The sequence below is a fragment of the Hippocampus bargibanti genome, linkage group LG04 (assembly GCF_051943395.1).
Source record: "Hippocampus bargibanti isolate YZ-2025 linkage group LG04, ASM5194339v1, whole genome shotgun sequence".
Taxonomy (NCBI): domain Eukaryota; kingdom Metazoa; phylum Chordata; class Actinopteri; order Syngnathiformes; family Syngnathidae; genus Hippocampus; species Hippocampus bargibanti.
Window position 1 is genome coordinate 19,372,386 of NC_142737.1, and position 144,179 is coordinate 19,516,564.

General features: G+C 41.9%; 4 protein-coding genes across 8 annotated transcripts in view; 2 read left to right on the forward strand and 2 right to left on the reverse strand.

Moving 5' to 3' along the window:
• The first annotated feature begins 2,484 nt into the window (after positions 1-2,484).
• Positions 2,485-38,157, forward strand: LOC148899384 (transmembrane protein 132D). The gene is made up of 9 exons (XM_088994600.1): positions 2,485-3,053; positions 11,678-12,557; positions 18,516-18,653; positions 25,957-26,143; positions 27,955-28,098; positions 31,710-31,915; positions 32,101-32,365; positions 36,057-36,248; positions 36,337-38,157. The coding sequence occupies exons 1-9, from the start codon at positions 2,981-2,983 to the stop codon at positions 37,636-37,638; spliced, it is 3,387 nt and encodes a 1,128-aa protein (XP_088850726.1). The 5' UTR covers positions 2,485-2,980; the 3' UTR covers positions 37,639-38,157.
• A 2,173-nt stretch (positions 38,158-40,330) lies between these two features.
• glt1d1 (glycosyltransferase 1 domain containing 1) lies at positions 40,331-66,662 on the reverse strand. 4 transcript variants are annotated; one of them, XM_088994599.1, is made up of 12 exons: positions 66,534-66,662; positions 64,404-64,555; positions 64,179-64,284; positions 63,361-63,412; positions 62,433-62,469; positions 61,217-61,273; positions 55,292-55,390; positions 53,470-53,519; positions 51,122-51,165; positions 50,612-50,732; positions 43,131-43,229; positions 40,331-42,309 (listed from the first exon to the last, which is right to left on the reverse strand). In XM_088994599.1, the coding sequence occupies exons 3-12, from the start codon at positions 64,202-64,204 to the stop codon at positions 42,163-42,165; spliced, it is 732 nt and encodes a 243-aa protein (XP_088850725.1). In that variant the 5' UTR covers positions 64,205-64,284; positions 64,404-64,555; positions 66,534-66,662; the 3' UTR covers positions 40,331-42,162. The 4 variants fall into 4 exon arrangements, with proteins under 4 accessions (XP_088850725.1, XP_088850722.1, XP_088850723.1 ...); XM_088994596.1 differs by lacking the exon at positions 66,534-66,662 and adding an exon at positions 65,622-65,960; XM_088994597.1 differs by lacking the exons at positions 55,292-55,390; positions 66,534-66,662 and adding an exon at positions 65,622-65,960.
• slc15a4 (solute carrier family 15 member 4) lies at positions 66,131-108,960 on the forward strand. Of its 2 annotated transcripts, XM_088994594.1 has the most exons (9): positions 66,131-66,326; positions 66,552-67,181; positions 70,682-70,974; positions 72,628-72,772; positions 72,945-73,025; positions 77,926-78,106; positions 82,738-82,896; positions 95,862-96,020; positions 107,715-108,960. In XM_088994594.1, exons 2-9 carry the CDS (start codon positions 66,597-66,599, stop codon positions 107,864-107,866), a joined length of 1,755 nt encoding a protein of 584 aa, XP_088850720.1. In that variant the 5' UTR covers positions 66,131-66,326; positions 66,552-66,596; the 3' UTR covers positions 107,867-108,960. The 2 variants fall into 2 exon arrangements, with proteins under 2 accessions (XP_088850720.1, XP_088850721.1); XM_088994595.1 differs by lacking the exon at positions 82,738-82,896.
• An 8,717-nt stretch (positions 108,961-117,677) lies between these two features.
• The window catches only part of LOC148899387 (transmembrane protein 132C), a 146,660-nt gene continuing 120,158 nt past the window's right edge, over positions 117,678-144,179 (reverse strand). The window contains exons 8-12 of the mRNA XM_088993871.1: positions 133,266-133,474; positions 130,426-130,488; positions 124,774-125,047; positions 122,162-122,353; positions 117,678-119,378 (exon numbers count right to left, since the gene is read on the reverse strand). Of these exons, the coding sequence (XP_088849997.1) occupies positions 118,218-119,378; positions 122,162-122,353; positions 124,774-125,047; positions 130,426-130,488; positions 133,266-133,474 (1,899 nt within the window). The 3' untranslated portion in view covers positions 117,678-118,217. The remainder of the gene's footprint in view (positions 119,379-122,161; positions 122,354-124,773; positions 125,048-130,425; positions 130,489-133,265; positions 133,475-144,179) is intronic.

Consider the following 144,179-nt stretch of genomic DNA (forward strand, 5'->3'; position numbering starts at 1 on the left):
CCCATCCCTTCTGCCATACTGTGTTGCAGGTAATAATTGTTTCATTTCGTTTTTATTGAACAATATTTAGTTTCTTGTGTCGTGTCTCATTTGCCCGTGAGTGTCCGTGGCTGGTTGAACTGTGCGCCAGCCATTACAAGCGTTCAGGGACATCTTGTAAATAACAGTGAACTTGTGTTGTATTCTCTTTTTCTGTAAATAACCACTATACGATCACACGTTGTTAATTCTGTTTTGTTATCTACAATGTTTTGCATTTGAGAACAATCTCGAGGAGATTCAGGTTAATCACAAGACGAAACCCATGCGACTTCACCCATCCCTTCTGCCATACTGTGTTGCAGAAATAAAAGAAATAAAAAGACACATCCACGCGTCTCGTCTTCATTAATACAGCAGCATCGTGGAGATGAAGACAGTCACTGTTGTGACACCCGTCACATATGTATAATAAATGTGCTATTGTATTGTAATGAAAGAAATACACTGCTCTATATAATAAAGTCAGTTTACATTTGTAGTCGTTGATGGCTCTTAATTGACACCTGTTGCTTTCTGACTTGTGAGATCTTACGAAACTGAGGCATCCATTATCATTCATCATGTTGATGATTTTCATAGCCTTTTCTGGATGGAACTGTTCAATAAAAGCCTGCACAACAACTCCTGAATAGCCTGCTTCTGCTTGTTCTCTTGAAGGCAAATCAAATCCTCTGTGTTGAGGACCTCATTATGGTCAGAAACAAGCTCCTCGTCATCTGCATCCACTTTGAGTCCCGTAGGTGCTGGAAGAGAATTTATTACAACAAAAGGCGCGAGTCCGATGATTCCACGGACGCGGAATAAAACGCGACAAAAGAAGTCGGGCGGGGCGATCCGTCCAGCACATTCGCGATCCCGGAAAGCACCAAACTTACGCGATCGCGGCTAACAATCACCCCAGGTCTTCATAAAAGCAAACTCTTGAACTTGCCAGCACAAGACACAGCGAGGCGCGAGGCCTCGTAATCATGTCACTGGTGTGGTGACAGCGACTTGTTGAAATGAAATTGAAGTGTCTTCTTCGGCTGGCGGAGGTCGCGAGTGGTGGCCCCGCCCCAGCTGTCAACTCGCACATGACAATTTCGGTGTCATTAGTCACGTGAAAGCATCGACTAAATAACACCTTTGTGAAAAGCTTTTAGGCGATGTATGGTAGCAATGGTGGACGGTAACGGGCTCTTCATTTGTAGAATGGTTGTGGAAAGTTACTCTCAGGGATGTGACACACAGCGTGAGAGATGTGTCAGGCTGAGATTCACATGACAGCCGCGGTGTGCACATGTGACGCCACAAACGCAAACCTCGTTCGTGTTTCTCAATGATCTCCTTCTTCTCCTCGATGGTGATTATTAGGGGACCATCTTGAATTCATTTCCTAATAGTAAAATTATCTGCAAAAAGCTCCCCAGAGGCGATCGACGTGTCAATTTAGAGAGAGGGGGTGTGGAAAGGTGCGCCGGCTGGAGCGCTGTTCGGTCGTGTGCTTCCGCCGAAGATCCGAAGATCACTCCGCCAGATCCGAAGATCATTCCGCCAGCCATGGTGGGTGTGTATCGCGAAAAGTAGTGCGTATTCCAAGGTTTAATTTTCATAAATTTGACGTTCGTAAACCGAAAAGTTTGTAAGGTAAGGTATTCGTAAGCCGAGGTCTCACTGTCCCTTAAGATCAGTCTGTGTAAGCTCTCAGTCGTACAGGAGTGATCCACAGATGAAATGGTTTCTTCAGCCATCATCGGTACTTCTTTGAAGGTGTCCGACGTTTCGCTTCTCATCCAAGAGGCTTCGTCAGCGAACTACCAGCAACATTTTAGTTCACTGACAAAGCCACTTGGATGAGAAGCGAAACGTCCGACACCTTCAAATAAGTACGGCTGAAGAAACCTTTTCATCAATACTTTAAGACCGTATGATCATTTCAAAAGAAAATATGAAGCCAATCAAAACAAAATCTCTCATAACAATCACGTGGCGGCCGGTTTCCCTCAAGTTTCGTGACACTTGTTGCATTCTACAACTGCCAAATATAACCATTACTGTTCTCAGATAATTCGCATTCAGTTATTTCATTTGTTTTCATTTTCTTCTCCGAATGCTGCAATCTCTACAGGAGGAGTAGTGTTTTTTTTAAGTAAAATGACGTTTTACTTATTTCTGTTAGCGTAGTGCTACTTTCGTACACAGCTGTTTTCTCGCGTTTCCGGGATCAACAAACTGATAATGAATCAAATAATTTCATTTCAAAGTAAGCAAAGCATCAAAGAATACGTAATAAACATCCGTGCAATACTGTAGTAACACGCTGAATATCTTTTCGAAAGCATTTCTAATATTTCTGTTTCATTTGAGTCAATAAGGAAGCTGGAGTGGAGCGGTTGAAGGGAAGCCTCATTAACGTGTGATCTCCCTTGAGAAAACAAGAACAACGTCACGATTGGCTTGCAAGTCAAGCCAAGTAGGGTTAATCCGACCAGCTGCGCAGTGACTGTGGTTTCCCAGACTGATGAACAGTGACAGACGATGATGACATTCGTGCCCCGGGCTGAGCTCAAGCACTCGCTGTGATCTGCTAGAAACTCCGCAGAGTCCCGATCAACCTGGACCACCCGAGGAGAAGGAAACTTCGTTTCGATGTTTTAATATCATCTCGGAACATTCTTGCTTTCTTTCGTTTTCAATCGGAAAATTTCATCAGTCTTGGTGTGATATTTCAAGGAACGCCATTTGAGAGGCGTAACTTTAAAGCACAGCGGAACCGCGGATGAGCGGATCTCGACGTGCCTTCATCACCTGCGCAACGCGGATCACAACAGGTGTTATGGTAGTCAGTGCAGCGCATGTGGACATGGATAAAAACGCATGCAACATAGTTGACTGAAGCAGGAGCGAACTGGCAAGGCTGGAAAGTTCTGTCGAAGAAAGAGTAGCGACGGTTGCAAAAATGAACTGTAACTGCTCTGGTTGGAGTATCCTCTACCTTATATTCGCCACATTTTCAAATGTCGTCGCCCAAGGTAAGGCTGCATTGTACAAACATGATCAAATACCACTTCGGGGCAGAAAGAGTAAAAACCATAACAAGGACTCCAAAACTATAGTGAGCAACCGGGTTTCAAAAAACGCACCAAAAGGACAACTAACAGTAATCGCGTGAATAAACTATTTTGTACACATTTTCTAGTGATGGGGAGGAAGCGATCTGCCATCCAAGCCGAAACTCCGCTTTCTCTACCAGTCTAAATAATAGATAAATGTCCTCATTTGTGACACAAACTTGCATCTCCTCTCTGCAGTGATACAACATTTCAGCGACCTTACACATGTTTCACTGTGTCAAAAGCTATAATGGCATATGAAACATTTAGCAAGGAATACGTAAAAGGGCGCAAGATTTAATGTAATGCAACTTAAACGATGCCTAATCTATAATGCACCATTTCTCAGTGGGAAGTATAACGTGCACTCGCACGCACATAGGCTCAGCCACTTTCACAAGAGGGAAAATGAACATAATATCAAAAGTCAAAAGGTAATGCAATCATATAATTTCACATTACGATTTGAGTTAATTTGTGTGGAGATAATGCCCAAAAATAATGAAATGGAACCATTGCATATTTTTCTCCTTTAAATCAGCTTTAACGATTTTATTGGGCACGCCATTCTCGACCAATCACCGTGGAAGCTTAAACCCCACTCGGCCTGCCACCCCCTTGCTGTTTATCTTCTCCAGCTTCTCACTTCGCAGCCTCCAGGGGTGCATGCTGTGTGGGCACCATATATATCATCTTATATATGATTTTATAAGGCATCTGCTAAAGCAAGTACTGTAATACGATATACGTGGAGTACATGAGGCCGTCAAAAGATGTTTGATGATGCAAGAAGATTTGGGCTAGTATCCTGCCGCAGTACTATAATTGTCTCACCTGAAAAGTCTTTCTGAAATCTTTTTCTTTTGAATGCATCTTGACATTCAACTCATGATTCCTAATTTATGGCAACAACAAATCAGATAAAATTGTGTATTTTCAATTCATGTCATCTTTATAAATAGACATCAATAGCCCTTATGAATGACTTTAAACACAGAACAGCTCACGTTACATGAACCTAAGATTTTTAAATACATTTTTGAGACTTTGAGACATAATTAAAAAAAAAACATTAATTGTTGTGTATTGAGTTGTCTGTTCCATAGAACTGCACACCCTCATACCTCGAGGTGTTTCCAATATTTTCTTCCAATTATGTTATCATGTGAGGTAGTCTCAATAATAATAATAATAATAATAATAATAATAATAATAATAATAATAATAATAATACATTTCATTTATAAGCGCCTTTCAAAACTGTCAAGGTCACCTTACAGTCACAGGATCAGTTTTTCTGTGGGTGAGGAGCAGCAGCAGCCACACGCGCCAGCATTCACTCAACCCGGAAGTCACTCAAATAGAATAGTAAGACAAATAGTTAGAAAGGAATGAATGAAAGGAAACATCTCTCACTATTTCTGCAAACAATGCCATGATTATTAGTCAACTGACAATGTCACTGAAAAAGCAGTCATACTTTGTGTGATGTGATACAGTTGCATTTATCGTGCATGAAAGTCTATGGATTTCAAAGTTTGCACTTGTGTATGTAATGTGCATGCAGACAGAGAAGAGAAAAAATGAGAAGAGAACGGATTGGACGATGAGAGAGAGAGAGAGAGAGAGAGAGAGAGAGAGAGAGAGAGAGAGAGAGAGAGAGAGAGAGAGGGAGAGAGAGAAGAGGGGGGGTAGGGGGAGAGAGAGCGGGTGAGAGAGAGAGAGTGAAAGAGGGAGATAGAGACTGAGAGAGAGTGAGATGTTATATTGTATAATAAGATGAATGATGATTCGGCTGGGTATCCACTGCACATGGCCAACTGTTTTGACAAGCTTGTATTCAGTTTGGATGATCTGAAATAAAATGCTATGTGCTGGAAACATTCGATTAATAACATAATAGTTGTGTTCTATAGAAACTTTATTAAGAGAAATGTAGTATTTTTGCTTAGCAATTGAAAATTGAATGACTGATTGACTGATTACCAACATGAAACATATTTGTCTCCATCTACCGTATTGGCTTTGAAAGCAAATATTTCTTATTTTGTCATTGATGATGCAATTGGGAGTCAAATTGTGAGTGCCAGCTGTTTGCTACATATGCTAGAAGTCATTACTGCTCATTAGAATTCCCAATGCTGATTCAAGGTTGTAGATTTAGAGGCTAGGAGAATTATGGCAATGAGAAAATGGCTTCGTGAAAAGCGAAAGAAAAAAAAGGATTGTAAAGAAGGAAACGGAAATTAATATTATATACTGTATTTTTCCCTTCAAGAAAAAAAGTATTGGTATAATCAAATAAAAGGCTAGTTTCTACTGTTACTACAATACAATAAATATCGATTTATATAGTGCTTTATATGGGATGCTATTTACAAATGCACTTGTGAGACACATCATTGAATACATCTTGTGAGACAAATCATTGAATACATTTTCATTCTTTCCTGGGCTGCATGTTTATACTTCTCATTTGTGTGATCCAGTCACAACATGAAGCTCAGTTTCTGCCCTGTCTGCTGCAGTTCAAATTTACACAATTCTGCATTTGGTTTCATGCATATAACATGTTCATTTGGGATCAGGAAAAGATGAACCCAGGTCGAAGTATCAGCGAGTATTCTTCACACCTGGCGTCGTTGGGGTTATGTTGTGCAAAACGTCAAAGGTGGATATCAGACATTCATTGAAACACTGATGTTCTCTGACTGGTCCATGGAAAAGATGAACCTTCCCATCTTATGAATATGACAAATAGGAGGAATTAGAGCAGCTGGCGCGAAGTATTTGCTCTCAGGTTTGTCAGCTAAAAGCAGGGCTTGCACGGAGATAAGTGAGGAGGTTTGCTCTTATGGCAAAATTTCCACCCTGTATTTTCCAGACTACAAGTCGCAACAGCTATTAAATTCAAAATAAAGAAGCAAGCATCGTTTAAAAAGAAAAATGAATGAAAGTCAAATAAAAATAAAACAAGAGACCAACAGGCTGAATAAATGTATGATATGTTTACGTGATGTATAAACAACAAACTGAGAATCTGCCTGGTACTGTCTGTTCACATAACATTCAGAGTTATTCAGATAAGTATAGAAAAAAAAGGTTCGCATTAAAGCATGCTAACAATTTTACCAAACAATTAGTGTCACCCCAAATTGCCAAATCCAGTGGAATCGTCATCCTCTGTGTCATTTATAAAGATCTCCGTAAGCTCAGGTGGTAGAGGATGCGGCATGTACGCTTTTATGTTGCTTATATCAGAGTCATCGTCATTTGTGTTTATCAGTTGCCATTAATGTGGAAAGTGTCAACACTGGCCTAGAGCAGCCTCTTGCACTCTCATGTGAAATGATATAATGTCTTAATCATTACACATATAAGTCACTTCACAGAAAAAGTCGAAGCCCCGGCCAATCTCGGAGGGGAAAAAAAGGGAATAAATGTGATTTATAGTTCCGGAAATACACCAATTGGTAAAGAGGCATCAGGATTTTGAATCTTACACAGACTAGGGTAAACACATCTTTAGAGGGAGTTTGGAAATGGTCTGATGATTAATATTGTGATTACTGTGCACTGAAAAAAATAGGTGAAGTCCAAAAGGACATGTCCAGGCTGTAAAGGGAAAAGGTTGCATGCTAAGTACCTTGTTGCACTGCATTCTGGATCCAGTTTATATTCCTCTGGCCAGAGATGCTGCCAACTCTGGTATTAAACTGCACATCTGTCAGTGTGGGGCCAGTTGGGCTAAGTCAGGACAACCTTGTTTTCAGCTTCCTCCTCCGTTTCCTTGCGCTGTGTCCGCTGCACACAGCAAGGTGAAAATCACAGGGAAAATAAGCCATTGTGCTCAACTAAAGGCTTCTGGGCTGTCATGGGGTGACACATACAGCACTGACGTGCCCGTTGAACTGTCAGACGCCATCGCTGGCTTTTTGGGTGAGTCGAGATGAAAACCAGAGAAGACCACGTCGGATGAACTCCAGAAATGTCAACTTCCTTGGAGGGGCATGATGACTGAGTTTGACACAGGCTCTGAGCTTTCATTCACGCTGTTTTACCAGAGGTCGACATCCTACATATGCATCTTGCACAACATTTAGAGTCAACACATTTAAATACAGAGCAGATATGATTTGTTTGGGTGTGAGTTGCCTCTAATACTGTTTTTCCAATGCAATACAATGCTTAGTTAAGCTTCATCCACTTTATGATAATCTGCAGAGTAAACACCAGTGTTTTTGTCCTTAATTGAGTAAGTCAGGAAAGTATCCTAAATGATAAACCAAAAACAGTCTGGTTCTATCAGAAGAGACGTAGACTGAGAACGGGCAATGCACAGTACACTTAAGCGCTAAAAGCAGATCGCATATCAGATCCTTTATTTGTTATTATTTATACTTGATGGATTTGTTTTTACTCAAAATCCCGTGTTGTCACTACTTACCCACGTATTGGAAAATATGCATCAAGTTTAGATTTCGGAGTACAGTATAAAAAAGCATGCCCTATTCTATTAGGTGCAAAAGATCCAATTCTTCCACAACTGTAAGTGTGAACGTTGTTCATAATTGCAGTGAGTGCTTATGCCACTGTAGACCAAAATTCAATGACACATGCAAAATCTTCAGTATGGTTGAGAAAATAGAATCTACCTTATCAAAATTATGTGATCAAAATGACTCAATCTTTTAAATAATTTAAAAAAACAGATTTTGTGTAATTTGAACACGTACTGCACACAGTAGGTAGCAGAACAGCATGTGGAACATACACACATCTTGTTCATACAATAAAAATGGTATAAAATAGGGCTGGCGGCACTATATACCAAAATAATATTGCCATTAATGCGAGAGCAACATATGTAATGCAAACACATGCAATATGACTCATATGGAATTGTATGGTTTGATCTGACTTGAACCAATCAGATTCAAACGAAAACGAACATTGCTGTCCAACGACACCACATTACTCTTAAAATCTATCAAATACTGTACATAAGTTACTGTATCTTAGTTATAATTAATTCTCTGAGATATTGTCATTCCTTTCGGTGCATGTTAAATATTGCAATATTATCAATATTGCAACATTCAACACCCAGAATGCACATCACATCCTAGTCCAAAATCAGCCTTCAAAAATGAAGGAAACGTCTTAAAACCTCACTGGCACCCCTGTGTCTTCCGAGCTGAGCTTTCTTGCATTCACAGATAAGCCCACTCAGGTGAGAGTTGAAGCTTTTTTTTTTTTTTTTACATATTTTTTTGGACAACCAAAATAGCACAGATACGATCGATTCAATACAATTTCATGTTAACTGTGTGAATCTGATGAGAACACCAACAACACTTGACAGTGATAATGACCCAGTGACCCCGATGCTCTCTTGTGTCCAGTGTGGCAATTCACAATATGTCTCGTCGTGCTATCTACTCTATTTTATCAGCTCAGTTGCCAAAGTATCGATGAGAAGGTTTCTTCAGCCGTCATCTGTACAAATTTGAAGGTTTCGGACATTTCGCCTCCTATCCAAGAGACTTCGTCAGCGAACTAAAGTCTGACTGGTCGTATCGGCCCTATTTATATATCCCTAATGTCCAGGCATGGCGGCGCTGGACACAGCTATGATAGGTCCCTACTCTCAGGTTGGGGGGAGCAGAGGACCCCTCCCTGTGGCCCCACTGATTGTTCCTACATTCCTGACTAACGACTGGCCTATTACCCCCACTCCCACCGGTATCACCTCATCAGCATTACGAATGTTGCCTAACCTGTTTTGCCTAAGCAGGCTATTGTATGAACGATCCAAATTGAACCTCACCCCACCAAACCGGTTTAATGAAGGATTTTGTTGTTTTATAAGAATCGCTTCTTTTACCCCCCTTTCAAACCATCAATGTTCTTTCGCTAAGATTTTAACCTCATTGTCGTCAAATGAGTGGTTGCTAGCTTTTAGGTGCAAATGTACTGCCGATTGAGGCTCACTTGTATTATCCCTGCGATGTTGATTAAGTCTTTTTTTGAGAATTTGTTGAGTCTCCCCAATGTACTGCTCTTTACCATTTTCATTCTTACAATGTATGGAATAAACTACATTACTTTGTTTTTCATTTGGTGGCCTATCTTTTGGACGCACTAATTTTTGCCTTAACGTGTTAATCGGTTTGAAATAAGTTGGAATTTTATGTTGCCAAAGGACTGTTTGTAGTTTTTCAGAACGCCCTGTAATGTAAGGTACTGCGACTCCTCTCCTTTTTGTATCTTCAGAATTTTTGGTTTCATTCCCTATTCTTTCGTTCTGACATTTGTGAAATGACCACTGGGGGTACCCAGTTTGTGAGTAAATTTAATGTTGATGTCTACCGAGTTGAGGTGATATGTGAAGGATTGAATTTTTTGTTTTTTAATTATGACAAAAGTATCGTCCACATATCTAAACCAGTGTCTAGGTTTTGTCCCCGGGAAGGATGTGAGGGCCTGTTTCTCCAGCTCTTCCATGTACAGATTAGCCACTATGGGTGAAACTGGTGAGCCCATAGCACAACCATGAATTTGTTTGTAAAATTTCTCCCTAAATTTAAAATACGTAGTATTAAGGCAGATTTCCAATAATTGGCAGATGTGGTCCGGTTTAAGTTTTGTTCTTTCATGCAGAGAAATGTTACCAACCAACGGAGCTAAGATAGTTTTTAAATATTTGGCTACATTGTATGTAGAGGAGTCAATGCTACAAATAATGGGTCTGAGGGGGAACCCTTCTTTATGTATTTTTGGCAGGCCATAGTCAGAAAGAAAGAATAGGAAATGAAACCAATAATTCTCAAGATACAAAAAGGAGAGGAGTAGCAGTACCTTACATTGCAGGAGTTTCTGAAAAATTACAAAGAGTCCTTTGGCAACATAAAATTCCAACTTATTTCAAACCGATTAACACGTTAAGGCAAAAATTAGTGCATTCAAAAGATAGGCCACCAAATGAAAAACAAAGTAATGTGGTTTATTCCATACATTGTAAGAATGAAAATTGTAAAGAGCAGTACATTGGGGAGACTCAACAAATTCTCAAAAAAAGACTTTATCAACATCGCAGGGATAATACAAGTGGGCCTCAATCGGCAGTACATTTGCACCTAAAAGCTAGCAACCACTCATTTGACGACAATGAGGTTAATATATTAGCGAAAGAACATAGATGGTTTGAAAGGGGGGTAAAAGAAGCGATTCTTATAAAACAACAAAATCCTTCTTTAAACCGGTCTGGTGGGGTGAGGTTCAATTTGGATCGTTCATACAATAGCCTGCTTAGGCAAAACAGGTTAGGCAACATTCGTAATGCTGATGAGGTGATACCGGTGGGAGTGGGGGTAATAGGCCAGTCGTTAGTCAGGAATGTAGGAACAATCAGTGGGGCCACAGGGAGGGGTCCTCTGCTCCCCCCAACCTGAGAGTAGGGACCTATCATAGCTGTGTCCGGCGCCGCCATGCCTGGACATTAGGGATATATAAATAGGGCCGATACGACCAGTCAGACTTTAGTTCGCTGACGAAGCCTCTTGGATAGAGGGCGAAACGTCCGAAACCTTCAAATTTGTACAGATGACGGCTGAAGAAACCTTCTCATCGATGGACCACTCCTGTACGACTGAGAGCTTACACAGACGTATTGCCAAAGTATCATTCCTCTTCACACGTGAGCTTGGCCTTCACACAATATGGCTTGTTTTTGATCTGCTGGCTATTCACAGCCCGCTAACTGAATCTGAAAAGCTCTTTTAATCCTGCTTTATGATGGCGAACTTCATCTATGAGCAGCTGTATCGGCTTCCACCTTCAACTAGCCCCCTGCCTCACTGTCCCCTCCCAAACCCCGATCGCACGATTGGTTATGTACACACGTACATGTTCTGCTTGCTCTTTGTGTGTGTGTGAATTTGTGCGCGCGCACGCGTATGCCTGTGTGTGTGTGTGTGTGTGTGTGTGTGTGTGTGTGTGTGTGTGTGTGTGTGTGTGTGTGTGTGTGTGTGTGTGTGTGTGTGTGTGCGCGTGTGTGTGGGAGTGTGAGGAAACTCGGGCAATGGAGAAGAAACAATTATGGAAAATGAAGGCAAACAAACTCACATGATGGAAACAATGTCGGCATTAAGTAAACATCTTTTGGTGTATTTGAAAAATGGCATTCAAACAGAATTAGTTTGAGTAGCCTTTTGTGATATCAGTAATGTTAAGTGCTTCCTCTGTTTTCTTGGTCAGGGATCCTGTGCAATTCTGGTGCGTGAACCCAACAAAACATTATTATTGTCTTTTTTATTTGTTTGAGCATTAATTTTATATTTCAAGACATGAAAAGGCAATTTTGACAATATTGCATTTCTTATCCCCTATTTTAACATTAGCATCATTATAGGTTATATATGGATTTGCAATACACTGTACTTAACTCCTGACAGTACCCTTTGTGAACTAGAAGAGATGTTCTTTTTTTTAATGGTAAGACGTGATGGATAATAGATGTCTTTTTTTCCTTTACCTTGTAGACTCCAACAATAAGGACCTGACTGATACAAAGAGTACAGTGCCTTTCCCCATCTTCTTGCCAGTCAACTATGAGGTTCAGGATGCTGATTTCCTCTTCTTGAAAGAAGCAGGGCAAGACTTAATGAGAAATTTCAGCATGCAAAGTAACACGCAGCCCTTTGTTATTTTGAGAGGAGTCCGCCAGCCGTCTCTCAACGCAAGCTATGGCCCGATGTCCACAGAGCAGCTCGTGCCTCTGGATCTGGTTCACTCTGTGAAGCTCTTCAATGCCCCTGACGCCTTTACCTTCAACTGGAAAATTCAGGCCTTTGTGCTAACACCTCGGGTCTTCTCTACCAAGCCCAAAGTACGGGTGCTCTTCTACGTGGCAGGAAGGGACTGGAACAGGGGGGAAGGAGCTGAGGATGAGCTACCATGTGTAACAGTCTATGGTTTCTGGCAAACTCAGGAGGTGAGGTGTTCTTGTGCCATGGGAGGTGAGAGGGGAACTTGCGTGACAGAGCTACTACCTTTGCCTAGCTGGTTTGGTCAGGGGTCAGAAAGCACCACCAGGGAGAAACAGGCCGCATCAGCTGGGAATGTTGTAGAGCTCTACTACCGGGCACGGCCCAAAGTCAGTGGGAAGTGTAACACGCAAGAAGGGACTCTTTGGGGAAGCTCGCAACAGCAACCAGGGGAATATGTCCCCGTCACGCCCATGCAGAGGATTGGCAGTGTGCGTCTCCTGCAGGTGCCCAAAGGAATGGCCACACTATCTCGACTCAAACTTGGTGATTCCATCGTCATACGGACATCCTCCAAACCACTGAAGAAGAGCGACATCGCAACCTTCTACATCCTCGTGGCCAGTTCTGCTCAACTGACTAACTTCACTCTGAGGTAAAACCGTGATTCTCGGTATCCTTCCAAGATCAGTCAGTGCTTATCTGGATGACGTCATTCAGAGCCCAGTTGATTCGACAAACGTCAAAAGCTCATTTACTATTCATATAAAAAGCGAGCCAGTTATGTCCACTCATCTATGAGCCTAAGAGGGCTTTCAAACTTTGGCATATTACAGGAAATGAAATTAGGCATTTCTTGGAAAGACCTAGATTCTTTCCTGGAGAAGTGGTGAATAATTCGACGTAAAAAAAAACCTAAATTAAATATATCAGGAATTAATGTTTTAATTTACTGCGCTTGATGATATGAAGGGCTGAAATGTTTAGTGTTTAATGTTGTGACCTTAAACTTCTGCTGGAAGAATAATTAAATAAAGAATAATTTCTCTTTGGGAAATGCACCACCAAATGAGGAGTTGTGAGATCAGAATCAGAATCATCTTTATTGCCAAGTATGTAGAACACACAAGGAATTTGTTTCCGGTCGAACACGCTGCACTAGTATCATCATCAAAAAATTGCAAAGAGGCACTATACAGTTCAATTTGGGCTACTGTTCAAAGAGTTAATGGCTTGGGGGAAGAAGCTGTTTAAATGTCTGCTGGATTTGGCGCACATGGATCGGTAGCGCCTGCCTGAGGGGAGTATCTGGAAAAGGTGGTGGGCAGGGTGCGGAGGGTCCAGTATGGCTTTCCGCACCGTAGTTTGGATTCTTGCACTGTGCAAGTCCTCGAGAGTGGGTAGGGCGGTACCAATGATTTTTTCCGCCGTCCGAACTGTCCGTTGATCACATTGTTTTTGCTGTTAGGTAATCTGTATTGGAGGTGTAGTAACGTTGATCTAGATCTGTTGACCTAATCTACTGTTTGCCAATTTGATGTGAATATAAATTGACTGCTGGCTATTTGTGTCTAAATATGTGCAGTGTAGACGCAATTTACAAATTGTCATCATGTCCAACCATCACAAAATATGGTGCTGGTAGATGATACTTCCATGAGTTAGTCAAATTTTTAAAGTTGACATGACAATGATATTCCTTAAAGATGTATCAGTTTTATCTTAAATGCCCAAGAGCGCAACATTATCATTGACAATATAATGCCTTTTGTCATCAGTTATCAAAGGAAATCACACTGTAAGTCACCCACACTAACTCGCTAAGGCATTTCTATTGTCCTTCTAAACAGCTTCTGCATGTTTAAGCAAATAACGATCAGTCAGGTGGTGTCAAATGAATTTTTATGTTTTAGGAACTGATTTGGGCAAACCGGTAGTTGGGTGATTACCATATCGACATCACATTGCAGAGGTTTCAGCTACAGCCTTCTTGTATGGAGTTTGCATGTTTTCGTGGGGTACTCCTAATTTCCTCCCACATTCCAAAAACATGCATGGTACATGGAACACTAAATTGTCCAAAGGTGTAAGTGTAAGTGCGGTAGTTGTTCGTTTCTGTGTGCCCTGTGATTGGCTGGCAGCCAATTCACGGTGTCCCCCGCCTACTGCCCAATGACACCTGAGATAAGATCCAACACCACCCGGATAAAGTGGATCAATTAATTGATGGATGTATAGTAACTGATTTGTTTCCTTTTACTGTTTTGTTTTGCATAAACATTAAGATCATGTGAGGCTGCCTAAAAAGTATTGTCTTTGCTTGTGAGTTACTTAAGAAAACTGGCATGAGGAATGAAGAGCTAATATCAATTTCTATATTTTTGGTGAGACCATAGACAGTCCCAAAGGCTCTTCATGTTGGTTTCTGGACAAGGGTCAGAATCTTTGCTGTTAAAGGTAAATCTGCGTAACGCCATGTCTGTATGATCACATGACTCAGGAGAGATGAGTAGGTGACAGGACAAGAGAGCACTCATGGATTATTTACACATCTTCACCTGCACTTGCTAAATATCGGTTCAGTCTCTCACTAGATTCAATTGAGAATTCCAACATGTATTGATTCATTCGTTTTAGCTCACAAAAAAAACCCCAAACAATCACATCACATCAGTTCCTTATCATTAAGCACTTTTGGTCTTCTTCTTTGTGTGAGCATATATTTTGTCCTGTTTGTTCTGTCCTGCTTTATTTAAAGCGCAGCATTATTGTCGTATGATCAAGTGGCACGACATTGTGTGAGTGATCTCTTCCAGCAGGAAGCCTAATCGTTTATCTATGTGACAAATGTGGCTTTTACAACCATTTATAGTACTGTAGAGCTGCCATCTGGCAGTGACGTTGGCATAAACTGGGACTCAACCCCTTAAACTGCTCCATGAGTGCGATAAGCACGGTGCTGATAGCTGGCCATCAGACTGACTAAACACTGGACATTTGCCTGCATAAATAATTGCATTTGTTCTTTACTGTCTACACGAGCAGCACTGCAGTGATGCATTCACAAAAGCAGAGACGAAAAGAACAAATAATTTATGGAGATGTGAGAATAATTACAAACCGCCACTGTAGGATCTTGGAAACAACCTCTGTGATAAAATGCTTTTAGAGCGTTTGCACAATGATAGAGGTCTATCGTTGTACTAAGTTCATCCTGTCTACTTGATATCTAATTTTAAGCAGATTCTTTACTTACAGACAGTGTAGGTGTTCAAATAGCTGACATGTTTCGGCGACTACTTCCGCCTTCGTCATAGAGGTCTATACTGTATTCAGTCGTATTTAATTTGACACCACAACAAATTACTGGACAACCGACGTCACTTTTTTGTTTCCTAACTGACATCAGAAAAACGTTTTATAGCATCTAAAATACCCCAAACACGCAGTATGATATTTTTATTCAAATGCAAAAGACCAATTAAAATGACTTAAAGGGTTCAAAATCTGCTAAAAATTGAGCTGCGAATTGGGCATTTTCTGAAAGTCCGCCCCCCTCCCCCCAGTTCGTGACGTCACGCCAAGACATCTTGCATTGCTGGAGAATCAAAACAATGGCTTCAGATTCGGAGAATATGCTTTCTTGTTACACATCCAGTTATGAATATGATTCAAATAGTTCTGAAGAGGAAAGCATACATGTTTGCAATCGATTAAATAATTTATTCCGTGCCATTTTAAGGCAACATTGGGGGGAAATGTCTCACCCAAAAAGAGGCAGAAAATGACGACCTCTTGTAGACATGACAGTGTATCTTTTTCCACAGGCTGATAAATTCCTTATATGGAGCTTGGACGCCCTCTTCTGGCGCGACACGAGGTTTTCAGACCAAACAAGCATTGATGTGATGGAAGGACTGCTACAATGTGTCCTTTTTTCGGTCAGGGGCGTTCCTTCAGTGACGTCACGTACGGACTCGTCACCAACTCAAAAACAAGACTTCCGTAATATTCAGCATCAGTCTTAAAACGTAAAATATAGCTATATGCAGTGGAGTCTTTGTAAAATACACACAGTGGAAGTCATTTGAAGCCATTTTACAAATTATGGACACAACTTGTCCGGAGACGTCGGTTGCCCTTTAAATAACATAATATTGCTAATAAAATATGTATTGGATAAACATAGATGTATGCTAAGAACCACCAACAGGACGTGGAAAGCGTGCAACATTCTGTGTATTTCAATGTGTATGTGGGAATGCACATGCACTCGCCTATTTCCAAATTCTATGTTTGAGAAAGTCGAAGGTGAAACAAGGTGCCACTCATGCCTTGCCTGGTCAGAAGTGAGATGGATGGCAGGTGCAGCACCTGAGAGCTGTTTTCCTCACACACTGTCAGCTTCAGTCTCCATAGCCATCCATCTTGCCTGCCCAAGTGCCTCCCTTTGCTCGCCGCCTCCTCAGGGCCCACTAACCAACGCCATGGACACTGCTTCCTATTCCTCACTGCTTAAAAGTAAAAAAACCCTTCTCAAATCATTGGGGGTTTTATTCTTCCCTGAGAAAGACTAAGGGGGAACACGGGCAGATAAGTCTTGTTGTTGCTGTCCTTTTTTATTAGTTAAATCCAGCTCCTCTCGGCTTAATACACAGCTATGCCTGGCCACCGTGGTTGTCCTATCACTACATTGAGGCTAACATCATGTGAAAAGGGCATGGAAACATTTTTTTCAAAAGCTACCACACAAAATATGATCCGAGATGGGAAAAGTAAGTCATCTTACATGAGAGAGCTCTGTTTTCAGTACTATATCCCCTAAAATATCCACTTAAATATTATTGTCCAGTATAAACAGACTTAAATATTTGAATCAAACCGTAATTAAATACAATTTTAATTTGGCTTTGACTACTATTGATGACAAGGATGTGATGCAAATTTCCCCATTGTGGGACGAATAAAGGTATTCTGATTATTATTGAGGACGTAAACAACAACCACACTATTCAAACATCTCGATCAAACCATACTCTTGTGAGAAACATTTACTGCCACTACTGTGACTGTGCAGACCACAAGTTGTCTGGCAGAGTTTATTTGAATAATAATAATAATACATTTAATTTCTAAGCGCCTTTCAAAACTCACTTTACAGTCATGGGATGAGAACTTTTTTTTGTGTGGGCCGGTGAGCAGCAGCAGCCATTCGCGCCAGCGTTCACTCAACCCGGAAGTAGCACAGCAGCAAAGTTATGAAAGGAAGAGGAAAGGAAAGAAAGACGTAGAAAAACAAAACACAGGAGCTGCTGGAAAGGCAGCCACTCTCACGGCGCCACCTTGAAGTCAAAAAAACAAAAATAAAAAATAACAAATAATATGACAATACAAAGACACAGAGTTATTCATTCTTCAGCACTTGTAGTTTTATTTGGAGGAATATATTTAATCACACTGCATTCAGAAGGCATGTCTAAGAGGTTTGAACTTTCCTCAGGAATATCCATCTATCCATCTATCCATGTATCCATCCATCCACCCATCTACCCTCCTACTCATCCACCCATCTATCCATCCATCTATAGTATTTATAAACCCTACTTTTCACAATTGAATCACCTTTTTATCAAATCAAATATGAAATATATTCAGGTTCTTGTTTCTAGCCAGCCAACCTCTGCACCTCTCCTGAAGTGCATGGAAGCGTGTAGCGTCATTTCACTGCATGATAATACAGCAGATGCCTGCATGCCAAGATTATTTGTCATTTCAGACCTCCCCTAGAATGCTTACTGCATTGCAGATGATGTCACACACACACACACACACACACACACACACACACACACACACACACACACACACACACACACACACACACACACACACACACACACACACACACACATTCACAGACACACAATCACGCAAATGTGCACAGAAACTTAGCACGAGTACATCTTCAGGTTACATTGTGTTGTCAAGGAGCAATCTCTCCTTTTTCTGAGGTTGTTACAGCCATACTTGAACCGTAATTGCTGGGGCTCTTAACGTAGCTTACACTCCCTTAGAGAGTCACCGAGCGATCAGCACTTAGTAATTATCTGAAAGATTCAGGCATAAACCATGCAGCCTGGCATGGTGATGAAAGCCAAGAAAAATATACACGCTACGGACTGGCAGTTGGAGTGAATGTTACTGTGTCTTTTGGTTGTTAATGTATCGTTGTGTTGTTGGCTTTGTCAACAAAAGCATAGTATCGTTGTGTTGTTGTCATGGATTCTTTTGGGCATGCACCCTTTGGCATTACAGTATCTTGATTGTAACATTGGAAGAATATCTCTTGCTATAACTTGCATTGTGAGGATATATTTTTTTGCAGAAAGTAAAGGGTATAAGGTACATACTCTTCGAAAGGATCATTGCTTTATCCGCTCCAAATGTCACATAACTGTAAATGTTGCTTATGGCATTGATAAAATAGTTAATTTAATGTGAAAACAAAGTCCAAGTGGTCAGTTTTTTCCCTGTATTTCGCCAACTGGCGACAGGTGATATTTTTATTCCCCACATCCTTAAATTTTCCATTTTTTATTTTTTATTTTTACAGAGCAACAGTAAAGAACGGTGTGACCTTTCGTACAGCAACACCAAGTAACTCTTTATTGTGGGAAATCACACTGGATACAGCTGCAGGTGAAGCCATCTCTGTTATTTGTGAGAGAAAGGATCCCATACCCGGAAAAAGGTAAGTCTGTCTATTTTTTATCTTCCGCTTGAATATCTATGAGCTGCTTCACGAGTTAAAATTTCAGTTGCCTAAATAAACAACACTTCGCGAGTCCAAAGGGAATGGGGGAATCGCTGTGTCGGACATAAAAGCAGTTCTTATGTAGCTCTTGCGGCGCATCACTGTTTGTTTGTTGGCAACTGTGAAGGAAGAGACAAACCACCCCTCTTACCTGACAAGAGAACATTCATACTGTGTCCCAGGAGGGGATCCCTTGTAGTCTAGATGCACACGCTGGCTATAGGTGATGCAGTGTAAATATAGCTACTTCTTTCAAAACGCTGCCAAATTAATCCTCAAATCATACTGGAGGCACATCATAAAAATATACATAAATAAAAATTAACTCATTCAGTGCCATTCCCACATTTATTTGGGAATTCAAAATATGACGTGGACCACCATTCCCTAATTTGTTCGGTTTTTTTTTTTGTGGGGGTGGTGCCAATAAAGCACTGGTCAGACCTCTGGCAATGTTTTTCCCTCCCGCGAGGGGGCAGCATTTGCCTTTTGTACAGCCACCCCCATATGCACCTTATTTTACTCCAGACCCATAGAATTTAGGAATTAACTCGTTCTTTCTGATGAAAGAAGTCTGTCTAAGGTTTGTTACGCTGGATTAAAAATGTAGTCCTAAAACTCAATAATCTGTGGATCCTGGAATTTTAGTAAAAATAACAAAAACCCTAGCACTGGAGTGGATTCATTTTTGCACATCGTCTGGCAGTGTATGAGTGAAGGATTGGGCTATAGTTCTTGCACAGGCATCCAAACTACAGTATTTGAAAAGGATTTCTGTCGGGCAGCGGCCAGATGACATTTTGTGTCTTTTTTCCAAAGATGTTCTCTGAACGCCTCTTAAATTTTGGACCAAAATTGCTGTGCCATTTCAATTCCAACAGCATGAGGAAATGCTCCTCACAGTTTAAGAAAAAAAGTCAGTTGGCGTTGACCCTTCCCCTGACCTACCACCGATACAAATTATTTACTGTAATGTAGATGTTCGGATGTTGTCGTAAAGAAGCAGGAACATATACAGGTTACATCCGGGTTACGACCGGGTTCCGTTCTGTTGCGCTAGTCTTTCTGACAGCAGTCTCAGCGTTTTAACAGTAACCAAAATGGTAACTTTTCTTCGCGATTGAAAGTACTCACGAGAAAAATGATGCACAGCAGTGTCAATCATTGGTCTGGGAACTTGACAAACATTTTATTCTGCGCATGCGCTTAAAAAGGCTTCACAATTTCCGGGTATCACATGATCAGCTCGTTTCGCAGGTGATATCAATCATGAAATTTCCTCAATCGTGTCTTTGCATCACACACACATACACACACGCACGCTCAACACTCCCATTCAAAGACATGTTCACAATTTCATGCAGCAAACAAAAAGAAAAACACAAAGAATATCGAAACAAGAAATACATTGTTGTAAAAATAAAAACATTCGACATATTTACAACACTTTGCAAGCTTCAAAATATTTACATTTCTCCAAACAAATATCTCTTGAATCATTCAAGTTTCACTTTTGTCACCGCCTTAGTAAAAACATCTGCAACCATGTTTTCTGTCAGACAATATTTTATAGATATTTTCCCCTCAGTGTGCACAGACCGTACAAAGTGATATTTAATATCTACGTGTTTACTTCTTTGCCTACACACTGGGTTTTTGGACAAAGCTATTGCCCCCTGATTGTCCTCATATATTTTTACTGGTACATGGCGGTTACTGCTGTCTATCCCTTTTAATAATTGGACAAAGTACACGCTTTCTTGAGTTGTGTCCGCCAGTGCCAATGTACTCTGCTTCACAAGTTGATAGCGCCACAGTTGGCTGTTTTCTACTTTTCCATGATATAGCTGGACCTTCCTTAGTTAGGCTAAAACAATATCCGGTTGTGCTCGTCCTGTCATTTATATCGGCAGCCCAGTCAGCGTCACTATATCCTTCTAGTCTTAACTTCCCTTCAAGTTTTCGGAAATTAACCTCTTGAGCTGTAGTACCTTTTAAATATTTTAGTAAATGTTTAACTGCAGTCCAATGCTGCTGTTTTGGTTCAGCTAGGTGTTGTGAGAGTTTGCTAACAACCCATCTTAAATCAGGTCTGGCACATGTCATTATGTATATTAGGCTGCCCACTATCTCTCTGTACCCTGATGAGTTGACAATTTCACCAAGTCCAATTTCTGTTCACAAGGGGTGCTTCTTACTTTGCACTCAGCCATTCCAAATGTTCTCAACATTCTCTCAATGTCATGATCTGGTTGGCGACCAACGGGGGGCGCTGTCGGCCCCGCCTGCACCTGCACAGGTGCTGGTCATCCCGATCAGATTGGCGACCAACGGGTAGCGACGTCAGCCCTGCCTGCAGCCTCGCAGGTGCTGGTCGTTTTAATCACTGCCACTTAAAAGGACACCCGGCACGACCATCCGGTGTCGGTTCATTGTTTGCTGCGTGCTTTGTCTGCAATCGCATGCATTGTATGCTGTGCATGTGTTTGTTTAACCTTGGCGGACTTTTACACTTGGTTTTCTTTTGATACTTTGTATTTTTTCTGTTCAGATGATTTTGATGTTTTACATTTTGTTCCTGCTGACCTTTATTTTAATACAATTTGTCAAACAACCTCCTGCCCCCTCCTGCCTGCTTTTTGGGATCCGCACCCGCCATCACCACCTTGCAAAACCGTGACACTCAATGTGTTTCTTTTGATCTCTCCTTTACGTTGTTTAAAATCGATACCTAGGAAGTGTCGAAGTGGACCCATATCTTTCATTTTAAACCTTCTTTTTCACATTTCTTTTACTTCACAGAGTAGGGTATCGTTACTCGCTGTGATGATTAAGTCATCCACCCACTAACAAAATGACCTTTTCATTTTCGGATTCTCTCCAGTAAACACAGTGATCAGCATCATTTTGTATAAAACCATTCTTTATGAGGTGATTGTCTGTGTAAGCTCTCAGTCGTACAGGAGTGGTCCATCGATGAGGTTTCTTCAGCCGTCATCTGTACAAATTTGAAGGTTTCGGATGTTTCGCCTCCTATCCAAGAGGCTTCGTCAGCGAACTAAAGTCTGACTGGTCGTATCGGCCCTAAGGCCCCCTTAGGGCCGATACGACCAGTCAGAGACATTTTACTGAAAGGACACCTCCGGACAAGTTGTGTCTATAATTTGGAAAATCACTTCAAATGACTTCTACTGATCGCATTTTACAAAGATTCCACCGCATATAGCTATATTTTACATTTTAAGACTCGCGCTGAATATTCAGGAAGTCATGTTTTCGAGTTGATGACGATGCCTGACGTGGCGTCACATCTGGAACGCCAAAAACCAACGCAAAAAATGTGTTGGTTGTCCTTTAAGGAAAAGACAAATTGTACAGGAAGCCAAAAGAATTAATTGGATTTTGTGGTTATTTTTCACATTCAAATCATTATAAAAGGGCGCAATTATGTCAGGAAATCTTTTTCCTGCATATTTGTGAAACATTTTTTTCAGGCCATACCACAATAGATACATCATGCTTTTACGGATATTATCTGCTTATTTGACCACATTGGTTTGTTCTCCCCACTGAGCATGGATAAAAACATTTGTACCACAACTTCGTTAAGTTTGAACATGTATTTCATGATGACTAATCCTGACATGAAACCCAACAAATCCCTTGCAGTGTCCATCCACAGTCACTCATGCCACAGATGGAATTCCCTTGAGTTTCTGTTTTTAAACACGTTTGCTGTATGCTTGCATTTAAAGCTGATTTAACCTGCATCTCAGTAGTTTGAGGTTATTGTTACAGACAACTACTCACAGACCATAAACAACTTTGCCCAGAAAGCTCAAAGAACATGAATGTAGTATCCTCAATCCCATTTCATCCACATCTGTGTTAATGCATACTTAAAGGGATGGAATCATGCTTATGTCAAGTCAATAGCTTTTCCCGTTTTGATACTTCATTAGAATTACATTATCTTTTAATACCCAGTCTGAATGCAATATGTTGAGATTACTCAATTATTGTAAGACCCTGTTTTTACTTTACGAGAAGCACATGAAATCTATCACATAGTGGGAAGGGGATGCAAAGCTTTGCAGTTGTTATCGAGTTTGGAACTAATGGAGGATTAACACATGATCTGGTGTTTCTCATATTGTTACTCTAAAGGAGGCTGGTGGCCAGTCCCTCAAGAGTTAGTTTGGTTAAAACAACAATGCCCTGGGTCTAATGTGTTTACTAAATAGGAATTTGTATGAACAATTATAGGGTTGGAGCTAGTTGGGATTAATAAATTGCTGGATAAAAGCTTTTTCAAGTGTCCACCTAGCCCAGGGGTGGGCAAACTTTTTGACTCGCGGGCCGCATTGGGTTCTAAAATTTGACAGAGGGGCCGGGCCAGGAGCATTTGGAGGGAGTGTTTGGGCCGGAAATACTCGGAACAAGTTATGTCCATAATTTATAAAATCACTTCAAATGATTTCGACTGAGCGTATTTTCCAAAGATTCCACAGCATATAGCTATAGTTTACGTTTTAAGACTTGCGCTGAATATTCATGAAGTCTTGTTTTCGAGTTGATGACGATCCCCATGTGACGTCACGTTTGGACCGCCCCTGACCGAGAAAGCGACATACAATGCATTTTGGGTACTTTGTTTGGTCTGAAAACTTCGTGTTGATCCGTGTTGATGGTGAAATTAGAAAGAAAACACATAAATAACGCGATGGTGAATCGTTGTGTGTTGCACCAAGACAACTATTTGATATTCGCTGACACAAATTCCCAGCGGACAAATCAACCCATTTCCAACGGAGCTTGGGCGCAATCTTCTGCATTTTCTGGGTGCTACATTGCTGTCATTGACGGCTCGAATTGATATGGGAGTACTCCTTGAATCAATTGCAAACATTTATGCTTTCCTCTTCAGGACTATTTGAATCATATTCATAACTGGATGAGTAACAAGAAAACATCTTCTCCGAATCTGAAGCCATTGTTTTGATTCTCGATCAAAGGCAAGACGTCTTGGCGTGACGTCACGAACAGGGGGGTGGGACCTTCTGAAACTGACCATTTCCGGATTCATTTTGAAGTCATTTTTTATTGGTGTTTTTCATTTAACTAAAAATATCAGCCTGCCTGATTTGGGTATTTTAGATGCTATAAAACGTTTTTCTGATGTCAGTGGGAAACGAAAACAAAAAATGGTGCCGGTTGTCCTTTAAATGTCGTATGTACAAACCTCATAGCACAGTAAGAACACGACAACCCAATTTATTAACTGTCTTTCAAATGTGAAAAATATCCCTGATCAGTTAATAAATTTGTCTCAAGGAATATGGCGTTTACATACTTTTTCGCAGATACTTGGAGGAGGAAATGGAAATAGATTAAAATAACATATGCACTGTGATTTATCAAGATTGCGTCTGTTTTTAATAAGTTTCCATCGAAGGGGCAAAGTTAAAGAAATCAACATTTATTGAAAAATGGAATCACTTTCAACATTCAAAACATATTATTACACAACGAAATATTCAAGCTCAATAATACCTACTTGTGTTAAATTCCGCCAAATCATAGATGGTTTGTCCTGACCGCGCGCTCAACAAACTCCTCACTGACGCCCTCGCCTTCACGCGCAAACAATGCACGTGTACCGTCGCCGAGCACACAAACATCGACGACCTGCAGTTGAAATTTGCATGCTCGGCACGGCAGCCAATCAGAAGCCTGCTTCTTTCTTCCGGACTTTCGCAAGCGTTATAAAGTCGTGCAATTGCATGTCATTTTTCCAAAATAGATGCACAGAACCTCAGCCAGGAAAGAAAGATTCAAAAGAAGCTAACAACATATGTGACGCTACAAAACATAAATTTACATTAAACCGTGACTGTAACGTGTACGTGAGACTTATGAAAGGGGCTTAGTGGCTCGTAGGAAGCAATGCAAACGTTGCATTGTGCGCTACAATGACAATCGACTACTGCAGCAAAATCTACAGCCATGCACATGACCGTCAATTAAGCAAGGTAGCATTTGTAGTAGGTGCATTCTTGATTAAAAAAAAAAACCTTTTTTTAATGTGATTAGTTGTCTCAGTGTGCTTCAAGTTGTGAAAAATGGTGCAGGCAACTTTTCAGTTATCTGCCCTGTTGTTCGCTAACTTTTTGTCATGAGTTTTAGACACTGTTTGAACTATAATTTGGGCAAATTCGGCGGGCCGGATTAAAAAGCCAAACGGGCCGTATGTGGCCCGCGGGCCGTAGTTTGCCCATGTCTGACCTAGCCCCATAATAATTATTTCAAGTCGGAATTGAAGTGATCATTCCTCCACAAAAAACAACCGTATAATGCATTTGCATGGCTTTTGGTATATGAACATAAGGTAAATGTTTTCAAAGTCTTTACATTTGGACAAACGTAATTGATGGGTAAAAGTAAATCTTCTGTTGGTTCTGTTCTTCGCTGGTGTTGTCATGATGTTTAATCAGTAGGAAGCAAGGTGATGTACAAAAAGATTATTTATTTCTTGGGCAGCAGAGAAAGATACATTCTCTTCACAACAGGAGGAGAGAGGGCCAAAGGGGAGAACAGCCGTCTCCAGCAGCTTATATAGACCACAGGAATTACATCATTTCAAAGGAACCTATCAGATACGAGATAAAGGGTGAAACATGATATTAGACTGAAATAAGATAGTTTAAGGTTATAAACTACATACATATATAGACTAAACTAACATATAAAAATAAGTACAAATGAAATAACGTTGGATGTTTTAGGACGTGTATATAAAATAGTTCTTTCAGTAATGAACATGAAATTAAACTGCTTAAGCGCGATTATGCATCAAGAAACCCCATCTAGGCTGTCTCTCACTGCATTTGACGTTTCTTCTGTGTTCGCCTCTGACACTGTTGTAGGAGTTTGCAAACTTGGATAATCCACCCGGGCTATTTTAGTGCTGCCTCGCACATATGAAAGTCCAAAGATAAAATTAAAACTTTACCAAAAGTTTTAACAAAAACAAAACAACTTTTATTCTGTCGTTGGTAAACCGGGTATCATCAAACGGTTATTAACTTATTAAAATTAATCAAGATTCTTTGGTTCAATAGTAAATGTATCGGCAATGTGCATTCTAATGTTACTCTTTACTTTGCACGGGACCTTGTGCTCCTGGGAGGTAGATTCAAACTGTTTGCCTATCTAACAAGATCCGTGCTTCCCCTCTCAGACTTGAAAGCAATCTGTTGGAGGTGCTTCAAATGGATTTTGAGGTTGATGAACTGAACAGCCCCGTCAACAGTCAAGTGATCATATGGAAGCTGGAACTCCCGTCCAAAAATACAACCAAGACTGAAGGAGCAATGAGGATCTACACCACCCAGAGAGACTTTGTTGGCATGGCCTCTCTTATAATGGTGAGTCCTTATCAGCTTGTCACATAATGAACCAGCCTTGATATTACTGGCGACAGCGTTTGTTATAATGCCAAAGCTTGGATTGCATCCTTTGCGCATCAGCACATAAAAATACAAAATGCACTTTGCTCTGATTCAATCCTGTCTGGCTGACTGTTTTAGACTGTTCAGCAAATGGGTTCTATTTTAAGCAAGAATGACCTTGTGTTGTTGACTGACAGCAAGCTGATGTCTTTCTTCTGCCTTCAGACATGTAGTAATGTGGTCATCTGCTGCTTGCAGGAGCTGCCTCGTGTGCTTCTATTTTTGTGCTCGGCCTGGATCAAGCTATCTTTCCAACCACTGAATACATTATTACTTTTTGAATGATCAACAGTGCATTTTCACAACTGAGTAACAGTGGCAGTGAACCTGCTCTAGTTGTCATTTGAATCAGTGACCGTCGTGGGTCGGATTCACATTGCTCTCTGCTTCATTTCTACTGCACACGTGCCGAGGGGCCTGAAGTTATGAGGATATGTTATCCCTATTTGTGAATTTGTCCATGTCCATTAAGGATTACAAGTTGACCTCAGGCGGCGAACCAAACATGAGATTTGTTCTCCAGTACTGTAATGCAGTCGACGATGCCAAATGCCACAGTTATGGACTTTACATCACTTTTGAACTATATAGCCATGCCAGTCAAAGAAGAAGAAAAGACGAGTTACTTCTGCCTCATTTAGACCAGTTTTACAGTTCTGAGACAAGCATCCATCTGTTTTATTTGGTCCTCTGGGTGAATTTCACTGATCATTCGTAGAATCCGACCCAGCTACGCTCCACTACTCTCAAACTGTCATGCACATGTGCACCGCACGCCCACAAACACACGACAATTATTTCAACTTCATTTAGACAATGTGATTTTGCAGACACACATCCATCTGCTTTAATTTGATTATTCATGACTGCACACCAGCATGTACGCCGTGCATTAATTCAGCAAGATAATAAGATTACAACAAAATGTATGTGCCCTTTTATCTACAAATGGCTATAATTGAATGTGTTGAAAAATACTATTTGAAGTGTTAAAGACAGACATTACTTGAACCGTGTAAATGTATGGATTATGACATCATAGCCTAAACACCTCCCATTATGATGTGACTAAAAATATAAATACAGAATTTCTAAATCTATGATTTTTCAGGAAATCCTTCAAAAAACAGCACGTTGGTGAGCCACTAACATTGCATTGACATCACTTACACAAACCTCCCATTGATACCAGTACCTGTATTTATTATTTTATTTGGGGGGGCTGCCATAATAATGTATCCGTAGTTACAGTATTTAATTTTCAATTTTGAGTTAGGAGGTTGTATTTCCTGAAATCGAAAGCTACTTCAATCAAAAACATTCAAATGTGAAATTGTCCCCTTTTATACCCATAGCAGCCAATGATGCAGAGGTAATCCGTGCTGATCAGTTTGTTCATTGATGTGTTGCTTTGGAACCCTGCAAGGCTGCAATGTCAGTAAAGAGGTAACAGAGACGTGTTTTAACCAGAATTATGGTTTGAGAGGTCTGTAGGTCCATGAAAATATGAAAATAACCACATTTCTTCCATTGTACAAAACCAGGCGAAACAAAGTCATCCATAACAATGCACTATGATGGGCTTAAAAGGAGATTGGAAATACTTCACATCCTAATAGCGACTGTGGGAGGCTATTCTGATGCGATGGAAATAAATTACAATTTTTTTCATCTTAACTGAAACCAGCCATGTGTGGTTTTTATCTTTTATTTTATTTTTTAAACAGGACATTGAGATCCTGAACACCGCAATCCTGACTGGAAAAAAGCTGGTGGTACCTGTGAGAACCGTCGCTGTGGAGGAGGATGGCCAAATAACTGATGTCTCTGAATATACAGAATGCAGTTCTACTGATGAGGATGTTCTCAAGGTATGGCTCACTCAAATGTACAAAACACAACCTGATTTATGATGATGATTATTATTATTATTATTAATGTTTTTATTGGTACCATAGTTCAGTGCATTTTCTTTCTTGGCACAAAACCCGAGGGAGTGGTGTGCCATGTGTGTGACAGCAAGAACAACAGTAGACAAACACGTTCTACCAAAGTCACCTCTTCTCTCCATCTCTTTTCCACTCAGTAAAACAAACTGTTAGTCGGGCTTGAACAGAATCACCCATCAATCTCTTCCTCAATGAACAGGCGCTGAGCTAAATCGCTCAGCACAAATTACCTTGCAGCCTACCACACTGCGCTCATCCTGTGACTTCCCGTTTATCCTGCGAAACTTGGGCGTGGCTGACTGCCAAAAGCTGTCTTTTTTTTGACTGATGAAATTTAAAGTCAAGGCCCATGAATGCAGGTTCACAGAATGTAAAAAAATACATTGATTTACATTAAACTTTTATAAAATACATTTTTAATTATCATTGAAAGCATGCAATTCATTGTCTGTACTTCCACATGAAAAGAAGACACAAATAAAAACACGTTTGAATTTATGACACTAAAACCCATAGGGTGCCATGATAGCTGACAGAATGACAATGTGACTAAGAGTGGGTGGCTGTCACATTAAAAGTATTGTATTGTATTTAAAATTATGTTGTGATGCATTACTTAATCATCGCTCGAAGTTCAGTTTAAGCGTGAACCTCCGGATGATGTCCCCATTAAAAAGAAATGAACAAAGTGTTTCAGAATGTGGATGACTGGATGACTGCGTTCACAATGAATTAACATATGAGGACTCCTAGCAGCTTGAAAAAGAAAAAAAAATAATAAACTCATTTCTATCGATTGATCCATGCGTGCATTCATAATTCTCCATCACTGCCAGACTGTAAATGCATTATTTGGATTGAATTCATGCATGATATTATTTGTCGGGAAGGTAGGCCAAGGCGAGGTGACACGCAGTGATGTGGTTGGTCATTCAAAAGCTTTAGCTGTGGACACGGTGCAGGATGACTCTGAAATATACTGATGATCCTCTCTAAAATAGCATGCGCACGTGGCAGCCCACCGTGTGAGCCAAGTGCTGGATTCGTGCAAATAAGAGCAAGATTTATATTCCTCCTTAGGCTATCAGTCAAAGTCACATTATTTTTTTCCACTCCTGTGTGCATTTCCAGAGGCTGGTGACTGAATTTAAATGTGGCGTTATAATTATCCTGTTTGCCGTGGGGCGGGGACTGTTGAGAGGACTAACGAAAAGCTGATTCATGTCTCAGATTGCCCATGTGATCTTTCTGTAGTAGTTAAAACTCTCCAAGGTGACTTTTGAAATTTTTGTGTAATAAATGCACACAGACATTACTTGAACCGTGTAAATGTATGGATTATGACATCATAGCCTAAACACCTCCCATTATGATGTGACTAAAAATATAAATACAGAATTTCTAAATCTATGATTTTTCAGGAAATCCTTCAAAAAACAGCACGTTGGTGAGCCACTAACATTGCATTGACATCACTTACACAAACCTCCCATTGATACCAGTACCTGTATTTATTATTTTATTTGGGGGGGCTGCCATAATAATGTATCCGTAGTTACAGTATTTAATTTTCAATTTTGAGTTAGGAGGTTGTATTTCCTGAAATCGAAAGCTACTTCAATCAAAAACATTCAAATGTGAAATTGTCCCCTTTTATACCCATAGCAGCCAATGATGCAGAGGTAATCCGTGCTGATCAGTTTGTTCATTGATGTGTTGCTTTGGAACCCTGCAAGGCTGCAATGTCAGTAAAGAGGTAACAGAGACGTGTTTTAACCAGAATTATGGTTTGAGAGGTCTGTAGGTCCATGAAAATATGAAAATAACCACATTTCTTCCATTGTACAAAACCAGGCGAAACAAAGTCATCCATAACAATGCACTATGATGGGCTTAAAAGGAGATTGGAAATACTTCACATCCTAATAGCGACTGTGGGAGGCTATTCTGATGCGATGGAAATAAATTACAATTTTTTTCATCTTAACTGAAACCAGCCATGTGTGGTTTTTATCTTTTATTTTATTTTTTAAACAGGACATTGAGATCCTGAACACCGCAATCCTGACTGGAAAAAAGCTGGTGGTACCTGTGAGAACCGTCGCTGTGGAGGAGGATGGCCAAATAACTGATGTCTCTGAATATACAGAATGCAGTTCTACTGATGAGGATGTTCTCAAGGTATGGCTCACTCAAATGTACAAAACACAACCTGATTTATGATGATGATTATTATTATTATTATTAATGTTTTTATTGGTACCATAGTTCAGTGCATTTTCTTTCTTGGCACAAAACCCGAGGGAGTGGTGTGCCATGTGTGTGACAGCAAGAACAACAGTAGACAAACACGTTCTACCAAAGTCACCTCTTCTCTCCATCTCTTTTCCACTCAGTAAAACAAACTGTTAGTCGGGCTTGAACAGAATCACCCATCAATCTCTTCCTCAATGAACAGGCGCTGAGCTAAATCGCTCAGCACAAATTACCTTGCAGCCTACCACACTGCGCTCATCCTGTGACTTCCCGTTTATCCTGCGAAACTTGGGCGTGGCTGACTGCCAAAAGCTGTCTTTTTTTTGACTGATGAAATTTAAAGTCAAGGCCCATGAATGCAGGTTCACAGAATGTAAAAAAATACATTGATTTACATTAAACTTTTATAAAATACATTTTTAATTATCATTGAAAGCATGCAATTCATTGTCTGTACTTCCACATGAAAAGAAGACACAAATAAAAACACGTTTGAATTTATGACACTAAAACCCATAGGGTGCCATGATAGCTGACAGAATGACAATGTGACTAAGAGTGGGTGGCTGTCACTGAAATATACTGATGATCCTCTCTAAAATAGCATGCGCACGTGGCAGCCCACCGTGTGAGCCAAGTGCTGGATTCGTGCAAATAAGAGCAAGATTTATATTCCTCCTTAGGCTATCAGTCAAAGTCACATTATTTTTTTTCCACTCCTGTGTGCATTTCCAGAGGCTGGTGACTGAATTTAAATGTGGCGTTATAATTATCCTGTTTGCCGTGGGGCGGGGACTGTTGAGAGGACTAACGAAAAGCTGATTCATGTCTCAGATTGCCCATGTGATCTTTCTGTAGTAGTTAAAACTCTCCAAGGTGACTTTTGAAATTTTTGTGTAATAAATGCACTTGGCTGTGAAGCTCTGATGTTGAGCGCTGTGGCATATGATATTTTGATTAACATAAAAACCGCAACGCCACATCTTCCAAAGGTTTTGGATCAGTAATCATCACAGTAGTTTATTGCTGACATCACTAGCCTAACACGTGCAATGTGGAACTAACACGAGGACATTCGGTGTGGGGAGAATTGACCACACTTATAAAACGAATGAATCCTGTTTGTCACTACTTAGTTGACTAACATAAGCCCCATTGACAACCGCATTGTCGGAGGATGCAGTTTGTTTGAAAATAATCTACCTGGACAAACGTGTTGATGTAATTAATCAAAGACATTAAAATGACAAAGTATCCCCATTTCTTTTACTCTCCAGGTCTCGGACAGGTGTGACTATGTTTTTGTAAATGGCAAGGAGACAAAAGGCAAAATCAAGATGGTAGTAAACTTCACATATAGCTACCTCAGTGCTCAACTGGAGCTAAATGTGTGGATGCCCCGACTCCCCCTCCAACTGGAGGTCTCGGACACAGAGCTGAGCCAAATCAAAAACTGGAGAGTCCCCATCCTAACGACCAAGAGGTGGGTCACTAATTTCTGTCAATAAAAGACAAGCTTGTTTACCCTCCAGTCATTCCTTTTCCCCAATTCAAACAACTGGTGTTATCTGATTTTCCTTCTACTCTGAGCCAAGACAAAAGAGGCAGGGTTCACTGATGAGAACCTTAGAGTCAATTATCAAATTGGTGTTGTTTTCTTTGTTTCAGATCTGGCTGGAAAAGCCAAGTCGATGAAAAGAAGGGAAAGGGCTGCACACTGCAGTTTCAGCACGCCCTAGTGCGTGTGCTAACCCACTTTGTGGCCGAGCAGGCGGACCCTCGGGACTCTCAGGCCTATTTCCTGGGATCTGACTGGCAGGTGGATGTAACAAGACTTGTGAGATACTTTATGAAAGTAGAAGATCCTCGTGTGGCAAAGCTCCAGGCCGGGAGGGTGCTATACGGCCATGATATTGGAACCACTGCCATCCAGGTAAATACAACAAACCAATATGTCACCTCCTAAGGAGAGCAAAATAAAAACTATGTTTTATATATATATATATATATATATATGTTTATGCCTTGCATGCTGGGTCCGAGAGGACAGTAATTTCATCTGTGCTGTATGTCATGCATATTAGCATATTTGACAATAAAGCTGACTTTGACTTTTGACTTTGACATATACGTATATACGTATATATACATATACGTATATACGTATATACGTATATATACATATATATATATATATACAGTAAAGTCTCGTTATATCGATATTCAAGGGAGTCCGAAAAAATATCGATATAACCGGGACTATCGATATATCCGACCCTGTTTGCATGTAATTTTCTCCGTGCGTGCATAGAAATAGTATCGATATAACGAGACTTATACTGTCGTATATATATATATATATATATATATATGTATATATATATATTTGTGTGTGTATTATATATATATATATATATATATATATATATATATGTTATATATATATGTTATGTGTATATATAATATATATATATATATATGTATATATACATATAATATATATATGTATGTATATATATGTATGTGTGTATATATATACAGTAAAGTCTCGTTATATCGATATTCAAGGGAGTCCGAAAAAATATCGATATAACCGGGACTATCGATATATCCGATCCTGCGCCGAACTGCATTAAACAAAAGCCGCCAAAAGAGGGCAGCCAAGCGCCATATAAGAAACGGAGCTGGCCATTAGCTCCCTTTTTTTTGGGTGAGAGATGTTCCCCCAATGTTGCCTCAAAATGGCACATATAATTCTTTAATGATTGTAAACATGTATGCTTTAATCTTCAGAACTACAGTGTATTTGAAACATATTCATAACTGGATGTGTAACAAGAAAGCATATTATCCGAATCTGAAACCATTGTTTGGATTCACAAGCAATGCAAGACGTCTTGGCGTGAAGTCATTTTTATTTGCATTTGAATAAAAAGTGACATCGGCTGTCCTTTAATACACAGTATGGAATGTTAATTTTCAAAATCATCGCGCTTCAGCAGACAAAATAAGAAACATTGTTGCAAAAAACGATTGCATTCATATACAGTACAGTGGGCATGTACATACTGCAACGCTTACATCTTACTGTATTATGTATAGAATTTAAAAAAGTCATCAATCTTCTTCTGCTTCCCATTTTTACCTTTTAACACAAACACTTCAATCTCGTCTGCTACACACGAGCTAGCGTCTTAAAATGAAAATGGCTCTGCTACACGGGTGCTGGGCATGTAACCAAGTCACCTGACCAAGTCGACCAATGGCGCGACTGATGGCGTGTCACGTGACAAAGTCACACGGCCAAGTCGACCAATAGCGCGACCGATGGCGGCTCATGTGACCAAGTCGACCAATGGCGCGACCGATGGCGGCTCACGTAACAAGACACGTGACCAAGTTGACCAATGGCGCGACGGATATATCGATATAAACAACAAAAATGGCCGGCGGGGGATGAAAAGGAGCACCGTAATAACCGGATTATCGTAATAACCGGGTATCGTACTAAACGGTACTAATTATACATAAAAAGACTAGAAATGTGCAAGGGAAATGAAAATAGTATCGTAATAAGCGGTACTATCGATATAACCGATATCGATATAACGAGACTTTACTATATATATATATATATATATATATATATATATATATATATGGTGGCCGACAAAAAAAAAAAAATATATAATCAAATGTTTATTCCGATTTTGAAATCTTCGTTCGGTTTGGAAATTTCGGTTCGTTTGGCAATTTGCATACTCAGCAGCCAATCAGAAGCCTGCATCGAATAACTTCGTGCTTCAGGGTGCATTTGCATAACATTTTCCAAAGTAAACGCACAGAGAACACAACAAAAATGGGTAAGTGGTTAGGAATCAAGCCAAAACCTCAGCCCCAGAAGAAAGATTCAAAAGAAGCGAACAAAATTTATGACGTGACAAAACGTAAACGCACATGAGAAGCATCGTGGAAAGAAGAGTTCACGTGGCTTGTAGCAGACGACGCAACAAAAACATTGCATTGTGCAACATGCCGAACAATGTATGGACAAACGACAACTGGAACAAAATCATCAGCAAGAGATATTTACGATAAATTAAGCAAGGGAGCATCTATGGTAGGTACATCAATTACTTAATTTTAAAGTGTTGCTCTGTTATATATTCTGATTATCAATCTTTCATACTTTGCAACAATGTTTTTTTGGGGAAAAGTCATCCTATTGTGTTTCAAGTTGTGAAAAATGGGGCTGGGCAGGCAACATTTCAGAGTCGTCTGCCCTGGTGTCCGGTAACATTTTGTCATGAGTTTAAGACACTGGCATTACCCTCTCAGCATTTTAAGGGAAAACATTGGTTGAAGAAATATGAGTGATTGTGATCAACATTTTCAAATAAAGAATTCTGGCATTGTTTCATTTAGTGACTGCAGAAAGACAACCAAGCCTAATAGATCTTTCATAACGGCCCAAACAAAAGTAAGGTCACGATTCAAGCAGCGTTCCCAGCCTGCATAGCTGTCAAAGTGGCTTATGCAAATGATATTAAAAGGGGACGCTGAGAGCAGAGAAGACCATGGAAAGTCAATTACAAAATTGGGATTAAGCATGCCCAAATAGTTGCTCATACCTAGAAGAGATTTCAAAATAACTGAACAAACATAAGATAAATTAGTTGATCCAAATTGACGTAATCCTCATTCGACAAATTGTGAAGCCATGTGATATATATTGGAACGCCATGTGATATATATTGGAATCAAAAAGAGAAATCATATCAATGCATCCACATCCTTGCTTTATTTACACATACATATAGCAGTGTCTGAAACTCATGACAAAAAGTTAGCGGACACCCGGGCAGACATCTCTGAATAGTTGCCTGCCCCATCTTTCATAATTTGAAACACAATAAGATGTCTAATCGCAAAAAAAAAAAAAACATTGTTGCGAAGTATAAAGATTTTTTTTTTAATTAAGAAAGTACCGACTACAAATGCTCCCTTGCTGACGATTTTGCTCCAGTTGTCGTTTGTCGTCATGGTGCGCAATGCAATGTTTGTGTTACGGATGTCTGCTGAAAGCCACATAGACTCCTCTTTCTAAGCGGCTTTCAAAACTCTCAAGTACACTTTACAGTCATGGTATAATTTGCAAATACTTGGCACAGCAGCCAATCAGAAGCCTGTTTCGTGCTTCGGAGTATTCAGTGACTGTAAAGTGTACTTGAAAGTTTTGAAAGGCGCTTAGAAAGAGGAGTCCATGTGGCATGTAGCGGTTTGCTTGTAGCTTTTGCTTTGTTGAATAAAACAAACGTTTGATTAGAAAAAAATCTTTTTTTTTTCTTGAAGTTGTCGGCCACACGGGCCGAGACGTTTTGAAAGTTGTACGACGTAAAAGTTGTATGCCCCGGGCCTCCGGGCAGACGTTATTTCAAACAATGCATATTGACACGTATTTTTATCATTTTCAAATTCCGTTACTTATCAAGTGTAAATATGTTTTGAGATAACAATTTAAAATTCCTTGACTGAGTAGATAAACTTACCCCACAACAATGTTTCGAATGCAATGAAACAAATTCTTAATCACATTAACTGGATCTGGCATTGTTCTGCAACAGGTGATTTCTCCCCTCTCCAATGCAGTCTTGGCCAAAACAATGGTGAAAGTCACAGATGAAAAAGTGACCATTACTGAACTAGGGGTCCAAATGGTTGCAGGTCTCTCAATGACTCTACAGCTCAGCACCGGAAGCAACAGGGCCATTGTAGCAACCACAACTACACAAGAAGTTTTGAGGTTGCCCAAACAGGTTATATTGTCCTTCAACTTAACTCCACCACGATTGAATGGTCGTTCCAAAGCACAGTAACAATTTCTTTTCATTTCCCTTGCATTAGGAAGCCATGGCCAGTGCATGGGTCCAGTTCAATGATGGCAGCCAGACACCTCTTGACATTTACGATCCCGCCTCTTACAGTATGACGGTGTCATCCCTGGATCAGGGCGTGGTGTCAGTGCGTAGTGCCCCTCCAGCCATTGTGGCAGAGGGAGAGGGGGAAGGAGTTCTGGTCCAAGTGGAAATGTCTATCAGCGAGGCCTGCTGGAAGTCCAAACGGAAAAGCACTGTAGCTGTGGGGAATGGCAATCTTAAGGTCAAGTTTCAGGTGAAAAGTCGACGACCGGACAGAAATGACCAAAGATCTGACAGTGGCATGGTCAGCAAAACCATAGAAAAAAAGAATGACCGTGTGGACTTTAGAAATGATGGGGAAGAGATTGACAGGAAGCTAAAGAGACCACCATACGTTCCTTCGCCACACATCACAACATTGACAAGAGATGAGAGCCCCTTGGCAAAGACCACAATCAAATCTACAGAAGGAACGCTCATGACCAGCGGCAGCCTCGGGGGCGTAGGGAAACCAAGCGCGTCGGAAAGCAGCCCCACCAGCACGGTCAATATCGACAGCCGCAAAGCGTCTGGCTCTGACAATATCATCGTGGACAGTGTTCGTTTCACAAGTACTGTAAAGGCTCCCGGCAATCTGGTCAACTCCAATAATCCCCCCACTAAAATTCTTGTGCCTGGACAAGAGTCAGTGGAGGTTGAGATCAGAGGAGAGGAAGATATGTTGACAAACAGACCCCTGACAGACTTAGAAATTGGGATGTACGCTCTCTTGGGCGTCTTTTGCCTGGCCATCATGGTATTTCTTGTAAATTGCATATCATATGTTGTCAAATTCAGACATAAGAAGTCCCCGTCACATGGCCAGGAGCACACAGGTCATAGGCATGACTGGGTGTGGCTTGGCACGGACGCTGAACTTGTGATGAGCGTCCCGGGAAGTCCCGTACAACAAGACTCACAGACTACGACCACTGTGATAGACATTGTGCCTGATAAAACCGCCTCACTGTCCAGAAGGCCCAGTTGCTTGGCATCAGTCACAGACTCTCCAATTAGTTGCATGGGCACCTACAGGAGCAAAGCATTGCCCCCAGAATCCCTCCACTCACCAACCAGCAAGAGGAAGCGAGTCCACTTCACCACTTTTTCCACATTCGAGTACCAGCATTCGCCGCAGCTCTCACAAGGGCAGAATGGACACGGCATCCACTGGGTTGGGAAGGAAGACAATTGTGACGAGGGACCCCAAGTGCCCATTTCAGAGCCCAGGGACAGTGGACGAGAGTGAATCCGATCAGATCTCACATTTCAGATAATGTGGCTTTGATCACCTCAATGCCTTTGTCGACGCGCCGTCACAAACACGGATGGGATCAAAATAAACATTGACCCTTTTCATTACCTGTCAAGGCCTTTTTAGGTGTACTCTACACATGCTGTATCATATTGTTCAAAATAAAGAAATGAGTCCATGTCCTACTTGACACAAAAATAAGTCACCAAATGTGATGCTGCATGCAGATGTCCAATTATTCAAATGTTTGCATTTCCTGTTGACAAACCCCTATTACATACATTGAAGAGCTTACAGAATGCAATAGTGAAATACATAGCCCACACGACTTAAATCATTGATCGTCACAAGTAGTGCTTATGTATAAGCAGTAGTCAAGGCATTTTATTTTACCTTTTATATTGGGGGGGAGGGGTTATTTGGTGTTTGGTGATGGTGTTTGAAGATCAACTTGAAATGTATTTGGATATTTTGTTTTATCGAATTATTACGGAAGTTCTTTTAATAATCAGCCTTTTGCAGAATATTAAAACGGTTGAAGTTTTCATGTTGACGCTGAAATTAAGCCGTATGAAGTCTTCATGTGGAAATGTTTGTGTATTTCATCTGAGATACCACTACTTGGGTAAAAAAATACAACCAGGTCAGGTCGTGTCAAAAAGCATAGATTAATAAAATAAAAATACATTTTTTAACTGGCAGAGCAAAATTTGTTCGGAACAACAAAACATCTGCTTATACTAAACGTCATATTGTGACTGGAATGTCAATCTCTTTGTAGCTGCGACCAAAACAATATGCTCTGTCAAAGCAAGTTTCCCATGTAGTTATTAAAAGTGAGCCCTTGTCACCATTTAACAAAATAAAATAAATTAGCGCTACCTTCAATTGCAATAAAGAGACAGAGAATGCAGTAGACCAATATTTTATGTATTACATTTGAATAAATAGTACAATTCCAAAAGTACAAAGCATGTTACTTTTGCAATTTTGCTGTTGTATTCCCTCCGTTATCCCTTTTGATCCACGCACCCAAAAATATATATTATTTTGCTTCATGTTTACAGTACGTTATGATAACATACAGCAGTGTTTATTGTATATCCACCCATGAAATATATAATTCTTGCAAATACAGTCACATATACTGCTTAAAAATATTTACAAAATGGGGTGTCATGCAAACGAGACAAAAACAATTCCCAGACGCATACCATAACTCAGACACAAATATTTGAGCTTGTGTAGACAAGGTAAACATTGGAGTTGAGAGACATGCCCTCAACGCAGCGTGTCCATCAACCTCAGGTAGGTTTCTTTCTCCTGCTTGAGGCTGTGATGAGTCACCACATAGACTTTTCCATTCCTTATCAGTCTCGCTCTCAGCTCATTATCTGACAACAGCCTTTGAGACTGACGTACAAATTCCTGGCAGGGATAAAGGTAAAATGAATCTCATTTATCGCCAATGGCCACTTGAGGCTTGCCATTGAAGTTGTCTGAAGAGGTTTTTAAAGCACAAAGCCATATTATCAGACATGAAAAGAATGAAGATAAAAGTTATTGCATTGATAAATAAATGCTTCAAAGGGATGGAGCTATTTGTAGCGCCAGGGCCAAATCAAGACTGGTGGACTTTTTCAATATATCCTATTAAGGTTTCAAATGAAGAATAGAAAAAAAAATGGCAAACTGGAAGACCATTAGCCACCATCTGTCACACAGACCTCGGAGTGGGGAGGTAGTATAAAAATTGGACCAATTATCGCATGATCAATGCTTAGTAAAGGCACCATAACTTGACATATGGTGTATCCACACTGCATTCTATATCCCAGACTGAGGAAACACTGAAGCTTAGCCCATCTCTGCTCACGTGAGGCTATGCCCAACCCACAGCCACCGCCTGTGGGGAGGAAGTAATCCCCTGCTGCTAACAAAGATCTCCGGCCCTGTTATATTCCAATTTCAAATTCCTGTGACTTGTGGTAGCCTACTTTTGAAATCAAATTTACCTCTGATTTATCTGTATGAACAATATAAATTAAAAGTGCAGACTGAGTTAAAAAGATTGAAGCTAGTGAAGCGGACGTTAATGTGCATCTTTGGAAAGAAGGGGACATGCTAAATTCAAGTTTATGCTGCCTAATAGTGGTCAGTCTTTGTCGGATAGCCACAGCATATTTTTGGACAATTTTAAAGCATATCATAGCAAGCTTATCTGAGCATACGGTGCTTCAGATGCATACCTGAGGGGAAGAATATAGCAGACCCGTGACTTCATGTTGTACCACAGCTTTATTTCCTGGAATGTCCCTGGCCACCACAGGTAGTCCCAGATCCATTGCCTGTCGCAGGATGAAGCAATTACTTACACAGCGCAAGGCGTTTTAAGCTTCTTCGCTGGCACATTATGGTATGTTGTAATTATAGTGCCTTATTTGTGCCATTGAGCAGGGAATTGAGCAAAGCAAAACTTGCAACAGCTGCATAGATACTACATTCATCCAAAACAAAACATATTTTGTTGACTGTTATATAGGAGTCAACAGTGACGTGCAGTCAGGGGAGGCAGGTGAGGCTGTGCCTCACCTGTCTCATGGAACTAATGACAAAAGAAAATTAAACAGTTATATTTAGTGATTCGTACTTTAACGTTCTTTTCCATTTAACAGACCCCTGACAGACTTAGAAATTGGGATGTACGCTCTCTTGGGCGTCTTTTGCCTGGCCATCATGGTATTTCTTGTAAATTGCATATCATATGTTGTCAAATTCAGACATAAGAAGTCCCCGTCACATGGCCAGGAGCACACAGGTCATAGGCATGACTGGGTGTGGCTTGGCACGGACGCTGAACTTGTGATGAGCGTCCCGGGAAGTCCCGTACAACAAGACTCACAGACTACGACCACTGTGATAGACATTGTGCCTGATAAAACCGCCTCACTGTCCAGAAGGCCCAGTTGCTTGGCATCAGTCACAGACTCTCCAATTAGTTGCATGGGCACCTACAGGAGCAAAGCATTGCCCCCAGAATCCCTCCACTCACCAACCAGCAAGAGGAAGCGAGTCCACTTCACCACTTTTTCCACATTCGAGTACCAGCATTCGCCGCAGCTCTCACAAGGGCAGAATGGACACGGCATCCACTGGGTTGGGAAGGAAGACAATTGTGACGAGGGACCCCAAGTGCCCATTTCAGAGCCCAGGGACAGTGGACGAGAGTGAATCCGATCAGATCTCACATTTCAGATAATGTGGCTTTGATCACCTCAATGCCTTTGTCGACGCGCCGTCACAAACACGGATGGGATCAAAATAAACATTGACCCTTTTCATTACCTGTCAAGGCCTTTTTAGGTGTACTCTACACATGCTGTATCATATTGTTCAAAATAAAGAAATGAGTCCATGTCCTACTTGACACAAAAATAAGTCACCAAATGTGATGCTGCATGCAGATGTCCAATTATTCAAATGTTTGCATTTCCTGTTGACAAACCCCTATTACATACATTGAAGAGCTTACAGAATGCAATAGTGAAATACATAGCCCACACGACTTAAATCATTGATCGTCACAAGTAGTGCTTATGTATAAGCAGTAGTCAAGGCATTTTATTTTACCTTTTATATTGGGGGGGAGGGGTTATTTGGTGTTTGGTGATGGTGTTTGAAGATCAACTTGAAATGTATTTGGATATTTTGTTTTATCGAATTATTACGGAAGTTCTTTTAATAATCAGCCTTTTGCAGAATATTAAAACGGTTGAAGTTTTCATGTTGACGCTGAAATTAAGCCGTATGAAGTCTTCATGTGGAAATGTTTGTGTATTTCATCTGAGATACCACTACTTGGGTAAAAAAATACAACCAGGTCGGGTCGTGTCAAAAAGCATAGATTAATAAAATAAAAATACATTTTTTAACTGGCAGAGCAAAATTTGTTCGGAACAACAAAACATCTGCTTATACTAAACGTCATATTTTGACTGGAATGTCAATCTCTTTGTAGCTGCGACCAAAACAATATGCTCTGTCAAAGCAAGTTTCCCATGTAGTTATTAAAAGTGAGCCCTTGTCACCATTTAACAAAATAAAATAAATTAGCGCTACCTTCAATTGCAATAAAGAGACAGAGAATGCAGTAGACCAATATTTTATGTATTACATTTGAATAAATAGTACAATTCCAAAAGGACAAAGCATGTTACTTTTGCAATTTTGCTGTTGTATTCCCTCCGTTATCCCTTTTGATCCACGCACCCAAAAATATATATTATTTTGCTTCATGTTTACAGTACGTTATGATAACATACAGCAGTGTTTATTGTATATCCACCCATGAAATATATAATTCTTGCAAATACAGTCACATATACTGCTTAAAAATATTTACAAAATGGGGTGTCATGCAAACGAGACAAAAACAATTCCCAGACGCATACCATAACTCAGACACAAATATTTGAGCTTGTGTAGACAAGGTAAACATTGGAGTTGAGAGACATGCCCTCAACGCAGCGTGTCCATCAACCTCAGGTAGGTTTCTTTCTCCTGCTTGAGGCTGTGATGAGTCACCACATAGACTTTTCCATTCCTTATCAGTCTCGCTCTCAGCTCATTATCTGACAACAGCCTTTGAGACTGACGTACAAATTCCTGGCAGGGATAAAGGTAAAATGAATCTCATTTATCGCCAATGGCCACTTGAGGCTTGCCATTGAAGTTGTCTGAAGAGGTTTTTAAAGCACAAAGCCATATTATCAGACATGAAAAGAATGAAGATAAAAGTTATTGCATTGATAAATAAATGCTTCAAAGGGATGGAGCTATTTGTAGCGCCAGGGCCAAATCAAGACTGGTGGACTTTTTCAATATATCCTATTAAGGTTTCAAATGAAGAATAGAAAAAAAAATGGCAAACTGGAAGACCATTAGCCACCATCTGTCACACAGACCTCGGAGTGGGGCGGTAGTATAAAAATTGGACCAATTATCGCATGATCAATGCTTAGTAAAGGCACCATAACTTGACATATGGTGTATCCACACTGCATTCTATATCCCAGACTGAGGAAACACTGAAGCTTAGCCCATCTCTGCTCACGTGAGGCTATGCCCAACCCACAGCCACCGCCTGTGGGGAGGAAGTAATCCCCTGCTGCTAACAAAGATCTCCGGCCCTGTTATATTCCAATTTCAAATTCCTGTGACTTGTGGTAGCCTACTTTTGAAATCAAATTTACCTCTGATTTATCTGTATGAACAATATAAATTAAAAGTGCAGACTGAGTTAAAAAGATTGAAGCTAGTGAAGCGGACGTTAATGTGCATCTTTGGAAAGAAGGGGACATGCTAAATTCAAGTTTATGCTGCCTAATAGTGGTCAGTCTTTGTCGGATAGCCACAGCATATTTTTGGACAATTTTAAAGCATATCATAGCAAGCTTATCTGAGCATACGGTGCTTCAGATGCATACCTGAGGGGAAGAATATAGCAGACCCGTGACTTCATGTTGTACCACAGCTTTATTTCCTGGAATGTCCCTGGCCACCACAGGTAGTCCCAGATCCATTGCCTGTCGCAGGATGAAGCAATTACTTACACAGCGCAAGGCGTTTTAAGCTTCTTCGCTGGCACATTATGGTATGTTGTAATTATAGTGCCTTATTTGTGCCATTGAGCAGGGAATTGAGCAAAGCAAAACTTGCAACAGCTGCATAGATACTACATTCATCCAAAACAAAACATATTTTGTTGACTGTTATATAGGAGTCAACAGTGACGTGCAGTCAGGGGAGGCAGGTGAGGCTGTGCCTCACCTGTCTCATGGAACTAATGACAAAAGAAAATTAAACAGTTATATTTAGTGATTCGTACTTTAACGTTCTTTTCCATTTAACTTCGCCATTTTTGGATTTTTTTTCAAAATCACTGAATTTTCACATTTAACGTTCAAATACAAAGTTGAGACGAGCGGTGAGGCAGCAGCCGGCTGAGCCGCACCATGGATTGCGCAATCACTATGGTAACTGTGCTGGCTTGCTCTGCAGTGAGACCACATTGCTGTCCCCCCTGCATATCGCTATTAAAGTGTTCAAAAGCTTTTAGTATATGAACTAAATTTCTACAGTTTAGCTGGTGTATATAATGTACAGTCATTGTACATTATAAACACTGTACTACAGTGTTTATTTTATTTTTATCAAAACTGTGTGCAAAGGTGAAGCACAACAGTTCTCCTGCCTCATGACAGGGGGTGCTGGTGATTAGAGATTCTTCTTGCGACTCCTCGGCTGCAGAATAATATAATTAGTGACAGCCACAGTAAACAGTTAGCAAGTTAAGTGCAACCATCCAGTCATTTTTTTCGTGTTGCTTGGCCTTATTTTCAGAATGGTGGATTACATATCTAAATTGGAAGAATTTTCTAAACTGGACTTTCAATCGAAGCAGGAGATAATAATTAAAGGAAGACGAACACCGTACTGTATAGCTCACAAACGGTGAGGGATGAATGAAAATCTCCTGGACAGCTTCTCAGCTTTTTGGCCAAGGATCTCATTGAAACTATTCCTGAAGCGACAAAGTTGCTCCAGCTCGTGCTCACTGTTCCAGCTACTACAGCATCAGTGGAGTGGGCATTCTCAGCACAAAAGGCTGAAAACATAGTCAGAACAGGACTGATCAAGGATGACTTTCTTCACTGGCAGTGATCCCCATTGAGACAGAGAGACTTTTAAAACGGAAGAAAGATAAGGAAGGCTTCAAACAAAGAAGTTATTGATGGCTTTCTTCAGAAGAAGCGGCGCATGGACTTCGTTTATAAGTAAAGGTAACATGATAATCACAGTAGTTGGTGATGTCATTAGAAATGACATTAAAAAGGAGATCAGTGCAGCCCCATTTGTTGCTGTAGGAGTAGATGAGATTGTCATTCTCAGCACAAAAGACTGAAAACATACAGTCGGAGCAGGACTGATCAAGGACGACTTTCTTCACTGGCAGTGATCTCCATTGAGACAAAGAGACTTGGACTTCATTTATAAGTAAAGGTAACACGATAATAACGTTTTTTTTTCTTTTTTTCTATGCAAGTTTGTATACAGTATATAAAGAATGCTGACATGACATTTTAAATAAAACATGTTAACTGTTGCCAATCAAATGGTGAATAAGCTACTCTGTGGAGTTCATGTTTGTAAATCTGTGAGAGACTCTGATGATGTCAGTGCCTCACCAGCCATGAACCTCACCGCATGTCACTGGGAGTTAAAATTTGCAAATTTGATGCTATTTGCCAAAATGTAATGTATGACTCACACATTTCATTTCTGGTATATATATATATATATATATATATATATATATATATATATATATATATATATATATATATATATATATATATATATATATATATATCCCTACTGTCCAGACATGGCGGTGCCGGACTCTGCTATGATAGGTCCCTGCTCTCAGGTTGGGGGGAGCAGAGGACTACTCCCTGCAGCTCCACTGATTGTTCCTATTGTCCTGACTAACGACTGGCCTAATTGCCCCATTTCCACCGCTATCACTTCATCAGTATTACTAATCCCATGTTGCCTGAGCAGGCTATTGTATGAACGATCCAAATTGAACCTCATCCCACCATATCGGTTTAATGAAGGATTTAGTTGTTTTATGAAAATCGCTTATTTTCCTCCCCTTTCAAACCATCTATGTTCTTTCGCTAATATTTTAACCTCATTGTCGTCAAATGAGTGGTTGCTAGCTTTTAGGTGCATATGTACTGCCGATTGAGGCCCACTAGTAATATTATCCCTGCAATGTTGAAAAAGTCTTTTTTTGAGAATTCGTTGAGTCTCCCCAATGTACTGCTCTTTACAATTTTCAGTCTTACAACGTATTGAATAAACTACATTACTTTGTTTTTTTTTGGCAGCCTATCTTTTGGATGCACTAATTTTTGCCTTAAAGTGTTTATCGGTTTGAAATGCGTAGGAATTTTGTTGCCAAAGGACTGTTTGTAGTTTTTCAGAACGCCCTGTAATGTAAGGTACTGTGACTCCTCTCCTTTTTGTATCTTCAGAATTTTTGGTTTCATTCCCTATTCTTTCGTTCTGACATTTGTGAAATGACCACTGGGGGTACCCAGTTTGTGAGTAAATTTAATGTTGATGTCTACCGAGTTGAGGTGATCTGTGAAGGATTGATTTTTTTGTTTTTTAATTATGACAAAAGTATCGTCCACATATCTAAACCAGTGTCTAGGTTTTGTCCCCGGGAAGGATGTGAGGGCCTGTTTCTCCAGCTCTTCCATGTACAGATTAGCCACTATGGGTGAAACTGGTGAGCCCATAGCACAACCATGAATTTGTTTGTAAAATTTCTCCCTAAATTTAAAATACGTAGTATTAAGGCAGATTTCCAATAATTGGCAGATGTGGTCCGGTTTAAGTTTTGTTCTTTCATGCAGAGAAATGTCCACCAGCAGTCTCGTCCTCACCACTGAGACTGCTGCTGGGGTTGGGACAGATGTAAAGAGAGAAGTCACATCGTAGGATGCCAATGTTTCCCCAGGTTCCAATATGGGGTCTTTGATCCTCTCCACAAACCCTGTGGTAAACTTGCACCTTCTTTATGCGTGTTTCCGCAATTGGCTGTGACACACAATGATTCACCATCACATTATTTATGTAGTTTTCCTTCTAATTTCGCCATCAATAGGGTGTTTTCAGATGAAAAAAAGTACCCAAAATGCATTGTGTGTCGCTTTCTCAGTCACGGGCATTCCCTCCGTGACGTCACTTAGGGTATCGTCATCAACTCGAAAAGAAGACTTCCTGAATATTCCGCGCGAGTCTTATAACAGGCGGCCCGGTAGTCGAGTGGTTAGCACACCGGCTTCACAATGCAGATATCACCGGTTCGCGTCCCGGTCCGGCCTCCCTGTGTGGAGTTTGCATGTTCTCCCCGGACCTGCGTGGGTTTTCTCCGGGTCCTCCGGTTTCCTCCCACACTCCAAAAACATGCATGGCAGGCAGATTGACCATTCCAAATTGTCCCGAGGTGTGAGCGTGAGAGTGACTGTTGTTTGTCCTTGTGTGCCTTGCGATTGGCTGGCAACCAATTCAGGGTGTCCCCCGTCTCCTGCCCGAAGACAGCTGGGATTGGCTCCAGCGGAGGAATAAGCGATACGGAAAATGGATGGATGGATGGAGTTTTAAAACGTAAAATATAGCTATATGTGGTGGAATTTTTGTAAAATGCGCTCAGTAGAAGTCATTTGAAGTTATGTTACAAATTATGGACGCAACTTCTCCGAAGGTGTCCTTTAAACATCTGACTAAATGTTTGGGGCAGCGGTCACCCACCTTTTTGAAATAAAGAGCTATTTCCTCAGTCCTCACTGTTACAAAGGACATTCAGTTTGATACACCCTTCAAAAATAAATGCTCTCAAATTACATGTCTAAAAAGTGTTTTGTGTGTGCACGTGCCTGTGTGTAACAGAGACATACAAATATAAAACCTAAATGTTGTTGGGCAAAAGTAATTTAAAATGTACGTCATCCAATGACCAGGAAAAAAGCAAATCATCATTATAAGCCCGAAACTCATGACTTTGTAGGCCATGATAAGTGACTGTTACAAAAATTAAATCTTCATGAAATAGCACTGTCAAAGCTGCAGCGCCATCAAAAACCTCATATACCCTGAAATAAAATGCTTCTCTGCTCTCGTCACACACGGATGATTGTGTGTGACTGTGTGAGGCACCATTTTGCAGTGCCCTAAAGGCAGTTCACTAAGCTTTTCGTCCTCCTGCCGAAAAAGTACGTACATAAGGAAAGTTTAAATGGTTGGCCCAAATTCTAATCCGTACAGTGCGCAGTTGGCAATAAATGCGCCAGTGTCACACAAAGGTGAGACATTGTCCAGGTTAGTTCGAAGCAATCATGTGATTGTCCCTAAACTAAAAGTGGAACAATTCCATCTATCCAGCATAATCTTTTTAATGTCTGGTTGAGCTTTCGTTTCTCTACCCAAAATGGTTCCATGCATACACGGTGGTGCTGCTATATTTGAATCAAAGGAAATTTAAATAGCATATATACCTGTGTATGAGTACACAAGGTAGTGGGATTTTTGGGACAATGACACCCAATACCCTTCAGAATTCACAATCTGTGTCAGCTCCTGCCTTTAGCAGGTTGTTGAGACAAACACAAAAAGGTAGTAATCCAACCTTAAGACTACAATGAAATGTCCTCAGTGTGTTTAGAAAGGATAATGTGGATTTGTCAGTGTTGCTAGCTTTTAGGTGCATATGTACTGCCGATTGAGGCCCACTAGTAATATTATCCCTGCAATGTTGAAAAAGTCTTTTTTTGAGAATTCGTTGAGTCTCCCCAATGTACTGCTCTTTACAATTTTCAGTCTTACAACGTATTGAATAAACTACATTACTTGGTTTTTTTTGGCAGCCTATCTTTTGGATGCACTAATTTTTGCCTTAAAGTGTTTATCGGTTTGAAATGCGTAGGAATTTTGTTGCCAAAGGACTGTTTGTAGTTTTTCAGAACGCCCTGTAATGTAAGGTACTGCGACTCCTCTCCTTTTTGTATCTTCAGAATTTTTGGTTTCATTCCCTATTCTTTCGTTCTGACATTTGTGAAATGACCACTGGGGGTACCCAGTTTGTGAGTAAATTTAATGTTGATGTCTACCGAGTTGAGGTGATCTGTGAAGGATTGATTTTTTTGTTTTTTAATTATGACAAAAGTATCGTCCACATATCTAAACCAGTGTCTAGGTTTTGTCCCCGGGAAGGATGTGAGGGCCTGTTTCTCCAGCTCTTCCATGTACAGATTAGCCACTATGGGTGAAACTGGTGAGCCCATAGCACAACCATGAATTTGTTTATAAATTTTTTCCCGAAATTGAAAATACGTAGTATTAAGGCAGATTTCTAATAATTGGCAGATGTGGTCCGGTTTAAGTTTTGTTCTTTCATGCAGAGAAATGTCCACCAGCAGTCTCGTCCTCACCACTGAGACTGCTGCTGGGGTTGGGACAGATGTAAAGAGAGAAGTCACATCGTAGGATGCCAATGTTTCCCCAGGTTCCAATATGGGGTCTTTGATCCTCTCCACAAACCCTGTGGTAAACTTGCACCTTCTTTATGCGTGTTTCCGCAATTGGCTGTGACACACAATGATTCACCATCACATTATTTATGTAGTTTTCCTTCTAATTTCGCCATCAATAGGGTGTTTTCAGATGAAAAAAAGTACCCAAAATGCATTGTGTGTCGCTTTCTCAGTCACGGGCATTCCCTCCGTGACGTCACTTAGGGTATCGTCATCAACTCGAAAAGAAGACTTCCTGAATATTCCGCGCGAGTCTTATAACAGGCGGCCCGGTAGTCGAGTGGTTAGCACACCGGCTTCACAATGCAGATGTCACCGGTTCGCGTCCCGGTCCGGCCTCCCTGTGTGGAGTTTGCATGTTCTCCCCGGACCTGCGTGGGTTTTCTCCGGGTCCTCCGGTTTCCTCCCACACTCCAAAAACATGCATGGCAGGCAGATTGACCATTCCAAATTGTCCCGAGGTGTGAGCGTGAGAGTGACTGTTGTTTGTCCTTGTGTGCCTTGCGATTGGCTGGCAACCAATTCAGGGTGTCCCCCGTCTCCTGCCCGAAGACAGCTGGGATTGGCTCCAGCGGAGGAATAAGCGATACGGAAAATGGATGGATGGAGTTTTAAAACGTAAAATATAGCTATATGTGGTGGAATTTTTGTAAAATGCGCTCAGTAGAAGTCATTTGAAGTTATGTTACAAATTATGGACGCAACTTCTCCGAAGGTGTCCTTTAAACATCTGACTAAATGTTTGGGGCAGCGGTCACCCACCTTTTTGAAATAAAGAGCTATTTCCTCAGTACTCACTGTTACAAAGGACATTCAGTTTGATACACCCTTCAAAAATAAATGCTCTCAAATTACATGTCTAAAAAGTGTTTTGTGTGTGCACGTGCCTGTGTGTAACAGAGACATACAAATATAAAACCTAAATGTTGTTGGGCAAAAGTAATTTAAAATGTACGTCATCCAATGACCAGGAAAAAAGCAAATCATCATTATAAGCCCGAAACTCATGACTTTGTAGCCCATGATAAGTGACTGTTACAAAAATTAAATCTTCATGAAATAGCACTGTCAAAGCTGCAGCGCCATCAAAAACCTCATATACCCTGAAATAAAATGCTTCTCTGCTCTCGTCACACACGGATGATTGTGTGTGACTGTGTGAGGCACCATTTTGCAGTGCCCTAAAGGCAGTTCACTAAGCTTTTCGTCCTCCTGCCGAAAAAGTACGTACATAAGGAAAGTTTAAATGGTTGGCCCAAATTCTAATCCGTACAGTGCGCAGTTGGCAATAAATGCGCCAGTGTCACACAAAGATGAGACATTGTCCAGGTTAGTTCGAAGCAATCATGTGATTGTCCCTAAACTAAAAGTGGAACAATTCCATCTATCCAGCATAATCTTTTTAATGTCTGGTTGAGCTTTCGTTTCTCTACCCAAAATGGTTCCATGCATACACGGTGGTGCTGCTATATTTGAATCAAAGGAAATTTAAATAGCATATATACCTGTGTATGAGTACACAAGGTAGTGGGATTTTTGGGACAATGACACCCAATACCCTTCAGAATTCACAATCTGTGTCAGCTCCTGCCTTTAGCAGGTTGTTGAGACAAACACAAAAAGGTAGTAATCCAACCTTAAGACTACAATGAAATGTCCTCAGTGTGTTTAGAAAGGATAATGTGGATTTGTCAGTTTTGCTTCATCATCCTCTGATGCATGATGACATGTTTGATGATGATGTTTTAATTGTAATGATGTGACTTGTGGCATGATTACCCTTGAGGCCATTAGTTGTTTACCTCCAAGATGGCTGCTGACATGCCTTCTGAGACGGAACTGTTGACGACAGCAAAGGACCTTTTCATGGCGGCGTGGAGCTCCGGCCGGCTCCTCTCCCGGGCTAAGAAGACCCCCGCTGTTCTGTATAAGCAGTGACAAAGCTCAGGACTGGCGTGACTCAGGGCTCATAAAGGCGTAAATGATGGTGAGCAGCAGCAACAAGCTTAGGGCCAGAAGCACGACTGCACTACTTGTGAGGTGAACATGTACTTCAGGTGAAGTCCGAACCAAAGAGCACCAACTTTGTGGTGGTGAAACTCCACTGCTCCAAAAAAAAGATCACAGAGGATGTAAAAAGAGATTTGCATTCACTTCAGTTTCCTTTTAGATAAAGTAGCTTCATCTGGCGTTTTGCTGCATATGAGGCCAGACATTTTGCGAGGAACAAAGAAACTTCATGAGCCGTTACCGAAGTCCTAAGGTCTTTTATCGAGTGTGCAACTGCCTATGAAAATTAGATGGCCACTTACCTCTTCACAACAGCTTCAACTTCATCAGTTAGCACAGGATCGATCTGGGAAAGAGAAAAGCTTCACAATCATTAAGAGTGCAAGGGAGGGGGGTTGAGGGGGGCAACATCAACAACGACACAAAGACATCTACAGAGAGCAAATCATTTTTGGAAAATCCCGTCTTTTTCAGAGATTGGGGTCAGGGTAGGGTGGATGACCAATGTGATTAATTGCAATGTGGGATTTGTGTGCATTAGCTTAACGTCAGGAAACAAAAGTCACATATCAATTTAGGTCAAAGATGTTGCCAAGCAAGCTTTTTCATTATCACACAAGCCAGGTTTAATTAAATCGAAACAGAAGTGTAACATTGAAGAGGTAGAGTCAAGGGCAGTTGCAGGGTAAATTGCGGCATACTAATAAAAGAATGATCAACTATTTTATGTGACTGCAAAAATTCATTGCTCATCATTGTTTTCACACAGCAGTGTAGGAGGAGCATGTAGTTTTTGTGGCAGTGACAGAGGAGTGAGATGTGTCAACAGTGACAACTGATCTGAATTATTCTTCTGTAGATTTAAGTGGAGCACTACAACATCGTGAGCAAAATAAGCATCACTTGAGCAGTGAGATCTTTTTTTCAGATGCCACTTAAATTTTATCACGCAGGTTGAAAATGCCTACTTGGACGACTGCAAGGGCCCAAAACAATTGAGGCCCAAAGTGGCAAAGATACAAAAAAAGTGTTGTTTTTTAAATAAAATATATACCTGATCATTTCTCATAGGAAAAACCAAACCTTGTGCTGTGATTCAGGCATGTTGAGATGAATCATACATCTGTGCCTCAGCTGAATCATTTCATCAAGGAGAACAGAGTCAAATGTTGAACACAGAGAGGTGACTGTTGCGGCAGGAGACAGAGGATAAGCCCTTGGCCATGTCTAATGATGTTGTTTTCAAGAAGCAAATCACAACTTTTACTGGACACCACGACTCAAAATGAACAAGTCGCAGTGAAATAATAATGTCTGTACGAGGCAGTATAAAATAAAATCGGGGGGGTTATAGCTGCTGTTTTCTGTGGATGCAACCTTGTGACTTCTCAAATCAGGAAACGTAACATTACTGGGCTATCTGTTTTGGAAAACTGTCGAGTCATTTAATGTTCGACTTGAAGAAAAACAAAATACTGTATCTTCCGGTGTATAGGGCATGCGTATCATACCTCTGAAGATGGAAGTTACTGATTCGCTGTGGCACCCCTTGAAGGGAAAAGCCGAAAGGAAAAGAAGAAAAAGATAAGGCACACCAGAGTATAAGGCACACCCCCAACGAATGTTGTATTTTCAAACCTTTTCCATATATAAGGTGCACCGGAGTGTAAGGCACACCTTCAATGAATGACAAAAAAATTACAAATAGAATAGAGAAATACTACTGTATATAAAAGTTTTCCAAATGACAGGCACACCACATTAGAGTAGAGGCTGGGGTTACATACTACTTCATCTACAGGGAGAAATGGAGTCGGTGGCTGCTGACAGCAGTTGCAAGACCAGTTGTGGCTCAATATTACTTCACATATCAGGTGCAGCTGTGAATAAGGCGCAGGGTCGTCTTTTGAAGAAAATCAAGGCTTTTGGGTACGCCTTATACACCAGAAAATATGGTACATCGCGGGACAACGATTTGTGAGACAAGGCGATAGGTGGGTGATTTGACATGCCAGTGCATGATCAGATTTATGCTCATCCATTCGTACATTCAAAAAGCAAAAATACAGAGCTCTATTGTATACATGGCTGGTTAGGTAAGTGCTCATCTGAAATATTCAATAAGCAGATGGCAGTTTGACACAACAGGGAATGCCTGATGACTCTCAGACCGTTTGAAGAAAACGTATGCTCAGTGCAGATTTGATTCTCCGTCCGTTACGAAAGTCGCTTCTGCTCATGAGGGTTGTGGGCGTGCTGGAGCCTATCCCAGTTGACTTCAAGGGGTAGGCGGTGTACACCCTGAACTGGGTGGCAGCCAATTGTAGAGGGCATGTGGACGAACATTCATTGACACTAACAATCAAACCTCGGGACAATTTAGAGTGTTCAATAAACCTCTGTTGCGTGTTTTTGGAATGTGGGAAGAAACTGCGGTACCCAAAGAAAAAACTTTGTTTGTGTGTGTGTGGGGAGGGGGTGTAAATGAATGGAGCCAAGATGCTCAAAGGTTAACCACCGTGCCACTGAGCTGAATACATTTGCAAACTAAATATTTAAAGTAATGTCTCTACGACTGGTAGCAACAATGCACAGAGTCATAATAAATAGCGAAAGAGGAAAACCAGACAGTTTAAGCTGATGCACTTACCTTTGGACCAATTATAACAAGCACGTTCTGAGGATTCTCACTATGCCACTCTGTAAGACAAAACACAGGAAAAGAGGCAATTACGAGAGAGTGGGAACGGCACCCTGATCTGCATGTCATACAGTGACGTGCAGTCAGGGGAGGCAGGTGAGGCCGTGCCTCACCTGTCATCATGGAAATATCAAATGAAAAAAAAAAAAGTTATATTTATTTAGTGATTTGTACTTTAAAGTTCTTTTTCATTTAACTTCACCGTTTTGGGATTTTTTTTCAAAATCGCTGAATTTTCACATTTTCCGTTCAAATACTAAGTAGAGACGAGCGGTGAGGCAACAGCAATGACTGCTAACTGCTGGCTTGCTCTGCAGTGCGACCACATTGCTGTCCCTCTGCATATCGCTATTAAAATGTTCAAACACTTTTAGTATATGAACTAAATTTCTACAGTTAACTGGTGTATATAATAGTCACTTTAAATTATAAACACTGTACTACAGTACGTCTGTGTAAGCTCTCAGTCGTACAGGAGTGGTCCATCGATGAGAAGGTTTCTTCAGCCGTCATCTGTACAAAAGTGAAGGTTTCGGACGTTTCGCCTCCTATCCAAGAGGGCTTCGTCAGCGAACTAAAGTCTGACTGGTCACAATAACATTTTTTATTCTTTTTTTCTATGCTACAGTTTATATAAAGAATGTTGACATAACATTTTAGGGATATATAAATGGGGCCGATACGACCAGTCAGACTTTAGTTCGCTGACGAAGTCTCTTGGATAGGAGGCAAAGCATCCGAAACCTTCACTTTTGTACAGATGACGGCTGAAGAAACCTTCTCATCACTGTACTAGTGTTTATTTTATTTGATTTTGATCAAAACTGTGTGCATAGGTGAGACACACAGATCTCCTGCCTCATGACGGGGCACTGGTGATTAGAGATTCTTCTTGCGACTCCTCGGCTGCAGAATAATAGAATTAGTGACAGGAAGCTACAGTAAACAGTTAGCAAGTTAAGTGCAACCATCCAGTCATTTTTTCGTGTTGCTTGGACTTATTTTCAGAATGGAGGATTACATATCTAAATTGAAAGAAATATAGACACTTTTAAAACTGAAGAAAGATAAGGAAGGCTTCTACAAAGAAGTTATCGATGCCTTTCTTCAGAAGGAGCGGCGCATGGACTTCATTTATAAGAAAAGGTAACAAATAACATTTTTTATTCTTTTTTTCTATGCTACAGTTTATATAAAGAATGTTGACATAACATTTTAGACAAAACACGTTAACTGTTGCCAATCAAATGGTGAATAAGGTACTCTGTAGAGTTCATGTTTGCTGACTGTGATGACGTCAGTGCCCCACCAGCCATGAACCTCACCGCACGTCACTGATGTCATAGAAATATGAGGACAACTGAAATAAAATATGACGCCTCCAGTGTCAATGGTGTTAATTCAAACAAAAGAGTAAAAGTGGTTGATTTTGAAAAAGTGGTGATTCTCTCTGTACAGCTTCAAGAAAATACCATGAGCGAAATGTGTATTAAACAATTTCGATTAGCTGTCAGAAGAGACTGTCTGCTTGTTGACATACATTTTCAATTTGATTAAGCGTTATCATCGATTGAGGATCATCTTTAATGCATAAGGGAGTTTTAGCTTCAAGTTAGAAGAGAAACGGTCACGAAAAACTTTTTTTTTTTTTCTGAAACCAAGATCACAAACAAACAAACAGCAATGAAATTCATTCCTTTTAGTTCAACGGATGTTGTGCCAGGAGACGTCCGTCAAAATCATGGCAAGCAAGTCTCAATGTTTGATGTACCGGAGAAACGCTCCACTAAATAGAGAGGGTCCTTGACTCTTCTGAGGCCACAGATCAACAGGAAAACGTGGAGCTGTTGCACATGCACACCGCTTACATCTGGAAAAAGGCCAGACACAGAACGACAGTGCTAAAATAACAAAACACAGCATAATGAACATCCAAAGTACTGGTCGGTAATGAAAGTGATGCATCACCCAAGGTCACCAGGAAAATAAGACAGCAGTGACTAATGTATTTGCGCAATTTCCTGATCAGAGCCATAATGCTTCGCAGGGAAACTGGGAGACACCGAAAGGCCGTGGCCGAATTATTCTAAGTCATAACTACACAGCCACCGTGGCAGGGTCAAGAGTAGCCTTGACTTGCTGGTGGAAAAAAAGTAATGATGTTGAATTGTTTCAGGAGACTATTGAGTCAGCGCTTTGCCCAATGTTGGATGCAATCCAGAGATTACAGCTTCACATGAGAACAATGCCAATGACTACTGTTCAGACCACACAGGCTGATGAGTATAACACATACTTGCGCGGATACAGGTAGGCACCTGAATCACACTACCTTGCGTGTAATTACCAAATATAGTTTTGTGTTGTGTGTGTTTTCATACTTTTGTGTTGGAGGAAGCTGTCATGCAGTATGATTTTATAAATTCTGCACACCAAAGGAACCCTTTGAGCTGATCGATTACCACCGAGCTTTATCAGAAACAAATCCAGGATGGATATACTGTTGGTAGGTGGCATGACATGGAACCGTCTGACGTGGTTTGGTTTGTTGCAACAAACATTTGAAAATGCAAGCTAATTACGTGTATATATACTGACAATGGAAAGTGATATTTCCTGGGATGCTGCGGAGAGACCGCTCTGTAAACCACAGGTGTCGAAGTCAAGGCCCGGGGGCCAAATCTGGCCCGCCACATTATTTTATTTGGCCCGCGAAAGCAAATCAAACTTGTGAAATTCCATGATACTTGTTAAAAGTCCGAACCAAAATTTCAAATTGTCCTGATTACTTCAAATTTGAAAACTAGTTATTCATTAATTAGTTGTGCACTCTATATGTAATACAGTAAAGTATCGTTATATCGATATCGTTTATATTGATAATACTGCTTATTACGACACTATTTTCATTTCCCGTGCACATTTCTAGTCTTTTTATGTATAATTAGTTCCATTTAGTACGATTCGTGGTTTTTACGATAATCCGGTTACTACGGTGCTCTTTTTCATCTCCCGCCGGCCATTTTGCTATGTTTATATAGTCAACCATCGGCCTCGCCATTGGTTGACTTGGTTACGTGAGTTTGTTACGTGACCAGCTCCCGTGTAGCAGAGGCATTTCCATTTTCAGACGCTAGCTCGTGTGTAGCAGACGAGATTGAAGTGTTTGTGTTAAAAGGTAAAAACGAGAAGCAGAAGATTGATGACTTTTTTTAAATTGCATACATAATACAGTAAGATGTAAGCATTGCAGTTTCCCTGTTGTGTTATGTACATGCCCACTGTACTGTATATGAATGCAATCATTTTTTGCAACAATGTTTCTTGTTTTGTCTGCTGAAGCGTGATTTTGAAAATTACCATACATTCCATACTGTGTATTAAAGGACAACCGATGTCACTTTTTATTCAAATGCAAAACACCAATAAAAATGACTTCACGCCAAGACGTCTTGCATTGCTTGTGAATCCAAACAATGGCTTCAGATTCGGATAATATGCTTTCTTGTTACACATCCAGTTATGAATGTGATTCAAATACACTGTAGAGGAAAACACTCAAGAGGAAAGCATACATGTTTGCAATCGATTAAAGAATTATATGCCATTTTGAGGCAACATTCGGGGAACATCTCTCACCCCCCCAAAAAAAGGCACAAAATGGCGAGCTCATGGCCAGCTCCATTTCTTATATGGCGCTTGAATGCCCTCTTTTGGCGGCTTTTGTTAATGCAGTTCAGCGCAGGACGGATATATCGACAGTATGGTTATATCAACATTTTTTCTAACTCCTGAGAATATCGATATAAGGAGACTTTACTGTATGTGGAAGTGATTACACATTTGAATGGCTTACCCAAATTCATAATGGCCCCGAGAGGAAACCGTCACTACAATGTGGCCCGTGTCAAAAAATGAGTTTGCCACCCTCGCTGTAAACAAAACACACTACAATAGCACAAACACACACATGCACATGTTAAGAGTACCATGATAGAAGAAATCCCCTGCTGTCAGTTAAGTCCAGATCAGGAAGCCAATGCACTTCTTTAAAGCTCTTAAAGAGGATCTAAACATGACAGCATGGAGTCTGGGCATTGACCCTGATCCCTGAGCCTATTGTCAGTGTAGTGCCTCATTCTCTTGTAAATCATTGCAGTGATTTGTGTGACGCAAAATGACATGAACTCGGTTTAATGACCAAATTCTAACATTAGAAAAAGAAAATGTATTGAACATTTTTTCAAGTTAGAAAATTGAGTGCATATTTTCATTTGCAATGGCAACCTGGCTGCAGGCACACTTGGCAAAAAAAAGCAACACAAATGAATACAGAGAGTAGATCAAACTGGACAATGTGGCATAGTTAAACCCATTGCAAGACTTGGTGTGATAGATAAAAGATTCAAAACAGGATAAAAACAGCTGCAGCAATGATTTATGGTTAGACATTTTTTTAACTGATCGTATTGGGTTGAATTAGGTGTGTTATTTGTTCAAGCGTGTTCTAGTAGTTATAGTAGGCAGACAAATGAAAAGAAGATCAATAGTAGTGCCGACTTTGGGAACAAAGGGGTTAATTAAACTACTGGAACGGCCCATTGCGGGTGGGCACATTCAAATTGAGCAGAGAGCAAAGATGTGGTGGCGTTTTGCCAATTCACTGGTCCATCGATAAACATGGACCAGTGAATCCGTCTGCGTGACTGCAGAGAGGGCCAATCAACCAGGGAGAACAGCTCACAGTGGTCAGTGCGAAATGCTGTACTGGTGACAAAGCGAACGGCAGCTTGGTGTAGCGTACGGTGCCTCGTGTGTGGAAGACATCGTGTGAAGAGTATATCTCTGTCATCTAGGAGTGTGATCGGTTGAGGGTTTGGAAAAGAGACCTGTCACATTTTACAAAATTGTTGCCCTGATTCATTTTTACAAGGTAGTACTGTAAAACCAGCCCAATATGCCAGGCATCCCGCTGGAGTTGTCATCGAGTAAAATAGTCTATAATCTGCAGACAAATTTAAAGGACCACCGACGCCTCCGGACAAGTTGTGTCCATAATTTGTAAAATCACTTCAAATGACATCTACTTAGCGCATTTTACAAAGACTCCACGGCATATAGCTATATTTTACGTTTTAAGACTCGCGCCGAATATTCAGGTCTTGTTTTCGAGTTGACGATGCTTGACGTGACGTCACGTCTGGAACGCCCCTGACCGAGAAAGCGACACACAATGCATTTTGGGTACTTTGTTTGGTCTAAAAATGTCGTGTTGATCCGTGTTGATGGAGAAATTAGAAGGAAAACACATAACGCGATGGTGAACCGTTGTGTGTTGCACCAAGACTACTATTTGATACTAGTTGACACAAATTCCCAGCAGACAAATCAACCCATTTCCAACGGAGCGTGGGCGCCATCTTGTGCATTTTCTGGGACGCTACATTGGAGTCCTGACGGCTCAAATTGATACGGGTGGACTTCTTTAATCGATTGCAAACATTTATGCTTTCCTCTTCAGAACTATTTGAATCATATTCATAACTGGATGAGTAACAAGAAAGCATGTTCTCCGAATCTGAAGCCATTGTTTTGATTCTAGAGCAAGGCAAGATGTCCAGGCGTGACGTCACGAACAAGGGGGCGGGACCTTCTGAAACTCTGCATCTCCGAGGTCATTTTGCAGTAGTTTTGGGGCACTTTAACTCATTTTTATTTGTGTTTTGCATTTGGCCTGCGTGTTTTGGGTGTTTTAGATGCTATAAAACGTTTTTCTGATGTCAGTTAGGAAACAAAAAAATGGTGTCGGTTGTCCTTTAAGTGTGTGTCTTGGTTCACTAATTTCAGCTACCACGAGAGCTATCATTGTGTAGCCCACCAAATTAATAAAAGTCAACATTCTATGGTGAAAAATGCAGAAAACAAAAACAAATGTCTATGTGGAGTTTGCATGTTTTTGCGGGCCCACGTGGGTTTTCTCCAGGTCTTCCGGCTTCCTCCCACATTCCTAAAACATGCGTGGCAAGGTGATTGAACACTCTAAACTGTCCCGATGTGTGAGTTTGAATGGTTTTGTCTCAGTGTGCCCTGTAATTAGCTGGCAACCAAATCAGGGTGTTCTACTGCCCGAAGACGGCTGGGATAGGCTCCAGCATCCCCTGCGACCCTAATGAGGATAAAGCGGTCTGGAAGATTGATAGAAAAACAAACAACTGCTGGTATTCCATGTACAGTGGGACCTTGGCTTACGAACTTAATTGGTTTCTCAGACAGACTGTGTTAGGCGAAAAGTGTGTATCCCAAAAATTAATTTCCCATAGGGAACCATAAAATGAGAATCCGTTCCTACGTCCCCATAAAACATAATTTTCTACTTTCTAATTTTCTATGTCTTTAAATTGCACAAAATATACCTTATTTTATGTATAATAAATGTGCTATAGTATTATGATTAAAGAAATAAACTGTACTATACAATAAAGTTATTTTATTTACCTTTGTGATGGTCGTTAATGGCTTGATGGAATGGAGTGTCCAGTTTCCTCAGCATTAAACACTTGATGAGGAACATAGGCTTCTTTCACCATCTTGAGGAATGATCCCTTGTAGGTGCTTTCTTTGTGATGATTGTATCTAGTTATTCATCAATCGTGATCTGTTTAGCTGGGTTGATAGCTCTTTGCATCAAGTGTACAGATGACTTGTGCGGGTTATTTGTGGAGCCTGATTGATTTTAACTGTTTTCTATCCATTTTCTCACTATTCTCACACTTTTGTTTTTTTGTTTCAAGCTCTGTCATCTCCCTTTCAGGTGTGTGTTTTCTCACTCTCTCTCTGTCTGCCTGTCTCTTTAATGTTTAACCCCCCCACTGCTGGGTTCTTGACCAATCACATGGCTTTAACCGAAGACGCCCTTTTGTTTTTTTGGAGAACGGCCTCACTCTCTCTCTGTCAGTAACCCCATCCCCCACTGTTGCGTTCTTGACCAATCACGTGGCTTTAACTGAAGACTGGGGGCGGGGAATGGAGGACAAAAACAGTGGCCGATATTTTCTTGTTAGGAGAACGGGCTCGTTCACGAACACTCATTGTGGCAGCTCCGTGTGTATCCCGTTCGTAAACCGAAAAGTTTGTAAGCCAAGGGGTTTGTAAACCCAGATTTCACTGTAAATGCATCAATCAAATGTTAACTCTCCTCATCCTGGTTGATGTAGCATTGACCAATATGTTTCTTTTTTTTGCAATGGTTGTTACTGTTTAGCTGCTCAATCTTCTAGGATTTCCTCTCTACTATAGAGAACCTCTAATCTACCTGCTCATTTGCTGTTCACGTGCTCTGCTTTTTAATGCAGTTCTAAATGTCTGTGAAATGTGCATCATACTGTACCAATGAAAATGTTTCATCTGTACTTCTTTCAAAGTACAGATGACGGCTGAAGAAACCTTTTCATCGATGGACCACTCCTGTACGGCTGAGAGTCTACACAGACCGTACTATACTACACATCAAAGCAATTATTCTGCTATTTTGATACCACAGTTTATATTAGTTGAACAATTAGCAGACCTTCTTTCTCATCTCTTGTTTTAATTGAGCTCATACCCCTGTTCTATGGCCTCATATAAAATGAGTTGAAGGGAACAGTTGACAAAAATATATTTCCAACAAACACTAAATAAAAAATCAGACTGTTACCTGATCTCCGTAAGAATTCAGACCAGCTGAAGTCTTCTGTCGCTTGCGTCTCAATACCTTTAAAATTAAAGCATATCGGACCAAAATCAAATTCGCAAAGCAGTACAAATTTAGGTCAGGTATGTCTTATTTCATGTGTCACAATATCAAAGGAAGAAAAGTCTATTACGCACACTTTACCGTTGTTAAAATTAACACATGCAGAATGTTGTTTGCCATTGTCTTCCCAAAATAAGCACAGGCACTAATGGAAACCCATTACTTGGAAGGCAGGAAACCTTTTAGCATAAATGGGTTATCCATGCTTTTGGCACAAACACTGCGCTATATGATCACTGACGCTGGCTTTTGAGCTACAACAGTTGTTCACAAAGAGGTGAATCTCACCTTTGCTTGTGAATGACAATGAGCCATTCAGGGAACCTTTGTTTTATGTTTTTTGAAATATTCAATTATAGCACCCACCTGTTCCCAGTTAGCTGTATGTGATGGATGTTCCAAAGAGGTGTTTTATGAGCATTCCTCAAACGTATCAATCTTTTTTGGAAGGTGTTGCAGCCATAAAATTCCATAAAAATGTAATGATTATTTCCCCCAGAGAAGAATATTTTTTTAATGTGAACATGAAATATATTGACCTTGTCGTGTCTTCACTTCTGGGTTGAACATACTTGCCAATCTTTGTATTCAGCTTTTAATCTTTGTATTCAGATTTTAATTGTGTTCAACACAACCTCCCAACGTGTCAAAACGTGTTTTTCTGAGGAGTGGGTCCAATCTCTTTGTTAAATCTATTTGTGTCTGTAAATGTGTGAATGAGAGGCATTACATTTTTGTACTTTGCAGGTTGATACATTACGAAGTGCAGCCAATTTCACATGCATTACTTTATGAGACAATGCCAGATCAAGTATAGCAAATGGTGGACATGCTAAAAAAATCCACAAAAGCAACTCAAAAGTGGAGTCTATATATATAGTTCCAAACCGGAATCACTTTTTCAATGGTGGCATTTCACGATAACAGCATGTATGCAAAATATCGAATCTATCTCTTAGTCTCATCACTTTGTAAATGCACAACTGAGCCAACCTTGCTATCTTTGTCAATGATTGCAATGCGATCTTTCCCGCGTCCGACAGATGATGTTTAACAGCGCCTGTGTCTCTTATTCTTAATTTAATTGACTGAAAATTAATATTCTTGTAGAGTTTACCTTGTGGCTGGACAAAGATTTTGCTGCTTTGGGAGTGCTTAAGGTGTTGGGGCACAGGGAGCAGAAAAAAGATCGGGAAAAGTAAGATACCTGCATTAATGTGCATTTTGATCAAAACATGTTGATTACATAACATGTTACTGAAGTACAGTAACTGCTTCATAAATGACGGCCAAGGCAATTATTGTGAACTGTAAAGATTGTCAGACTAAATGCACCCTCTAAAAAGATAAACATGGGAAGGTTAATTTAAATTACTACATTTCAAATTTAGAGTACAGTAATTGGGAAATAAAATTACGGAATGTTATCGCACTGGATCAACAACTGTTTTTTCCCTTGTGAAGTAAAAAGGGCAAATGTGTGTCCTGTCCCCCAACTGCAAGCATTAAATGACAGATAAAGCACGCCACAAGCCTCAATCTGAAATTCATTGCGAGAACGTAATCAGGAAATAAATCAATGTAGTATTGTTTTTTGCCAGTTTGACATGAGTTATGCATCCTCTATCTGTGTCATAGAAGTATTTATGTTGTCTTTTATTGAAGTATTCGCTCCTGCTGTTTGTTGATGCACCCAAATCGCAAATAAACATCAATAAATTACACTTTTCTCCCACAATATAGTGGCTTCTAATGTACTAAATGGGTAGTCTAGAGTTCGACATTTTACTCGGAATAAAGTACCACTTAAGGCATTAATTTTGTTGTTATATATTTGTGTTAGTTGTAACTGTGTACGCATGAAAGATAATGTATACAGACACAAACATTGTCGGGAATAATTTACCACATGAATATTCACCTTTTAAAAGGGAGACATTTGCAACTTGTTGGCAAAACAAAGGCCGAAGACCGAACAATGAAGCAATTACTGCACTTGAAATAGCGCAGACGCTATAATGGAATTTAAAAAAGTAAAACTCTACCAAATATAGCTGAGCATCTTTTTTCAATTTGTCTGTAAATGCAACTGCAAACCTGTTGAAAAACACATTTTCTCGTCACCATCAACTTTGCAGGAAGCATTTCAGGAAAATACTTGGTCATGAATTTGTATCAAAGGCTTGCATTAAGCAGCTACAATACCAATGGGAGACAAAACAATAAGATAACAAAAAATTTAAAATACTTGACTCACAAAGTTTTACAACATGGAACAAACAAACAGAAAAAGCCATGTGGTTCCTATTTTGAATCACAGGTCAAGGAGGTGGAAAAAAAAATGGAAAAAGAATAGAGAATAAAGAGCCCAGTAGCCGAACAGCTGACTGCATTTGATAACCAAGGTTGGGATGTCAAATGAATAAAGTCATCACACAGATATTTTCTACATTTGTATCCTAAACTTTCACAAACCACATTGTCTTATACGACAGATCCCCTCTTTCTCTTTCCTTTTTAGATAAATTATAGAGATTTTTAAATATGAAAGAAAATCACAGATCTTAAAACAACCCTTGCGCATTAATGCAGGTGTCCATAGTGGGCATCTTATCATGATATCAAGTTACATGGTGCATGAAAGGGTTAAACTTATGAAGAGGGGAAAAAATACATTTCTAATGGCCCCCATATCCATTAATTAACAGGGCAATTGGATTCTGGCCCTACAAAGCACAGTTTGCAGTGCCTTTCACCTAGTTTCCCCACTTCCTTTTGGTCCACCGAGAGTATTGTAAGATGTGTCAAACCAATGTGATGAGATTCATAGATTCACTATAGGACTGATATTCAGTAATATCACCGTGCTTTATGTAGAACTTTTTCCATAACCACACGTCTCGTCTCAACTTTCACATCTTCATTGATGTCTGTTCCACCAAAGATAATGCCAAAGGGTACTTGGATGTCTGTTTTGAAGGTTACACATAAATAGATTTGTTCAGACAGATATGGGAAACCAAACGGCTTTCCTGATCTTTTTGATGGTTGTCGACACAATGGATCGAAAAAGAAACATGCATTTTACCTAGCAGAAGTCTGCCTGCCTTGAACAGATGAATGGCCAATGCACCCTCAAATTGAGGATTTTGTGATAGCAGGTTTTCCACATTTGAAGAAGACTCAAAATCCCCTGCATGTCTGAGCTCACATGTGTGTCCAGCCGATTCAATGTGGGACCTACAAAATGAGGGGAATTCAATATATAAAATTCTTTGGGGGAAAAATGTTTCAATCATTAAAACAATGCTGAGAATGAAGAAAGACGGGGAGACCATGACTAAGCGGGCTCCTAACGCACGAAAGGGTCAAATATTTTCCCGAGTCTTGTGCTCAGACCCAGTGAGTCATTGATTGGTCTTACATAGAACCAGTCACACAAACTGAAGTGGGCTACAAGATCTAAAAAAGAAATACATGATGTAAAAACACAAACATTCAAAGAAAAAAATATCATACTTAAGAGTTATGGGAAAAATCTGCCGCGGACTGTGGTGAAAGTACAAAATGATCATATTCATTCGTGTTGATGTCTAGTTTATTCTTAAATGTGCGATATGTGCAACAAACAGCACTAGTAATTAAATTTCTTCATTAAATGCATGCTGCATAAAATGCAGCCCATGACAGTATATCTGGCATTAAAAATGGGAATGTCAAAAAAACTACACCCAAACATGGTGTTGGCCTATAGGTTCTCCTGACATTCACCAAAGTTTTCTGGTCCTGTGATAGGACATACTTAAAATGGGGAAACACTGCTTTAAGAAGAAAATTCCACGAATGATGCAAGAGACTCATCACCAGTAATACCAAATATTTGAACAGTATTGCACAACTGGTTTGAATCTTAGGATCATTTTGCTGTCCACTTCACAGTCATTAAACTGATTTGGGGGATTACTACATAAAACCCCAAGGCTAAAAATATAATTAGGTTTTCCGATATAAGATGAAAACCGAAATGATCGCGGTGTATGTTTCCATTTTCCAGCAAATGTAGGTATGTCACTACAGTAAAACGAAGGCTATATTTCAACTACACTTTTTTCGCTGAAGAGGTCACAATCAGACGCCTATGACGGAGAAGCAGTGTGGGGAAAAAAACAAAACTCGAACTGGACAGCCATGGATGCTGCCCCGGTTAACGATTAACTCCTGACTTCTGTCCCATTGCTTCCTCATGTCTCACCTGAATTATCAATGCATGACGGGAAATATGTAACTAATTTAAGAGATAAATTACCTTATTCGCTCAGCTGTAGTGCGGTTCCCTGATTTGGGTTCGAGACAAGCGAGAAAAAGTAATTTCATTTTTTTTTTTAAATAATGGCCCAATCTTTACGGATATGCGTCAGTAAATGCAAGGCCATAAAGAGCGTGCTACTATTGCAGAGTCGGAAGAGTGCTCGAACACATTTCCTGCAGGCTTGCTCATTACTGGGGAATTAACTTGGAGTGTTGACATGTGCGCCTCCATTATGGTTCCCGGGAAACGCATAGCTTTGGAAACAACTTACTGCTCACTAAAATTTGTTTTCCCCCTTGAAATCTGCACACTACAATGAGTCGATGAACACACATTTGAACCACCGCGTGCTCTTTGCGTCTTGTAAGATTACCGCCACCATAAAGACTGTGACTTGACAAAACGTGTCAATGTGTAGACTTCCAAGTTCCACTTCCCCCTTTCGATTTTGTGGTGTAGGCGCGTTTTAGCAGATGTATGTAAGAGGTGGATGTATCAGCTCGCACACGGGACAGCGTAACAAATGCATTATAAATCGTTTCTAGAAACAAGCGCAAATCCGGCAGCTTGTTGACCCGAGTGTCACGGGGCAGTGCTGTGACACTTGAGACGGATTCAAGTTCTCAATTGACAAAGTCAAGTTGAAGGGGTAACAACCTTACGATTAATGGAGATGATTGACGCGTATCAGGAATATTGACGGTAATGTATACCTCAAATCCGACCGAACTGTCAGTGTGTTACATAGCTTACTTTTATTAATAAGTTGACGATTATTATGTGCCGACATTAATGTGTTATGACCATGACGTGTTTCTCTCCACTCGACTGTAAGTTTTGACGTTTTAGTGTTGACGCTTTTAACATATTCCAGTAGATTTGAGCACTGTTAAAATCTCGTGTACTTACTTGGACTCTTCATTGCAGGATTGAACTTTTTTTAACCGAAGGACGCAATCAATTCACTCGACGATGGCTTTCAACAAGCATACCAACGAGAGTACCCCTCTCTTGGACTCGGATAATGAGACGAATGGGAGAACATCACCCCCATCGGTTTTCCACGGAAGAAGACTTGCATGTGCTGCTATCCTGCTGGCTGAGTCATTGGAAAGGATTGCATTCTATGGCATTACATCCAACCTTGTTCTCTTTTTAAATAGCAGTCCTTTCTATTGGGAAGGCACGCAAGCCAGCCAGGCTCCACTGATGTTCATGGGGGTAACGTACCTGATATCCCCATTTGGAGGGTGGTTGGCAGATGCATACATTGGAAAGTTTTGCACTATTGCCTGGAGTTTGATTTTGTATTTTATCGGTATTTTATTTTTCCCTTTCATTTCAAACGAAGACACCAGAGTAAATGTATGTGGTGAAGAAGCAGCATTTCCAGTGCAACCCGCTGAGTGTCTCAGCACAAACAGTACTCCTCCAAGCAATGTGACATGCCCCATCCGGTCACCCTATTGTGGCCCTATAGTTTACAGTGGACTTTTTTTCATTGCATTGGGTGTGGGTACTGTCAAGTCAAACATCACTCCGTTTGGGGCAGATCAGGTATGTATGATTAGCACTGAATTGTGATTTTAACTGTTAAATTAAGACTATTAATGCCATTCCCATCACTCTTAGCGTCCCGAAAATTGGTCAGTCTTTTGATGTGGGCCAGCATAATTGGGAATGCAGTCAGACCTCGCATCGACAGACATGTGATTTACTTTATCTTTGCCATGAGGGTTCACTTAGACAAGCACCTCCTTCATTGTCACAGCAAATTATTAGTCTTTTTAACACACGTGCACACACATGCACACGCACAGATGCGTTCTCAAACACTTTATTTCAAACTATTATTACTTCTTTTCCTTTCGGCTTTTCCCTTCAGGGGTCGCCACAGAGGAATCAGTGTCCTCCATCTAACCCGTTTTTTGCATCCTCTTCTCTCACACCAGCTACCTTCATGGCCTCTTTGACAACATCCATAAATGTCATCTTAAGTCTTCCTTTCGGTCTCCTGCCTGGCAGTTCAAGGCTCAGCATCCTTCTTCTGATATAGTCACTCTCTCTCCTCTGGACATGTATTATTACTATTGTACAAGTGTAGATTAAAATACAATAAAACTGAACTACTAAGAAATGGACCAATCAGGAATGATAAACATGTCTAATTATAGAAATCCAATCATTTTTTTGAGTTATGGTCCTGCCTGTGGTATCAACATCATTGCAACTTGCAATTGTGACTGATAAAAAGATAACATGATTACTGTTTTCTTTGCCGATTGCCGCCGAGTTATGAGTGTTGAAACTGCACATTTTCATGCTTTGCACTTGATTACATCTCTTGTCCTCGTGGGAAGTCAAGGCTCCCCTTCTTTCATTTATTGTTTGAATCTGTTTATTTGAACTTAGAAACGTTAAAAGGAGGACTGTGATTGGCCAGACGTTCCAGACATTTCTGTCATGTCTCATGTAGTAAATGCGTACAACTTGCAGGTCTGTGTCTGAGCCGAGGCCCAGTACCGGTCTTCGAACCGATAGTTGGCCGACCTTAACATATAGACAAAAATAAGTGAATTATGGTCGGGAAAAAAGTACTGCTCAGATGTGTTCAAATGTTAAGAAAAATAACATAAACAGTAATTGTTTTTCGAAAAAAAATCACACAAGCCTGAGCAAACGTTTTCAATGGCGGGCTGATGTCTTTACCCAGGGAGCAGCCAGGCAATGCTCATTACATGGTTCTGACATTTGTGACAATGCTTTTGATCATGAAGCAACATAACGTTCACATAGAAGCTTCATGTTGCAGGGAAAAGAGAAAAACAAATAACTAGAGCTTCGGTTTCACAACAATCAAAACATAACACTACACAAAGGAGATCAGTCAGACATTTGTATTTAAATGATAAATATAATTGTTTTTTTAAGCATTTACTGGTTTTGTTTTATATGTAACCGAGTGAAATAGCAAATATAGATCTATTTCAATACCTTCTGGCTAATGAGCATAAATAGGTGATTCTTATTTTTCATGATAACCACCATCTTGAATTGGCAGAAAAATTAATTGAAACTTGTCTTTGCCATATTTTTACAATGATGTCATCAAAGAAATATAATTTAATGATACAAATGTTGTGGTGTGTTTTCCCAACGTCCCGAATGCAACCTGGTGCTTTCATAGCGAGCGCGTAGTGTGTGTGACTCTGAAACAGAATTACATACATTGCATTTTTAAATCCAACACATGCATTTTTTTAAACGGTCATGCTATTGCCAATTCAATGTCCCGTTGCATTGCTACCGAAAAATTAATATTAACTTATTTAATGATGCTGCTTCTAATAATGAATACTGTATTCACAAAGGCTCTCAAAACAAATGCACAAAGATGATCTACCACTACTCAAATTCTAAATTCTTCCTAATTTGTGAAAAATGAGTTTTCATAGCGCTCAATATCGCTACTTCTCATTTTACTGGATTCACTGCACAACCCTGCACCCAAGAGGCACACTTGCCAAAACAATCTTTTTTTTAAAATTGGGATTATGTTAGTATAATCTTATTTTACTTTCTTATTTTTAGTTATTTTATCATTTTCAAGGGATAAAACAATATAAGGGCTTTTTGTTGTGGAACAAGCATGAAATTCTTGCAATAACTTGAAATACAATAAACGAGGTCCTGGGATAACCCAGTAAGTCGCTAGACTTGTGAAAATAAACTTACTTAAGATAGTGGAAGTAAATACAGTGAGGAGATAAGGGAGGTGCTTGTTCGTGACCTGAATGGTGCAATGAATCAACGCTGTGGATGTCATTGCATGATAATGCAAGAGCGCTGAATTTCACATGATGGATAATATAGGATCATTTGTATACTTCGGGGGGAAAAAATAATGAGGCGCAGAATAACATGGGCATGAGGCTTTGATGATAGTTTTATAAAAACGTTTATTTGTTGAATAAGTTTTGAAGTCAATGGATAATTGATTTAATTCATTGTGATTACAACCTCAATCACAATAACAACCTCTGGGAAGGTAACAAACGCACTTCCCACCACCTCCAAATTCAACGTTTTCATTGTAGTGACATGAAGTGAATTTTGAAAATCCACATAAAATCAGCAATGGAACTTTATAAGTTAATTGTCACCGTGAATCATGGTCTCCTGTTACCTCCTATTCATCACATGGAGACATTATCTCATTATTTCCTCCATATGTACGTCATTCCTGTCACAAGAATATTATTACTAGCCTGCAAATTTAACCGCATGTTCGGTATTCTTTTGCTGATGATGTCATCATCAAGAGCTTTCAGAATTGAACGATCCATAGACAATAACCGGTATTATCATATTAATCGACAACTGTTTTTAGAATTAAGGAATCGCAAAGAGCCTGTTTCACGTAAATTTTATTTCACCTTCTCAACTATAATTATTCTGTGATTTCCATTGTCCTTCATGAAAGCTGACTGATGATATTTCTTGATGAATCCAAATTTGACACCAGCAAATATATGCTTTGGAAAACATAAACCAAGCCAAATTCACAAAGGTTGTTGACCATAATGTCAAATACTATTGTGTGATGTTGCTTAATTGTTTTTAATTTTTTAAATCACCAAACAATACTAAATGACCATAGTTTGTTAATTACCGGTAACAGTTATAATCTTTAAAATAAATGATAAATGATTAATTAATGGAATAATTGCTATACCACTCAATTAAAATAAACATTTGATCGTGCCAGCCCAAAAAATCATCACCATCAAAACACCCAACGTAATTAAGCCATTAAACTTTCTGGATACTTTCTGAGTAGAATAAGGACTCTAAGTTTCTTTTTATTCAGTAATAGGTAATGTTCTGTCGATGTTTATTTCTCTTTCTTTGCTCTGTGAAAAAAAATATAACAGTTGACTTGCATCAACTTGGACAGTTTGATTTATTAGAGGACACGCACGAGCTGTTCTTTATGATTTATTAAGCCCAGTGTATCGTATGTGGAAGAATGATGCTTTGTTATTGTGGTCCAATAGGTCAAAGATAGAGGACCGGAAGCCACACGGCGATTCTTCAATTGGTTCTACTGGTGCATTAACCTCGGTGCCATCCTGTCGCTGGGAGGTGTCGCCTATATCCAGCAAAATTTCAGCTTTGAGCTTGGCTACATCATTCCTACTGCGTGTCTTGGGATTTCTTTCCTTGTTTTCCTCCTGGGCCGCACGGTTTTTATCACCAAGCCTGCTGATGGCAGCGCTTTCACTGATATGTTCAAGATACTGAGCTTTGCCTGTTGCTCCTCAAAACCCAAAGATGCTGATTTGCTTCGGTAATACGTCCATCACACTTATTTACTTTGTATTATTTAAGTTTCACATAATTGAATTGAAAACTGAAATGAGAGTGCTGTTTCAAATGACTACAGTGCGGACAATTATTATCACAAAGCTTCCGTCTCTACAACTGTCACATGAAAGTGTTTCTATAGAATATTGCTCATATGATCCTGATAAATGTATTTCTTCTGTGATTGAGGTACATCTTCCTTCGCTTGATTGCAGTGTGTTAGTGTACGTCTAAAAAGTAATGAACTAGTTAAAACTGAAATGAACAAAAACTTGACGCTTGCATCTGAAATACCAAATCCCAGTGCCTATAACAAAAGCCCGGTTAAGCCATTTGTCCTGAGGTGGTGATTATAGGCTCTATTGCCTCAAGTTTCCTTTCCATCTCTAAAAGCACTCTTATTTGAGGGTAAATCAGGTACTCTCAAAGGCAGAACAATCTTCTCCCTTCATGAATTGAAATACATTAATTTTTAATGACAAAACCTAAATTCCAAGTTGAAGTTGGGACAATGTGAAAAGTATCGATTAACAATGTGGTTGTGATTTTCAAATTCTTTCCAACCTATCTTTAATGAAACACATTAAAAGGCAGGATATTTTTCACACTGAATAGCTCTTATTTTTATTTTCTTTTTTGGGATGAGAGTGAGATGCACTCTTTTTATGTCTGCAGGTAATTTTAGAAAAATGATGGTGCAGGCCCATGTTTATCATTGTCTTATATCACCGGAGAGTTTGGAAAGTGAGGACCTTTAGTTCTCGCGGAAATTCTTGACCATTCTTACTTGATGTGCAACTTGAGTTGCTCAACAGTCCGCAGTCTCAATTGTCGTATTTTGGACTAAGTGGTTCAGATAATGTACATATGGATAATGCATCACACATTTTCAATGGTCTCGGTTGCAGCTCGGCCACTCTCGCACCTGCCCTGTTGCACAGAAAAACCACGCCGTTGGAACATTCATAGAATGTTGACTGGCATTGTGTTGCTGAAATAAGCAGGAATTTAATAATTTCAGTCGACGATGATAGGGTGTTGGGCCCTTGAAAGCGCAACATTAACTCAATGATGCCGCCCTGAAGGATTGCAGGTCACGTGTATTCAGGAGTGGTTTTTGGCCATGCTGCTACAGTTTCTCTTGACTGTTTTGATCATTGTATGAACCGTAAATGATGAAATCTCAAAACTGGTTGGAGCTGTTTTTGAGAAATGTTCTTAAACTATTGGACTATTTACTCATGCAGTTGTTTACAGTTTTGAACATTAGCCCATCTTTGCTTGTGAACAACTGAGCCTTTCCGGGATGTTCGCATTGTGCCCGATCACAACACTGACCATTACCACGTGAAATATTCTCAATAGTAATTATTTCCGTCTTCCTCAAGTACTTCTCATACGCATGTCCCATTTTATTTGAAATGTATTGCTGGCATCAAATTCAAAAGGAGGGAGTCGTTGCAAAAAAATAAAAAATACTGTTCACTAGTTTGAATGTGAAATGATCTGTTTCTGATATGTATTCCCTCGAACACAAGTTGAATATCGATCATCCTACCTTCATTGGAAATGGGGTGTTGAAATCTTCATTTAACACTGTCTGTCACAGTCATAAATTGTATCCTTTTTTTTGTAGAAGCAATAACCCAACTCTATTGGATGGTGCCAAAGTGGCGTACGGAGGAAAATTTCCAGAAGAGAAAGTGGAGGAAGTGAAATCTTTGGTGAAAATATTACCAGTTTTCTTAGCCCTTATTCCATACTGGACAGTGTATTTCCAGGTAAATAATCTATTTGAAATGAATCCAATGTATTTTGTGCAGTGGCCGAAGCGAGTCGATAAAAATGTAAAGGTAAAAAACCACTGCCATGTGTTAACACAAAGGGATGTCTGTAGCCTTTAAGAATGCATATGGGAAGTTCTCTAACGCCAATCTCGCTCTTGTATTGCAGATGCAGACAACATACATTCTGCAAGGCCTCCATCTAACAATTCCAGTTGCTGCCTCAAATAGCACCACAGACTCCCACATGGTAACTAAACAAGTCATGGTGCAACTAATGGTACTATAAATTTGGTGGCAAAGAGTGTATATTTATTTTGTTAACTGTACATCAGAACAGAGGTTTGGGTGAGGAAAAATAGTGAATTTGGTGTTTACTGCAACAACAAAAAAAATACACACAACAGAATTAGAACGTATTGGTCTCAATAACAGTGGTAGGTAACAGCTGAAGGCTGGCAAAAGTTGTAGTCATGCAATGGGGATTAAGTCCACACTTTACTGAACAGACTAATGCCTTGGAGGTTAGCATCCTCTTTGTATTTGGAACACTCCTCTACGGCGCCTCAATCTGAAGGTTCTCAATTCATGAGTCTGACATATCCAACCTGTCTCCATTTTGACACAAGATTGTTATCGGCAGAGATCAGAATCAGAATCATCTTTATTGCCAAGTATGTAGAACACACAAGGAATTTGTTTCCGGTAGAACACGCTGCACTAGTATCGTCGTCAAAAAAAAACTGCTAAGTGGCACTATACAGTTCCATTTTGGCTACTGTTGAAAGAGTTCAAAGAGTTAATGGCTTGAGGGAAGAAGCTGTTTAAATGTCTGCTGGATTTGGTGCGCATGGATCGGTAGCGCCTGCCTGAGGGGAGTAGCTGGAAAAGGTGGTGGGCAGGGTGCGGAGGGTCCAGTAGGATTTTCCGCGCCCTAGTTTGGATTCTTGCAGTGTGCAAGTCCTCGAGAGTGGGTAGGGCGGTGCCAATGTTTTTATCCGCCGTCCTAACTGTCCGTTGAGATAACCAGAAAACATGGAAGGAAGCATGTCCAGATATATTCCCACTCTTGCTTTATAATCTATAAAAGAGAAGTCCAGCACTCAAATCTATCATACATCATGCTGTATGTGTCAAGTGATCTTGACTTGTAGCATGATAATTCTGAATATGTTTGCCTTTAGATATTACCGAACCAGGATCCCGTAGTTACTGTTGACAACTGGTAGTAACATAAGAGCCAACATGGCAGATGGTTTTTTTCTCCCTTTAAATTCCACCCTACACACTGCCAAAAATGAAACCCAGGCGTTGTTTGCTACAAGTCTTGACACTTCTCAAAATCAAAAGGGAAATGAGATATGATGCCGCTGTGTTTTTTACTTCCTCACCTGACACAGTTCAATGGCACAACTGAACAAATTAGATCTATTCAAGGAGACAGAACGCACTGAAAGTGGAGCCGCAAGCGAACAAATGTGTTGTAATTATTTATGGTGCGATACATTCAAAGCTAAATGCAATTGTTTTATCTCTTCAGTTACTTTGCGTTCATGTGTCATCGAATCCATCCTGTGTTCTTCTATCACCGTTTGGTTCGGGGCCGCCACAAAAATGGACAAAATCCGACTTCACCGGACAGTTAGGACGGCGGAAAAAATCATTGGCACCGCCCTACCCACTCTCGAGGACTTGCACACTGCAAGAATCCAAACTAGGGCGCGGAAAATCCTACTGGACCCTCCGCACCCTGCCCACCACCTTTTCCAGCTACTCCCCTCAGGCAGGCGCTACCGATCCATGCGCACCAAATCCAGCAGACATTTAAACAGCTTCTTCCCCCAAGCCATTAACTCTTTGAACTCTTTCAACAGTAGCCAAAATGGAACTGTATAGTGCCACTTAGCAGTTTTTTTTTGACAACGATACTAGTGCAGCGTGTTCTACCGGAAACAAATTCCTTGTGTGTTCTACATACTTGGCAATAAAGATGATTCTGATTCTGATTCTGATTCTGATTCTGATGTGTGTGTGCGTGATATCTTGTGATCAAGTTGTCCAGTGATTTATGTGATATGAAAATAGAGTAGATGGATAGATATTATAGACAGTATATTTTACACTGGGACATGTTGGGGGCATATGTACAATATCCATAGCATGTCTATGTTTACTCAATGCATTCCTAAATGCATAAAGTAAGATTCCCACAAACCACAATTTGTGTGACTCCTAACTTTGCAAATCGATTCAGTCACACACATAAATTCAAAGGTTTGTGATCTAAAAATAGATCAACACTGTTTTCATAAAATAGAAGAGCATATGAAATCCCATTCTTATCATGCATTTTTGTCCTCTTTGCACAAAATCCACACTTGTGTTTGGGCCCTCTTATGAACAATACATATGCATGTGTAGTAACGCAGCAATTTGTCATGTACTTTTACTGCAGAATCAGGCATGTCGACGCTCATTGAAAAGTGCATTGCAGTGTCAATCACTTTGCTCTCCTATCTGTCATTGTATTTTTATCGAGCATTCTCATTTTTATTAAGTTCATAGAGTTGCTTTTTCTGTAGCCACAAGGGGATACGAGCCAGTGTCTTATTGTGCCGGTCCCAAGCCCGGATAAATACAGAAGGTTGTGGCAGGAAGGCATCAGACGTAAAAGCTTGGCCAAATCTGTGAATCAAACCTCTGAAGATGGAGGACACTGATTCGCTGTCGCGACCCCTTGAAGGGAAAAGCTGAAAGGAAAAGAAGACTCTTTATGTAGTGTATCAAATACATATAGTGTGTATAAAAATCCAGATTAGCCCAATCCAGATGAGTATGTTGTGTATATAGTCTACTTGAACCTCATCCTAGAAATAGCCACTCACATGTCCATCCATCCATTTCTCAAACCACTTCCCCTATTTGTCATATGCAATGGATTAATGAAAGAGGGCTGCAACCCTTGTTACTTATACAGGGTTTTATTTGTAAAAAAGTAAAATGATCAATTTGAAAATTACAATGTGCCAATAATAGGCAAATGTAACATAAATGAGTTCACAAAAATACATAACCAAAGACACACTCGGCTGACACTTTGTCATATGAATGTCAATGGTTTTTCGTGTTCCTCATTCAAAACTTATAGATGTGCTTAAGAATTCCATGTTTTCTTCCCTGGTAGATATCATGCTTCACATCTTCATTGATGTCTGTTCCACCAAAGATAATGCCAAAGGGTACTTGGATGTCTGTTTTGAAGGTTACACATAAATAGATTTGTTCAGACAGATATGGGAAACCAAACAGCTTTCCTGATCTTTTTGATGGTTGTCGACACAATGGATCGAAAAACAAACATGCATTTTACCTCGCAGAAATCTGCCTGCCTTGAACAGATAAATGGCCAATGCACCCTCAAATTGAGGATTTTGTGATAGCAGGTTTTCCACATTTGAAGAAGACTCAAAGTCCCCTGCATGTCTGAGCTCACATGTGTGTCCAGCCGATTCAATGTGGGACCTACAAAATGAGGGGAATTCAATATATAAAATTATTTGGGGGGAAAAATGATTCAATCATTAAAACAATGTTGAGACTGAAGAAAGACGGGGAGACCATGACTAAGCGGGCTCCTAACGCAGGAAAGGGTCAAATATTTTCCCGAGTCTTGTGCTCAGACCCAGTGAGTCATTGATTGGTCTTACGTAGAACCTGTCACACAAACTGAAGTGGGCTACAAGATCTAAAAAAGAAATACATGATGTAAAAACACACACAAAGAAAAAAATAGCATACTTAAGAGTTATGGGAAAAATCTGCTGTGGACTGTGGTGAAAGTACAAAATGATCATATTCATTCGTGTTGATGTCTAGTTTATTCTTAAATGTGCGATATGTGCAACAAACAGCACTAATTAAATTTCTTTCTTCATTAAATGCATGATGCATAAAATGCAGCCCATGACAGTATATCTGGCATTAAAAAGGGGAATGTCATAAAAACTACACCCAAACATGGTATTGGCCTATAGGTTCTCCTGACATTCACCAAAACTGGCTTCAAGGTTTTCTGGTCCTGTGGTAGGACATACTTAAAATGGGGAAACACTGCTTTAAGAAGAAAATTCCACGAATGATGCAAGAGACTCATCATCAGTAATACCAAACATTTGAACAGCATTGCACAACTGGTTTGGATCTTAGGATCATTTTGCTGTCCACTTCAGTCATTAAACTGATTTGGGGGTCTACTACATGCTAACTACATGCCAATGCTAAAAATATAATTAGGTTTTCCGATATAAGATGAAAACCGAAATGATCGCGGTGTATGTTTCCATTTTCCAGCAAATGTAGGTATGTAACTACAGTAAAACGAAGGCTATATTTCAACTACACTTTTTTTCGCTGAAGAGGTCACAATCAGACGCCTATGACGGAGAAACAGTGTGGGAAAAAAAACAAAACTACAACTGGACAGCCATGGATGCTGCCCCGGTTAACGATTAACTCCTGACTTCTGTCCCATTGCTTCCTCATGTCTCACCTGAATTATCAATGCATGACGGGAAAGATGTAACTACTTTAATAGATAAATTAACTTAATCGCTCAGCTGTAGTGCGGTTCCCTGATTTGGGTTCGAGACAAGCGAGAAAAAGTAATTTCCTTTTTTTTAAATAATGGCCCAATCTTTACGGATATGCGTCAGTAAATGCAAGGCCACAAAGAGCGTGCCACTATTGCAGACTCGGAAGAGTGCTCGAACACATTTCCTGCAGGCTTGCTCATTACTGAGGAATTTACTTGGAGTGTTGACATGTGCGTCTCCATTATGGTTCCCGGCAAACTTATAGATGTGCTTAAGAATTCCATACGTTTTCCTCCCTGGTAGATATCATGCTTCCGGATCAAAAGTTAGTCTTTTGATCAATAGAATGTTATGCAAATGCCTCCAGTTGTGTTGACGTGGTACTATTTTCAGTTACATTTAAGTATGACCACCTGGGGGTGCCAAAGTAATGGCGAGCGAATAGTCCAAAGACAAACTTGGTCAGCTTTGTTAGACTGTGGCAAAATTCTCACCAGCTTTCACGCTTGATTGCATTTTGTACAGTTTTATTTAATCTATTTTCTCTGAATCCTCTAGATAACATTTCGCTTCCCGGCAGCCTGGCTCACCATGTTTGATGCTGTGCTCATCCTCATGCTGATTCCTCTGAAGGACAAAGTGGTGGACCCGATTCTGAAACGGCGTGGCCTGCTGCCCTCCTCTTTGAAGAGGATTGCAGTGGGGATGTTCTTTGTCATGTGGTCAGCGGTGGCAGCAGGCGAGTATACAAAGCGAGCGAGAAGATTCTGATAAAAGCGGTGGCAGCAGGCGAGTATACAAAGCGAGCGAAAAGATTCTGATAAAATTACTTTTATCTGGCAAAGGAAAAAAAAGATTATTTTACCATACATAATGGAAGTATACCTCCACATCACATGACATATTCAAGATTTTAAGTCAGACATAAAGCCTCAGCGCAAATGTTTGGAATATCGCATATTTTATGAATGAGTGATATGTAATTACAGAAAGTTAGATTCTGTCACAGATCAATAAATCCAAAGTTTGCACATCACTTTGTCGCTGACAGCCTATATATCTTTCGTTTCTGGAGCAGTTGAGTCATTGCACTGTTTTGCCTTGAACGCCTGCTTCTTTGCCACTGAGTTTTTGATTGTAGATTGGCTTACTTGAAAGTTTAACACAAGCATCTCTCGGGGAAATGACTGCCTTGATGCAACCAAGCAGAGATTCCTGAGAGAGAAAAGCTACAAGATACATTGCAAAAAGGTTTAAATTGATTGTTGAAAATCGTGCCGTAGTTTATTTTTTCTCTTTGATTTAGGCCAGACTAAACGTGTATGCCGCAGAAGACCTATGTCTGAACAAAAATGGATTTGCAACTCTCGTTTTGCGAGACACATTTTGTGCTATGAGGATGAGTAGTGGCTCTGTATATTTTTCAATTGTTTGGATGAAATTGGGGAGTGTAGACTAAGATGTATTGCTGAGGGCAAACAATTCAGGTCTCTTCCATCAGTGTTGTTGCGAAAGGTATCTGAAATACATGTGATGTATCTAGGATTCAGACAACTTCTTTTCAGAGAACATCGCTATTCCTAGATGTTCTCACATTCATTTATGCTGTTGAAAGACCATTCCATAATCAGCGTTTATCGCCCTGCTTCTTGGTGTAGGGGGGAGTAAAGCCCTTTCACAGCAAAATAAATTCAGAAGATTGCAGCAAGTAATTTCTGGAAGTGGAGTAAAAGGATTTACGATGGAGCATTGGTCACCCAACAGTGAGTTTACACATAAACGATGATGCTGGATTCAGCCAGTTTGGACACTGTGACGATATTCCTTCATTCATTTTCCGTTCCATTTATGCTCACTATGGTTGCGGGGGGGCGTGTCTTTGGTTTGTTAGTAGAGGACACCCTGAACCGGTTGCCAGCCAATCACAGGGCACACAACGACAAAGACACACAACGACTCACCCTCACAGTCATACCTAGGGCCAATATTCAATCAGCCTGCCATGCATGCTGATTTTGTACAGTTCATTTTTTCTGACATCTTTTTTTGTATAGAAATTTTTTTGTTTCATTTTTTTCTTTTCGATCCCCTCCCACTCCCACCCCTTTCAATGTTGCTGCTGTAGATTGCAAATTTCCCAAGTGTCGGTCTATTAAAGGCGTTCTGGTTCTGATATTTTTGGAATGTGGGTGAAAACCAGAGGACCCGGAGAAAACCCAAGTGGGAGTGAGAACATGCAAAATCCAGTTGTTTTGTGTTTTCTTTTGTCACTTTGTGTGGAATGGATACGGATTGTTTTGCAGCATTTTTGACCATGACATTCATCAAGGAGGAGACTGTGCTGAGCGGCTGCGCCTTTTCGGCAGCATGAATATGCCAGTACTGTTTTTACATGGGAGGAATGTCGGTGCCATTCGACTGCCATCGCTGGACACCAAAGGGGCCATTGTGCTTTTTTGCGCCTGTAATGGGCAGCATCTTCACACCCCCGCTTTGTTCAGCGAAAAGGTCGGTGCTGTTGGACAGTCTGCGGTTGGATGGATGCATGGCTTGAGGAGCCCGCGATAAGAAGAAAGCAGCGTCAGCGCAGAGCGCCGATGCGTATGTGGAACTGTTGCGACTTGGAATTCTAGCAGATTCATGTGGGACAGGAGATGTGAGACAATCTCTTTTCGTCAATGGATGCTACAGCTGCGTGTTTGCTTTCAACATTTAGCTTGTAGTCAACGCGCACGTTCCACCATGATGTCCCTGATCTACTGGTGGAAAGACTCTGATCCTCTCCTCTTTCATCTAGAACTGCTTCATGTCATCACAAAGAGGGTACAGCAAGTCCTGAAGAATGAATGACGCTCTGCGTCTTTGTTTGTCATGTTGTCTTTGTGTTGTCATATTATTTGTTATTTAGTTTTTGTTGTTGTTCTTTTGACTTCAAGACGGCGCCGCGAGAGTGGCTGCCTTTCCAGCAGCTCATGTATTTCTTTTTTTACTTTCATTCCTTTCAACACTTTGCTGCTGTGAAATGTAAATGTCTCCACTGCGAGACTAATAAAGGCAAATCCAATCCAATCCAGACAGAGAAGCTGGAGTCTGGATTGAACCCACAACCTTTGCACTGTGAGGTTGACGCGCTAACCACTGTTCCACCGTCCTGTCACATGATCACATATTGACAATAATGGAGTCTACACTTTCCTTCCATCCATATTCAAAATCACTCCCCAATTGCTGTTTGCAATTTCCTGCTATGAAATGTAAATTTCTCCACTGTGAGACTAACAAATGCAAATCCAATCCAATCCAATCCAATTGGGTTGTGGGTAAACCAGGGGCTATTCCAGCTAATTTTGGGCAGGGTGGGTACACCAGGAACTGGTTGCCGACATGCATCAAAAACTATGACACCTGTATGTACAAGTCAGAGCTTTGCATGATTTTGAAATTTATGAGAAAGCCAGAGTACTGGAGTGAAGCCATGCAAGCACAGTGAAAACATGCAAAACTCTGGTATAAAATCGAAGCCCAGATTTAATCCCCTGCAATGCAGAGGTGATAGCCACCCTCTGCAAATTTCCCCATTGTGGGTTGATTAAAGGTTTTCCGATTTTCTGATTTCTGAAAAACCTCCAGTCAGAGTATTTAAGCAATGCATATAACACATCATACCGTGACATGAATGTGTTTGTCAGCAGTGTTGCTGTGCTTGCCTTCAATTCCATACATTGATTCCAGGGAATTACCTCGCACTCTTTCTTCCTCAGCCTGCCCACCTTTAACCCCAAGAGGCTATACATTTCCAATTAATATCAAAGGAAGAGGGTGAAATTGTGTTGCAAAGACACTCAACTAAACTCATGCTGGCAAGAAAATGAAATTATGCCTGTTTTACATTGAGTGCCACTCTCCCAAAATAGGGCCCTAAATCTTTAGCCTACAACTCTCGCTTAATGAAATAAGTGCAGTGCAATTCCATAGGGTTTCCTGTGAGGCAAAGTTGGACCTCCAATGCAGTAAACAGCGGCAGAAATATTCTGGCCCGCAGAGAATGATTGATTTGTTATTTGATTTTTGTTTGTGCACCAACTACGGGAAACGAAAGAAAGCAAAGCTGACATCACTTATTTATTTTTTTCTTATTTTATTTTATTTTATTTTTTTCTACTTGACACTTGGAAAGTGTATGTTCTAATGTGCTTCTCGTAGAGCTCAATTGCCTTAAGATTTTCAAGACTAAGGATCATGTTGGGCAGTGTGGTGTTTCTAAGGAGGGGGTAAGCAGGGACTAAGATGGAAAGCTGGTATTATTGTATGGTCGGATTACAAGACTACATCTGCTGTCCAAGTCCAGCATTAAATTTAAGTAGTTATGATATGAGGCTGTTTTCTGACAGTGCTGGAGCTGCTGGTTGCAAGCTAAGAGCCACCAATTAAAGGACAACCGACATCAGTTTCCTAACTGACATCAGAAAAACGTCTTATAGCATCTAAAATACCCAAAACATGCAGTATGATTTTTTTATTCAAATGCAAAACACCAATAAAAATGACTTAAAGTGTCCAAAATCTGCAAAAAATTGATCTGCGAATTGGGCTTTTTCAGAAAGTCCCGCCCCCAGTTCGTGACGTCACGCCAAGACGTCTTGCAATGCTGGAGAATCAAAACAATGACTTCAGATTCGGAGAATATGATTTATTGTTACACATCCAGTTATGAATATGATTCAAATAGTTCTGAAGAGGAAAGCATACATGTTTGCAATCGATTAAAGAATTTATTCCGTGCCATTTTGATGCAACATTGGGGGGAAATGTATCACCCAAAAAGAGGCAGAAAATGCCGTCCAAGCTCCTCTGAAGAATTAATCAGCCCGTTTCCACAGGCTGATAAATTCCTTCCATGGAGCATGGTCTCCCTCTTCTGGCAGTTTTTTGGTGCAACACAAGGTGTTCAGACCAAACAAGTACAGCAAAATACATTGACGTGATGGAAGGACTGCTACAATTTGTCTTTTTTTCGGTCAGGGGGATTCCTTCAGTGACGTCACGTACGGACTCGTCACCAACTCAAAAAGAAGACTTCCTGAATATTCAGCGCGAGTCTTAAAACGTAAAATATAGCTATATGCGGTGGAATCTTTGTAAAATACGCTCAGTAAAAGTCATTTGAAGCCATTTTACAAATTATGGACACAACTTGTCCGGAGATGTCGGTTGTCCTTTAATGATAAAAATGAAGTGGTTGATGACTTAGTGTGGCTTAGGAGTTGTAATATTGGAAACAAGTCTAAAACTGTGCATTTGTTGTTGGGTTTTTTTTCATAAATGTGCTCATATATACTGTCAAACTGCCTGTTTTTGGTTGCCCATCAGGTATTCTGGAGACAAAACGCCTGGAGATCATCAAAGCAAATGGTCCCATTGAGCAAGTGCTTGGCAACGTAGTCTACTATGCAGCGGATTTACCCATTTGGTGGCAAGTGCCTCAATATGTGCTGATAGGCATCAGTGAAATATTTGCCAGCATTGCAGGTACTGTGAATTTGGTGCTGTAGTGTAACCTTTAATTTCAGATAAATAAAATGAAGTGATAACTCATGATTCACCTTTACCAAAGGCAGCTGAAATGGCAAATGTTGTCATCTTTCAACACCCACGGTTTATACCATCACATGCGCAAACACAATTCAGAGGGAGGTTCTATAATTGCCAGAAGATAAATGGTATCCTTGGTGCAGGGTGGGGGATCAATGCCAGACTACAGTTCAGGCCCACAATTTACCACAGATGGGGTCATACACATGCACACATGTGCGCACACACATGCAATGTAGGCAAATTCAGTATGTTGTACCTCGGCTTAACATATCTCAACAGTTGTAGTAGGCTAGTGTGACATACTGTAGCTTTTCATGCCCCTCTGTACAGCTTCCACGTTTTACCTATGACCAGGTTTTAGGGCTCATCTCGTTTCGCAGCGGACTATTGGATCCATCTCTATTTTGCACTATGAACGCCATGGTCGTTTTTTTTGATAGTTTAACAATCTCAACAGGCATTCTGTAAGCTTGTTTTCTTTTTGTGACAAACATTCCATTTGGTCCACAGTTGCCTCAAATGGATTGGCCTAAAATAAATTATGAGCCATAAAATAAATACAATTTACAGTGATACCTCATCTTACGAACTTAATTGGTTCCCATAAAGTGTGTGTAAGGTCAAATTTTTGTCTACCAAACATGCATTTCCCATAAGAAATCATTAAAAATGAGAATAGTCAGTTTCCAGGTCCCCATATAACATAATTTTCGAGTAAATAAGCCTTACAACAACACAAAATATACCTTGTTTTATGTTTAACAAATGTGCTGTTGTATTGTACTTAAAGAAATAAACTTTACTGTATAATAAAGTCGTTTTATTTACCTTTGTGATGGTCGTTGATGTAATTGCCTCTGGATGATATCTGACTGAAGATGCCGTGCTTTCTCGGCAATAATACCCTCACACATTGTCCCCTGCTAGCTGCTTTTTGTTAATCCAAATCAACAGAAGTTTTTCAACTTCTTCGATTGCCTGAGACCGTTGCTTAGACAACACAGAAACACCCTTAGCCACACGTAGCAATGGTCGATTTAGCATGCTGGAATGCTAAGTCACACAATCGCACACCTCGATCGTGTTTTTCGATGATATCCTTCCGCTCGACCTTAATTTTCTTTTGTCCTCTTCGGTTTAACACTAGCCTGTGGTGGGGTCTTTTTCGGTCCCAAAAAAGCAAAAGTACTCCACTCGATAACAAACCATGTCTGCACTGAGTGCACTAAAAGAAAGTGAGTGTGGAAAACTAGGCTGCCAGCCACTGTGGCGCTGTTCTACCGTGTAGTTTGGTGTTCTTCCGCCGAAAACTTGCCATTGTGGCGCTCCGTGTGTTTCCCGAAAACTAATTCGGATGCCAAGATTATGTTGTCGCAAATTTAATGTTCGCAAGGCAAAAGGTTCGGAAGATAAAGCGTTCGTAAACTGAGGTATCACTGTATATGAAATATATACAACATGAGCATTCAACCTCTGTTTCCATGATCACACTGAGCCAATGAATCCTGATTTGTTTTGACAGTGTGAGTAAATGCCTTTTTAATCCAGAATGTACAAAAACATGTTTTAGCATTATGGGATTTTAAAATGCAGACATACCTACGTATACTGTAGTTTGTGAAAATCAATTAAAAAATAATCACTGTCTCCGTTGCTCCCTCCATTTGTTAACTTTAACTTCATGAAGAATAGTCTGGCAGATTTGTGACATCAAGTACATTAAATGAAAATAAATAATTTCCTTTAGTCCGGTTTTGTTTCAATAAATCTGTCAAAAGCCACTGCCCTAACACATATAAACAGTCCCCTGTCTTAAAAGACAACAAGCAACATTCATGTGCACCATGCTCATTATTTGTTATTGGAGGGCTCCTTGACATTTTGTTTGCAATAAAATCCCATTAATTTTCTCCCTTAGAAAAAAATGTTCGACACATTTCAAAGCCCACATTTGTTCAGCTTTTATTCCTAGACTCCTAGCGTTAAATTAATCATAGTTCATTCATAGTTCAGATAGTTCATTCACAGCGGCAATGTATACATCATGTATATCTGAGATTTCTGTTGCAAAATCTGACCTTCAATGTAAATATGTGGGCGTTGTAGTCTTCTGCAAAGTGTGTAAAATAGTGAGTTGTAAACAAAAGGTCATCCGAGAATACAAATATGCCATTGAACGAGAAGGTTATTTAAAGGACAACCGACGTCTCCGGACAAGTTGTGTCCATAATTTGTAAAATCGCTTCAAATTACTTCTACTGAGTGTATTTTACAAAGATTCTACCGTATATAGCTATATTTTACGTTTTAAGACTCGCGCTGAATATTCCGGAAGTCTTGTTTTTGAGTTGGTGACGAGTCCTCACCCTACGTCACTGAAGGAACGCCCCTGACTGAGAAAGGACATACCTTGCATCACCTCAATGCATTTTGCGGTACTTTGTTTGGTCTGAAAACTTTGTGTTGATCCGTGTTGATGGCGAAATTAGAAAGTAAACACATAAATAATGCAATGGTGAATTGTTGTATGTTACACCGAGACAACTCTTTGATATTCGTTGACAAAAATTCCAAGATGGAAAAAAAAAACTATTTCCAAAGGAGCTCTGCCGCCATCTTCTGCATTTTCTGTGACACTACACATCAGTCTTCTCATCTCATCTCATCTCATTTTTCGTACCGCTTATTCCACATTAGGGTCGCGGGGGTTGCTGGAGCCTATCTCAGCTGTCTTCGGGCACGAGGTGGGGGACACCCTGAATTGGTTGCCAGCCAATCGCAGGGCACACAAAGACATACAACAGTCACTCTCACACTCACACCTAGGGACAATTTGGAGTGGTCAATCTGCCTGCCATGCATGTTTTTTGAGTGTGGGAGGAAACCGGAGGACCCGGAGAAAACCCACGCGGGTCCGGGGAGAACATGCAAACTCCACACAGGGAGGCCGGACCGGGACGCGAACCGGCGACCTCTGCACTGTGAAGCCGGTGTGCTAACCACTCGACTACCGGGCCGCCCCACATCAGTCTTGATCGCTCAAAATGAGCCAGAAGACCTTCTTTAATCAATTGCAAACATTGATACTTTCCTATTCAGAACTATTTGAATCATATTCATAACTGGATGTGTAACAAGAAAGCATATTCTCTGAATCTGAAGCCATTGTTTTGATTCTCGAGCAAGGCAAGACGTCTTGGCGTGACATCATGATCTGGGGGCGGGACTTTCTGAAAATGCCCAATTCGCAGCTCAATTTTTTGCAGATTTTGGACACTTTAATTCATTTTTATTGGTGTTTTGCATTTCACGAAACATATCAGCCTGCGTGTTTGGGTATTTTAGATGCTATAAAACGTTTTTCTGATGTCAGTTGGGAAACAAAAAAGTGATGTCGGTTGTCCTTTAAGGTTCGCATTGCTCTAATACCAATGTTTTTATACTCCTAATATAGGTATGTATTTGTGAGGGAGCTGCCCTTTTGGTTTTAAAAAGCAAACATATTCAGACACCGCTCTGTAATCTCTCCAGACAGATGTAGCTATTGGGCCTTATTTGAAAAATCACATGAGGTGCCATGAAATTATCAATGTCAGCTTGCAGGCAGGAAGGTCTGGTGGTGGAAAATAAGACTCCCCCAACCCCTTATGCTTTCCATCTGTCTCTGCAAACAGTGTGATTTGTCTTCCAGAAACGTAAAATGTGGTTGTCTTCCAGACTATGGCATAGTGTAGCACAGGGGTCGGGAACCTTTTTGACTAAGAGAGCCATAAAAGTGTGTGCGCGCGGCCACTTTTCAAGAAAATGTCAGATTGTATTTTTTAAAATAACTTTGTGATAGTACTCACCGTTAAAATGAATGGTATTCCTATCCAACGAACGATCGTGTCTCTAGGCGAAGTTACTGCTAGCTAGCCTGCACACGGCTCATAAGCTTCCACACTTGCTATCTGCAATATACTTCTCACAGAAGTATATTGATGCTAACGTTAACATGGGATGGGGATTGTTAAAATGTCACTGACATTCGACTGTTTCATCAAGGAATTGTTTCATTGCAAATTAGAATCAGAACATTTTCTCTCCTCAAAGGCGAATGCTCCGGTGCATTCAAGCTGAAGTGCACTCATTGGGCTCATTTAAAGGACAACCGAAATGAGAATAATACGTTCCCAGGTTTCCATAAAATATACTTTTCAACTAAATAAGGACAACCGACGTCACTTTTTTGTTTCTTAACTGACATCAGAAAAATTAAAAACTGAAAAACTGACACCAGATTCGAAGAATATGCTTTCTTGTTACACATCCAGTGATGAATATGATTCAAATAGTTCTGAAGAGGAAAGCATACAAGTTTGCAATCGATTAAAGATTTTTTTCCGTGTCATTTTGAGGCAAACGGGCAGGGGGGAATGTCCCACCCAAAAATGGCGACCAGCTCCCGTGAGGAATGAATCAGCCCGTTTCCACAGGCTGATAAATTCCTTCCATGGAGCTTGGACGCCCTCTTCTGGCGGCTTTTGGGTGCAACATCAAGATTTTCAAACAAACAGTACAGCAAAATACATTGACGTGATGAAGGACTGCTACAATGTGTCTTTTTGTCGGTCAGGGGGGGGTGTCCTTTCATGACGTAACATGAGGACTCGTCACCAACTCAAAAACAAGACTTCCTGAATATTCAGCGCGAGTCTTAAAATGTAAAATATAGCTATATGCGGTGGAATCTTTGTAAAATACGCTCAGTAGAAGTCATTTGAAGCCATTTTACAAATTATGGACACAACTTGCCCGGAGACGTCGGTTGTCTTTTAAAGGGGTGTTTACCTGTTTCAACATGACGGCCAGTATCATCCAATCAAAAAGGCGCTTTCGGCCAACCTAGGTCAGTGTCATCTAATCAAAATTGCGCTTTCCGCCAACTGCAGCCCCGACAGGAAATGAACGGTGAAAAAAACGAGAATATGTATTTAGTTTCATCAGTGAGCCATATGAAATCATCAAAAGAGCCATATATATATATATATATATATATATATATATATATATATATATATATATATATATATATATATATATATATATATATATATATATATATACATACATATATACATCAGTGGTGGGCCATCAGGGCCAGCAAGGCCTTCTCTGCTGGCCTAACATGATCAGACATCATAATTATAATAAAAGTCAATTTCATTAAAAAAGTATTTTTTCTAAATATATATATATTTATTCTACATACTGTTTTCTTGATGTTATATCATATCCATTTGGTTATGCTCCTTTCAGTGTTGTAGTTTTAGGTCAGAGTTTTTTTTTTAATTGACATTTTTTTAAACAGTTAGAAAAGGGAGAACATGGTCACATTGAGCATCATCTTGTCAAGACATCAAAACAAAACATAGATCACATGACCATCTCAGTAAGACGTTTTACATTTCTTACAATTCCGCTGATGCAATGTCCTGTTCACTATGCCATATAAGAAAGAAAAGTAAAACAAATAATGAAAAGAAAAAAAAAACACAAAACTAGGTCAGAGTTTTTAATCCAATCAGAATTCAGCTAGTTTGTGTCGCCAGGCTGTATGAAATCTGACCGACGCCTTCAGAATCAACAGTAAGGGTGTCTGTGCGCTGTACATGAACAGGCACATGTAGTTGATATACAGTTGCGATAGCCAATCAGATCACGAGTTGGCACAGTAAGGCCAGCTAGAGGGCCTCGCGTTGAACATGACGTACGCGTCCTGTGATTGGATACTCACTTTACCTCAGCCCTCAGCCCGGAAACCCGGAAACTTTAGCAGAAAAACCAAGTATATCTACTCGCTTTTTTAACCCACAATGGCTGAAGGAGAGGACAACTCGCTGTCGCATGTAGGTAAGCCTATACTCAAGAACAAATGAAAAAGATTTGTTTACTTTTATTTTCAACAAATAGTTCGTTTTGTGAACGTCTTGTTGTTTTTCTTATATTAAACTGACATTTTGTAATTTAGCGTAAAATCTTGTTAAAGATTGCATATTATTGGTGGACTTCATAAAACTTTGTGGACAAATGATTTTAAATTTCCTTTTATCTTTAAGTGTTTGCAGTATCACGTATAGTGACAAGTTCTAATTGCTGATGCAGATTTATTGATGTTTGCTCCGGAAAATAACCTGTGTTGTAGACGATTAAGGTGATGCCACTCCCAGTACTGCGTGCGTGTGCTTTTGTAAATGATATCTCCAGCCGTTGTGTCATAAATTATGGTATTACGAGGGATATTTGTTCAAGTCGGACTAAGCAGGACTTCACTGAAGGCCACTGATATATATATATATATATATATATATATATATATATATATAGGGGCGGCCCGGTAGCCGAGTGGTTAGCACACCGGCTTCACAGTGCAGAGGTCGGTTTTCCCTGTGTGGAGTTTGCATGTTCTCCCCGGACCCGCGTGGGTTTTCTCCGGGTCCTCCGGTTTCCTCCCACACTCCAAAAACATGCATGGCAGGCAGACTGAACACTCCAAATTGTCCCTAGGTGTGAGTGTGAGAGTGACTGTTGTATGTCTTTGTGTGCCCTGCGATTGGCTGGCAACCAATTCAGGGTGTCCCCCGCCTCGTGCCCGAAGACAGCTGAGATAGGCTCCAGCAACCCCCGCGACCCTAATGAGGAATAAGCGGTACGGAAAATGAGATGAGATGAGATGAGATGAGATATTTCGTCTCGTCGAGGACAGCACAGAGGCACTCATCCTGGCTGCCCAAGAGCAGGCCCTGAACACCAGAGCCATCGAGGCAGGGATATACCACACCAGACAAGACCCAAGGTGTAGGTTGTGCAAAGAGGCACCTGAGACAATCCAACACATAACTGCAGTGTGTAAGATGCTAGCAGGGAAAGCCTACATGGAGCGCCATAACCAGGTGGCTGGCATAGTCTACCGAAACATCTGTGCGGAGTATGGACTGGAAATCCCACGGTCAAAATGGGAAACACCTCCCAAGGTGGTGGAGAATGACAGAGCAGAGATCCTGTGGGACTTCCAGATACAGACTGACAAGGTGGTAATGGCCAACCAACCAGATATCGTGGTCATAGATAAAGGGAAAAGGAAAGCCGTTGTCGTGGATGTAGCGGTCCTGAGTGATGGAAACATCAGAAAGAAGGAACATGAGAAAATCGAGAAATACCAAGGGCTCAGAGAGGAGCTGGAGAGAGCCTGGAAGGTAAAGGTGACAGTCGTGCCTGTGGTGGTCGGAGCACTCGGGGCAGTGACCTCCAAACTGGACGAGTGGTTGCAACAGATCCCGGGAACAACATCGGATATCTCGGTCCAGAAAAGCGCAGTGCTGGGAACAGCACGGATACTGCGCAGAACCCTCAAGCCTGGCCTCTGGTAGAGGACCCGAGCTGAAATGGGGGACAGACACCACCCATGGTGGGTGAGACCAGGATATATATATATATTTACGATTACAACCGATTACAACGGCTATGTGAAGTGCCACCTGAAAGTCTCATGGAAACTGTGAATGCAGCACTGAGAACGATCCCGACCGGAACGATCACGGAAACCAATGAGCTGATATACACCTCAGCATCAGTGATCCTAGAGATGCTTGGCTACAAGAGCAACCATGAGAGCCACAAGATTCATTACCCACCATGGAAAAGACGGTTGGAGGCCAAGATCAAGGCAGCTCCGAAAGATGTGAGTCAATTGACGGAGACCCAGAGAGGTGTGAATAAAAGGCCAATACCCAAAAGGTACATGCAGATAACCATACCTGAAGCACTCGAAACTGCCAAACAAAGGCTCCAGGCCTTGTCCAGTCGCCTAAAGAGGGACACGAAAGAGAATGAGGCCAGAAAAATAAACAGGCTGTTCGCAACACAACCTGCAAAAGTGTACGCTCAGTGGCAGGGTTCTAACAGCAGAGCAGACCCTCCAAGGCTGGAAACTGAAAGATACTGGAAAGGCATATGGGAGAAGGAGGTCTCACATAACAGCAGTGCACAATGGCTGGTGACTCTGAAAGAGGAGCACAGAAACCTCCCTGAACAGAACCCAGTTAGCATCACAGCGACAGATATACAAGGAAGAGGCTCAGGTATGAAAAACTGGACGGCACCAGGCCCGGATATGGTCCACACCTACTGGCTAAAGAAACTCACAGCTCTCCACGAGCGCCTAGCAGCACAAATGAACCAGTTGCTGATGGATGCGACTCACCCAGGATGGCTAACCGAAGGGCGAACAATCCTGATCATGAAGGATTCCTCAAAGGGTGCAGTTCCTTCCAACTATCGGCCAATAACCTGTCTCTCCACAACATGGAAGCTCATGTCAGGCATCATTGCGGCTAAGATAAGTGGACACATGGATCAATACATGAGCAAAGCACAGAAAGGCATTGTTAGAGATACTAGAGGTGCCAAACATCAGCTGCTGGTTGACAGAACAGTCGCTCAAGACTGCAGGTCCCGACATACCAACCTGTGCACAGCCTGGATTGATTACAAGAAAGCATATGACTCGATGCCACACACATGGATCACTGAATGCTTGGAGTTGTATAACTCCCTGGAGTTGTCGCCTGTCAACTCCACTCTCACCTCACTCACAATAACCTCTACGAACAATTCCAGTCTGGTTTCCGTCCCCGCCACAGCACTGAATCAGCCCTCATAAAAATCACGAACGACCTTCTCATAGCAGCAGATACCGGCTCCCTCTCTATTCTCATCCTTCTTGATCTATCTGCGGCCTTTGACACCATTTCTCACCCCATCCTGCTCAACCGACTCTCCACTCTAGGCGTGACACACACCCCACTCAGTTGGTTTCACTCCTACCTCACTGGCCGCTCACAGTTTATCCAAATTACCTCATTCACTTCACGGTCCTCCCCTGTGTCTTCTGGTGTGCCCCAAGGTTCTGTCCTGGGGCCCCTTCTCTTTATTATATACCTTCTTCCCCTTGGTGATATCTTCCGCAAATTTGGAATTTATTTTCACTGCTTCGTGGATGACACCCAGCTCTACCTCTCCAGTAAACCTGACGCCTCTCTTCCACCTGCATTCCTTACACTTTGCCTCTCAGAAATCAAATCCTGGTTTTCTCATAACTTTCTCAAACTAAACAGCGAAAAAACTGAACTTCTCCTTGTCGGTACAAAATCCACCCTTCACAAAGCAAACAGTTTCTCTCTCACCATTGACAATTCTACCGTGTCCCCCGCCCTTCAGGTTAAGAGCCTGGGTGTCATCCTTGATAGCACACTATCTTTTCACTCCCACATAAATAACATAGCCCGGTCTGCATATTTTCACCTTCGCAATATCAATCGTCTCCGTCCCTCTCTCACCCCTCACACCACTGCTATCCTCGTCCACAGTCTCGTCACCTCCCGTATCGATTATTGTAATTCACTTCTTTTCGGGGTCAATCAAAAATGTCTCCATAAACTCCAAATAGTCCAAAATTCCTCAGCCCGGATCATTACAAAAAACCCCTCATTTCACCACATCACTCCTGTCCTCCAACAGCTCCACTGGCTCCCTGTTAAACTCCGTATTGAATTCAAGATACTTCTGTTTACATTTAAAGCCATCCATAACCTTGCCCCCCCCTATCTGTCTGACCTAATTCAAATCTCTGTTCCTACTCGGGCCCTCAGATCCTCTTCCTCCCTGCACCTCGACACGCCCTCTGCCCGTCTCACAACGATGGGGTGCAGAGCTTTCAGCCGCTCCGCTCCTAAACTCTGGAACTCACTTCCACCCAACATCCGCAACATTGACTCCCTTCCTACTTTCAAATCTCACCTGAAAACCCACCTCTTTAAACTTGCTTACATGGTCTAATTTATTATGCTGTTTTATTATTTATTGCTTTATGCATGATTTTACTGTTTTGTGTGTTGTCTTTGTTGTAAAGTGTCCTTGAGTGTTCAGAAAGGCGCTTGTAAATTAAATGTATTATTATTATTATTATTAAGGTCAACAGGACCCTGAGAGCCTTCGTTGCAAACTCGATGAGGATATGTAAAACCACACTTGAAGCCAATGGCAAGCCACTAACGCAAGTGTCCATCAAATGTGGCATATACTAAGGTGATGCACTCTCCCCACTGCTGTTCTGCAGCCAGATAATCGCCAAGACAGGCTATGGATACCGCCTCAGAAATGGAGCTACGATCAGTCACCTCCTCTACATGGATGACATAAAGCTGTATGCTAAGAGCGAAAGGGACATAGACTCCCTGATCCACACAACCAGGATCTACAGCAGTGATATAGGAATGTCATTCGGGCTGGAGAAATGTAGCCGGATGGTGACTAAGAGGGGCAAGGTAGTTCACACTGAAGGGGTCTCACTCCCTGAAGGAACAATAGCAGACATTGAAAACAGCAACAAGTACCTCGGTATACCACAGGCCAATGGCAACCTCGAACTAGCAACAAGGAAAGCGGCTACGACCAAATACCTCCAGCGGGTGAGGCAAGTCCTCAGAAGCCAGCTCAATGGCAAGAACAAGACCCGGGCAATAAACAGCTATGCCCTGCCAGTGATCAGATACCCTGCAGGAATAATAAGGTGGCCACGGATGTTAAGACCCGAAAACTCCTCACCATGCACGGAGGGTTCCATCCCAAGTCCAGCACCCTGAGACTGTACACAAGCCGTAAGGAAGGAGGCCAGGGACTAGTGAGTGTGAGAGCCACTGTCCAGGATGAAACATCCAAGCTCCATGAATACATCAAAGAGAAGGCTCCAACGGATGATGTACTCAGAGAATGTCTGTGACAATGGGGAACAGAGGATGAGGTGCTGGAAGAGGGACAATCATGGGAGGAAAAGCCCCTACACGGGATGTACCACCGAACCATAGCAGAAGTGGCTGATCTCAAGAAGTCCTATCAGTGGCTAGAGAGGGCTGGCCTAAAGGACAGCACAGAGGCACTCATCCTGGCTGCCCAAGAGCAGACCCTGAACACCAGAGCCATAGAGGCAGGGATATACCACACCAGACAAGACCCAAGGTGTAGGTTGTGCAAAGAGGCACCTGAGACAATCCAACACATAACTGCAGGGTGTAAGATGCTGGGAGGGAAAGCCTACATGGAGCGCCATAACCAGGTGGCTGGCATAGTCTACCGAAACATCTGTGCGGAGTCTGGACTGGAAACCCCAAGGTCAAAATGGGAAACACCTCCCAAGGTGGTGGAGAATGACCGTGCAAAGATCCTGTGGGACTTCCAGATACAGACCGACAAGATGGTAATGGTCAACCAACCAGATATCGTGGTCATAGATAAAGGGGAAAGGAAAGCCGTTGTCGTGGATGTAGCGGTCCCGAGTGATGGAAACATCAGAAAGAAGCAACATGAGAAATACCAAGGGCTCAGAGAGGAGCTGGAGAGAGCCTGGAAGGTAAAGGTGACAGTCGTGCCTGTGGTGGTGGTCGGAGCACTCGGGGCAGTGACCCCCAAACTCGACGAGTGGTTGCAACAGATCCCGGGAATAACATCGGATATCTCGGTCCAGAAAAGTGCAGTGCTGGGAACAGCACGGATACTGCGCAGAACCCTCAAGCTTCCTGGCCTCTGGTAGAGGACCCGAGCTGAAATAAATGGGGATCAGACACCACCCATGGTGGGTGAGATGAGGATTTTATATATATATATATATATATATATATATATATATATATATATATATATATATATATATATATATATATATATATATATATATATATATATATATACACACACACACACACACATACACCAGGGGTTCCCGACCCCACGAGCAAATGCAGTCAGACTAAAGGCAATTACCCCTTATGCCCCTGCACTCATTTACTGCCAGACGATGTGCAAATATGTCCACTCCAGTGCCAGGGTTTTTGTTTTCACTCAAATGGCAGGACCCACAGAATATTGAGTTTTAGGACTACATAAACATTCAATGCAGTGTAAGAAACTCTTCTTTTCTTTAATCAGAAAAGAAAGTTTATTTCGAGTTTACTTGGTTGTAGAGTTATTTGCATTCAAAATGGGGGCGGCTGTACAAAAGGTAAATTTGCCCCCTCGTGAGAGGGAAAACATTGCCAGAGTTCTGACTGAAGCTTGAAACGCTACACAAGAAAAAAACAAACCCTGAATAAATTCTAGATTGGCAGTAAATGTTTAAATCTACCTGTCAAAAACCACAAATGTAAAGTTTCAAAATGCGCTGCCTATGTTGCGACCAAATTGCGCAGTCTATTTTGCAACAATTGCTCAAAGACATATTTATGAAGAATTATTCCCCCCAGATTAACGATTACCAACTATTCTTTTTTTGTACTTCTCACATGCCGTAGCTACCTACTATTGCACTTATTCATTCAGCCAATAAAGGCAGCAGCCAAGCCACTAACAAAATATGGGTGGGGCTGTTACAAGCTCCTTCCTCCCATAGAGGGCATTGATGTGGGGTGCGGGTAGTTCGTTAATTCCTGTTCTCCCCTCCCCCACTTTGGAAGATCCTGCTAATTGCAGAGAGACACACCTGGGTCCTTGGCAGCCTACATAAGTGGTTGCTCCAGACTCACTCATTCACTCTCTCAACTCTGCCTGGAAAGACCTTAGGCCGGTTGGTTCTTTGCATTGACTAGCTTCAATAAAGTCAGCCTACATAAGTGGTTGCTCCAGACTCACTCATTCACTCTCTCAACTCTGCCTGGAAAGACCTTAGGCCGGTTGGTTCTTTGCATTGACTAGCTTCAATAAAGTCATTATTTTTTTAGACCCAACCTGTTTCTGGTGTCCCTTTTATATTACTGGCTCTGCCATCCCATAACATATATTTATGAATAAAGGTGTTCTCTGTTGTGCAGGACTGGAGTTTGCTTACTCGGCCGCGCCCAAGTCTATGCAGAGTGCCATCATGGGGCTCTTCTTCTTTTTCTCTGGGATAGGCTCCTTTGTGGGCTCAGGTTTGTTGGCCATCGTGTCCCTCAAGGAGATTGGCTGGATGTCATCCCACAGAGATTTTGGTAAGAAAATGTTACATTTCAGGATGACACATAACTGCATTATAACACGGTTCATGCAAATGTTTCTAGTGTTTTGGAATATTTTTTCGATAATGGGTAATCTAGACATTTATAAATTGAAACCACAATCATGAAAATCAATGGAAACCCTTGGTCAAATATTCTTGCTTCTTTAAACCGAGACTAATTTAGTCATAACAGCCAACCCAATGTTGACAAAGAATCTGTGTTTTGCTTGATGGAAACTCTTCGAAAGGACAGGAACCTGGTAGGGTCACACAGTGTGATTGGGTAGTTTATGTGGATCTTCATCATCATCACAGATGATTGCCTCTGTGTTGTCCACACGCCACTACACCTGACCAAGCTTGCCACACACTGGAAACTGCTATTGACATTGCATATCTTGCGTGCAAGTGTGGATTTTGAGATTTCGATCTAAGCTGCTGAAAAGTATTTTTCCGGGACAGGCTTTAAGTGTTCATAGATTGTGGTGATTTCAAATCCACTTAAAGGGGTTTGTAAATTAATTATGGAGTGCAGCCCTGTTGTTTCCATGATTGACATGCAACCATATTGACAAGTTCCTACCAACAGAAGGTTACCAACTGAGATAACATTTCTATGGGCATGTGGTAAAGATTAAACAACATACCCACACCCGAATCGTGTCTTATATAGTGTGCCTCAGGAATAAGTGTGATTTTGATTATGTTAGCTCTGTAAAGTGCATTACACGCGTCATAAATCCATCGGTTTCTCACCTTAGCTTCATTTAATGGACACTTTAATGAGAGCCAGATTGCCTGAGAGACGCCTTTTGTTTTTCAAAGACATAATTTCAATGGTGAGTTAAATAAATGGAACAAAACACCCTTCTGGCCACAAATGAAAAAAACAAGTAAATAAAAATGAACAGATTTAAAACTGATGACACAAAGCTTAGGTATAAAGTACAGTCAAGAATTGCACGTTGGGTTTTGTGGCTGTTTTTCACAGCTTGTTAGATGTTACCGTCTTGAGTCCTCTTTGCACTCAAGGTGGAAAAGATTCAGCTCATTTCCACGGCTGCAGGCATAATGGTGTTCGTCCATGGCTGCAGGCATAATGGTGTTCGGTAAACAGCTTTCTGGGTGAACTGTTCTGAGTTTTACTGAGCCACGCTGGCCTGAAGATAGATGAGAAACATTAATCACAGGCCGGGAGTCTGATTACATCTCACTGCTCAACTTTAGTGAAGCTCTCCCCTGAGCATTAACATGGAGATGGAACTGCTAGTCCAGCATCACACAGCTTGACGCTGTCACTCTGTCTCCACCAGCTCATCCTGGAAAAGTTTCTGTCTCAAAGTGTCTTTCAATCTTGCTTGATGTTGTTGGCAGGTGTGTTTATAATAATAATAATACATTTCCTTTTCAAGCGCCTTTCAAAACTCTCAAGGTCACTTTACAGTCCCAGGATACACAGAAGTAAACAGTGATGTTGCAGGCAGTTTAGGTTTGTGGATTTTGCTAACTTGATTCTAAATGTGTAAATGTACAGTTGTTCCATATGTAGGGGGTTAGAAACGACCTCTGTTATTGTATGTTAGTCGATTAGACTACCAAGTCAGGAGAGGGCGCTACACGCCTGTGAGTGGAACAGAGGAAGGCGACGTAGGCTCAGCTCACGCATGCGCAGTTGTCATAAATGCCGTTGTGTGAAGCTGATTAACACGGTTGTCTCGTGTCGTGTTTCCTCGTCGTTCACAGGTATTCAAAATAATAAGTGTTAGACATTCTCAAGATGTTAAAGTACTTGGGGACTTATTGGGCGATGCTAGATATGAAACCTTGTTTTGTGGCTTTGACGAATATTTTGTGGCTTTGATGAATTTGGATTTTTGGATGTCAATTGTAGTTCCCAGTACAACACACACGAGCGGGCAGACGTGCATAAGCATGTGCGAATGTGGAGGATATATACAATGTATAGATGTTGAATGGATAGATCTACACATGAATGTATTCTGATATTGAAATTGATGTTTTGATGAGTAAGTGGTCATAAATGCCGTTGTGTGAAGCTGATTAACACGGTTGTCTCGTGTCGTCTTTCCTCGTCGTTCACAGTGCTACCTGTCTGTGAAGCGCTTTGGACCGACCCAGGTATCCCCTAGGCCTGAGGCCGGTTACACATACACATTTTGACACAAAGAAAAGGTGAGCGTTGCAAGGTTTAAACATTGATGAGGCTAATCTTGAAAGTATATTTTAATGCTAATTAAGTAAAGACAAACCAATTTTTATGACTCAATCAGTACTGCTGATTGAGCTTGGGAAGGTATTCTTCTTTTCCTTTCGGCTTTTCCCTTCAGGGGTCGCCACAGCGAATCAATGTCCTCCATCTAACCCGGTTTTGTGCATCCTCTTCTCTCACACCAGCTACCTTCATGTCCTCTTTGACAACATCCATAAACCTCCTCTTCGGTCTTCCTCTCGGTCTCCTACCTGGCAGTTCAAGGCTCAGCATCCTTCTCTCGATATAGTCTCCTCTGGACATGTCCAAACCGACTCAGTCTGGCCTCTCTGACTTTGTCTCCAAAGCCTCTGATATGAGTTGTCCCTCTCTTCTTTTCCTTTCGGCTTTTCCCTTGACAGGGTCGCCGCAGCAAATGAGTGTCCTCCGTCTTTAGAGGTTTGCTCCGCATGTTAGTTTTGGCCAAGCTTTTACGTCGGATGCCCTTCCTGACACAACCCTCTGTATTTTTTCGGGCTAATGTACTCATTCCTGATCCTATCCAACCTGGTCACTCCCAAAGAAAACCTCAACATTGTCAGCTCTGCTACCTCCAGCTCTGATTCCTGTCTTTTCTTCAGTGGCACTGTCTCCAGTCCAAAAATCATGGCTGGTCTCACCACTGTTTCTTTACACTTTTCCTTTCATCCTAGCTGAAACCCGTCTATCACACATCACACCTCACATTTTTCTCCAGCCGCTCCAGCCTGCCTGGAGACACGCCTCTTTACCTCTTTTCCACACTCTCCATTGCTCTGGACAGTGGACCCCAAGTACTTACAATCCTCCACCTTATTTATCTCTTCTCCCTGCAGCATCACTCTTGCACTTGGATCTCTCTCATTCACACACATATATTCCATCTTGCTGCAACTGATCTTCATTCCTCTCCTTTCCAGGGCATATCTCCACATCTCCAGTTTCTCCGCCACCTGTTCCCCGTTCTCGCTACAGATCACAATGTCATCTGCAAACATCATGGTCCAAGGAGATTCTTGTCTAACATCGTCTGTCAGCCTGTCCATCACCATAGCAAATAAGAAGGGCTCATAGCTGACCCCTGGTGGAGTCCCATCTCCACCTTGAATCCCTCCGTCACACCGACAGCACACATTACAACTGTCTTACAGTCATGATACATGTCTTGCACTGCTCTGACATACTTTTCTGTCACTCCAGACTTCCTCATGCAATACCACAGCTCTTCTCTGGGCACCTTGTCATACACTTTCTCAAAGACACAATGCAATTCCTTCTGACCTTCTCTACACTTCTCTATCAGCATTCTTAAAGCAAACACTGCATCCATCATACTCTTTTTTTTGGCATGAAGCCATACTGCTCCTCACAAATGTTCACTTCTGCTCTTAGGCTAGCTTCAACTACTCTTTCCCATAGTTTCATTGTATGGCTCATCAACTTTATTCCTCTGTAGTTAGTACAACTCTGCACATCGCCCTTGCTCTTAAAAATGGGCACGAGTACACTTCGTCTCCATTCTTCAGGCATCTGTTCACCATCTAAGATCTTGTTAGAAGATTTGTTGAAGGTGATCTTCCTAAAAGTGGACTTGTGTTTGCTTGTATTGATAATATTTTATTCTATATCACCATATACTGTATGTCGGTAACCCTATTTACTTGGTGCACACTCAGACCACCTGCATATCGGTCAATCAAAACTTGGGGAAAAAAATCTCCCATTACACACATACCATATTTTCTGCAATATAAGGCACTTGTGAGTACATGTCAGTGAATGGCCTATTTTAAAACTGTTTTCAGATTTCACCGCATTGTAAGAGGCATAGAATAGAAGCTGCAATAGTTGCTGTGATACATCCACTACAATGAAGGTAATAAAATACAATACATATTCAACAAAGCTTAATTTATCTTTTAGTCTGCACAATCACTGCAGCTGTAATAAAGCGCTTCAAATCTGTGTAAGCTCTCAGTCGTACAGGAGTGGTCCATCGATGAAAAGGTTTCTTCAGCCGTCATCTGTACTTCTTTGAAAGTACAGACTTCAGATTTCAAAGAAGTACAGATGATGGCTGAATAAACCTTTTCATCGAAAGCGCTTTAACTCACTCCTCCCGGCAAACGACTACAGTCGTTGTGTTTTTACTTCCGTGTATCCCGAGTCACGCCTCCAGTCGGGCTGAAGCGATAGCAAGTAATGCCGGATGCCGACTACAGGCGGGCCGTGAATAGATGTTAACCCTTTACGGACAATTGTGCTTCTAGATCAAGACAATGAAAGGTAGCAGATCAAGTGCCGATTGAAACTGATGCGGCACAAGTTACATGTCCCTTTAAAACAGATTATATGCAGCGTTGCCTTTAAGAGCGTCAGTGACATCATCTCCTTCATGCGCAACACATGCGCAACACAATGTGCATCTTCAAAGCGCCTTCTATTTTTCGTCATGGATGAAATACCATGTAAGTATATGTTGTAACTATTTTATGAGCTATTCAGAAGAGGTTTACCTTGATACTGAAATGCATAAACTAACGCTAACTTAGTTGTATTAAGTTCATCCTGTCTACTTGATTTTTAAAATTTTATTGTAGGTGTTCAAATACCTGAGATGTTTCGGCGTATACTTCCGCCTTCGTCAGAGTAGGCGGAAGTATACGCCGAAACACCACTGTCTGTAAGAAAATAATCTGTTTTAAACTAACGTTAACTTGTTTATTTACCGAGAAATATTACAAATAAGGAGTGTCCCGAATTCTGAACATTCTAACGTTAACGCTAATGTTGATATAATTGATCCTGACTTGGTACCCGATGCGAATAATTGTAAGTGAATGGTGCGTTTTCCACTAATAGCAGTACCTCATAGCTTTGCATTCTCAATATGATTATTGAAACGGAGGTCCATATGTTTTTTTCTAAAATACCCATGTACTATATATCTTTCCAGATCCTTATGAGAATTAAATAGATGACCATGTTGATGAAGACATTTTGGCATCTGACACAGTCGGGACTGTTGCATTGATAAACTTCTATCACAATTCAAATACTTTCGGGCTGATCAACTACGTGCTTCATACGCTATCTCCAGGAATTCACTCAAATGGTGGAAATACCTGTTCTGGTTTATAGTGGATATTTGTATTTGCAATGGATTTATACGGATGAAACCATCAAGTGAAAAACAGAACAGGTCTCCTCCGAAAAAGGACTCAGTTAGAATTCAGGACAAACTTAGCTCATCAGTTGTTTGGCAATTACAAAAGGAAAAGAAAAAGAGAATGCATGAAGGAGAATGACCCTGTTGCCCTCCTTCATTGGCCAGTAGAATTGGATAAAAAGAGAACATGTAAAGAGTGTGCAAAGAAGAAAATTTGTCGCGAGCCAAGAACAGGTTGTGAGCAATGCAAGGTGAACCTATGGATTCCATGTTTTAAACCACAGGTGTCAAAGTCAGGCCCGGGGGCCAAATCAGGCCCGCCACATAATTTTTTTCAGCCCGCGAAGACAAATCAAACTTGTGAAATTCCATCATACTTGCTAAAATCCGAACCAAAATGTCATATTTTCGGATGTAAACCACAATAAGTCATTTTCTTGACTTTAGATTTGAAAACTAGTTATTAATTATTTTATTCAGCGTTCTGTATGTAATATGTGGCGGGGATTAAACATTTTAATGGCTTCCCCAAATTCATAATGGCCCTCAGGAGGAAACCATATCTACAATGTGGCCCGCGGCAAAAAAACGACTTTGACACCCCTGTTTTAAACCATACCACAAATAAAAACATACTGAATTATTTTAAATGCATTCTAGGTTTATTCCATGCATATGTGACTTGTGAATGCATTTTGTTGTAATTTGCAGGTTTTGGGAAAAAAATCTTCATTAACATTGCAATAATTTTCTAAAACTTCAATCAATTTCACAAAAAAACGTTATTTTATTCTATTATATGTTATGAAAGTGTACTGAAAGTTTCATAAAGATTGAACAACAAATAAAGAAGTTATAACAGTTTATTTGAACACGCGTTAGTTATGAATTTCCTGCTGAAGCCAATCAGGCTAGCAAAGCTAGGCTGCAGGCTCTGTAGGCTGTGAGGGAAGAAATGCAAAATGCCTGCTAGGGAGGAAATAGTTAAAGTACATTTAAAATACCACATGCACAAAATTACAAAATTGAGCCATATATAAAGTGCATCGGAATATTAGGAGCACTGTCAATTTTTCAGAACATGGAATGCTTTTTTTATGTGTACTTCATAGTGTGGAAAATTGTTACATTTCAGGAATGAAGGGAAAAGCCGAAAACAAGACTCAGCAAGACCTGATTTGGTTTTAGCATTTAGCATTATAAAATAGCTCTTCAGGGCGGCCCAGTAGTCGAGTGGTTAGCACACTGGCTTCACAGTGCAGAGGTCGCCGGTTTGCATCCCGCTCCGGCCTCCCTGTGTGGAGTTTGCATGTTCTCACTGGCCCCGCGTGGGCTTTCTCTGGGTCCTCCGGTTTCCTCCCACATTCCAAAAATATGCAATGGCAGGCAGATTGAACACACGAAATTGTCCCGAGGTGTGAGAGTGACTGTTATACGTCTTTGTGTGCCCTGCTATTGGCTGGCAACCAATTCAGGGTGTCCCCTGCCTCGTGCCCGAAGGCAACTGGGATAGGCTCCAGCACCCCCCGCGATACTAATGAGGAATAAGCGGTATGGAAAATGGATGGATGGATGGAAATAGCTCTTCATTACTTCAGTCTGTTAAACCTTTGAAATATGTATTTGTGTAGGTCAATTAAGAGTACCTCATTATGACATGTTTTTAAATGGACTCCTATCTCCCTCCATCTCTCATCTATCAACCAGATTATTTTGGTGTTTATGAATTCTTGATGCATAGTTTTGGTATTTAGGTCCACCTGTCACAATCTAAACATTTGGCCAGATTAAGATTATGACAGAATAAATATGGGGAGCAACACATTTTTCTCTCTCCCTTTTGTCTTTTCTGAACATTGTGGTGCAACGTCATTGTCATTCACTTTTACGATCAGATGGCTCACACTCTTTTGTGTTGAAGACACACTGACAGAAGCACCCGATGTGCATGTTGCATCCTGTCATCTCTGTTTCTTTCTTCTACTGAATGTCTAATTGTCAACAAAGGTGGGCACACAACAGTGAGAGTGACGAAATAACCTTGTGCAAGCACATTGTGAAGTTGTGACGCTCCACTGAGATCAGATGATCATGCAAAGCTTGGAGATCTCATGCGAGTTAATCCTATACTTTGATCAGCAGGATACAACAGGCTGTTAAATCACGTAAGAAAATGAAGGGGTTTGTGTAATGACAGAATATTTTAGGACATCATGCCTCTGATGTGGGGAAATTAATATTTTGTCCGAATGTCTGATGCATGATAAAACATGCGCGTACAAATGGTGGTATATTGGGCTTGTTGGCAAATAGCTTGATCAATTTGCTTGTCTTTACCCAAAACATTTCCATGCCTATTGTAGTCATCAGTGACGTGCAGTCAGGGGAGGCAGGTGAGGCAGTGCCTCACCTGTCATCATGGAAACCTGTCATGGAAATATCAAATGAAAAAAATAACTTAAACAGTTATATGTATTGAGTGATTTGTACTTTAAAGTTATTGTCCATTTAACTTCACCGTTTTTGTATTTTTTTCAAAATCGCTGAATTTTCACATTTACCGTTCAAATACTAAGTAGAGACGAGCGGTGAGGCAGCAGTCGGCTGAGCCTCAACATGGATTGCGCACTCACTATGCTAACTGTGCTGGCTTGCTCTGCAGTGAGACCGCATTGCTGTCCTTCTGCATATCGCTATTAAAGCGTTGAAACAGTTTAGCTGGTGTATATAATGTACAGTCACTGTACATTATAAACACTGTACTACAGTGTTTATTTTGTTTTATTTTTATCAAAACTCTGTGCGTAGGTGATGCACACAGTTCTCCCGCCTCATGACAAGGGGCGCTTGTGATTCCAGAAATACTTGCGACTCCACGGCTGCAGTATAATAGAAAATGGGACAGCAAGCTACAGTAAACAGTTAGCAAGTAAAGTGCAATAGTATACAGTATATAATAGTATACAGATTTTATTGACCCAAGTGCCAAGACGCAAATTCACATTTTTTTAAATATATCCATTTTACATAGATTAAGATACTTTAAAGAAAGACAAAAGCATCGATAAAGTGTTTATCTGGGTTTAACAGCTGGATTTCATACTTGATTTAATATTCCCAGTCCCATGCACACACGTGCATGTGTTCTTTATAGAGTGCATGCCAGAAAGATCAAGAGATAGAAATGGAGCCATATTCTACCCTCATGCATCAGAAGGTCTAATCTGTCTGAAAATTCTCCTCTTATGCCGGCTTGGCCGCCCACCCACACGGGGGTGGCTCCTTCTAGCCCGTGTGACAATGTGAAACTGAAATAAATTACTATGCCTGTCAAGTGTTTCATAGAGAAGCGAAGCCACGTGAAAGCAAGGGGAAAGTCACAGCTAGATAACGGCCTGGCTCAAATCACCCATTTAATCACATGCGCCCAGTAGTGCTAATCTAACAAAAGCTTATCCATCTGGTATCTAAACCATGTGTTTACTTTTTCTACTTTCTGTACAACCCAATAGAAGAAGAGCAACACCTTGGTGATTATAAAAACTCTTGTTGAAGGGCATCTCACATCATTGTATCCATACATACACAATGGAAAAATTGACTACGCTAACTACGCTTGATTAGCCAAAACATGGCATAGGCTCTGTCCATGACCACCACAAACTGCAAGTAAAAGTAAACTATGCACTCCCAAATAAGACACATCAAAAGGCAAAAAAATATCCATCCAAGTGCCTTGTAACCAACATGTTCTAAAAAGTTTACCCAATCCTTAAGATGGACTTCGATGTCTGCCCTGGCGAACTGGAGTGAACAAAATACAACAACAACAACAATTCTCAATTGTGAGAATGACAAGTTATTGTGGAGACCTACATTATGATGGCGAAGTGGGGTTTGTGAAATAGTCAGACGCAGTCATCAACTGAGAGGAAAATTGTTATGATTTCCAGGAGTGCCATCTTTGTCGATTCTCGGGAGTTACATATTTTCCTCCTGCTTTCAACTCAATTGAACAACACAAATTTGGTACCAGTAAATAACCAATTATTAAACTGTCAAGAAGATGAAAGTCTATTTTTTGTATCCTGATTCTAAGGAGAAGAACAAAAGCTGAGACATTTTTAACTCATTTTCTGCCATTCACAAATTTATTCAGAAAATAAAAATATAACGTAGAGCCCTAAAACTTGAATTTGTTCGGGTTTTGTTTTTTTCTTGTTTGGGTGCCAAAAAAGCGCTGGCCATGGCCTCTGGCAATGTTTTTTTTTCCACAAGGGGGCAGCGTTTCCCTTTTTTTCCATGTCAGCGCTTTGTTCCAGCTTCAGCTGTTTTTAAAGCCCTACAAAAACCAATATGTATGACATACATATTGGTTGCAATACATACATTGTATGTATTGTATTGTATTTTAGACAGCCGCCCTAATTTCTAGCTCATATAACTCCAGATTCATATAATTTAGAGGACAACTGACGCCTCCGGACAAGTTGTGTCCATAATTTGTAAAATGGCTTCAAATGACTTCTACTGAGCGTATTTTACAAAGATTCCACCGCATATAGCTATATTTTACGTTTTAAGACTCGCGCTGAATATTCCGGAAGTCTTGTTTTTGCCTTGGTGACGAGTCCTCACATTGCATCACTGAAGGAATGCCCTTGACCGAGAAAGGACACATTGCAGCAGTCCTTTCATCACGTCAATGCATTTTGCGGTACTTTGTTTGGTCTGAAAACTTCATGTTGATCCGTGTTGATGGCAAAATTAGGAGGAAAACACATAAATAACGTGATGGTGAATCGTTGTGTGTTGCACCGAGCATCTATTTGATATTCGCTGACAAAAATTCTAAGGAAACAAATCAGCCGGTTTCCACGGAGCTTTGTCGTCATCTTCTGCCTCTTTTTGCTGCTACATTTCCCCACCTCAAAATGACACGGAATACATTCTTTAATCGATTGCAAACATGGATGCTTTCCTCTTCAGAACTATTTGAATCATATTCATAACTGGATGAGTAACAAGAAAGCATGTTCTCCGAATCTGAAGCCATTGTTTTGATTCTCGAGCAAGGCAAGATGTCGTGGCGTGACACCACGAACCAGGGGGCCGGACCTTCTGAAACTGGCCACTTCCGGTTTCAATTTTTTGCAGTTTCAGCACACTTTAAGTCATTTTTATTGGTGTTTTGACTAAAAATATCATACTGTGTGTTTTGGGTATTTTATTTAGATGCTATAAAACATTTTTCTGATGTCAGTTAGGAAACAAAAAAGTGATGTCGGTTGTCCTTTAGGAATTAACTCATTTTTTTCTGATGAAAGAAGAGTCTCAGGTTTCTTACCGCACAGTGAATGTTTATGTGTAGTCCTAAAACTCAATATTCTGTGGGTCCTGGAATTTCAGTGACAATGACAAAATCCCTGGCACTGTAGTGGACACATTTTTACACATCAGTGAATGAGTTAAGGAGGTAACTTCATGAGGCGTGTTTTTTTTTCCTGATAGCTATTGAGCATACAAAAATAATTTTCCCCATACGTAGAAATAACTCCAGACAGCAGTTGTTGGCAAACTTAAATCTTTTTATTTCAATAACTACAAGGTCATTTTCAATATCTCTTTCGATGCTTCAGCATTATGATAGCAAATAGGTAGAAGTTGCACTCAGATGTAAACACCATCAACCTTCAGTTTCGGCCTCCCAAGTTTATTTGCAGTGACAGCTTTACTTGGGGAAGCTAATCGGAGATTTCTGAGGCAGACAGAACATCGACTCGAGGGGCTTTTACATTTTCATTGTCAGCAATATGCCACGTGTACTGAATTACCAGGAGAAGCTGTGCCTTAAGCACAGTACACAAACTAAATGTTTGTTCTTGAATAATCTCCAGTTAAGGTATCTGTCTGAGCCACTTCCAATCTGATGTATGCCTAATGCCATTTGAGGACATACATTAACATTTTTTTTTTCATTCATGGGAAGGCCCAGGAGGAAGGGTTACTTGAGATTTGTCTTTTTATCGATATGCAGTAAAAAAAAAAAAATACACACCCAAATGGTTGTCAAACGGGTAACTTGACAACCATGACATGCCCGAGCATTGTCAGGACCAACAGGGCTGGGGTTTGCCATGATTTAATGTTTTTAAAAATGTGTTCATTTAGATGTGTCATTTTATCAGTTAGCCACTCTGAAAAAGCATCACCTCCCTGAACTTGCTGCAAATGTGAAGAATAAAGACTGGCTTGTTTTCTTTGTCTAGGAAACATCAATGACTGCTCACTGCACTATTACTTTTTTCTCCTGGCCGGAATTCAAGGCGTCACTCTCCTCATCTTCTTGATCGTTACTTTTAAATATGACAAGCAGAGGGGTCGAGCAGGAAGCCAAAGGCACAGAAACATCTCGTCCTGACCCTGACACACCTGGCTTGTATCGATGACATCCTACCTGCCTGTATTCTTTTTAAAAATGCTTTTGAAAGACTGCATGGCTGCAGAGGCTTCACTGCAAAAAAAGGAAAAAACAGGAAAAAAAACACATGTTGTAGATCACATTAATGGGGTAAAGAGTGTTGGAATGATTTATCATGGTATTGTTTCTTTATAGTATGTCACCAAACCTGGCTTTTTATATCTGCTGTCAACTGTCAAAATCTTTTTTTTAATCACAGTTTAGCAGTTCTATTATTCAGTCAGCAGTGCACTATTCTTCTGACTATCTATTTTGACTCCTGACCTTGGTGTGAAGCAGCAGTATTTTATCAAATCTTTCATATTATTTATAGATATGAATGATGTATTTAAACGTGGTATTTTTGAAACACACACACACGACTGGTGGAGAGTGGGGGTTACAGAGTGTGCAGAAACAATCATTCATTAAAATGTAAATTATGTAATGCAGTTTGTGATGAGAGTCCATATAAACATTTCATATTGTTAAGATTATATAGCTTGAGAAGACATTGACTGTACAAATGTGCCTATTGTCATTTCATTTCTTTATGTTGTCAGTCTACTGGATATCTCTGAGAGCAACATGTTGAAATGACTCAATTTTATTTTGACTGGGCAAAGCTGCAATAGTCACGGTCAGATTGATAAAAAGTTGGAAATACATGAGGAAACTGGAACAATGGCTGAAAGATGCAGTTAATTTGTGTTTTACTTCACTATGTTAGAAAGACGCATGGCAAATGGAGGTTTCAACAAATTTAACAAAGCTTTTTTAACGTTTAAACAAATATTTTGGACTGCTCGCTACCCTTGCCGTGTTGGAAGGAGAGCTGCTGCGTTGTCATACTTCTATTTCAAGCTGTGGAAAACGGTCTCTAAAATTTGAAACCAATCAATGCCTTAAGAAAGGGTGTTTAAAAGGGCATTTAAAACTGCCTTGAGAGAATTTATGAGACTTTACATCATGGCGTAAATGTGTTACAATTGTAAAATTGCATTGGCTTTAAGCATAATAATTGTGTTTGATCAATTAAACAAATATCAATAACATATGTAGTATTGCATTACATTTTTCTGTCTGTCCTCCATTTTGGAACTCTGAACACTGTACAGTATTTTTCCCCCAAAATAATATTTCTAATTTAATCAGTTTCGCTTTTTTTCAAAAGCTGTGTATCGATGAAGAAGCCAGATATTCGAGTGGTTAGCACATCGACTTCATAGTGGAGAGGTACCAGGTTCAATTGCAGCGCTGGCCTCCCTTTGTGGAGTTTGCATGTTGTCTCCGGGACTCCGTTGGTTTTCTCCCACATTCCAAAAACATGCATTGGAGGCTAATTGAACACTCCAAATTATCCCAAGCGGTTGTGAGCGCGAGTGATTGTTTGTCTCTGTGTGCCCTGCGATTGCCAGACTCCTGGTTCAAACTGCCGCTCGCCCAGTGCCCAAAGACAGCTGGGTTAGACTCCAGCACCACCCGCGACCCGAGTGAAGATAAAGCTGTTTGGAAAATGAATGAATCAATGAGCATCTATGCTTGTGACAAAATTGACAAATAAAGTAGTATACCTGTTACGGATAATACCGATAAGTAGCTTTTGTCTCATATTGATTCAAACAGTTTTACAAGAAACACGTTGAGGATGTGTCATAATGTTATTGTACGGACGTATTGGACTTCGAGTGAAGTCAAAGTGGAGTAGCAATTATAATTAGTTACCAATCGAAATACCAAGAGTAAGCAAAAACCATTCTTCAATGAAAAGCACTCCAATTATTCATAGGGACATTTACATTTGTCTTAAGATCAACATGTGGACTCTCAATGACATTCCCGAGTTATATGACACACTAATATAATGTACTACAGTCTTTGCTTCCAAATGTAATCGTGACTCTCACCTGTGTAATGAGCGACCGCCGATGCTGCTCACGACCTTATTCAGTAATTGGGGGATTAGTGGGTATCAGCACCACAATAATTAAGATAAACTACTGCAGACCCGCTGTTGAAGAATACAGCAAAGCAGATGTAACCATTATGTGTGCTAATCGCTTGCGTTCATAGAAGCATAATTATCTTATCAGGGTTGTCTTTGTACATCTGCATCCCGGCGGCTTTTCTGTGACTAGTAGAGCAGATATGCCGCAGAATTATCCCAGAGATCAAAAGAGTAGCTTTTGTAGACTCACTTTCATTGATTAATTGAGGTACTTTGGTTGGTATTAAGCATTCAGATCAGAGACATGAAATACATATGTACTTCATCTCAAAAGCCAATGTGATGGTCTTCAATGATATGAGACATTTAAGGTTCACATGAAGCATAATAAGGTGCATTATATTTTCTCAATAAGGCATTCAATCTTCTCGATAAGCCAGTGTGCCCCATATGAAGTGTAACTCTCTTTCTACGCCCCACTGAATTGTTCCCCAGCTGTTAAGTGTTCCTGTGGTGGATTTTAGCTGAAACCAATTGTGACCTAAAAGGGTTCTGCCTGTCACTCATTGGTACACAAAGGTTTGTGTACCTTGATTGTTCTCATAACATTTCTCTTGTATTTATTGTCTTGTTTGAGGGAGAGAGAGAGAGAGAGAGAGAGAGAGAGAGAGAGAGAGAGAGAGAGAGAGAGAGAGAGAGAGAGAGAGAGAGAGAGAGAGAGAGAGAGAGAGAGAGAGAGAGAGAAGAGAGAGAAGGATTAAAATAGAGAGAGAGAAGGAGAAAAATAGAGAGAGAGGGAGAAGGAGAGGGAGAGAGATAGATAGATGCATTCATTGTGAGGCACAGGTGATACTGCAAGATTTTCCTATTGGGGCTTGACTTCAATAAGAAGGTGCAGGTAATAAGAATAAATATATCTCACCCTCCTACCAAACCGATGCCAGGTGATTCATGCAGCCCTCTGACCTTCTGTTGTTTTCTATCAGGCAGAAAACATCCTAATTTGTCTTGGTTGATATGTTGCTCCACGCACAGAGCCCTACTGGTGCTCCAGGACTGATAGTGACATGGTGCATTGTGTTCCAGCCTCAGCTGCAACAAGGACTAAGACAGAGAATGCAATTGTGTTTTTGCCTTTGGCTGATAGAGTCAGGCATGATATATTTTGGTTGTGAATACAGTTGTCTGCTCTCAAGCAGTCAGCAGCAAAGGTTTGATGGTCTGCAGAAGTGTTTTCCTTCCTCATGAAACAACTGAATCTTTCGGATGTGACTGTCTTCCCCCTGCTTAGTTCAGTTTTGCTCCGCCAAACAATTATGTGAGTCTGAAACACATAATTTTACTAAGTTACATTTGGCTGCATTGAGGAAATCTCGTTTTTTTTTTTCTTGGAGTAACAGCTCTCACTGAAGCAATTATCAAATAATCAATTTTTAAATATCATTGCCTCAAAAAAAGACTTTGTCCCTTTGAGAACCAAATTGAAAGTCATTGTTCAAAGTCAAATAGGTTGTACAGTGAGACCTCAACTTACGAACAACTTATCTTACGAACTTTTCGTCTTACGAATGTCAAATTCATGAAAATTAAACCTTATAATAAGCTCTATTTTCATAATACACACCCACCACGGCTGGTGGAGTAATCTTCGGCGGAAGAACACCAAAGCACACGACCTTCGGATCTGGCGGAGTGATCTTCGGCGGAAGCACACGACTGAACAGCGCTCCAGCCGGCGCGACTTTCCACACCCCCTCTTATTGAATGCACACGTCGATCGCCTACTTGGAGCTTTTTGCTGATAATTTTACTATGATGGGACCGAAAAAAAACCCCACAGGCTCGTGTTCAGCCCAAGAAGACATAAAATAAAATCACCGTCGCTGAGAAGGAGATAATTGAAAAACAAGAACGAGGTGTGCGTTTGTGTGATTTAGTGGCCGAGCACGGCTATGCTAAATCAACCATTGCTACCATTCTCCGGAACAGGGTAGCCATCAAAGGTGCGTCTGTTGCAAAAGGTGTTTCCGTGCTCTCAAAGCGACGGTCTCGGGCAATCGAAGAAGTTGAAAAACTTCAGTTAATTTCGATTAACGAAAAGCAGCTATCAGGCGACAGCGTGAGTAAAGCTATTTTATGCGAGAAAGCACGGCTAATGCACGCCATAATAAAGGCAATGTTGGCAAAGTGGAATGATGTGCAGGCTTTTACCGAACAGTTCCATTCAGAAAAGACTGTGGCTATGACAATCATCAACATGATGAACAATAATGTGATGCCTCAGCTTCGTAAGACCTTACAAGTCAGAAAGCAACAGGTGTCAATTAAGAGGTTTTTAGTTAGCAAAAATGATGAGGAGTCTCCAAAGAAAAAAGAAGAGAAGCCACACCAGAGGTTAAGTTACCAACAGTCCTTATGGAAGGTGACTCTCCTTCCATAAGCCATCAACGACCATCAAAAAGGTAAATAAAACTTAATTTTACAGCGCAGTTTATTTCTTTAATTACAGTCCTCATGTAACGTGCCTCTCTTTCCAAACAGCAATTCCCTTTGACCTTCGACCTCCAACGCCATTCCATCAAGCCATCAATGACCATCACAAATGTAAATAAAGTGACTTTATGATACAATGCAATGTATTTCTTTCATTACAATACAATAGCACATTTATTATACATAGACTAAGGTATGTTGTGTGTAGTTTTAAGGCTTATTTAGTTGAAAAGTATATTTTATGGAAGCCCGGGAACGGGTTATTCCCATTTTAATGGTTTCCTATGGAAATGTTTTTTTAGATACACACTTTTCGCCTTACACACTCCAAGTAAGTTTCTAAGTTGAGGTCTCACTGTATTTCTAAAAATAAAGTATCATTTGATGGAAGCCTACACATAGTAAGAGAAACGAACTGCACCAATCTAAAAATTAGAAAACAGAAATCCAATTACTATAGCATATTTATAAATACTTTTAGCCAAAAGTCAGCTGCAATGGGTTTCAGCACACCCATGATCCTGAGAATAGGATCAGAAACACAATAATTGGATCGATAAAAAGGTTTCTTCAGCCGTCATCTGTACTTTTTTGAAGGTGTCGGACATTTCGCTCCTTATTCAAGAAGCTTCTTCAGCGAAATAAAGTCTTACTGGTAGTATCGGCCCTATATATATATATATATATATATATATATACATGAGCAAAGCACAGAAAGGCATTAGTAGAGATACTAGAGGTGCCAAACATCAGCTGCTGGTTGACAGAACAGTCGCTCAAGACTGCAGGTCCCGACCTACCAACCTGTGCACAGCCTGGATTGATTACAAGAAAGCATATGACTCGATGCCACACACATGGATCAATGAATGCTTGGAGTTGTATAAGGTCAACAGGACCCTGAGAGCCTTCGTTGCAAACTCGATGAGGATGTGGAAAACCACACTTGAAGCCAATGGCAAGCCACTAACGCAAGTGTCCATCAAATGTGGCATATACCAAGGTGATGCACTCTCCCCACTGCTGTTCTGCATAGGACTGAACCCCCTCAGCCAGATAATCGCCAAGACAGGCTATGGATACCGCCTCAGAAATGGAGCTACGATCATGGATGACATCAAGCTGTATGCTAAGAGCGAAAGGGACATAGACTCCCTGATCCACACAACCAGGATCTACAGCAGTGATATCGGAATGTCATTCGGGCTGGAGAAATGTAGTCGGATGGTGACTAAGAGGGGCAAGGTAGTTCACACTGAAGGGGTCTCACTCCCTGAAGGAACAATAGCAGACATTGAAAACAGCTACAAGTACCTCGGTATACCACAGGCCAATGGCAACCTCGAATTAGCAACAAGGAAAGCGGCTACGACCAAATACCTCCAGCGGGTGAGGCAAGTCCTCAGAAGCCAGCTCAATGGCAAGAACAAGACCCGGGCAATAAACAGCTATGCCCTGCCAGTGATCAGATACCCTGCAGGAATAATAAAGTGGCCAAAGGAAGAGATTCAGACCACAGATGTTAAGACCCGAAAACTCCTCACCATGCACGGAGGGTTCCATCCCAAGTCCAGCACCCTGAGACTGTACACAAGCCGTAAGGAAGGAGGCCGGGGACTAGTGAGTGTGAGAGCCACTGTCCAGGATGAAACATCCAAGCTCCATGAATACATCAAAGAGAAGGCTCCAACGGATGATGTACTCAGAGAATGTCTCAGTCAATGGGGAACAGAGGATGAGGTGCTGGAAGAGGGACAATCATGGGAGGAAAAGCCCCTACACGGGATGTACCACCGAACCATAGCAGAAGTGGCTGATCTCAAGAAGTCCTATCAGTGGCTAGAGAGGGCTGGCCTAAAGGACAGCACAGAGGCACTCATCCTGGCTGCCCAAGAACAGGCCCTGAACACCAGAGCCATAGAGGCAAGGATATACCACACCAGACAAGACCCAAGGTGTAGGTTGTGCAAAGAGGCACCTGAGACAATCCAACACGTAACTGCAGGGTGTATGATGCTGGCAGGGAAAGCCTACATGGAGCGCCATAACCAGGTGGCTGGCATAGTCTGGGAACAGCACGGATACTGCGCAGAACCCTCAAGCTTCCTGGCCTCTGGTAGAGGACCCGAGCTGAAATGGGGACAGACACCACCCATGGTGGGTGAGACGAGGATTTTTATATATATATATATATATATACCTGATGTCCGGACATGGCGGCACCGGACACTGCTATGATAGGTCCCTACTCTCAGGTTGGGGGAGCAGAGGACCACTCCCTGCAGCCCCGCCGATTGTTCCTACATCTCTGCTCCCCCAACCTGAGAGTAGAGATCTATCATAGCAGTGTCCGGCGCCACCGTGTCTGGACATTACGGGTATATATAGGGCCGATACTACCAGTAAGATTTTAGTTCACTGAAGAAGCATCTTGGATAAGTAGCGAAACGTCCGACACCTTCAAAAAAGTACACATGACGGCTGAAGAAACCTTTTTATCGATGGACCACTCCTCTACGACTGAGAGCTTACACAGACAATAATTGGATGGATATAATTGATCGGGGAATTAAAGGTCCGTTTCAAGAAAATGTGCCCTGAAGCTGTGTTTGATAAAATCACGTTGATTTCAAGTGACTCAGCTATCCTTTCTGTGAAAATTGGAGTAAAGCTGCAGTGCCTGTATTTTAGAAAGGGCTCTGGAAGAAAAACAGCTAGTGAATCATTTGATTGCAAATACAGACCACAGGGAGAACTACCATGCATTAGTAAAAGCTTGTTGTGCTCACATCATTAATTTCATTAAAAGCCAATTTAAGATGGAGGCCTCAGGGGATATTCTGCTCAGGGAAGCTTTGACTTAACAGAGCAACTATTCACTTTCCAGCATCCAAAATTGGAATCATTATTCTCCAGAGCTACACTTTAAAGCGGAACCGCCACCGGTTCTGGTCATAGCAAGTTGTAGTGGTGCATTAATTAAACTTGATCCCCCCACCTCCTGACCTCCAACCACCACCATCCATGACACCCCCCTTGGGGCCAGTATTTAAATCCTCCTGGATTATCGCAGCCATTGTCCCAACACTGGACATTCTCCTCATGGCTTCAACTTTTGCGCTTGGAAGTGACCAACGCAAAGGCAACAAGTCACATCATGTAAATACTACCAAGAAACACAATCTGGGAGAGGTTTAAATGGAGATGAAATAAAATAAAAACACAAAGTAATTAAGAGAATGGCATCAGTGCGGAGAATTTTTATGGTGTCATTTTCGTATTTGTTTTATCAAATTACTTCGATTTATCAATCAATGTTTTTGGTTCACACTGCGCCTAATTTCAAGAAGAGAGAAGGAGATAAGCGAGAGCCAACAAGCTGCCTGAACTCCCTAAAAAAGTACAAAAAAGGGAAAAGGTCTTTGTTCCAAGTGTATTTGCGTAAGCGTGTGTATGTATTGCCAATTATACTCAAACTAGTGGCAGCTGAAGTATCTCAAGTCTGCTGTCATCGAAACTATAATATTGTTAGTGTTGCTGATTAACGAATCTGAGACACACTGCAGTCACAGTTACCATAATGGGAACATTTCTAGGCATGGTGGAAAATAATAACCCCGTCAGAAACAACAACAACAGAAAGGGGACACCACGGTGACAGTAATGATGTTCACTGAGAAAAAAAATCAGGCAGCTGCGTTTCTTTGGGATATTTTGAAAGATGAATTATTGTGAACAGTTAGCAGTACAGCAGTACAGTGATACCTTGGCTTACGAACTTAATTGGTTCCCAGACAGAGTGTCAAAAAATTAATTTCCCATAGGAAACCATTAAAATGAGAATAATCTGTTCCCAGGTCCTCATAAAACATAATTTTCTACTTTCTAATTTTCTAAGCCTTAAAACTACACAAAATATACATTATTTTATGTATAATAAATGTGCTATGGTATTATAATTAAATAAATTAACTGTACTGTATAATAAAGTTGTTTTATTTACCTTTGTGATGGTTGTTGATGGCTTGATGGAACGGAGTGGCCGGTTTCATCAGCATTAAACACTTGATGAGGAACGTAGTCTTCTTTCACCATCTTGAGGAATGATCCTTTGGAGTTGCTTTCTCTGCGATAATTTTACCTTTTTCTTCATCAATTGTGTTCTGTTTAGCTGGGTTGATAGCTTTTTGCATCAAGTGTACAGATGGCTTGTGCGGGTTATTTGTGGAGCCCGATTGATGGGATATTTTAACCTTCCAGTCTACACTCTGCTTTTGAACTGTCAAAGTTGAAATTTGTCCAAATTTCACTGTTTTATATCCATTTTCTCACTATTTAACTTTTGTTTTTTTTCACTTTTGTTTTTTTTTTGTTTCAAGCTCTGTCGTATCCTTTTCGTGTGTGTGTGTGTGTGTGTGTGTGTGTGTGTGTGTTTTGTCACTCTTTCTCTGTCGTCTGTTTGTCTCTTTAATGTTTAACCCCCTCCCCTCACTGCTGCGTTCTTGACGTCAATCACGTGGCTTTAACCGAAGACGCCATTTTGTTTTTGGGAGAACGTCCTCACTCTCTCTGTCTTTAACCCCTACCCCGTCGCTGCTGCGTTCTTGACCAATCACGTGGCTTTAATTTAAGATTGGGGCGGTGAATAGAGGACAAAACAGTTGGCTACCATTTTCTTGTTAGGACAACGGGCTCGTTTGCGAACGACACATCACTCATTGTGGCAGCTCCGTGTGTATCCCCAAAAAATTGTTTGTATGCCAAGGTAAAAATTTCATAAATGTAACATTCGTAAACCGAAAATTTCGTAAGCCAAGGGGTTCGTAAACCGAGGTATCACTGTATTTTAAAAAAAGTTCACCCTTCTAATAATTATACTTCTTTTCTTTTCATGGGAAAGTTTGCAAAAACACCCCAGTTTGTCCACCAGTATCCTCTCCTGGCAACTGTGGGCAGAGTTTAACAAGACATTAATTGGTGTTTTCTTCAAAGCTCACACAACTCAGGGGCAGCATAGGAAATGTGACATTACCATGTTGTCCAGCCACTTAAAAGCCCTTCAATACCTCTGCTGTCATGTGAGAACTGACTTTTTAAGGATGGGGCTGCTTTAATGGCCACTGTTTTCCTTCTATGATCAGCAATAAAGGGCTAAAGCTCTTTCCGTGCGTCTAAATTGCATCACATAAAATACGCTTCAAACAAGCATTAAAGTGTCATTTGGTCCCCGTTCTCAACCCCTCTTCCAAAACAGCAACGGTTATCCAGACAAATGAGATGTTTGAAGACGCTGCACTCAATAAAAGCTGGAACACACTCTTGACATCGCTGTATATGTATTCCTTAAATGTTATGAAAATACAATATATAGAGTAACAATACAATACTTTGTATGCAATTGTACAATTGGTCGTTTTGGGGTTGATGAGGAGCAAAAATATTGTGCCAAGCTCTCTTCCCAAGTACAAGTTTGGTTTGGCCTTTGATTTTCCTAAAAATCTCACAATTTCATAGGACAAATTTAGAGAAAATATTTCACAATGTCGAAAATTGTTTAATGTGCATAAACACTGAACCTCTATCGTTTCTTTTAAATTCTCTGTGCCATCTGAGTTTCACAGCGTTATCGGCAGCAGATCAAAAACCAAGGAACCAAAGTAAAAGTCTGTACTGTATACCATCGAGTTCTCATTCAATGATGAATTTGTCATGTGCCACATTACATTTGTGGGAAAATGACAAACTCTGATGCCGTTGAGCCTTTGGCTGGTTGGATATGATTCTCAACACAATGTCGACGTTCACTTGAAATCCAGACCCAATTTCCCCTGAAAGGCAAAAAGGTGAGTTGTAATGAGTTGCGTTTGTGTATTATGCCACCTCTTTGAAAGCACTGTCATTTAATCGCTCCATGTAATTGCGTATCTCCTTGGAGCCGGCCAGCGCAACGTCCTGACACACCCACTTAATGTCTTGGTTGTGGCATCGGCTCAAAGTGCTAACAGTCGGGTAACTACTGTCCGAGAGCATGGTGGTGAATGTGGTGAACTGTACTCGCTTCCTCTTAGTTGTCGGTGATTCTCCCTTGCATTCCCTGGCCAGGCAGCCGATGTCGGCTGGCCGGTGCACTTGACTCTGAATGTTCTTCGGGGCCGAGTCCCCGTTCAACAAGTGGCTGCCTTCCTCCAGCCCATTGCTCGAGTCTATGATGGAAGTCTGCTCCTCCTGCTGGGGTGACAAGCTGATTTCGCTCTCGAGAAGCTCCACCTCGTTTCCCATCCACACCCAGTCGTGGGTGTGGTTCATGGTCTCTTGGCCCTCAATGGACATCTCTTTGTGGCGGTATTTAAATGTGTAGGAGATGCAGTTTATAAGAAAGACGAGGATAGCCAGGCAAAAGACTCCCAGGAGGGCATACATGCCGATTTCCAGATCCGTGAGACCACGAGCAGTCCGTATAAGCTCATCTTCCACGTTGCGCTCGTGGGGCAGGTCAACTTGAGCAGGGAAGTCAGCAAAGTCTATCGGCATCCTCTCACTCCCATCACCTGAGACTTTATCCCCATCTGGTCTGCGCATGATCGCACTTCCAGTAGTGGTGGCTCCGCCTTTCTCCATGTCGGATATTGAGGTGCCGTAATAATAGTGGGTTTCATGCCCAATTCTGTTGGGTGAGGGCGGCCTTCCTCTGTTTTCCATCTCCTCATCATCGATGCCATAATCATTGCTACTTTCCCTGGACCTGTCACTATAACCAAACTTCACCTTGACGTTGCAGTTCCCTGTCGCCAGGACACTACGCCGTTTGAATTTCTGGCAAATTTCGCAAACAGTCATTTCTACCCTAACCAGCAGGCCTTCGCCCTCGGCCTCTGTCACAATGACAGGCCATTTCCACGAGGGATTCTGCTGCACTGTCACCACGTCCTCATCCAGGGATGTGGCTGTCAGGCTGAAAAAGTCAGAGTTGTACAGGTCTAAAGGAGCCACAGAACCATCGCTGAACTGCAACCAGGCACTTATCAAGGCCTCCTGTGAAAACAACAACACACAACAGCGCTTATTAATTCATGCGGTACCTAAATACAATTCCCAGCTTCACTAATCTGAGACTTGAGACCTTCTCAATGTTTATTATCTTGCCTGTACACAAATATGAGATTCTGAGGTTTAGGCAAAGACATTTAGGTACCTGACGGCTGACAATGCCGACTGAAAACGTGATCTGGGTTGATTTTACACTCACCATGTTACAGACATTACCCCCCCCCCAACATACAGTACATCATTGAGTGTCTGATTCTCATTTTCGTGACATTTAGTGCCACCCAACTGCATTGTTTTGCTATAATACTGCTGTGTGGAAAAAAGTGAGATTAAAAAAAACAACAATATTAATTCATGTCACACCTTTTCATCAGTTTCATTAAGACTTCAAACCACGGGACTTGGTGATGAAGAAAAAAAAATATGGTCTTTCAATATTCTGTGAAGTGGAAGTACGAAGTGGCAGAAAACGTGAAGTAGTTCAGAGACAAGCTTTGATGAGGAGATCAAAGAGCCCACAATGACGGTAGCTTGGGGAAATAAGAAAGGGAAGTAAAATATGATTTGAGGGGCAAGTTGGGGATGTAAGTCATATTTGGGGGAGAGAGACTGTGCTGTTGCAATTGCATGCACTCAGATTAGGCCGCTACTTCAGCTGCCCAACGATATGCATTTGGTCACACTGCCACTTTCAGGTCTTGAGTCAAGCGGGTTCATGATATCTGAAGCGGATAAATAGACAACTATGCACATTTGCAAAGGTCCTTGCTTGTTTCAGATTTAGACACATGAATTTTAATGCTCTACTTTCCTGAAAAAGGGTTTGCATTGAAAGACATCCTAACAGGGATGAATGACAAAAACGCAGGCACGGAAAGTTTACTTTTAACCATGATTTCATTTAGATTGTGCGCACATTGTATAGACATCATTTATTTAAAAAAAATACATTATCCAATCATGCATCCATTTTCAAATCCGCTTCTTCTCACAAGGGTCGTCGCACGGCTGGAGCCAATTCCAGCCATCTTCGGGCACTAGGTGGGGTACACTATTAACCAGTTGCCAGCCAATCGCAGGGTACACAGAGACAGACAACTATCCATGCGCACATTCCCCCCTCGGGACAATTTTGGGGCTTCAATCAACCTTTCGTGCATGTTTTTACAATGTGGGAGGAAACCGGAGTACCCTGGGAAAACTCACATATCACTAGGAGAACATGGAAACCCCACAGAGCAAGGCTGAATCTGGAATCTAAACCTGTGTACCCTGAGTGGGTTGAGTGGGTGGTGATTGGTGGTGGGGCTGAGTTGGGGGAAGGGGTATTTCTATTCATTCCCCCACCGCGCTGCCCAATTCACATCTTGATATTTATTGAATTATTTAGTGACCCTTCAAATTGGATGTGTTCCACAGACAAATCCCACCAAGGGAGACTCCTTTTACATTGACTGTGCGGGCAATCAATCCAAAAGACCCCTTTATTCAGTTTCATGCCATTCTCAAAAAAGACAGTTTACAGTATCGCAAAGCAAAAATTCTGGCGCACGCTGTTCACAGTTCACATCCACTAAACAAGGCTATCATGGATGATCACTTGTCTGGTCATATTTTTTTCCACACACGGTGATTGTATTGTTTTACTGGTGAACAGTAAAATGTGCACGACTTTGTAATGAGAGCTCTGTGTAATCTAAGTCGAACACAATCTTCCTCCGTGAAGGCCACCACTGTTCTTTCTTGCAGCCTGATCACCACCTGCCTTGACATCATTCTCATAATCATTATAATCACTGTAATTCCATGCTAACTAAACTAAGTGTTTCAATAAGTTCTGCTTTCTGTTAAACGAGAACCACAGATTGTTCCCAGAGTAAAATATTTGATTTTAACTGCCGGGGAAGGATAAACTTAAAAACCAGTCTTGATTTCGCATGATAATCATTCACACTTAATTATAGTGTGATTGGTTTGGTATGCACCAAAGATGTACTGTATGTTGGAAGAATTAATATAGTCTGTTCTCCTACCTTGCATGAATGAAAAATAGAGTACAGCATTTGGTTCATTGTCTCAGCGGCTTAATTTACACGTGGAGATTCGACTTGCATTTTGGGCAAAATGGAGAACATGTTGCCAGTTGTGACAAGTGTGCTGCACAGACCCTCCCTCTGTCAGTTAAGATAATTTCTTAAAATATTCATTGAACACATGCGCGTGTCTGCCAGTCCTTGTGCAAACGATGGGCTTGACAAGCAGCATGTAACACTGCAGTCATTCATCTTCCGGACCGCCTTTATCACCACGAAGGCTGCGGGGTGTGCTGGAGCATAACCCAACCATTTCCGGGCACTTGGCGGGGGACACCCTGAATTAGTTGGCAGCCAATCGCAGGGCACACAGAGACAAATAATCATTCGCTCTCACATTGAGGGGCAATTGAGAGTGTTCAATCAGCCTGCCATGCATGTTTTTGAAATGTGGGAGGAAACCAGATGACCCAGAGAAAACCCACATGGACTCGGGGCGAACATGCAAACTCCATACAGGGAGGCCAGAGCGGGATTTAAACTCATGGCCTCTGCATTGTGAAGTCGCCGTGCTAAACACTCGACGACCGAGCCGCCTACACCACAGCATATATGCATATTATACTCATAACAAATGTGTATTATCCCACTGAATTGCACACGTTACAATATAGTTTAAATAAAGAGTGTGGTCTTACTGGTGGATTTTTGATGATTATCTTGCCGTGTTCTCACCTGTTTGGGGGTCTGCATAACCTCTTGTGCAGTTGTGGTAGTGAGGATGGCTCTGTTACTTCCTGGACTGAGCTCCAGGCTCATGGAGAGTCCTGTGACCAACTGGACCCCCAACTCTGCGATGGTCACTTTCTCATCTAACACAGTGACAGTCCTCTCTGCTAGGATTGAGTCTGACAGGGGAGACAGCACCTACCACAAGACAGAAACAAATATTGTTTTCCTTCGGCTTTACTGTAGAAAAATATATCATAAAAGTGCCTGGGTAAACTAGTCTCAGTTTATTCGACAGCCTCTTCACAAAATCTTTTTAATTTCCTGCTGCAGACCTCGTGGTTTGGGTGGGTCTTTTTCTGGAGAAATCATCAAGAAGCACAGCTCCACGGGAAAAAAAGGATTTCTCGTAGAAACATCCGCAAATGAATATCCAAACAGAAATAAGCCACTGTTTGATTGGCATGTGATCCTTGCAATGGAAGGTAACAGCATCATGTCAATGACCACTTAGCTGTTAAAATGTCTCTGCCTCGAAAACTGCAGATTAAGTTGAGCTATAGGTGATTTAAGAAAAGGTCACTCCAAGTGTTTCATCTCACATAAAAGGCTCACAAGCTTCCGTGCAAAATCCGAAATGATACCCCCAAACTACTTTTCATTTCATCTGTTTTCTCAAGCTGTGTGGATCAGACAACAACTCTGCTTGGCTGCCATCCAAACTCCAAACCTCCTGCAGGTAGGAATCAATTTCCTTGATTCATATTGGTAATCCAGAGAGGTGACACACTTTCACCCCAAAACAGAAGCAGCCAGTCACACTTGGTTTGATGAATGTTGTGTGACTAAAGTGTGACATTTATTTCGTCCATTCATATTCACATGAAAGAATGCTCTTCTGTCAATCAAAGGTGTGTGACACAGGCAATGCCTTGCGTCAACTCGTCATGCTCATTGCTATTTGTGTTTGCTGTGTCATAAGTAGATGATGGAGAATAATAATTTATCATGTTTAAAAGTGCAATGCTTTGCTGACCAACTAAACAATGGGCCCACAGTCAAAGCGCAGATGGCCACAGTAAATCTGACGGCAAGGTGAACTGTCGTCTCCATCTAGATTCTAGAAGGTCCGGCCTTGCACAGAATTTAAGGCTTGAGATACTCCTTTTTCACCAAAGTTATTTACGGTTTAAACATCCTGCACCAGCGCCAGATACAAACTTATCAGTTCATGGAAAAGACAACCAATTAAAATGTCTATGTTTTACTGCTTGCAGCTGTTGGTGCTCAGAACGCCCAGAGGCGTGGCATTATAATCAAGAAAACCACGTTTTACTAATGTATCACTTTAATTTACATATACTCTCAATAAATAGCTTGGCAGAGAGGTGCAGAATTCAGACATATGTCATTTGATGACTGCGTCTCCTGCCGGCAGTGGGGACAATCTTTCTGGTTCCGAGTCTCTGTCCACGGTGTCTGACTGTCATATCTCTGACAGTAGAACAATAGACACATTCACAAACATCTTTCACTCTTGTAGATGTTATTTGGAGATGTGTCAGCAAGTATCAACGGTACGTGGATCTGCCTGCACAAGTGTGACTAAGTCCATAGAAATAATACAAGTCCCTTTATTTCGTCCATCCACCACATCTTTTGTAAATTTTAGCGTGCTTTTTTGACATCTAGATCTGTGGTCGAAATTAGTTAATTGCAAGGAATTAACTGAATCGGTTTGTGGTCACGCTATATAAATTTCTAGCCAAGGATCATCAGACATTCTACTCTATGCAGTTTCTGTAAATCTGTTAATTTCTGACCATTTTTGTCTTTGTTATCATTGACGTTTATTTGTTGTTGAGGGCAGAACTTTTGAGGAGCAAATTTGTAATGTTTTTAATAGTAATATAGCACTTGTGTTTGGATATTAGGATCTACAATACTGTTATAATTTTGTTATAAGTACAGGTATTTAGCCATGGTTTAACTGCACCATAGGTTGAGTACTAGTTCGACGATCATTTTGAGTTTGCGAGCCTTTTACTGAGCAACTTCATCTTTATTAAGTTCATCGAGTTGCTTGTTCTGTAGCCACAAGGGGACACAAGCCAGTGTCTTATTGTGCCAGTCCCAAGCCCGGATAAATAAAGAGGGTTGTGTCAGGAAGGGCATCCGGCGTAAAAGCTTGGCCAAAACAAACATGCAAATCAAACCTCTGAAGATGGAGGACACTGATTCGCTGTGGCGACCCCGGAAGGGAAAAGACGAAAGGAAAAGAAGAGACTTAAAGGACAACCGACGTCACTTTTTTGTTTCTTAACTGCTTTTGGGTGCAACACAAGGTTTTCAGACCAAACAATACAGGAAAATACATTGACGTGATGGAAGGACTGCTACAATGTGTCTTTTTTTCGGTCAGGGGGCATTCCATTAGTGACGTCACGTACGGACTCGTCACCAACTCAAAAACAAGACTTCCTGAATATTCAGCGCGAGTCTTAAAACGTAAAATATAGCTATATGCGGTGGAATCTTTTTAAAATACGCTCAGTAGAAGTCATATGAAGCCATTATACAAATTATGAACACAACTTTAATACCAACACATTACCTACCTGAATCGTGGTCATTCCCACATCACGTCCCGTAAGTATCCGCCTGTCCAGCAGCTGTGCAATCTGAGGATTCTCCACCTTGAGAAATTCCCACACTAACTCTGTAATGTCCACCTGCCAATCGGTGCCCAACATGTAGCTGGTCTGGCTTCGGGGATCGGCGGATTCAGCAACAAAGTGAGTCAAGACTCTGACCATGGCGTGCTGGTACTGCAGGGTGCATCCTCGTCCTCGTCTGTCTTCATCATCGTCATCATCACTCTCCCGTGTGGACCTGACAATTACAAAATAGGATTCAGAATCCTCAGTTTGGGTGGCAGGCTTAGCAAGACACCAATTGGACAAGGCATTCGTTCCCCTGAGATGGGTGCTGACATCGACACGTTCATCTGATTAATTTTACGACTGTATCTACGACAGACAAAATGGTGACATTTAAGTACTGTGTTTGATATTTTGTCGCAAGTCTTATTTGGCACATTTTAATGACAACTGACAAACGTTCACATGCACGAGACACAAACTTAAAGCGGATGATGAAGATCAGGAAATGTTTTCAAAACTTTGGGAGGATCAACCCAGAGTGTGCCAGGTGTTGTTCTTCCTCAGCATCGCTCATTCGGCTCTCCTTCACCGATTTTCATCTTTTGATTTTCTTTTTTTTCATCAATTAAAAAAAATATGGTATGCTAACAGCTTTCGCAGACCTTCAGTTTTGAATTAACAAGACCAGATATTTTGTCAATTATGTTTAGTATTTATTTATGCATGTGCTTCATATACATTAGACACTAACATATGGATTAATGAAGCCCTGCACCCACAATGTCACTTTTTCCCCGTGTGCGTTGTCTGCTCTGAGTCAAAGCAGCAACCTTTGTCAGATTTGGAATCGAAGACCAAATAGCTATTTTACTAGACCTATTTTCCATGCAACTGAACAACAGACAGCCACTGTGGATAATAGAAACTAGCAATGATTTCATATCTATTACGGTTCCAGAGTAGCGTGTGTCCAGTAAAGAGGAAGGGCAATTCACACTATAAATCGGAAAGTACATTTTTGTATTATGCAGAGATCACCTTTTGAATTGACCAAATCCTCAGACATCAACTAATATGACCTCATATTTGAATGGATGCTCCATGTCTGGACAGTAGGGATATGTATATAGGGCCTAAACTACCAGTAAGACTTTAGTTTGCTGACAAAGTTTCTTGGATACGAAGAGAAACGTCTGACACCTTCAAAAAAGTACAGATGACAGCTGAAGAAACCTTTTCATCGATGGACCAGTCCTGAACGACTGAGACCTTACACAGACGAATTGAATTCAGATGTGATCAGGTGTGAAAAGAAGACCTAAAGTAACAAAAAAACAAGTACACTTTATTTTAATCGTAAAAAGCAAGAAATGAAACCCAATCTAACCATTTTAAAAAGTGTTATTCCTCAGTGCTCTTCCTACACAAGTTTGTCGTCTATGAGGGCTTATCTTGTCTCCATTTTGACAAGGATTAGGGAGGGAAGGGGTGAGGCATACATGCAGTGCTAGTAAGAAACTGAGAGAGGAGAGCTTTTGCAACAATCCGACTAACGTGCCTGACGCTGATTTTCCCTCAGTGCACACTGCCAGCCTGGCTGATAGAAGAACTTTCTCGAATTAGGACTGAAGCTCCTTGGCTCATTTCCGTCTAAGCGTGTGAAATGTGGACCATTGTATCTTTCTCGATAAAACATAGAGTGCTATACTTTAAATGGTCATGTATGTTACCCTCTGATAAACAAAACAAATACAAACAAAACATGCAGTTATGTTGGCATCAACAATTACAACACACCCAAGCTGTTCTAATTGATAGTGTCATCCAGTACACTTTTGGGAGCCCTTTACTTTCATCCTTCGATCCATTTTCTATGCGACTTTTCCTCATTATTGCAATGGGTAAGCTGAACCCTATCCGAGCTGACTTTGGGTGAGTGGTTAGCCACCAGTAAATCGCAAGGCAGTCCCTCACCTTTTGCGACTAGTCCATACAAATGCGCAGGAGGACTCCAACTTCGCCATTTCCCAAATGTAGTTAGAGCACGGTAGACTTAGATTTGTTCCATCAACTGATGCAATTTGTCAAGAGTAAAGATTAGAGGCGTTGGCAGATGCTGCTGGTGATGAGCCCCAAATGGAAAAATCTGACCTCAATTAAGCTAATGACTGAGAGGCCTAATGACAGGCCACCATAAGACGGCTGTATGGCAAGCTGAATTGCACCGGTCAGACATTTTCAGATCTGCCTCGAAGTGTCAGAAGGGACAACACTCATCGGTCATCCACATCTGCCATATATCATACTGCAGTAAAAAAAAAAAGCATTACATTTTGGATTGGGCCTTCTGCGACCTAATGGGATTTGAACCCCCGGTCCGTGGGGAAGTCATTTGGCATCCCCCAGTCGTTACACAATGGGGATTATACATCAAAAGACCCCTGCATCCAACTTCAACCCCATTTGGCATCTGGATCTCCAACTGCAACCCCAAAATCAATGACCCAACAAACATGCAAAAATAGATAAATAAATAAATCAAATAAACAAACACTAAACAATAAATGATAAACGAATACATACACGCACATGCGCACACACGCATGCGCACACGCACATACATACATACATACATACATACATACATACATACATACATACATACATACATACATACATACATACACACATACACACATACACACACACATTCGGAACGCCCCTGACTGAGAAAGCGACACACAATGCATTTTGGGTACTTTTTTTGTCTGAAACTGTGTTGATCACAAAATTAGAAGGAAAACTACATAAATAACGCAATGGTGAATCGTTGTGTTCACAGCCAATTGCGGTAACACGCATAAAGAAGGTGTGAGTTTACAGAAATTCCCAGCGGACAAATCAACCCATTTCATATCCTGGACGAAACACAGCTTGTGCTCCATCTTGTGCATTTTCTGGGCGCTACATCGGAGTCCCGATCTTTTTCAGCGTTTCAGCGCTTGCAGACGGCTCGAATTGATACGGAAGGACTTCTTTAATCGATTGCAAACATTTATGCTTTCCTCTTCAGAACTAATTGAATCATATTCATAACTGGATGAGTAACAAGAAAGCATCTTCTCCGAAAAGCAACGGCGAGACAGAGATCAGGATAGTCTTTTACTGAGACACGCATGCAAAACAACAAAATCATAAATTGGGGAATGTGAGTAAAGGCAATGGAACAAATAGTGATCCTGACAGCAAGGTAGTAGCGGGGGTGACTTCCGAAAATACTCCGACAATGACTGAGAGAAGCGATCGGCAGATATAGTCAGAAGGCACAATGAGTAAATGACAATCAGCTGTGGAACCCCAGGTGAGAGAAGGAGGGAGGTGTTGGGAGGGGCGGGGCGCGCCCAGGACGGCGACGAGGTGTGACAGTGTCCCCCCCTCAACGGACGCCTCTTGGCGGCCCACCAGGTTTGGAAGGGTGAGCCTGATGGAACGCCCGGGTGAGGGATGGGTCGAGGATCCAGGAACGTGGTACACACTGACGTTCCTCCGGACCATAGCCCTCCCAGTTGACCAGGTTCTGCACTCCCCTGCCCATGCGCCTGGAGTCCAGTATCTCCCGCACGGTGTAGACCGGTCCGTCGCCCAACATCCGGGGGGGAGGAGGGGGGGGGGCAGGCGTGGGGGCTAAGGAGCTGGTTTCCACTGGCTTGAGGAGGGAGACGTGGAATACGGGATGGATCCGCATGGTGGGTGGCAGCCGGAGCCTCACAGAGACCGGGCTGAGGATGGCCTCGATGGGGAAGGGACCAGTGAAGCGTGGGCCCAGCTTGGCTGAAGTCCCCGCCAGCCGCAGGTCCCTCGTGGACAGCCAAACCTCCTGCCCGACCTGGTAGCTGGGTGCCTTTCGACGGCGACGGTCCGCAACCTGCTGGTTCCGGGTCGCCGTGCGTGACAGGGCGGCCCTGGTCTCCTTCCAGACTCGGTGGGCCCCGTCTGAGGTGGTGTTCGATAGACGGGACTTCCACCTGGCCCTCTTGGGTGGGAAACAGAGGTGGCTGATAGCCACAGGCGGGCATGAACGGGGACCGACCTGTGGCTGTGGAGACCAGGGAGTTGTGGGCGTACTCCACCCAGGGTAAGTGGAGGGCCCACGACGCCGGGTTGTGGAGGCACACGCACCGGAGGGCCGCCTCCAGATCCTGGTTCTTCCTCTCCATCTGGCCGTTGGTCTGGGGAATGTAACCAGACGACAGGCTCATCGACGCCCCTAGGGACCGACAGAAACGTTTCCATACCTTGGACACGAACTGTGGTCCCCGGTTCGACACGATGTCAGTCGGAATCCCGTGGAGACGGGCGGCATGGTTAACCAGGAGTTGGGCCGTCTCAACAGCGGACGGCAACCTGGTTAACGGGACGAAGTGGGCCGACTTGGAGAATCGGTCCACTACGGTGAGGACGACCGTCTTGCCACGGGAGGGGGGGAGGCCTGTAACGAAGTCGACGGAGATGTGTGACCAGGGTCTGGACGGTACCGGTAGCGGTTGGAGGAGTCCTGCCGGGGGCTGGTGAGAGGCTTTTCCACGGGCGCAGGCCGGGCAGGCGTTGACGAAAAGGGTGATGTCCCTCCTGAACCCCGGCCACCAGAACCGTTGAGCGATGAGTTGGAACGTCCTGTTGACCCCCGGGTGACAGGCTATTTTGGAGGTGTGTCCCCAGATGAGCACCTCCGTGCGTAGAGGAGGGGGGACAAACAGGCGATCCGCGGGACAGCCCCTGGGCATGGGGTCCCTTCCCAGGGCTTGCTGAACTTTCCTCTCAACCTCCCACCGCAGGGCGCCCAGGATGCGTTGGGCCGGCAGGATGTTGACATCCTCCCTTTCTGCCGGCTCATGAATGCGGGATAGGGCATCGGGCTTGGTGTTCAGCGACCCTGGGCAGTAGGTGAGAGAAAAGTTAAAACGAGTGAGGACGAGTGACCATCGGGCCTGTCGCGAGTTAAGTCTCTTGGCAGACCGGATGGCCGCCAGGTTCTTGTGATCCGTGTAGACGGTGAATGGGTGTTTAGCTCCCTCAAGCCAGTGTCTCCATTCTTGCAGAGCCAGGACGACCGTCAGCAGCTCCCGGTTGCCGACGTCATAGTTGGTTTCGGCGGGGCTGAGCCGGCGGGAGAAGAAGGCGCATGGGCGTAGCTTCTGGTCAGAGGGAGAGCACTGGGACAGGACGGCCCCCACTCTGGACTCAGATGCGTCAACCTCGACTGTGAACGGGAGGTCCGGGTCGGGATGACGTAGGACGAGGGGCTTGTGAAGGCAAGTCGGAGGCGGTTGAATGCCCCCTCGGCGTCGGGCGTCCACCTAAAGGGGACTTTGGTGGAAGTGAAATTAGTGAGGGGGAGTGCCTTCTGACTATATCCGCGAATGAAGCGGCGGTAGAAGTTGGCAAACCCCAGGAACCGTTGGAGCTGCTTACGCGTCTTTGGGGTAGGCCAAATCTACCACCGCCCTGGTCTTTGCTCCCTCAAGCCAGTGTCTCAAGCCAGTGACTTGAGCTGCCCCTGCTCCACGACGAACCCCAGAAAAGACAGAGAGCGGACATGGAACTCACACTTCTCTGCCTTCACGTAGAGGAGCCGCGCCAGGACCCGAGGGACGTGTTGCTGATGCTCCTCTGCGGATCGGGAAAAAATAAGAATATCATCCAAGTAAACAAATACAAAAACATTGAGGAAGTCCCTGAGCACATCGTTAATAAGATCTTGGAAGACGGCGGGCGCGTTCGTGAGTCCGAACGGCATCACCAGGTATTCAAATTGCCCTAATGGCATTTTGAACGCTGTTTTCCACTCATCCCCCTCACGGATGCGGACCAGGTGGTATGCGCTACGGAGGTCCAATTTGGAAAAAATAGTAGCGGATTGAAGGGGCGCGAAGGCTGAGTCCATGAGGGGGAGAGGGTATTTATTGCGTATGGTGATGTCGTTCAGATCCCTGTAGTCGACACACGGGCGCAGGGATCCGTCTTTCTTGTCAATAAAGAAGAACCCTGCGCCCAGCGGACAACGTGACGGGCGGATGAGTCCCGCCGCCAGGGAGGAGTCTATGTAGGTGCTCAGAGCTTCCCGTTCAGTTTGAGAGATGTGAAAAAGTCTGGAGTCCGGCAGTGGAGCCCCTGACGGCAGTTCGATGGCACAGTCATACGGTCGGTGGAGCGGCAGGGATTGGGCGTGGTCCTTGCTGAACACCTCCCGCAGGTCGTGGTAGCACTGCGGCACACCCTTGAGGCAGATGGGCTCGGGCGGGCCACCGCGGGAGGGGTCTCGCCCCGCCGTCGCCGACCGCAGGCAGTTGCTGTAGCCGTAGGGGCTCCAGCCCTGAATGGTGGGACCCTCCCAGGAAATGGAAGGGTCATGGGTACTGAGCCAAGGGAGGCCCAGTACCAATGGCACGTTCCGGGAGGGCATAACTAAAAATTGTCGGTGTTCCACGTGATTGCCCGCTACCCTGAGTTTAAGCGGGGCAGTAACGTGGGTGACTTCAGCTAAAAGACGACCGTCAAGATCAAGGATCTCCCTAGGGGGAAGGAGATCAATCAGTTGACAGCCCAGAGAGTCAGCCAGCTGGGGGTCGATGAAACACCCGTCGGCCCCCGAGTCCACTAGCGCCCGCACCGTCTGGGTGACGGATGGGCCGATGATGTCACCGTCCAGCTCAAGTCGCGTAATGGGGGCCGTGGGCTTGGCCTCCAGGGGTCGCCGTTTCGACGGGGACTTACAGGGGCCGGAGGTCTTAGGCTGGGGGCCTGGGGTGCGACGAGCGTGCTCAGGTTGTCCCCCCCTCCCATCTGCATGGGTTCGGGGGATCCCTCCAGGCGCCGCACATGCTTTCTGCTGGGTGTAGTGGTCCGCGGGTCGCCTTGTTCCCTCTGCCGCTCTCTCAGACGGAGATCCAGACCGATGACAGCGTCCTCCAGGTCATCGAAAGAGGAGCCGGCGTCGCTGGTGGCCAACTCATCCTTGAGTGTGGTGCTAAGTCCTTGACGAAACACCCCCCTAAGTGCTTGGTCGTTGTACCTGCTGCCGGCGGCCTGGATCCGGAAGGCGACGGAGTACTCCGCCGCGGAGCGGGATCCCTGGACACAGCTGTGGAGCCGCCCCACGGCCTCGACCTCCGTCACCGGATGATGGAAGACCCGGCGAAGCTCTGCCACAAAGTCCGGGTACGACGCGCACAGCTCCAGGCGGGACTCAGCGATCCCCGTGAGCAGGCTGGTGATAAACGCTACCTTGACCTCGTCGCTATCGTAGGTGTTGGGTTGTTGCTCAAAGACGAGCGGCATTGCATCAGGAATTGCGCGCATTGTTCGGTTTCGCCAGCGTAGCGGGACGGGTGGGGTAGCTGAATCTCTCGCCTGCCCACGGGAGGGCCGGGGGTAGTGAGAGAGGCAATGCATGTCTCGACGGACTCCATGCGTTGAGCCAGCGCGGCGGTAACATGGCGTATTTCCTCAATGGTTTGGGCCAGCTGGCTCACACGCTCCGCCTGCATGGCTAGGGCGGCGATGATTCTGTCTTCGCCGGTGGGATCCATGGTGGTCGGAGTATTATGTTACGATACTCGAGGCAAGGAAGCCGGGCTTGAGTGGCGAGGGAAGGAGGGAAGGCTTGGATCCGAAATGCAACGGCGAGACAGAGATCAGGATAAAGTCTTTTACTGAGACACGCATGCAGAACAACAAAATCATAAATTGGGGAATGTGAGTAAAGGCAATGGAACAAATAGCGAACCTGACAGCAAGGTAGTAGCGGCGGTGACTTCCGAAAATACTCCGACAATGACTGAGAGAAGCGATCGGCAGATATAGTCAGAAGGCGCAATGAGTAAATGACAATCAGCTGTGGAACCCCAGGTGAGAGAAGGAGGGATGTGACGGGAGGGGCGGGGCGCGCCCAGGACGGCGACGAGATGTGACAGACGGGACTTTCTGAATTTCCCCAGTTTCGAGCTCATTTGTGGCAGTTTTGGGACACTTCAAGTCATTTTTATTGGTGTTTTGCATCTGACTGAAAATATCAGCCTGCATGTTTTGGGTATTTTAGATGCTATAAAACGTTTTTTCTGATGTCAGTTAGGAAACAAATAAATGGTGTCGGTTGTCATTTAAGGTGTAATTCTATGTATGTTAAAAAGTTACTGAGATGTATGTCTCAAGCATATTAGAGACTATTTCTCTTTTCCACAGTAATTTGTGACTTGCTTGACTCTTGAAGGTTACAATTTGAGACTTCCTTGCGACTTGCACATGTGAGAATTCGTCCCACCTCTGTTGAGGTGATGTGACATGTACAATTCCATGGAACCCAGTTAATATGAAATAAGATACACATCAAGTTCATCTCAGGGCAGAAAACACATGTCAGTTAATAAGAGCATCCTGCACCACTTTACCTGGGACTGCTGGCCATGATGGGCACCCGCCACCCTTTGATCTGGCTCAGCTCTGTGTCAGACACTTCAATTTGGAGGGGAAGTCGAGGGATCCACACATTGAGCTCCAGCTGACCACTCAGGTAGGCGTAGGTAAAGTTCACCACCATCTTCAATTTGCCCTTCATCTCTTTGCCATTCACAAAAACATAATCACACCTCTCCGACACCTACAGAGGCAGAGGAGTCGAGTAGAAGAGTGATTGTTAGCAACTCTGCTTTTTCACTGTAGTGAAGGAAACTCTGAACAGGTCATTCCACCTTCGAAGTTGTCTTAGTCAGCCTTTATGCTCCTTAGCAATCCTAGTGTGCCTACTTTGACAAGATGAAAGGTCCTCTAAATGCTCCACTCTTAGTTTAAAAAAAAAATAAAAAGAGGGAGGCTAGGAAGGACGTCATTAAACCTCAAAGACAAAAAAACTTTTTTTTTTAAAGTTCTGCTTACGGCTAAAAGAGGTACGAACAGATGGGAACTGGTAAAAGGAGAACTGTTGTCTCTTGACAAAATGACCAAACTCAAAGCGATCTGTTTCATAAATTGCTGTACAAAAAGAATGACCAGTCAACTTTTGTACTCCAGAATTGATGGCATATTGTGTTTGAACTGTATCTTTGCGTCTTTTTCACTTGCACCAGAGTTTAAAGGGTGTCAACAATGTCACCCCCTTTTTAAGAGCCTAAAAATAAAGCCTTGCCAGCACGGCAAACAAATAACACGAAAAGCCTCATGGGTTATCCCAATTTTTTTTAAACACATGGTCTTAGAAAGGTAATTTCTCAACTGCTTGTTTTCTGGCGGTCCGTCAACCTCATTGATCCTTTCCAATGACAACCTTCTATTACTTAAATTAGATGGCAGTTTCTCCACATAGCTTGGTGTTTTCTACATAGTCACATCAACATTAGAGTGTGGGGTATCTGAACATCAGTAACAAGGTTATATTGACAAAACGTATGTTTTCACACACCATAAATTGAAACTTGCCATTATGAAGGAATAAATCAAACTGAAATTATCTCATCCATCCTTCCATCTTTTTCCGATCTGCTTATCAAATGGGTCGCGAGGGTGCTGGAGCCTATCCCATCCTTCGGTCAGTATTCGGGGGATACCTGAACCGGGTGCCAGCCAATCGCAATGCGCATTGAGACGAACAACCGTCCGCACTCACACCGTGGGACAATTTAGAGCAGGGGTCGGGAACCTATTTGACTAAGAGAGCCATAAAAGTAAAATATTTAGAAATGTTTTTCAGTGAGAGCCACACGCTTGCGCACTCGCACACGCACATGCGCACACACACACTCACACACGCACGCGCGGCCACTTTTCAACAAAATGTCAGAATGTATTATTTAAAATTACTTTGTGATAGTACTCACCGTTAACCTGAATTGTTTTCCTCATTATTGGTAAAAATCCAGCCAAACGATCGGAATGAAAGTCAACTTGCCGGCTCCATATGCGAAGTTACTGCTAGCTAGCCTCCACACAGCTCACTAGCTTCCGCACTTGCTATCTGCAATATACTTCTCGCAGAAGTATATTGATGCTAACGTTAACATGGGGCATCAAAATTGCGCTTTCCGCCAACCTAGGTCAGTGTCATCCAATCAAAATTGCATTTTCCCCCAACTGCAGCCCCAACAGAAAATGAACAGAAAAAAGCGAGAATATGTATTTAGATTCATCGGCGAACCTATGGCTCGCGAGCCATAGGTTCCCGACCCCTGATTTAGAGTGTCCAATCAGCCTACCATGCATGTTTTTGGAAGGCGCTACCAGGAGAAAACATTGCCCAGGAAGAACATGCAAACTCCACACAAGGATGCCAGAACTAGAAGTGACCAGAATGGGGGGTGACTGGAGGACCTGAAGAAAACTCTCAAAGGCACTGGGATAATCTGCAAGCTCCACACATGAAGATTGAGCCCGTATTTTAACACACAATCTCTCCGCTGTGATGTGGGTGTAATAAAAAGTCAACTGACGTGCTTCCCACTTGGAGTAACTGTTTTTAAGAACCAATAACCAAATCCAAATCTCAGAGATGCCAATACTTTACAGTTCTGACCTCCAGCAGATATATCTAATTAATCACTAAAACAAGCTCATCCATGTTTTTATCTCGCTTAAACTTGATTATGCACATGGTGTTTGTCAGAGATATGACAGTCAGACACCGTGGACAGAGACTCGGAACCAGAAAGATTGTCCCCACTGCCGGCAGGAGACACAGTCATCAAATGACATACGTCTGAATTCTGCGCCCCTCTGCCAAGCTATTTATTGAGAGTATATGTAAATTAAAGTGATACATTAGTAAAACATAGTTTTCTCGATTATAATGCCACGCCTCTGGGCGTTCTGAGCACCAACAGATGTAAGTAATAAAACATTGTGTTTCCCATGAACTGATACGTTTGTATGCTGGCTAACCTCTTCTTGTGATAAGGAGTTTCCCCAAGTCCTAAATTCTGTCCAAGGCCAACTCTCGTAGAGAAATGTAACAGCCCAACTGGGCTGTGTCTGTTTCACTCTGATTTACTGAGGCCATCTGCGCCCTGACTGTGGGTCTATTGTTTAGTTGGTCAGCAAACCACGGCACTTTTAAACATGATAAATTCTTATTCTCCATCAGTCTTCTACCTGGACTATCTCAAAAACTCATCAAACAGCTTCAGCACAATCAAAATGCTGCAGCATGTTTATTAATTAATTACTTAATTAATTACTTAATTAATTACTTAATTAATTAATTTTGCCAGAACAAAGAAATCAGGGCATATTAATACTTCAGTCCAAAAGTGCCTACACTGGCTGGCGGTCAGCTGAAGAATAGACTTTAAAGTTATTCTACTGGTCTATAAATCACTAAATGGCTTTGGTCCTGAATACTTTTAAGAAATGCTAATAGAATATGAACCCTAGGGCTCAGAGGTCCAGGGACTCAAGTCTTCTTGTCAAGTTCAAGCTTCAAAGCAAATATGGTGAATCAGCATATAGCTGTTATGCTGGACACGAGTGGAAAAAGATGCTGACAGAAGTGAAGTCAGCCCCAAGTGTAAATACTTTAAAATGCTTTTCTTCTATACCTGTGGTACACGATTTTCATTTTTTTCAAGATCAAAAATTTAGTTTTTACACTAATCTTTAAATCGGGGTTGTCAAAATGTTGCAACACACCTGATTCAATCAATCAGGTGTGTTACAACAGAGAGCCTTGTATAATCCCGGACCCAAGTTTAACACCTCTGCTTGAAGCAATTTAAGGCAGTAATAAACTTTATATTTCTTTCATCGCATTGAAATATACTTAATATTCTGCACTTGTTTCTACAAGACCAAAACACTCGCTGTAAAATACACAGCACTGGAATCTAATATGAACAAAAGAGCAAAAATATTTCAACAATTCAATGGATGGGGTGAGGGATGGGGGCATCTCTCCCTCGGATGCAGCCACTCGGAGAAGATTGGGCGCTGCCAGCGTGAGACAGTATTAACTGATAAAGATGTCAAAGGGGCCCCACCTTCTTATCGCAAATTATTGTTCCGCTCTTTTGCTCACTATTCTCAGTCTTCTGAGTGGAGCTTATTTTTAATAATGTCATTTCTGTGACTCTCCAAGCAGGTCACCCAGTTCTTGAATAACAACGAGCCGGGCAACACTGTGACGTGAATGATCTCTTTCATGATCAATTGTCTTAATTAGCCCTCATTTGACTTGATATCTAGAAGTTGTTCACTTGACACAAACAAGGCCATCTCCCCAAACTAAGAACTCAGTCAGTCGATGTGATTATTTACAACAGGCCTATCCCTATGTACTTCCATAAGGGGGCCTTGCCTGCCCACCAACTGTCGTGAGCGAGTTGACAGCTGGGCGGGGCCACCTCTCCCGCCGTCCGCCAGCTGCTGTCAATTCCCTCATCACTTTTGGACATTTAAACCAGATGCTGGCACTCACCTAGCGTCGGAAGATACTACGCCTCGCGCCTCGCCTGTACCTTGAACTGCTATTCAGTACGAGAGTTGCTTCGCCCGAGGTATTATTTAGCCATGATCGCGTCTGTTTGTACGCACTGTATCGTATGATGTTTTGCATCCTCGTGTGCCTTTTTATTTTCTTCCCCGAGCTAGCGAGGTTGGGCGGATTGCCCCCCGCTCACCCACTAGCTTCGCTCTGTTTTGTCACTTTTTGTTCTACTAGTTTTTTCCGGGTCCGCGTTATCTCGGACCTGCACCTTTTGTTAATAAATCACCTGCCAGCACCAACGTCTCTGTCACCATCTTAGCAATCCTCCCCAATTATCAATTGTAATTTGTATTTTATTTCATCACGTTAGCTTTGTTAGCTCTTCCTGTGCTGTAAAATATTAACATAGAGTTATTTATCACTATGACATAAATAATGGTGTGATTTTGTTTGTTGACAGCCTGTCTTAGTGACAACAGTCTGCCACGTTTTAGGTCTGGGTAAAACTGCTGAGCTCAACCGAATCTAAGGAAAACCAGGATCTAATATTTAAAGTTTGGAGTCTAACATGATGCCATTTCAATGTTTCTTTGAGTTTACTGCACAGGAAGAAACATTTTGTTGTAATTGCAATTTCTGGTGATTAGCATTGCCGTGTGCTTGTGCCGCAGCATTACGTGTATTCATTTTATTTTCGTGGGAGCTCCCCACCTACTGAGTTCAAGGGTGGGCTAAGGTCTATCCCAGTTAACTTTAGAGGAGAAACTGGGTACATCATTGGCTGATGCACAGTCAGTCAATTAGGCACATATGGACAAAGAACAACCACAGTCAATTGAAAAATGTTTCTTCTTCAACAATCAAAGCAGAATAAATCATGAAAAACATGTCAGACGACATTCCCATATCACTTCATGTGTTGGGCTTCCAACTTATATATAAATACAGTATGCATTGCCCCTTTCACCGATGCCCACGATGAGTGGAAATTTCGGGGAGGGTCCACTGGTACATCAATCAAACACATTCGGCAGTTAACGGGCGAACACTTACAACGCACATTAGGGCCCGTCGTCTCTGGACCCAGCTCAGGAAATTAACAACTCATCAGACAGAGACAATTCATGGCAGTTATGAAACAACAGGACCAGACAGCATGAAGGTGGGGAAAGGCTTGTCTTTGCCTTGACAGAAGCAATTAACCACTCAGACTCATCTACACTGACAACACTGCTCTCTTCAATGCATGTAGTGTATTGCATGGTCAGTCCATAGACATGGTGGCAAAAGTAGCCTCTCCGTACAGTATTATGGCAAATTGCAGAGTCTTTACAAAGCTTATAATAGACCAAGTAAGAGCACAATACTGAACTAGGAACACTCAATTGTACATAGCATAAGTAAGAAGTAAACGAGGCAGAGTTCATGAATATGATTAATAAATCGAGTGCCGGTTGAGAAAATCATGTCTGCTAACAAAACCTTCCAACTATTCCTCATGTGGATTGTCTGACACTAATTTTTTTGCTGAAAATCAATCTGACAAGAAATGACTTCAGTGTACGATAGCATCAACCTCATTGTCATCTTGTTGCACATTATTTTGCAACTTATGAACTGCCTGCTGAATATGTGTTCACTTTGCATCCAGTTAAGGCTGTCACCTGTCCCATAAAATACAGAATCGATCTTTAACTGTTGACTGCTTATATTTGATTTAGCACCAACGAGCACATACTGTAAAGGGGTTAAGGACGAGGAATGTTTTGCCATGTTTCTTTTTTTTCATCTATTTGTTTGCGTTCCCACAGGTACTTTGTTTTATTTGAGCATTTTTTTCTTATGGTTACTTTTATTATTGTAAAGTGTTACCAGACCTACTTAGGTATTGAAGTTGCAGAATTCTACAGTATGTGTGTGTGCCAAAGTTTACCATAGTTCAATCAGCCTGACCCATGAGTCGTCACCTTACCGTGGTGGAGGGGTTTGTGTGTCCCAATGATCCTAGGAGCTAGGTTGTCTGGGGCTTTACGCCCCTGGTAGGGTCACCCATGGCAAACAGGTCCTGGGTGAGGGACCAGACAAAGTACGACTCAGAAGACCCCGTATGATGAGAAAGACAAATGGACCTGGTTTTCCCTTGCCCGGACGCGGGTCACCGGGGCCCCTCTCTGGAGCCAGACCTGGAGATGGGGCTCGTTGGCGAGCGCCTGGTGGCCGGGCCTACACCCATGGGGCCCGGTCGGGCTCAGCCCGAAGAGGAAACGTGGGTCCCCCTTTTCAAGGACTCACCACCCATGGAAGGGGCCAGAGGGGTCGGGTGCATTGTGAGCTGGGCAGCAGCCAATGGCGGGGACCCTGGAGGTCCGACCCTCGACTGCAGAAGCTAGCTCTTGGGATGTGGAATGTCACCTCTCTTACAGGGAAGGAGCCTGAGCTGGTGCACGAGGTTGAAAAGTTCCGACTAGACATAGTTGGGCTTGCCTCCACACACAGCCTGGGTTCCGGTACCAGCCCTCTCGAAAGGGGTTGGACTCTCTTCCACAGTGAGAGGCATAGAGCAGGTGTCGGCATACTTATTGCCCCCCGACTCGCCGCCTGTACGTTGGGATTCACCCCGGTAGACGAAAGGGTTGTTTCCCTCCGCCTTCGGGTGGGGGGACGGGTTCTGACTGTTGTCTGTGCATATGCACCAAACAGCAGTTCAGTGTACCCATCCTTTTTGGAGACCTTAGGGGGTGTGCTGGAGAGCGCTCCCTTGTTCTGCTGGGCGATTTCAATGCTCATGTGGGCAATGACACCCTTGGTCGCAGTTCGCTGATTGACTTTATGGTTGTATCATCGGATTTGCGGCCTCATGTTTTGGACACTCGAGTGAAGAGAGGGGCGGAGCTGTCAACTGATCACCACCTGGTGGTGAGTAGGCTCCGTTGGTCGGGGAAGATGCCAGTCCGACCTGGAAGACCCAAACGTGTTGTGAGGGTTTGTTGGGAACGTCTGGCTGAATCCCCTGTCAGAAGGGGTTTCAACTCCCACCTCCGGCAGAACTATACACATGTCCCGGGGGAGGTGGGGGACATTGAGTCCGAATGGACCATGTTCCGTACCTCCCTTGCTGAGGCGGCAAATCAGAGTTGTGGCCGTAAGGTGGTTGGTGCCTGTCGTGGCGGCAACCCCCGTACTCGCTGGTGGACACCAGTAGTAAGGGATGCCGTAAAGCTGAAGAAGCAGTCCTACCCGGCCTATATAGCCTGTGGGACTCCTGAGACAGCTGACAGGTATTGATTAGCCAAGGGGAATGCAGCCTCAGTGGTCGCCGAGGCAAAAACACGAGCATGGGAAGAGTTCGGTGAGGCCATGGAAGCTGACTTCCGGACCGCTTCGAGGAAATTCTGGTCCACCATCCGGCGGGGAAAGCAGTGCACCACTAACACTGTGTACAGTGAGAGTGGGGCGCTGCTGACCTCGACTCGAGACGTCGTGAACCGGTGGGCAGAGTACTTCGAAGACCTCCTCAACTCCACTAACTGCCTTCCTTGGAGGAAGCAGTGTCTGGGGACTCTGAGGTGGGCTCTCCGATCCTTGTGACTGAAGTCACTGAGGTGGTTAAAAAGCTCCTCGGTGGCAAGGCCCCGGGGGTGGATGAGATCCGACCGGAGTTCCTAAAGGCTCTGGATGTTGTGGGGCTGTCCTGGCTGACACGCCTCTGCAACATTGCGTGGTCATCAGGGAGAGTGCCTCTGGATTGGCAGACCGGGGTATTGGTCCCCCTTTTTAAAAAGGGGGACCGGAGGGTGTGTTCCAACTACAGAGGGATCACACTCCTCAGCCTCCCTGGAAAGGTCTTTTCAGGGGTCCTAGAGGGGCGGGTCCGTCGGAAAGTTGAGCCTCAGATTGAGGAGGAACAGTGTGGTTTTCGTCCCGGCCGCGGAACAGTGGACCAGCTCTACACCCTTAGCAGGGTCCTCGAGGGTGCATGGGAATTCGCCCAACCAGTCTATATGTGCTTTGTGGACTTGGAGAAAGCGTTTGACCGTGTCCCTCGTGGAGTTCTGTGTGGGGTGCTTCGGGAATATGGGGTACAGGAGCGCCTGATACAGACCATTCGGTCCCTATACGACCGATGTCAGAGTCTGGTTCGCATTGCCGGCAATAAGTCGGAATCGTTTCCAGTGAGGGTTGGGCTCCGCCAAGGCTGCCCTTTGTCACCGATTCTGTTCATAACCTTTATGGACAGGATTTCTAGGCGCAGCCGAAGCGTTGAAGGTGTCCGTTTTGGTGGCCTCAGTATAGCATCTCTGCTTTTTGCAGATGATGTTGTACTGTTGGGGCCTTCAAGTGGAGCTCTCCAACTCTCGCTTGAGCGTTTCGCAGCCGAATGTGAAGCGGTTGGGATGAGAATCAGTACCTCCAAATCTGGGACAATGGTTCTCAGTCGGAAAAGGGTGGAGTGCCCTCTCCGGGTCGGGGAGGAGATTTTGCCTCAAGTGGAGGAGTTTAAGTATCTGGGTGTCTTGTTCACGAATGAGGGTGTAAGGGAGCGAGAGGTCGACAGGCGGATCGGTGCAGCGTCTGCTGTGATGCAGACTTTGTACCGATCTGTCGTGGTGAAGAAGGAGCTGAGCCACAAAGCAAAGCTCTCAATCTACCGGTCGATCTACGTCCCAACCCTCATCTATGGTCACGAGCTATGGGTTGTGTCCCAAAGAACGAGATCCCGGATGCAAGCGGCCGAAATGAGCTTCCTCCGTCGAGTGTCCGGGCTCTCCCTTAGAAATAAGGTGAGAAGCTCGGTCATCCGGGAGGGGCTCAAAGTCGAGCCGCTTCTCCTCCACATCGAGAGGAGCCAGATGAGGTGGCTCGGGCATCTGATTAGGATGCCCCCGGGACGCCTCCCTTGTGAGGTGTTCCGAGCATGCCCCACTGGCAGGAGACCCTGGGGACGACCCAGAACACGCTGGAGAGACTATGTCTCCCAGCTGGCATGGGATCGCCTCGTGATCCGCCAGGACGAGCTAGAAGAAGTGGCTGGGGAGAGGGAAGTCTGGGCTTCCCTACTGAAGCTGCTGCCCCCGCGACCCGACCCCGGATAAGCGGCAGAAGATGGATGGGTGGATGGCATTCAGTCATTTATACATGTCTACAAGTGTTTCATTTTTTTTCTCTTCCTATTAAAGTAAAGGTGTCCTCGGTTGTTACATTTACAGAACTTTATAGCCCTGATTAATTTATGTACTGTGTGTCCCTTTTATGTGTTTATTTAGATTACATTTGGTTTAGTTCCCTCGTGTGCCCTTTTTGTCTCGACCTGTGATTGTGATCCGCCCTTCCTTGTGTGTTAACCAAACAGGTCCTTCAACCCTTTGTGTCTTGCCCAGTTAATTCTCATTGTCTCGTCACTTAGCTTGTATTAAGTTCCCTGAGTTCTGTCAGTCTTTGTTGGGTCATTGCATGTGTCTGAATGCGTATGTCATTCTTTGTTTGTGTTTTCTTTTTTCATTACTTTGGTTTCCTGTGTTTTTTTTTTCACGACAATGGTTTTATACTTCAGTTAGTGTTTTCTTGTGTCCTCTTGTTTGTATTTGTGTGAAGTACATTTTGCTCAGTCTTCGCTGCTTTTTTTAGGGTCCTCCAGGCTCCGCTTAATTTACAGCACTATATATGTGCTGTAATACAATACTGGCCGGTACTATAATATCATGTTCAAGCTGTTAAGTATTTCACAATTGTTAAACATGTTAAAGTACAAATGCTTGTTTAATTGACAGGAATTTTTAAGAGCTAAAAGGCCAAACCTCAGGTTCAGGCTAGTTAAATATATGAAAAAAATAATGTTCAATGATTATATAGCACTTTCATTTTTAAGCATGTGTCAATGTTTTTTTTTGACTTCTCATTCATTAGTTACCACCAAAAGGGTCCAGAGGATAACATGACATTAAATAATGTCACTTAAACCAGATCAGTTATTTTCTAAAAACAACAACAAAAAACAAAAAGGAGAATGTTTATTCTATGAATTTCTGAATTTGGAGGAGGCAAACCTGCACATTTCTTTCACCTGTGTCATTTTCCTTTGTTTCCAGAAAGGAGGCAACCTGACATCCAGTGTCTATATAGCATATCACTAAGCACTAAGCATCGACCCCATGGTCGATGCTTAGTAGTGTTGTGACAAAGACGAAGGAAAGGCAATGAGAAAGCAAATAGACATTTGTTAACTAAGGCACTGCATCCTCGAATATATTTAGGAATTGAAAATATAATGTGGAGGGCCATTCCCGAATTTGTTCTGGTTTTGTGTTTTCTTGCGCTGGGTGCCGATATAGAACTGGTCAGACCTCTGGCAATGTTTTTTCCCTTCCACGAGGGGGCAGTATTTGCCTTTTGTACAGCCGCCCCCACTTGCACCTCATGTTACTCCAGAACCATCTGACTTTGGAATTAACTCTTTCTGGTGAAAGAAGAGAGTCTAAGGTTTCTTACGCTGCATTGAATGTTGATGTAGTCCTAAAACTCAATATTCTGCGGGTCTTGGAATTTGAGTGAAAATGACAATAACCCTGGCACTGGAGTAGACACATTTTTTGCACATCGTCAGGCAGTGAATAAGTTAGGGACCCTGCACAAAAGAGAGACTTGAAATATAAGAGGTAAGATGAGAAGTATTGCTCCTCTAAAAAACAACTGTGTCTGTTGAAGCAAAATGAGTCATCTTAAACAAGTGTCAAATGGAGTGATAGGAAAGTGGAAACAGTCAACTAAAGATGCCGAGCACTCAGGTGGAAAGTTCTTCCTTTGAGCTGTGGGGATCACTTAAGAGTGCGTTTTGAGAAGAGCTTTATAAGAGCTAAAAACCTACATTATGCTTCAAACTGACACCGCGTGCTAACCC

Coding starts and splice junctions, on each gene's coding strand:
- LOC148899384 (XM_088994600.1), top strand. CDS start 2,981: ATGAACTGTAACTGCTCTGGTTGGAGTATCCTCTACCTTATATTCGCC. Junction 18,654..25,956: donor GATCCCATACCCGGAAAAAG/GTAAGTCTGTCT, acceptor TTCCCCTCTCAG/ACTTGAAAGCAATCTGTTGG. Junction 28,099..31,709: donor CTGATGAGGATGTTCTCAAG/GTATGGCTCACT, acceptor TTTACTCTCCAG/GTCTCGGACAGGTGTGACTA.
- slc15a4 (XM_088994594.1), top strand. CDS start 66,597: ATGGCTTTCAACAAGCATACCAACGAGAGTACCCCTCTCTTGGACTCG. Junction 73,026..77,925: donor GCACCACAGACTCCCACATG/GTAACTAAACAA, acceptor TGAATCCTCTAG/ATAACATTTCGCTTCCCGGC. Junction 82,897..95,861: donor AATATTTGCCAGCATTGCAG/GTACTGTGAATT, acceptor TCTGTTGTGCAG/GACTGGAGTTTGCTTACTCG.
- glt1d1 (XM_088994596.1), bottom strand. CDS start 65,689: ATGAAATTACTTTTTCTCGCTTGTCTCGAACCCAAATCAGGGAACCGC. Junction 62,470..63,360: donor AAGATGCTCAGCTATATTTG/GTAGAGTTTTAC, acceptor CAACACCTTAAG/CACTCCCAAAGCAGCAAAAT. Junction 43,230..50,611: donor TGTCAGCAGCCATCTTGGAG/GTAAACAACTAA, acceptor ATCCTGCGACAG/GCAATGGATCTGGGACTACC.